We start from the raw sequence: 125,829 nt of genomic DNA, 5'->3' as shown, positions 1-125,829 counted from the left end.
CCTGCTCACGCAGGGGGTGGGACGGGATGAGCTCCAGAGGGCCCTTCCAGCCCCCACCAGTCTGGGATTCTGTGATTCTGAGGTTTGTATGTGGCAGTGCAGTCACCAGCATGAGGGTGTTCAAGAGGATGAAAGTCTGTGAAGCATCTGGAATCGTGCATGATAAAATGCGGTGTGATTATTAGGTATATTATAAGGGATATAACTCCAATTACCAAATGCACATTTCTTTAATCGTGTGCATGCACATTCCATCCACCTGGCTTCAGGTGGAGGTAGACCAAGTGTTGAAGGGGATCATGAAAGTCTGAGACTTCCAGAGGATCAGCTAATTGCAATGACCTCTTTGCGTCCTAGATCCCTGTGAATCCATTCACTGGGACTGAGCAAACCTCCCCAAAGCAGGCAACGCCAGTGTGGATTTAACAGGCGTGCCGCAGGACCCACAGCCCCCTTCCCTTCCCTGGCAGACTCACTCTGCGCAAGAGGAGCATCCCCCACGGCTCACAGGTTCACTCAGCCCCACTCAGGGCTGTGGGAAGCGTCTGCATGAGTGGGCATCTTTGTGGGACCTGGGTCTGAAAGGTATTTTGGTAGATGTGAGGGTCCAGCTGCTGTGTAAAGCATCTATGGGGAGCCAAGAGGGCCAAAACTTTGTCAAAACCCTCAAACAAGATGGGAAAACAGAAAATCACCCGGGGATGGATTTGGCTGCATTGTGCCATAAACCAGCAAAGCAGAATAGAGGGGGAACTCCTGGAAAGTCACTCACGTTTGGAAGGGCCAAAAGCTTTTTGCAAAAGAAGCTCAAAAGTAACTGCACAACATAACACCATGCTTCTTAGGGATGATATCCATCTTAGTATAGCAAATAGTTATCTTGGAGACTGGTTTGGGGTTTTTTGCAAGAGTTTTTTGAGTTTTTGGAATGACTGATTTTGTGGACATGACCATAGCAGGCCAGCTGGGGCCAGAGGAAGATCCTGGCACTGTTGGGTTTGCAATAGAGCCGTTGTGTGCACCTGGTCTGGGAGGCTCCTGGGGGCTGCCATGGGATGGCAGCGGGGGCAGAACCAGCAGCTCCTTCTGCATTGCTCCCCTTTATACTGATTTTCAGCCCCATCACAAAATATGGGCCGTATCGTGCCACTGTTTCCTAAACAGAGCTAATAAATAAAACCTGCACACGGCTCCATGAGGCTTGCACAGAAGAAAAAAGTAAACTACTCCAAAGGCAACCCTTCTTTCACCTCGCTGAAAATACAAGTTCTCCAGGCTCTGCTGGCTTCTCTTTTGGTTCCTCCGCATGCTTTGAGCCATTCTTCTCTCTGCAAGAATGGGTGTTTAGATGCTCGCCTTCTAATCAGCCACAATTACAGCCTTTTCCAGTATCTTCTGCTGCCAAATTGGAGAAAGGGTTTTTTAAAAAAGAGAGGGAGGCTAATGCTTGAAAAGACATATGTGTTTAGTGTTGTTGGCAGATTTGTAAACTTATTAGTGCCTCCACATACCATGTAATTAAGATCTACTGGTAATTAGTCAATAGTTAAAAATAGGGGTTGATATTGTGCTACTGAAAACGCCTACAAAATAATGTGTTTCTGCACTCAAGATGCAGTTAGTGTCTCTAAAAAATGTTAATTTAAAAAATATATATTTGTTTCAGAGCCAGATTTTTCAGCAAAGTAGATTTCAGCGTGTGTTTGTGTGTGCATGTGTGGGTTCAACCTATTTATCTTTGTGCATTTATGCGTGTTTGTGTGATGTCCAAAGAGACTGACTGTGTATTTTGTCTTGGATAAAAATGTTAAGCTATAAAACTGCAGACTCGACACAGCCACGGAGCTTTTCTCATTTGTAGATTTCCATTGAAATAAACCTGCTCATCAAAGGAAATTGTTCAAAAATCCACAGGAATGGCAGATGTGCAGCACCATGGGGCAGATGTCTGATGTTTGGAGAGTCGTGCTTGTATTCTCCAAATATTCAGGGATTACCACAGTCTACAGATATAATCCTTTAGTAACCTGAAATGTCAAAGACAATGGAAAATCTCTAATCCCTTGTAGCAAACATTTCGCCAAACTGCCCTGGAAGAGCGGGCATTCCCACACACGTTTGGCGTCACTTGTCCTTATCCTATGAAAGAAAACCCAAAAGAAGTGATGTGCTTTTAAATCTCTTAACTCCTGCTTTATAATATGGTCCAGACCTGTGAGAGTTGCTGGGTGATGTTCTGAAAGGATGTCTCATTTGGCTGTCATAAGCAATCTGTGGTGATTTGTTGTGCAGACAGGCATTTGTCTCAAGTAATCCAAAGGGCTTATTTTGATTGCTTGATAGATCCAAGGAACGTAGAGTCGACTCAAAGGGGGATTCATTTATTATGCTCCCAAACCACTCCTAAATCTTTCCTTATGTCTTGTCAATGCATTCGTCAGGCCACCCTCACACAGCAGCGATGCACTGGTGGGGGAAATTTACCCTTGCCAAGCGGAATTAGTTGCTGTGTTTATAGACCTCTTTCTGAAGTACCAGTGGTGAGTGAAATTCTGCTGCAGGAGATAAAGTGGTCTTTGTTTCGTGCCCTTGAAAGAAGCATCTTCTGTTGGTCTTAGGAAATAAAAAAAAAACCAAAAAACCTCATCCAATTCCACAGTAAAGCAGAAAAGACCAAGCCTAGGGAGTCCTAGCAAGGGCCAGCAAAGTTATTTCATGGGTTGTTCATGATACACACATGAGTTAACCTCTGGCAAGCCCTCCGAGGATTCATGTTACACAGACACCAGGTACTGCTACCTCTGAGTTTACGGTACGATTTATAGTAATGTTTCTTTGATCCTCAAAGTGAATTTCAATTTCATTGTGTTCAACTCTGGAATTTATAGAGTGAGGATTTTGCTCAAACACCTGAATAGCCATTGGAACTAATTTTCAAAGAGCGTTTTCAGGTATGAATGTGTCCTTTCTTCAACCTGTTCCAATGTCCTCTTCCCCGCCTGGTTAGGTAGGGGAGTTAAACAACACATGGCAAATACTTTGGGAATGTCATAAAGTTATCAATTATTATCAATATTAATGTCATCAAACCCATGAGCAGAGTGATACTTTATGATGATAATTAAAATGCATATATGTGTATCAGTGATGCTCTTTGTTTTTAGTCAAACATAATTATTGATTGCAAAAGAAATCCAAACAAAACGAATCCAACGATCTTTGAACAAGGAGTATGTTTAAGAATTGTGAGAGAGTTTTGTGTGAGGAAAAGGCAGAAATTCATTACAAGAGTGAATTCGTTTTGTATCCTTATGTGTTACATTCTGGTGTGGAATTCTTTTTATTTTTTAGTTGAAAAGCACATAACCAGTGACTCTGACAACAGGGGACACTGTTTTCCCCAGCATTACCCTTCCATTGGAAAACACTGGTTTACGAATAAATGAGCGCCGTGGCAGAGGGACAGTGCAGGAGGCCTGCTCATGCACGGAGTTGGCCGTGCTGTGCAACAGCCCGGTAGAAGAACCAGTGGGGTTCATCTTGACTGGGAGAAGACCTGAATAGGATGTCTCTCCTCTCCTTCAGATCCAGTAGAAACTGGCTAAGGGATGAAGGAGTTCTTGGAGGGGGTAGGAATGATAAGGACATGGAAAATCAGAGACGACCACCCTGAGGATGTGATCTCCCAAGCCTTGTTTCCTCAAGAAAGCAGAAAGACATAAAAGAGCCTTTATTCTCTTTGCTCTTTTCTTTTTCACTGCTTCAAGCTCTTTTATAAATCACCACTCCCAAGTCTCACTGTTCAGCTTGGGCTCACTCAGGACTCAAAGTCAGCACAGCCTGCAGATTCACCTCAGGGTTGATGGACATTTCTTTCAGAGAAAAGCTTCATTTGTCAGCTGATCAGTCATCACTGGGGACCACCAGTTGACCACCAGTCATGCCAGTGCTTGGAAACAAGTCACTGCATGCAAAACTGCTGGAGCATGAGAACCTCAGGGACACCCAGCCACCGAGGCTGGACAGTGACAAACCTCCCCAGTGGGATGCCTGACATGTTCTGCATGGACTGCCCCAGAGCTCTGTGCAGCAGAGACCGCAAACTCCTGGAGGACCTGAGAACTGTGAATGGGGACCAACCGTTTACCATATTTTCCAGAATGAGAACTAGGAAAAAAAAGCCCATTGCAGGCAAATAGCAACAGGTTCAAGGAATCCCCTGAGCTGAAAATCACCAGAAAGTGGGAAATTAGTAGAGGTATGTATCATATGATCATATGTGTTTGCCCTGCCCTTACTTTTCTTAGAAGGACCTGTTAATGGCCAAAACCCAGGGGGAAAATGCTAGGTACATCCTTAGTTTGAACGAGTCCCGCTGTTGTAAAGCTCTCGGGGCATACTGCTCCCTGGAAGGATGGAGACCACAAGCCCATCAGTTTGGCCCACTGTGAGGTGAGGTTGGAGCAGCCCTCATGCAGTAGCAGTATGTAACCCATTGGTGTTTGCTTCACAGTGATGTCTTTTCTTCTCGGTTAGAAGTTTTGCTTTGAAAGGCAGTTCTGATGACTCTGATTTATGATGACAGCAACTTCAGTGGCATTTAAAGAGACAGGAAAGATGAGGTAAATAAGCTTGAAGATTGCTTAATAAAGCAGTGGAAGAATTGTTCTTCCCTATAAGGTTCCTAAATACTTATCCAGGCACGGGAATTTGTCTCACCTTGTTTTAAACACCTAAAAGTTGGACATCTTGTTCAAGCTGGTCCTTCAGAGTTTCTCTGCAGGACTTGGAGAGGGTGCCAGCACATCTAGAAGGCAATTCCTCTCCCTATCTTAGTCATGCACTTTAGGACAGGATGAACCATGCTCTGGAGACGCCTGTCCTCTTTCTGATGACCATGGAGAGAGTGCAGAGCACTGCACAAGAAATCTAATGTCTAGAGGGCTGACATGAGGCAAGAGCAACCCAGACTAGGCAGAGTGAGCAAAGCCATGTTCAGAGGTAGAGCTGTGCCCCAACAGCTCCGGATGCTTTGATTAGGTGACAGTTTGAGTCTTGCTTCTTGGGTTGCCAGAGCCTGAGAGCCATGTGTGCTTGGTCTTTGGGCAAGTGTCACAAAGTGCTCCTTGTGGCATCTCCCATGGGAAACCCAGCCAGTACCGGAGAAACCTACCTCCTGCGTTGCTCAAGTGCAATACAGAGGGAAACCTGGGGAGGTCAAGCAAAGCTGGAGGGTAGCAAGGAATCCTCAGAGAAAAGCGTTAGGAACTCAGTTATCTGCTAGTTAGGCTGAAAAAAGGGGCACGGGGGATTCTGCAGCACAAATGCTCAGGTTGAATCCCTGAGAGGATAACGAGCTCTGGCATTTTTAGGGCAGAATGAAAAAAAGAAAAAAGAAGAAGCTGAAACAGCAGCAGACAATAACTCTTGATCTAAATCTTACAGAACACTGTACTTGCAATGAATCCAATGGGGCAACTGTCCAGGTGAGAACTGCAAAACTGGGCCTGTTGGATGAGACTTACCTTGAACCAAAAAGTTCTTAACTGTCCTTCTAGCTCCAGAGGAGATTGTGCAGCCTCCTCAGCTCCTCTAGCATTTCACCTGGAAGAGAGGAAAGAATTCCCATTCCTCTGAGACATAGAGAGAGACTTAATTCATAGACCTGATCACTAAGAGTAGTTCTGCTGATCATGCATAAGACAGGTCAGAAAATCCCACCAAGAAATCTCTACTATAGAGAAAATACATTCTTCATGAAGAATGGCATTCATTATGTTTTCAACGCTTAATGCTTTGCAAGGTGCTGTGAAGATGCAGGGCATCTGTTGTGCTAGCTATTCATTAATTAACATTCAAGAGAGAAGCCACCGGTTCCACTTGTGCGAGCAAGTTGCTCTCTGCGCGGTGTGCTGCAGCTCATGGCTTCCAGGAGGATTCGGTGCAAGATGGCAGCTGGGCCGGGCTGGCAGGATGCGAGACAGCAAACTCTTTATTTTCAGGAGCCATGGTAGTGTCGTGACACACCAGGGACTAGCGCACACACCCCGTTCCTCGCCCCACGTTTCTCACAGGGAATGCGATGCCGTCACATTGCTCACCTGTGCTTTCAGAACATAAATGCTCACCACTCTTTCCACCTCTTTGTCGACAGCTTTTTTATCAGGTCTTGATTAAACAAAACATTTTAATCTTCATCCCTATCTAAGCACGTGCCTGAAACATGTCTGTGTGGCAGAATATATAAACACTATCTTTCAGTGACACTTGCTTCAAAGAGCACAGAGAGGCTTCAGATTAATTCTGGGTGTAATGCTTTGCTGAATCAGGACCTTGCCTTTTTCCACTGCAAAGGACAACCATCTAGGTACAGAGAAGTGCAGTGGAAGAGGACATCCCATTTGCTGCAGGAGATGCAAGTTAACACTGTCTTTGCAGGAGCAAATGCGGGTGGAAGGACCTCATAGGTTCTTCCTGAGTCTTCAAGTCTGTCTTGAATTGGTTAATAGAGGTTATGGTGAAGGGTGACTTGGCAGTTGGACCTCACCTGAGAGTCAAAGCCATATATACGTTCAACTTTAGGAGAGACCTCATGGTTTGTGGAGACCCAAGCTGTGGTTCACCTGCTTTGGATGGCATTGGCCTCCAGTGTCACCTTGAGGTCTCAACAGGTGAGTGTTGCCACAAACTCCTTCAGGGCATCACTGCTGGGAAAGAGGAATGAATCCTCTCCCATGCAGCTCGTTACTGGTGTCTGCTGAGGACTGGCCTCCTAAAGAGTGAGAAGAGTGCAGAACTCTGCTGTGGCAAGGCTTTAAATAAGCAGAGACCTTGGGGTAAGTGCTTGCAGCTTCTTCACAGCAATGGGTACAGTTAGATCAGTTGAAACTAAGAAAACATCAGTGGGAGAGTCTTGAGGCCCGATGATCTCCAGATCTTCCCTTTGCTCTCACTGGAACAAGATGGATCCACCTAATGCCTCTTTGATCAAGTTCAATTTGTTGTTTAACATGCAGAAAATATTATTGTATAATCTGTGGCTTCCCAGCCATTTTCCAGGACCTATTTTTTTTCTTCAGAAGAGCTTGGACGTGTCAACATAAAACTTGCACTGGTGAAGGATGCTGGAATAAGTAGGCTGTATGGTCTCTATGAACAGAAATGACCAATGAATATCACAGCTGACTGCCAGCACTGCAGCAAAGCTTGTTTTCTTTAAAGCCCTGTGTACTTTAACCCGGTGCTCGGCGAATTGCAAATCTGAGTGCATTTGACAGTGTGTAGGCAGTGTAACAGTCTGGCGGCTGGTACCCCGGTGGGAAATCCTGTGCCTGGCTCGCGTTGGCTCGCTACGTCAGGGAGCTGCAATCATGACCGGAGGTGATACCTTCATTTTCAGGTGCAACTGCTCTTTCAGCTATTTGCTTTCCAAAATCACTCTTTATTGCTATGTGTGAAAACCTTCACCACTGTGCAAAATTACTGTGTATCAGATGGGAACAGTTTCCTGGTGCTGGTTTTCAATAGAATATTTCGCAGCTCTCTGCTTGCTGGGAAACATCCATTTCTGCTCCAGTCTGTGCTGACCTGCAGAAGCTACAGGCTTTCACAGCCTCCTGATGCAGAGCTTGGGTCCTTGTAATCAAAAGTGAAGTCACTCGGACATTTAGGTTTGAAAAGCACTAATTCAGCCTCCTCTGTATCACCTACAGTGGGCATTTTTGTCTGACCAGTTTTCACGCTATCAGATGATGCCTTTTTCTCCAAGACGCTGCTTGTCTGTACCATCTTCTTACTTCCAAACATCCCAACTCTGCAGTGGATCGTTCATATTGCAATGCCAGTTGTCTTCTTGCCAAGTTGCTTTTTATTCTCTTGCATATGGTGGAAATTTTAGTTGGGGTAGGCCTGCACGGATTCTGATTTCCAAGATTTATCCACATAAATGGGTATAGAACACAATCTTTGACCGCAGCATGACACCCACCAGGGCGTTATGTTTCTTCTCTGGTTTGCAGTAGAGGTAGCACCATGGCTGGTCTTTTCTTTAAAGGGAATACCGATGGCTTGTCGTGGGAGGGAGATTCAGTGGTTTAGTGTTGACTGAGGACTGAGGGCTTCTTCATTGCTCCTCATTCTTGAACTGGGCAAAGTGCCACCTGCAGTCTCCAAGGATATTTCAGATTCCGTTGCATAAGTGCCCTCTGGTCCTTTCTCGATATTTCAAACTATGGTTTGCTGCTGAGGTTATCTCCTCAACCCCATCTATTTCCAAATGTGGCAGCAAAATGGCTCACTGTAGCATATTAATTGTACACTTCTCTTTTTGTGATCTCCCTGGGTCTTGCACAGGAATTGCCATACCTGGTTAGACCACTGGCTCATCAAATCATGCTTCCTGCCTCCAGCGATGGCCAAAACCTGAGGCTTCAGAGGTTGCCTCCATAGCACACCAAACTAACTGCACAGTTCCGGGTGTGCGGGTGGAAAACCTCTTTCCTAGCTGCTGCAGAAGATCCACTTATGCGCTGAAGCATGAGATTTGATTACCTTTATTACAGGATCTTTGCATGCAGAGCTACAAATGTTCGTGGTCGTGCAATTATCCAGTCACAGCAGTTGACTCAGTGACCTTCTGTGGCAGTGAAGTCCATAAATGGGCTATATACAGCGGTGAGATCTCTCATTTGCGGCACCTCAGTTGAACTTTACCTTCAACAACTGACATCCAGGACTTATATTGTACATGGCAGGGTAAAACGGAAAGAGTGTTTTAGGCCTGTTGTTCCCTTTTTTAAATTTGAATATCCTTAAACTCCTCTTTTTGTTTTATAAAACATTTCTGGGTTTTTGGCTATTTTCTCTCCTCAGAGAAGAACATACTTGTGCTGCTCTGCAGGCTTCTCCAGCACCATGGAGTGAGGTGAATATCACCTATGAAATGTCCTACATATCCTTTGGCTTCTCTGGGCAAAGCTTTCAGGTGTTTCTGGGAAAAGAGCATGGCTATCATGCAAATGCAAGAAGAAAGGTCATTTCAAGGACTTACACCACTGGAGACCCAGAAGAATCATAGAATCACAGAATCATTTAGGTTGGAAAAGACCTTTAAGATTTGAGTCCAACCATAAATGTAACACTGCCCACCACTAAACCATGTCCCCAAGCACCGCATCTGCATGTCTTTTAAATACCTCCAGGGATGGGGGCTTAACCACCTCCCTGGGCAGCCTGTGCCAGTGCTTGACAACCCTTTCGGTGAAGAAGTTTTTCCTAATATCCAACCTAAACTTCCCCTGACGCAGCTTGAGGCCGGTTCCTCTTGTCCTATCGCTTGTTACTTGGGAAAAGAGACCAACACCCACCTCACTACAACATCCTTTCAGATGATGAGTGCACCCAGTTAAACTTTCAGAGGAAATTTATAGACAAGAAGAAACTCAGTCATTCAAAGAATAATTTGGCCAGAGATCACATTTCACAATGAAATTATAACTGGTATCACAAACAATAGGAGGCACAGCTATTCAGGGAGAAGGAAAAAATGTTAGTTTTAAGAAAAACAATGCCACAAAAAACATTTAGCATCTCTTCAAGCTCATGCTACTGCAGCCTTGAGTGCAAGGAGCTGTAAAAGTTCAGAAGCAAGAGTCTTAAGAGTGGATTGCTCAAGTGAAAGGAAGCTGGAATGAAATGCCAGCCAGCCCCGTCAGTCCCTCATTCAGCGCTGCTCAGAAATGCCTGATGCTTTCTGACTGGATAGCCAAGGCTGGAGTAATTATTTGGTTGCTGCGTTTTCACTTTTACAGTGAAAAGGAGGCTTCTCTTCTTTGCGTGAGTTACAATTTTGCCTCATATTTTATGAGCTGACACTGTTGGAGAATGTCTTTCCTGTATGGTCTTTCTGGTTTGCTCCTGTCCTGGTCATTATGGCCACATGGCCATTATCCCACTCTACTCTACTTGAAGCTAGATTCCCTAGGGCTACATGATTAACTGCAAATTAAACAATTTGGGGCACAGTCACCCATACTGCTAAATTGCCAGTTTCAGCCGAGGTGAACAAGCACTGACCCAAACAACCCTGGGAAGCTCAGGAGTTAGCATAGGCCACGGACCATTCCCAGTTGGCCGCTGGAGTGACAACCCTGTTTTGAAGACTGAGAGGATTTAATAGTATGGATGTGGCCAGGCTATGCCAAAGGGTCTCAGGACTAGGGAACAGGCCTGGCCCTGGGGCTTTTTTGACTGGTATAGATACAGCCCAACTGCCCACTCTGTCTTTGGTACATGCACAAGAGCACATTAAATTCTCTCTCTTTAAAATCTCTCTTAAGAGATTTCTAAACATATGAGTCTGGTGAGTTGCTCTTGCCCTATACCCATGCCTATGACTGGGGACATTGCTCACCTCAGCCTTTCTGGAGGGGTCTTTGTGGATTAGCACAGCCACTGCATCCACATGCCCAGTCCCTACCTCTGTATTTAATGCAAGAGCCCAGGACACTTGGGGAGCCAACTGACCCAGACCCACCAAGCGATGAGCTGAAAAAGATTGTAGGGCATGGGACAGACACAGCACACAGCCTTGACACCTCTGTACTGCCCTTTGGGTTGCTGCCCTACATGAGCCTTACTTGGTCCTGTCCCTCTTCCCAGCCAGGTCACCTCTGAACAGGCAGCTGTGCCTGTGGGCAAGAACACATAGAGGACAAAGGGACCAAACAGAGGTTGGTCTGGTCCAGGGAAACAGGGAGAAAATCAGACAGCCCCGCGGTCTAGCTCTTTATCCCTGTTCACCATCCTTTGTTAAGAGATATTGGCATAGTTCAGGCCGTCATCCCCCAAGGTGACTTGCACAGTGGGGTCTGTGAGTATGAGAGCACCTTTCATGGGCCGCGTTGCCCTGAGCTCCCTCTGTAGTGAACAAATGCCTCCAAAGGGAGCCCCATCTCCAAGATAGGGACGGGAAGCCTGGATCCTTTCTCCAAGAGATAGCAGAACATGGGGGCTGAGTGGTGAACTCAGTGGCAGGTGGTCCAAGTCAAGCTTAAGGCTGGAAAAGAGTTTACAGGGATGCTGTAAGGGCTGGCTGGCTGCATGTTGGGCTGGCAGATGCCCCAAGGCGTGTAGTGTGTGCACACCACAAGAGCATGGTGGAGACACCAGTAGTGCCTGCAACGCAACTGTGAACAGGTCTGCCTAAGCGGGCCTGGGACTCCCACCACAGAGAGTTCCTTAGGGAGGAATGAACATGTCTGCGCTGGACCACATCTTCCAGCACACTGAGCCTTGGAGCTGGTGATACTGTGTCCTTTCTTACCCAGGGCAGCTTTGGATGCTCATACCTTGAAGCTTCATATCTTTTTTGATTCTCTAGACAATTACCCACTGTTAGTCACTCTGAGCACCCAACTATTCATTTCCAGTGAAACACCAAACCAGACCAGTTCCCCAGGACCACCTCTAAATCCTCTTGGTCATACAGTCATAAGATGAATTGCCTTCATTCCCTGACACCATTCCTTCCTCCATTTTTTCCCCTTTTCAAGCCACAGTGTCCAGCACCTACCCAACCCTTCCCTGTGCCAAGTCCTGAGATACTCATGAAGCCATCACATCACCTTGGTTTATGCAACCTTCTCCTTTCTGGTCTCTGGTGATGTTCTGCACCTGGAATCTTTCCCGCCCACATCCCTCCCTGCCCCTGCCGGCCACCTTGCTTCCCTTCCCTCCTCTATGTCTCCCTCATACCACTGTGCTCCTTCCTACGGGCCCGTCTGCTCTCTCCCGGCCCTTGTAGCACCGTAAGCGATGGGAGCTGAAGGGCTGGGCTCCAACGCTCCTGCCTGCAAAGCACCCCTCCTTGGGACTCCCCACACAAGGGAGGCACCCCATGTCCTAGCTGAAAAGCAGAACATATTTCTGGGCAATAGCATCACCTTGCCTCTTTTTCACCTTTCCATGTAGCCCACGAGGCCCTCCCTCCTACCAGACCATGCTCTCCCAAAGGGGGTCACAGCCACCAACCCCCATGATACTCTAAGCCATTCCCTGTTCCTCTGTTCCAGCCACCTCCCCCACACACTTTCCTTCTCTAATCCTCAAGGAGCCACGGCTTAGGAGCCCCAGCTTAGCATCGCATGATGTGCACATCCCATTGTCCCCCTCTAATATCATAAGCCCTGCATGAATCCCCTTGATTTTAGCGCACGGAGTGTTTCTGGAATTCCTTGCCTTGTTTCTAGTGCTTTCAGTTCTGTACTGGGTCTTTTCTGTTGTTTCTTTGCTGTATATTCAGAGCATGGTAAAATGTATTATTGTTTAGATTTTAGAGGTAGTATTTGCTTTCAATACAGGTAACAAAGCAGGGATGCAGCAGAGGGGCAGTGGTCTCTATCATCCTTTCTCTGGAGGCAAATTTGTGTAACAGGTTAAAGTCATCAAGATGAAAAGTTCCCTTGGAAAAAAAATCCCAACTCTTGCTGTCTGGGCCAGACATTCCCAGCATCGGCCAGCTTGATCATCCTCCCATGCTACATACAGTCAAACAAGCTGCTGATCTGGCTGTGGGGAACTCTCACTTTACTCGCATTTGAAGCTTTTAGGGGGATAGGCTAAAGGTTTCAGCTTGATCAGAGATGGCAGGGGAGGTCAAGCTGGAGCTGCCAGGATTGTGGGGGTGGAAATTCATGGAAGCAATCGATATTTTGACTCTGACTTGATTTGGGTCTTGTCAGGCTGATTAAAACATGCTGTACATGCATGCATTGACAGATCTTAAACATTGTGGTATTGGCTTGCTAGATGAAGACAGTATGGGATCGAGGGAAGAGTCTTGCACTGGGATATCCCGGAGAGTTGGGGCAGGGTGGAAAAGGGATGCAGGCTTGCAGAGTCTCTTTGGCCATGTGAAGCAGGCCATTTCCCTTTGTCCATGATGGTGCAAATTCTTCAGTCCTTCATGCCCATAGAAGGGAGATGAGCAGACTGGGTGCACAAAAGGGAAGAAAACCCAGAATACACATCCATAACAAATGCTTTGGTGTGGGGGCATAGCAGGGGTCCCAGCGGGGGACCACGTGTTCTCAGAGCGCTCACAAAGGGGCTTTGCCCAAGACATATTTAAGCAGCTTACGGCCATTAGACAAATGTTTAATCTGCAGGAAAGCGGGCCGCCAGGCGGGCAGGTGCTCTGATGCATTTAAGGCCATGAGCCAGCTGGGCCTGTGATACGGAGCGGTGGAGGGGACCCAGGGGACAAGTTATCAGAGGAGTGTAGGACCGAGGTGACTGGTGTCAGAGTTTACACCTCAGAGGCTGAGAGAGCAGGTACAGCAATTACAAACGCCAGAAAACATTTCTGTGGAAAGGTAAAAGGAGACCCTGAAATCCCCTAACAGCAGCAGGGGTAGGCAGAGAGACCCCCAAAACTAATGTACCAAGCCTAGATGCACCCCTTCCACCTGCATCCTCTGTGTTGCTTACAGGACCTGAGCCAGCCAGGTGGAAGGTAGCTTGAATATTGCTCTCCAGATGTGCACCTCCTTCCTTCAGCAGCCGCTGCTGAAGGGCATGAAGAGCCAGACAGAAAATCTGCCAGATCGTTTCCAGATCTGATCCTACTTTGCCATAAATAAAGATCTGGGTCTGTCTGTGGGAGGCAAGAGCGAAGCAGGAAAACGTCAGTCATCCATGGCTGCAGCTCATCCTCCAAGAAAAAGGCTTGAGCTGACATCTCTCTGGTCCTTGAGCAGCATTTCCTAAGCAGGTGCCGTTATTTTGCAGTCATCCAAAAGATGGCAGCCTTCCCCAAATCTTCTTTCTCGCCAGCTGGCTGGACTCTGACCAGGAGTTGTGTGTCCCACCTTGACTACTGACCCTGCAGCTGGCACGGCCCGTGGGAGGCAGAGATCAAAAGCTGCAGAGAGCTGCCAAAAGCCATGTCTCTAGCCATGCTTTTGGTATTTTGCTTGTGCTCGTTTCTGCTTGGAAAAGTGACCACGCCTGCCTCCTCCTGGAAGAGGGATTTGGATTTCCTCTTGGTTCTACGTGAGCCAAGTTGCCTTTATGCTGTCAGACCCAGCAGCTTGCGTTGCTCCTGCAGCCGTTCCTCACCCTCCCATGGTGCTTGGAGCAGCTCCTTTAGGATGGGGTGGTTGGGATGGGAACCCGAGGAGGAGGAGGCTGTAGGAGCCAGCAATACACTGGCTTCTGGTCTCAGCTGTCTGTGGTCTCTATTCCCAAATTGTCCTTCCTTTCTGGACACAATAAGATGGTGGGGTAAGCTCTACCACCTGGTGCCTTCATGGTGTGGCAGAGCACACTGTCACCCACCCACAAAAGACCAGTGTGTCCCCTCAACAAATCCCCACCTCTTTTCCCAGAGCTTTTCTCTGCCTCCGCTTTTGTTGCAGGAACTCCTCAGGATTAGAAACAAGGTCCCCTCCCTGTCCCCATACAGTGCATCTCTGTTCTCCAGGCTTTGTCTTTGGAAGTGGAAGATGGGAACACAAACATAAAATCCTTTCTTTTCCAATCACCCCTTTTATCAGGTCACCCTTCTCTCCACATCATATTTGCAACCTATGGAAAGCTACAGACACCCAAATACAAAACAACCTCCTCAGCTCTGTTCCCCCACCCCTCTTTCTTTGAGTTTACCAGTCCAGAAGAAGTCATGCAGCATATTCCTGGATCTGGTCCTGTGGCCTTGGACACACTGGAGACATCTCTTCCAGTCAATTAAACAGTGCCAGGGCCTGTTTTCTGGCCCTGAGGCCAGCTGGCACTACCTGGCCATGGCCAGACTATGACTGGTGTGTGAGCAATCCCCCACCCCTCCGCCATCCCCATCCCTCACCAGTGGGCAGCTTTGCTGTTGTCCTCGCCTGGCCCTTGCAGCCTCCCTGCCAGACAGGAGATCTCTCTGCTGAGTAGCCAGGGAGCATTTCTCTCCTGCAAGACAGGCAGCTGTGGGCTTAAACGTTTGGAGGTAAGTTTAAGTTTTGGAAGTAAAATCATTGCCTTTCTGCTGAGCTGGCTTCCGTGATGAAGATGATTGTAAGTCTTCAGATCTTGGTGACATCTGCTGTCTTCTGCTCCCTGACTGCCCACCATCTAGCGAAACAAGGGCACAGGGACGGGGATCATTTCAAAGAGCTCCCACAGTGGTAAAAGCAAAAACTGCAGCAACAGTCGTAATGAGAATCGTAGAAATAAGCACTGACTGTGGCTGGCTGCAGCACTTGCCCTGTGTGGTGGTCAGGACGCGTGGGGAATCCTGCCAGGGTGCTTTGTAGCAACACTGGGCTGGCTGGAAATTGCCTTTATGAGCATCCTTAGATATTTCCAAACAGCAAAGTGAACTGGCACGTCTCAGCCAAGGAGAGAAGTGCATCGCTGGTACCTGCATCCAGGTTAGACCTGCAACAGGCTCTCTTGACCCCTGTCAACTCTAGCCTCATGAAAAATGAAACTGTCAATATCCGCAGTGTATTTTGTGTTTCCTCAAGGCATGTTGGAAGCAGAAATCAGCAAGCTGGGCAGCGCACAAGCAGCGGACATCGCTCCCACTCCCAGTGCTCTGAGTAGATGTTCCTGCCCTTCCCAAAGTATCTCGCTACAGCCCCAGGAATGCAGGTGGGGAATAAATGAGGGCAAGAGCAAAATAGCGACATGATAGCAGTATTACTCACATCTTTCCATAGGTATTTTTCTATAGAAAGAAAATAATTCCTTTAAATAAATATCCCACCAGGTGAAATTGGGATTGACGGAGGACAGCTGGGAAGGGGAAAGATTTGGGTTTGGCTCAAGTGTTTTTCTCAGATATGTTGAGCTTTTAAATCTTTTCCCTTTGCTGTACATTAAAACTGAGAAAAACCACAACTTCCTTGCCCTTAGAGAGAGGCAGGGGAGCCTTTTTTCCCCTGTGCTTAGGATAACTCACCTGTGCCTTGTGGGAGGTGACACCAGAGTCCACAGCTGAGGGCATTGATGGGAGTGAAAGGAAAAAATTGGCCTCAAACACCTGCAGAAGGCAATACCCTGAGCCCCAGTGAATTCTTCTCCAGGAAACCCACCTAGTATCCCCTCCTACCCAGGTGAAGTCTCAGCATCCACAGCACCCCACAGCAGGGATTTCTAAGTGTCCCTCCTGGAGGCGTTGCTAGAAAAGGAGAGAAAAAACACAGTGAACAGGAGCTAGGATCAGCAACATGCGAAGCTGAGGTGGTTTGTTTTATGCTTTGCCTCCAAAACAAATGGTGAGCAAAGAAGAGCCCTGGATATTTCCTTCTTGCCTAGCTTGTGTGCTCTGCTTCCCGCTGCGGCGCCGATGCACGTCCCTGTTCTCCGAACCGGAGCGGGACACACAGTGGATTTTCCGGTTCACTGGCAAGCCCCAAGAGTTGAAAGAAAATTGACTTTGACCTAAAAAGAGATGAAGTTTTTGCCTTTTCAGTTTGTCCAAAAAAAAAGAAAGAAGAAAGGATTCCTTCATGATCAGGCAAAATGTTTTCTTTCATGTCTGGGCATTTTAAATTCTTGTTTAAATAAAAGCACAGAAGAAAAAGGGGAAGGCAAGGGGTTCGTGAGGAGGACTGCCTGGTTCATCCAGCACGGTCCCACAGCAGCGAGGCTGGATAATTCACGGGGAACGTGCGAGACAGGAGGAAGCCCTGCTGCTTTGATGTGGGAGGGAGAAGCTGAAAGGCGCTGCAGAGGACGCCCGGGTCGTGCAGAGACAACCACAGATGTGCCTTGCGAGAGGCAGGTTCGGGCCATTGCGGTCCCTGCACATTCCTGTTGGATTCCTTTGGCAGGGTGAGATATAAATGAGTGTCAGGAAGGCAAATACCTCAGGGCTGTTATTTAGCATCTTGGTGGCACGTGCCTAACCCATGGTAAGACCCTCCAAAATTTTTCCAAAAGGACAATTTCTGGGGTTTAGGGCATATTTCCCCAACTATTCCTTATATTTTCTAAGTTCTGCACTGCAGAAGGTCGGGCTTTTTGCTGCTGTCAGTGGCTGCAGTTCTGCTCTCAATGATGGACTGTGGGTTGCTTTCACAGTCACCAGATTTCCTCCTTCAGGTGAACCCAGTGGTGCTAAGAGACACTGCCTTGGCCGAGAATGAGCCGCTGGAGGGCAAGATCCCCGTGCTGTCTCCTTGGAAAGAGTCTTCTCGTGACTCAGCATGGATGCCATGGGCTACTTACCCCACCATGCAAACTCATTGAGAGAGTTACCCTGTTTTGGAGAAAACGGGCTAATGGCACAAGACTGCCGAAGGAAAAAAACTTAAATCCGTCTGGGGACAATACTGAATTGCCAGTGGCAATTTGCAGATTCAGAAGCCACGGCACAATTTTTAGACTGCACCTGCACTACCTAAGTCCAATCTGTTATCTGAGATGTGACAGATTGTGTCTCTCTCCTCCTGCTTAATTCTCCAGCTACTCAGTCCCGAGGAGCCTGTGCTTACAAAGCGCCCCTGCAGCACAGCACAGACCTGCTCACAAAGCAATGCTCATTACCCTATTTCCCCTCTTATTCCAGTCCTGATCTTGCACCGTTTAAGTCAGTGAGAGCTTTGCTCATGAAATACTGACTCCAGGACCAAGGCTTTACAGCAGACCAAGCCAAAGGCTTTAGCAGGCGTTTGATACCTTCACATGACTCTTGAGCAAGTAGGCTCTGAGCTCACTACGGACAAACAGTGGGGGAGAATAGGAGGAAACATCAACATCATCGGATACAAATGCTTTAGAGGATAGTTTTCCAATGTATTGGCAGTGCAGGGGGGTGAGGGTTGGAGTTAGGACATCCCAGGCATCTCTCTAGGATGAAACAAGGCATCTCCTCTTCCTCCTCCTGTCTAGGATGAGAGGAAATGGCCTCAAGCTGCACCAGGGGAGGTTTAGATTGGATATTAGGAAAAATTTATTCACTGAAAGAGTGGTCAGGCCCTGGCACAGGCTGCCCAGAGAGGTGGGCAAGTCCCCATCCCTGGGGGGGTTCAAAAACCATGTAGATGTGACACTTCAGGGCCTGGTTTAGGAGGCCTGGAGGTTTTGAGTTGGCGGTTGGACCTGATGAACTTAGAGGTCTTTTCCAACCTTAATGATTCTGTGATTCTATAATTCTAAGGTTACTCACATGTCAAAGACATCTTCTAAAGAAATCCAAAAGGGCTTTGGAAACTGAAACCATCACCTTCATAGGATTATGTCTGGTTTGCTGGCTCAGATTGTCTGGACCAGAAGAAGAGGTAATGAGAACCTGTGTAGGGGTCTCTACAAAGTCCTACAAAGCAAAGATGGTGTCTGCAGTGTGCTGCGCACCTTGGTGAGCATAGCTTTCAGCCGGCGCTGGGTAACCTCTCAGAGACTAACGCTAGGCGGTTTTGTGGGACCTGCTGGCATCTGCTGGCTCGTACCACAACTTGGGCAGCGAGCAAGTCTGAGCTTAGAGGACATGACTCAGAGCTATCAATGTGGGCATGTTTGGTGATGGATATAGTGAACATGCAAAGCCTTGGTGATGGTCATTGCTGATAGACCATCTCAGTCCACGTGTGGGATGGACCTCTGGAGACAGCGATGATGCATACCGAGGATCTCTCTCTGATACTGCCTGGCCATCTCTGCTCCTGCACATCCCTGTCCAAAGGCACAGCTTCACATGAACAGACTACTAATAAACTCACTTACGAGTCCTGTTGTGATGCAGCTGTTATGAGAAAGTGCAGTACCTGCATTTGACCATATCATCTTCATAAATACGAACTTATCTGGCAAGACTTACCAGACCTTTCCTGATCCTCTGCACACCACTTTTTGGAAGACAACGAACCACACAGCACACTTCAGGGTGAGAACTGGTCTCTTTTAATGAGAGGAGCAAACTCCATTTCCATCAAGGAAGAAGAAACTAATGTAAACATCACTGTTTCCTTCCTCTTCTCAGCACTGAAAGTCTCCACTCTACTTCTTTTTCCTGTGTGCCGGGCAGCAGTACATCCTCTTGCAGTCTTCGGTATGCTCCTCCTTCTCTCCTTTAGCACATGTCCTGCAACAATAGCCGCTGCAGCTCTTTTTTGACTGGCTTTTGCCTGTGGAAAGAAAGAAAGCAAGCTATGTCTGCATTGACTGATTCATCATGGTCAACAGCACAGAAATCTCACCACTACACAGTAAACCCGCTCCTTAAAACTAAGTGTTCACATCCACATGGATACTTGGGAATGGACTCTGGTCACTGTCAGCACTTGTCTCAGGAATGGTTTGAGTCCATGCTATTTGGCTAAGAGCAAAACTAAGCCAGTGACAGTGCTGTCAGTTAAATGCTGTGGAGGACTTAGTTCAGGTGGCAAGCTGAGACCTCACCCCTGGCGCTGCTGAATTTGTCAGTATAGTCACCATAGCTTGAGATGAACTGGATTGTTCTGACTCTATCAACTAGTGTCCAATGACCATGATGGGACCCAGTTCACATGAAGACCCTCAGATGGTGGATGTTTAAATCTAGGATGGTGTGATTCTGGAGCTGAACTCCACTCCAAAAGTCTTGTGAGGTGAACCCAACCCAAACCTTCATACAAGACTCACCACCCACACCTACTTTCCTGGAAAAGTATTTTTTTAACCTTAATTCCTTTATGGTTCACTATTATCTCTCATTTCTGCTCCACATAATTTGCCACCTTACCTGGGGTGGCCATCAAGGCCATTAGAAAGACAGCAAACACAACATAGATGATCCTCATGACTGGATATCCACCAGGTTCACAGCAGGTTTGGGATGCAGCCTTGCAGAGAGATCTTGAATCACTTGCTAAGAAAAAGCCTGGAGACCCTGGTATTTATAGACATTTCTTGACAGAGAGGACAATGTTAAGGAGGAGCGTGACTTCACTGTTGTCCAAGGACACATTGTTTGCTGCTTAGCGGGATATTATGTCACTCCAACCCAGTGGCCATCTGACAATGAGACATCTACTCTGTGCCCGTTTGTCACTGGCTCTTTGAAGGCATCTCATGTGGCCTGTGGAGGCCTCTCTCCCTTGGGAGCTGGACTCCTCTCAGTCTGGCTGCCAAAGCTTTTAGCACAGATAATTGGGACTATCAGTCCCTGGTCAGGGGACTTGGTGTTGGCTTGTAGGAATGGTTGTGGTGGACAGTGTTACAGCAACAAGTCTGAGACCCCTTCTTCTTCCCTTCTGAAACAGAGACCTGAGAGGGCTGGTACTACCCTGGCTACACCACCGAATGCATTCCCAACTGTATGTCAAGACCTAGACCCTCTACTAGAATCCTAAGTGCTGTGGCAATGGACATGCAAGTTGTTGTAAAGTTGAAATGCCTCTTCTGCAAAAAAACCGCTGGCTGTCTGAAGGTGAGGTCACCAGTGTAAGATAATCATCTGGGGCTCCATTCAGTTGCCTGAACACAGAGAGCACCATATGAGACCCCTAAAATTTCCCGTGTTTCTCCTGCTCTCCTACCTCAGCCATGTCCAAGAGATTTGGAAGTCACTTTCTGCAGATAGGATAAATATCAACTCACTTCTAGTCACGGAGTATTGGACTTTGTGAACATAAATGAATAGAATATAGCAAGGACTAAGTGCAGAAATGACCAAAGAAGAGTGGCAAGTAGCTTATGCCCCTATTGCCCACCTAAAGTCTCGCTCACCACAAGCTGGGTAGTAGTCCTAACGTTTACATTTATATTTGATATATCAGTGATTGACGTATTTCTTCCCTCGTTTCCTTCTCCTTTGTGGAGAAGCAAAGAAATACCACAGCACCTCCAGTCCAAGAAGACACTGAACCCAAGCAGAGACACTGTAGGTTGTGTTCCCTGGCAACGAGTGAATGTTTGAGACCGAACAATATTGGCACTGCATTATACCATTCCCTCCAGAACTGCCTGAGAGCAAACTGGGGCTATCTGCCCTGGAGAGCAAAAATTGCAGAAGCACTCACTCCAAGTCTGTCCACTCTGAGTGAGATTAATCCAGAGATGAATACACCTATATTTTGATTTCTCATGTGGGTGTCTCCTTTTGTTCTGGATGTCTACACGCCTTTGATGGTCAATGGAGATCTACTCAATATAATCCGTGGAGCTGGGAGAGTCACTCAGATTACTGGCCTGGAGGTTTCTATTTAGGGTGAGTTGAACGATGCTTTAAACTCTCTCAGCACTATTGACTGGACTGACTATTCCCAGTGACCAAGACATCTTAGGTGTGTATTTGTGATGTCCTACCTCATCTCCAGAGGGTAATGGTCTCCCTTAGCTCCCACGTCATATCTGCCAACGACATACAGATGTCCCAGACACTCACTGGTGCCTCACATGGCACTGGACATCTTTATTCAGGCAATTCAATCAACCACTAGCATGTCTGTACATCTTCTATGCACCTCACATTTAGCTCTCCCTGAGCTCCATTTTAAACTCACCCACAGAGTGCCAGGTGGCCAAAGACATGAAGGGACTGGGAACAAGGGGGTCTGTCCTTCACCTCCAACTTGGACAGCACAGCTCTAAGGTGCTGAGCAGATCCCAGTCTCTGTGGGTTTGCAGATGTTCTCTCTTTCTGCACCATGTGTGTCCATTGTATTGCAAGGTAGGAAAGCAGAAGAGAAGTAGAGGAGAACTACAGCAGAACGATTAAGCTACCCCAGATTTTCCCAGTTCCCCCTTCTATAGGTCCTCCTTCTAGCAGGGAATTGATCACTCAGTCCCTATAGCTCTTCTGGTCCCTGATTCCTCTACAAATAACAACCACCACTGTATCCATTAGATAACTCAGTGATGGCAGTCATTAACTCACAACAAATTCCATCCAGCAACCCCCCCAAATGGCCACTGTTGGTGGGTAATGTCATATAGATCCCTCCCCAGACAAGTGAGAGCAGAGCTGGTTGTAGCAGATTTTCCTTGCAGAAGCTGTTTCACTGTTAGAATCTGTATTAGGTTTATGTGGCAAGGTTATTTTTGGGGGGCTACAGGGTTGGCTTCTGTGAGAAGATGCCAGAAGCTTCCCCCATGTCTGATAGAGCCAGTGCCAGGCAAGAGGAGGTGCTGCAGGATCCAGAGCAGAGATTCCCCTGCAGCCCATCATGAAGATCATGGTGAGGAAGGCTGTCCCCCTGCAGCCCATGGAGGTGCATGGTGGAGCAGATATCCCCCTGCAGCCCGTGCAGGACCCCACACCAGAGCAGGTGGATGCCTGAAGGAGGCTGTGACGCCATGGGAAGCCCATGCTGGAGCAGGCTCCTGGCAGGACCTGTGGGCCCGTGGAGAGAGGACCCCATGCTGGAGCAGGTTTGCTGGCAGGACTTGTGACCCCGTGGGGGACCCACATGGGACCAGTCTGTTCCTGAAGGGCTGCACCCCATGGGAGGGACCCCTCACTGGAGCAGGGGAAGAGTGTGAGGAGTCCTCCCCCGGAGAAGGAAGGAGTGGAAGAGACAACATGTGATGGACTGACCCCAACCCCCATTCCCCATCCTCCTGCTCTGGTCAGGGGGAAGACGCAGAGATATTGGGAGTGAAGTTGAGTGCAGGAAGAAGGAGGAGGAAGGGAGGTATTTTAAGATTTGTTTTCTCATTAGCCTAACCTGACTTTGATTTGCAATAAATTAAATTAATTTCCCCAAGTGGAGTCTGTTTTGATCATGATGGAAATTGCTGAGTGATCTCCCTGTCCTTACCACAAGCCTTTTGTTGTATTTTCTCCCCCTGCCTCGTTGAGGAGGGCAGCGATAGAGCGGATTTGGTTGGCACCTGGCGTCCAGCAAGGGTCAACCCACCACAGGCTCTTATTCCCTATTTACATCCACATACCCATACTATACTTGTACCTTCACACCTATACTTATGTGGTAGAAAGAATTAGGTTTCTTATGAGAATCCTAAAAACTGTGTTGCCTCTCCTAGACTGGTATAAAAGCGGGAGACTGCCAATCCGGTGGTGACAGTCTCTGAACACTTTGGCTATGCAGAGGTCCATGACTGCTCCTGCTACAGAGCTTCTACATACATTTGATCACCTTCATGGCTCTTCTCCATAGCTTTTTCTGCTCCAACACACCCAGTTTGAGCAAGGGAGAGCAGAAACCAAACCCCACATACAGTATTGATCTGCAAATAAGAGAGAAGCACTGACTGAGTCTTGGGACTTTGGCACAAAGAGGATATAAAATCCATTGCATGAGGTCTGTAAGGGCCTATTTGCTTCTCTGTTGCCCACCCCTGGGGATTTGCTGAAATTTTCATGGAAAGAGGGCTGTCTTATGCTTAGAGGAGACATTGCTGAACCACCCATATTTTTTAAAACATCTGCAGAAAACCTGTAGCCTGAAAAAGCAGGAAGGACCTGAAAGTGTCTCTCTTGTTTCTAGAGGTTTGTGTTCAAGGCAAGAGGGAAAATGATACGCTTTCTTCCCAGGTCCCTACCCCATAAGACCACTGGCAGCTCTGCAGCTTGTTGTCACAGGGTTTTTGGCTCTGCTGAGTCTTTGGGCTGGGCTTGGAGAACGTGTTTTAACACGGGATCATGGGGACACAAGTAACGACACTGCACACACCAGAGCTACATCTCCTTTTTTTCTCTTTTTCTTTATTGAAAGGAGGGGATGACAATTGGGTTAGACAGTTGAGAAGCTGCTCCCAAGGCCACCACGCTGCCTCCTCTTCCCCAGAAGCTTCCTCTTCAGCTCCTATTTCCCCTTCCAGCCGGGCGGGATGCAGCAGTAGTACTTGCAGTCGGCAGAGAAGGACCACACGTCCGCCTTGGTGCACTTGCTGGAGCAGTAGCCCACCTTGGGGCAGCGCTTCCTTATCTGCCCGTAGCCTGCAAGGGGGAGACAGAGGGAGAGCGGCTGGGTCAGGATAGGTGCCTCTGTGCCCCACCGCCATGCCCTCCATCACCTCCAGGGATAAGCGTGGCAGTGGTCAGAAGGACGAGACCCTGCTCGTAGGGAGGTCCTGCCCCATCCTCCCACGCGTCCATGCTCCTGCCCAAGCCCAGCCCCAGGGCAGGAAGGGGCCCTCAAGAGCGCAAGCCTGAGAAACCCTTTGTGCATCCCTCTGCCCCCAGCTGGTGACTACAGGGCCAGTTGGTGACACAGGTGCAGTTTGGGAAAGACGCTCCCAAGGAGAGCAGGTTCCTTGCCCGCATTGAGCGATGCCCCAACAGCAAAGTTCATAAAGGTGCTCGCCTACGCAAGACTGCACAGACGCCTTGCACCTCTCCTTTAGGGACAGGATCAGTGTTCTCAGAGCAACACAGCAAAAGCCACATCAGGCTGATTTCAAAAACTTAGCTCTCCACTCAGGTCCCTGTACTTATATCATGCTTTTAAAAATTATGCTCTTGCTTAGAAAAGGCAGAAAGGATGCTGAAATGGTCTTAAAATTGGCCCCACAACAGCAACAAATGTTCAGCATGGAGATTAAAAGTGGGCCAAGTGATAAAGTTGTCCCAGGTGGATGAGAATTGATATCTGAAGGGAGCTTGTAATGCCTGTCTGGGAGATCTCAGCCCTGAATTCTCTTCTGACTCTGGTAGAGGGACCAGAAACCCTCCCAGTCTCAGAAACAGGCATAAGCAACAACAGCTATGCCACATCAGTAAATCAGACGTGCCCAGGTGAGCCTTGATACAGAAACTGAGTTGCACAGAAGAGCACTGTCTGGTTCTATGAAACTCTCTGAGTGCCCAAGAGAAGTGGCCACACACAGACTCTTGTTTGGCAATTGTCCGGCCTGGGCTTACCCCCAAAGTAGATACTGAAGTCTTAAATTCAGTTATTCCTACTCGAAACTCTCTGAGGTGGCCCTCATTTCATTGTCCCTTGAACGAAGTCATTAAAATATCTGGCCAGATTATAGCAGTCACCTCAGATGGTAATAACTATATTTTCAAGAGCTAAAGTTACTTTAAAGGAATCCCAGCTAGCACCAGCTCGTCTCACGCTATTTGTCATCTTACCTGGAGTGGCCAGGGAGACCAGCAGGAAGACAGCGAAGACAAGGTAGAGGAACCTCATGGCTGGAGTTGAGCTGGGATCTCCGCAAGGCTGGAGAGAGGAGGGTTGGAGACAGCTCAAAGGAAGGAGGTGTATACAGGGAGTCTGCTGCTGCTGCCGGTTTTTATAGAGCGTTTCCCTGCAGAGCGGAGGATGCTTGGGAGACATTGGAATTCATCCAAGTTGTGCTGTTTGTGGCTGGACGTGCAGTCATGGCACGAGCACCAGAATTTCCCCCATGCTCCCAAGTGTGCTGGCAGCCACCCCCTTCCCCCAGATGCGGTTACCCAATATCAGATAGGATTTCAGCACACTGGCTTTGATGAGAGCACAAATGAATAGCGGGTGTCAATAGCAGAGTTGTTAGGACCGGGCTGATGGGTCAGAGGGACCTGATGGAGATCTGCAGGTATAATGATGAGGGGAGAACAAGATCAGTATCACGGGGCTTCAGGCCTTTCCCAGCCTCTGGCAGAGATGCAACTGCATGCAATAGGGCTGAAATGTGGCCACAATGCACTGATAAAAATCCCTCCATTGTCCAGACTGGTCACCATGTGGGGTTGTTGGCTTGGAAAGGACCCATGTTCCCATCTCCACTTGTGAAGGGAACCATGTCTGCAAAATCTCTCTGATAAATTTAGCAAACACCATGTTCAGTGTAGTCTCTTTTGTTGTCCCCTCTCACCCCACTGATGGATGGGAAGGAGCACTGGGGCTGAGAGCTCCCAGGAGCCTGGATGAGCCGACCACTTGCAGACACTTTCATCATCACCTCTTCCTCACAAACCCTCCAGACAGCTCTGGGGTTTCAGGCATCAGCAGAGCTCTGCAAAGGAACTTTTCCAGCCTCAGTTCACTGGGCTGTTTAATAGCTTTACAAACAGCCAGAAAAAAAGAGGTGACTGGTGAAGGGACAGAAGCTGCTGCTATTGCAAAATTACTGAATACCGTCAAACCTAAATCTGCAAAGGGCAGCAGAAGGATCTTACAACACTGAACAACTGGGCAGCAAATATCATATGCTGAATCAGTGTCACAGAAACACAGAATCACAGGGGTTGGAAGGGACCTCTGGAGATCATCTTCATCTCAGGGAAGAAACATTATTGGATTTGTATCACAAAGCTGTACAAATTTTAGAGGCCTATGAAAGACAGAACTCTGGTTCTCCAATTTTCATAACCCAAGAAATAGGTGGGATGCAGTGGTAAATCAGGCACTTATCAAAAAAGTACCCAAAAAATGTCCTCTTCCACACTGAGTGTCGCTGAAACATGGAACTTGTTCCAGAAGTTCAAGAAGTCAAAATGTATTCTAAGGACAAATGTATTGAAAAAGCAATTTCTAAATTAATGGAGCAGGTACAAATTAAAACATTAGGTATAAAACCTTCTTGAGGAACTCACCAACCTTCATGTTACTGGCGGGTGGGGAATTTTACCCAGTGAAAACATGCTCTTGGACTCCTGCCCAGGTACTCGCTTCTGCCCAAGCCAGGCTCCGCACTCTGACTTGGCTCAGCCTTACATTCCTCTCTCTGATCTTACTTAAGTACAGAAATTGAGTAAAAGCAAGGGTGGGGGGACTGTGCGCCTTGTCTGCTTCATCACCCCCACGTCTAAGTGTTGCTCTCAGGAGTTTGTTTATTTTTTACTTAAGACCTTCAGCAATGGTGTTTCTACACTCCCCCTACTCAATCCTTTCTGCTGCGGTATGATCCTGCAGGTGATTCCTACATCTCAAGTGAGGACTTCTGCCCGTGACTGGAGTCACCCACTTCTCATCCTGGCCACCAAGAACAGACCATACCTTTCCAGTGTATTGACTTTTGTGGATTGGAGGACTTCCATGTTTTCCATGTCTTCTCTTTCCTCCTCCTCCTCATTATTCCACTTGCTTTAGCCTTTTCTTGCAGGTCACATCTTCCTGACCTCCTGTCATGTTCTGAGCTCCCTTCAGCCCTTTCAGTGCTTTCTTGAAGCATGGTGGACAAAACTGGATGGATGCACTTCAGAGGGGTGCCCAGTGCAGTGGGTACGTCCTGTGTTTTACGCAGCTTTTGTTTATGCTTGTAGGACAATTAGTGCTGGTTTCCCAACACCATGCAACTGCTCATTTCTGCCTACCTATGATCTACTGCAACGCAAATTTTCCCTACAGAACTGCCATCCAGCCAGAAACTCCTTGTTCTGTATTCTCCAGCTAATTATTCTTGTCTGTATAGACAAGGTAGCTGTCCCTATCACTTCATTATATTTTTTCATTATTTCTTTAGCATGAGAAGATCCACTGGAATGCTAATACTGTCCTCTAATGCTTTGCAGTCCCTTTCAACTTCTTATATGTGAATTTAGTAAGCACACTCTCTAGACAACCATGAAAATTATTACGCAGGAGAGCATTAGACTCACAACAGATCAGATGTGGTGTGTCAGTTCATTACCTTAGCTTCATTTACATATTTGCCTACATGCCCTTTAATCAGCATCATAGTCCTTTTTCAAAGATTTCAGGCAAAATACCCAAATAGGTCTTGTGCCAAATGAACATGATGAAAATCAGGCCAAGTGCAGGGTCCTGCACCTGGGTTGGGGCAGCCCCCGGGATCAGCACAGGCTGGGGGGTGGGGGGACTGAGAGCAGCCCTGCCCAGAAGGACTTGGGGGCACTGGGGGGGTGAAAGGCTGGACAGGAGCCGGCAACGTGCGCTCGCAGCCCAGACCCCCAGCCGTGCCCTGGGCTGCATCCCCAGCAGCGCGGGCAGCCGGGCCAGGGAGGGGGTCCTGCCCCTCTGCCCCGCTCTGTGAGACCCCCCTGCAGCGCCGCCTCCAGCTCGGGGCTCCTCAGCACGGGACAGACACGGGGCTGTGGGAGCGGGGCCAGAGGGGGCACAGAAATGCTCCGAGGGCTGGAGCCCCCCTGCTGCGAGGCCGGGCTGGGAGAGCTGGGGTTGTGCAGCCGGGGAAGGGGAGGCTGCGGGGAGACCTTATTGGGGCCTCTCAGGGCTTGAAGGGGGGCTGTAGGAAGGGTGGGGGCAGCCTCTTTAGCAAGGCCTGTTGTGACAGGACAGGGGGTGACGGTTTTAAACTAAAGGAGGGCAGATTTAGACTGGATATAAGGAAAAATATTTTTCATAGTGAGGGTGGTGAAACCCTGGCCCAGGTTGCCCTGAGAGGTGGTCGATGCCCCATCCCTGGGAACACTCAAAGTCAGGTTGGACGGGGCTCTGAGCAACCTGCTCTGGTTGAAGATGACCCTGCTCATGGTGGGGCAGTTTGGATTAGATGGCCTTTAACGGTCCCTTCCAGCCCAAACTATGGGTTCTATCATTCTATGATTCCATGAAAATGTTGCAGAGTTCGCACATTTGGGGGAGACCCTTGAGGAGCCTCACTGCCAGTGCACCGGACAGGGATGGATGCACCCTGAAAACTATTCCCCGTGATGGATCTGGTGCCCAAGTGCTGTGCAGTGTGTCCGTGCCTTGCAGTCAGTGTCCAGTGCTGGTGCCTCATCAGCCCGGCAGCCAGCCTTAACTCCTGCACCTCTGGGGGGCCGCTCTGCCGCCAGCAGTCCCGGCTGGCGCTGGGTCGAGCAGAGCTGTGCCCGGCAGCTCTGCACATGCTGGCGGCAGAGTCTGAGCAGCCGGATCTGGGGCAGGGGGAATTGCCCCCGCGTGTCCGGGTTGGTGAAAGCGGCCGGCGAGCAGCGAGGAGAAGCCCATTGGAGCATGGACCTGGCTGCCAAGCGCCTTCAATACTCAAAATGGACTTGAGGGCTCCTGCAATACTCAAAAACTCAATTCTGATTCAATGTCCATACTACAGTACCTGAAAAAATAGAGCCAGCATTATCCGAGGTGGGGAAGCAGGAATTCAGCTAAGGGGAAGCTTTTAAAAATCCCAGAAAAAAAAAAAAAAAAACAAACCACAAAATAAAGCAAAACAAAATCCCAAGTTATTTAAAAAGTTTAAAAAATGCTTATGCCCGCAAACATGGACATAACAATGTCCATTGTTATGTCAATGTTATGTTACTGCGATGGACAATAACACACACAGTTATTGCGATGGACATCACAAACAATGCTTTGTGAGTGGGACCAGCGGGTCGGGGTGACATTGCACACGCCAGCAAGCAAACAACGCCTCTTTGGAGATGGGTTGCTCAAGTTTCCCCTCCTGCTGCGCCACTTATGGCAGGAGTCCCTCTATAAAACCCAGGCCCTCCAAGGTCCCCCGCTGTGGCCACCTCAGACCCACTTTGCTCCCAGCGTGCTGAGATCTCCACTGGCCTCCAGGCATGAGGGTGCTTTGCGTGGTCTTTGCTGTGCTCCTGCTTTTCTCCTTGGCCACCCCAGGTAAGACAGCAACTCATGGAGGAGCGAAAGCAGGGCTGACCCCAGAGGCTGGGAGCACGGGTGCCTGTCACCCCTCTGGGCTTTGTGCCTTGGTGTGGAGGGAGGTGGTTCATCTCACCCAGCTTTGGCAGCTGGCTACCTGCAGCTAGCTCTGGCTGATGATTTACCCAACCTAGCTTGCACAACCGATTTGGGATGAGATGAATGCTGCACTGCCAATGCCTGTCTCTTGTGCTCATGCAAAGGGATCTTGCCAGCAAGGTGCAGTACTGACAAATGCAGAGAGATGACCTTTAAGAGCCCAGAGGTCCCCCAGCTCAACAGGAACTGACAGCGTGGGTCCCATCCTATGTGGTTTTAAACCCAAAAGTACCCTGTGCATCAGTACCACCCTGGAGCCAGCAAGGAGATAAATTTTGGGGCTCTGTTCTCCTATGGTGTCTGACATTTTCTCTTGTAACCCATCTCTCTCTCCCTCCCATCGCAGGGTACGGGCAGTATAAGGGCTCTTGTGACGGATACTGTTCCCACATGTGTGGCAAAAGGGACGAGTGGACTTTCAGCCAGTCCTGTGGGAAGAGGTACTGCTGCATCCCCCCACCCAAAAAGGGAAAATGATTGTGAAAGAGTCCAGCTGTGGAGGAAGAGCAGCACTCGTGGGAGGGTTCCCAGCGCTGTATCCATGGTGTGACAGAGACGGTGTTCACTGCTTTCAAGTAAAGATGGGCAGATATGATTTTTTGTGTGCTGTGTGGTTCATTCACCTCCTGGGAGGGCAGCACCAGGAGAGGTTCTGCAGCCAGACCTCCCTGGACAGTGATCACGACACACCCCTGACAGCCCTGGACGTTTCCCACAGCCCCAGATTTGTGACAGCAAAGTGACACACTGGAAGAGAAGAGGCTTTGGGATTTTCCCATTGCTTCAAAGCAGGGTGGTGGCAAAGGCTGGGAGGGGACTGACTGCCTAATATTGTGTCTCCCTCCGCCACAAGCTGAATCCCAGTTTAAAGGGACATAACAGCCCCCAGTGCCCCATCAGTGCCACTCAGCCTCTGCACTGGGGACCTCCCTCCCATTGTAGGGGTAGAGACTGGAGGCAAACAGCCACTGCCTTCACCTTGCACCCCCAAAATCCCACTCCCGGGGTGCCGCTAGAGCATCCTCATCCCAGTGCAGTCACTCAGGTTTCTTGGCCCCGTGGCTGTCCTGGACACGCACAAAGCAGGTGGCTTCTCAGTGTAGCCTATGACCAGATTATTCCCTTGGAGGTCACCGTTAATGGAAGAAAAAACAAGGTGGATTTCTGAGTGTCCCCCTCCGTACCCCCTCCACTGCATGATAAACCACTCACTGCAGGCTTCCTGCAGAGGGGCGGGGAGCGAGCTGGTGTTGGGTGGCCCAGAGTATCCTGGCAAAGGGCAGCCAGACAAGCCTCAGGAGCAGCATTGGAGGGAGAGATGTTTGTGTCAAAAAGGGTCAATTTCCTGACTGGCTCATGGGACAGAGAACAGTCCTGTTTCTCTGAAACCCTCCAGGAAAAAAAAGACTCAGTTTCCAACCATGGGGCCTTTCAAACCCAGAAAAAGGCTACTGTTGGACTGATGGATGCTGCAGGAGAAGAGAGGAGATACAGACCTCTGCCTTGCAGAAAGATTGTTTAATTTCTGCAGGGGGAAGGTCCGTGTCTCCTCTTTTCTGCAGCATCCCTGGTGGTCAGCAGAGGTCTTGGCACTACAGCCGGTACATGGAGTTGAGAGGAAAAGTGATTTCTTCCAAAGGCTAATTTCTGTATTTGTTCCGAACTCGCCCAATTGCCAGGGGAGTCTGAACACACGGTGCCTGCAGGCGTGTCTCTGCTGCCAGCCGGGCAGGTGAAGCCACCCTTCGTGTCTGTACGTACAGCGTAGGGTGCTCCAAGGGGCTTGCTACTGTGGTCCAAATGACTGTGTACCAGGTAATTTAGGGGCAAACAGAAATAACTCACTGAGCAGCCTTATGATCCTTTATTTTAGGACGTAAGATAAATATGAAATCTGATAACTTTAAAAACTTTATCACTTTAAAGATTAACCAAGGATACAGGAATCCTGACAAAGCTGTGGCGACGGTGGGATCTCTTATGATATTTTTCGTGATAAGAGGAATAAGTCTCTTTCAAAACTAGGTGCGTACTGTGAGATACTGAGCGTGAGGATGTTAACACCCTATGCACAGGGGCTGAGATCAGGCAGGGATAGGCAGCAGGTAAATGTCACACTTGGTAGAGGATGGCCCATCAAGAGCCACAGACTGTTCTCTTCCAAGCAGTAATTTGTCAAGCTTCACCTGACCCCAGATAATAGGATATGAAAGAAGGAAAAGTCACCTAAGACAACCATGTGCTGGTGAGAAGGTTGCATAGACACACGGGGTTGAAAGTTTGATAAAATAATAAAAATTGCAAAAGGAAACACTGAATAGCAGCAACCCTTTGCTGTTTTTTTTCTCCCCAAGAGAAAAATAAGAATGGTGTGAGGAGAGTGAAAAGCCACGTGAAAGTGAATGAACTGCAAAATGGGTTTTTGAAGTGGTGTCTCTTGCTCTGCTGCATCTTCAGCTTTCAAAGTGTTTCTTCAGCTAAAGAAAGTTTCTGACACCAGTAGTTTATTTTGAATTTCCTTTGTTAGAATGACTGTTCCCCCCTGGTACTTCCCCTGCCATATGCAGCTGTGTAACCTCCTGGGGCACTTTGTTGCAGCCTCTTGGGGAGCAAAGAGACCCTCCAACTGCCCTAAACAACAGGTACGGGTCCTGTTTTGGGGGTTTCAGCCTGGAATTTGACATGGGTTTAATGTAAGGAGATGGGGAGACAGGCTTCCTTCAGCTTCAAATCCCACCTCGTTTATTGGTTGGACGTGGGATCCCTAAGAGCATCCCTACAATAGAGAAGCCCTTAACACACAAAAGGTGGGGTTTTTCCTAAAAAAGAGGTGGAAGGAAATTGCCTGGCCTCTTCTGCCCAGGTGCCCTGAACACTAGCCCTGCATTTCCCCGCCGCAGAAGTTGCACGTGGTGCAATTTGCGGGTTCATCCACTGCAGCTGTCTCTTCCCTCCACTGACCGCAGAAGCAGGGAAGGCAGACAGACACAGCTCTGTTACACAGAACAGCTGGCATTTCATACGCATACACTTTGTGCTTATATTAAATATGGGTTTTGCTTTTTCACCTCTTTCACAACAGCAGTGCAGCCATCTAACATTTACACAGTGAAAGGTACTCGAAGGAGGAAAAGCTGTGTCTGCCCTGTCCTGATAGGCAGGAAACATCCCAAACTTCGCTGGGCCACTCATCTCCTCTTGCGATGGTAGGGCACCCTGCAGATGCTATGGATTCGTCTTCAGAAGCAGTGAGTGAGGAGCAGGGAGTGAGAGACATCGGGTGCTTAGGGCAAATGTTTTGGCTGCAAAAGTGTTGTCTCTGTTGTGTGGAAACACTATTTGACTAAGCTGTCTTCACCAAAGGAGAGCAAAAGGCCCCTCTGTGAATGGCATCCAAGTGATGCCTTTGGAGGCAGGACAGAAGCTGAGGAACTAAAAATCTCTTGTAAATATGGTCAATAATAACAACTTAATTTTGGTAGGGAACTTTCTGACCACAAATCTGTTGTTCCAGGACAAGATAGGAACCATATGGTTGCAAAGAGCACTTCAACCACTCTTATTTACAGAATCCCAGAACGGCAGGGGTTGGAAGGCCCCTCTGGAGCTCATCCCGTCCCACCCCTGCTGGAGCAGGCACACCCAGAGCAGGGGCACAGGGCCGCGTCCAGGCGGGGGGTGAATGTCTCCAGGGAAGGGACCCCACAGCCTCTCTGGGCAGCCTGTGCCCCTGCTCTGGCACCCACACAGGGAAGGGGTTTGTCCTCATGTTCAGGTGGAGCTTCCCGTGTTCCAGCTTGTGCCCGTGGCCCCTTGGCCTGGCGTTGGGCACCGCTGAAAAGAGCCCGGCCCCATCCCCCTGACACCCCCCTTCAGATATTTATAAGCACTGATGAGATCCCCCCTCAGCCTTCTCTTCTCCAGGCTGAACAGACCCAGGTCTCTCAGCCTTTCCTCACGAGGGAGATGCTCCAGCCCCTGATCCCCTTGGCAGCTCCCCCCTGGCCTTGCTCCAGCAGCTCCCTGCCCTTCTGGCACTGGGGGGCCCAGAACTGGCCGCAGCCCCGCAGCTGTGGCCTCACTGGGGCAGAGCAGAGGGGGAGGAGAACCTCCCTCGCCCTGCTGCCCACACGCCTTTTCCTGCCCCCCAGGACACCGCTGGCCCCCTTGGCCCCAAGGGCCTGGTGCTGGCTCATGAGTGCTTTCACACACAGTGAAAGCAGCAGGAGAGAGGTATTGGTGATGACATGTGTGAAAGAAAAAAAGTAAAAATGGTAGGATTGTGCTCTGGTGTCTGAGAAATCTGTGATAACAGACTGACATTATGAGAGAAATAGCCAGCTATTACACCAACAAGAGGCTAAACCTTCCTCTTGGCATCAGGAAGCTAAGCATCAAAAAAAAGACATGCAATCAAATGCTATTGCATACATGGAACATGCCTGTGGCAGTTTCAGGCTTTCAGAAGAAGGATGAGCAAAAGTATAGAGTCTCAAACAGTAACCCCTGACATCGTGCGTTTTACAGCATCACCCTGAAAGCGTGCTGCATGTTGGATGGCGCTTTGGGTATGAAGGTGCAAGATAAGGTTGGAAGACACAGTCCCATCTTCCCAGAGTAGAGCTCTGGTACAGAGGATCTCAGAAACTTGTCTTGGAGGGGATTAGTTGCCCAGAAGTTAATTTCATGGCCAAAGGTATCCAGGTGTGAACAGACATCCAAGAAAAAGAGAAATCTTCCCTAGTGTGGTCAGTCACCGTCACTGCTAAAAATATGGTCTCTTTCTAATTTCAGTCTGTTCATTTTATAAATTCTAGCTATGCCAAGAAGCAGATTTATATCCTGGAAAGCACCTTTTATTGGAGAAGTAGTTGAATATTTATACCTTATGAAGCCAGTACTGATAAATTACTTGATTACAGGGTTCTCATACATTTACAGGGAGAAAACACCAGCTACAGGCTCACTGACCTAGCAGTAGGAGACAAAGACATACATGATTCCTCAGTACTGCCTTTGGCATGCTAAATAACAGAGAAACAGCGCTCAGTTCTGACCAACATGCTGGATTTGATTCAGAGTTTTACCCTGGGAGAGCCGCTCTGCAGCACAGACCATACGGTGCTTACACTCCACATCTTTGCAGGAGCAAGAAGGGATGGAAAGGTCACTACTTTGTGCTTAATTTCAATAAGGGAGCTACTTAAAATGGAGAAATTATTTAAAAGAAGACAAAAGGGACCATTAAAAGAATTAGATCTTTGCAAAAAGATTCTTTGCAAGCACCGTGGGAGCTATTTAAGGCCACTGTACTGGAGACTAAGACAAAATGTATGACACCTATTAAAAAAAGCCCTGAGAAAGAGGAAGAGGAATAGGTCATAGCAGAACAGTGGGATGAGGGACATTGTTAGAAAGAAGCAGCTGAAATTGTGTCCAAACATGGAAAATAGAAAAGATAATAAACTCTGCCTGACAACGTGTAAAACACAATAAGGCAACTCAGCAGAGAATGGCAGGAGGATCTTGCAAAAGGCAAAGAAACCTCTTAAAATAGGACTTTTTCTTCCAAACAGATTAGGAACAGGAAGCCTGATGAAGAGTGTGTAGGGCAGGAGATGGTCAGAGCAGTAGAGCTAATAAAAGATAAGGCCACCCCATGGAAGCTAAACGAAATATTTAGAGCTGTGTTCACCTTGCAAGAATCCCAGAATCACAGGTCAGAAGCTGAACTCTCCTTTGTGGGAACTCATCAAAGGACTTGTCCTAAATGTAAAGGAGGTGGAAGAGAGGAAATAAGCAGCAACACATCACCAGCAGCCAGATCTTTTTTCCCCAAAAGTCCTAAGAGAATTCAAGGATGAAATAGCTGCCCTCCTGACCGCAGTGTCTGATCTATTGCTTAACAAAGATTTACTGTGGGAAGATGTGGAGATGCTAATGTTATGAAAAATACCAGCTTAAAAGGTCCTACAGGATTGTAAGCCAGGATTGTACCAGTTATAAATATAATAACATGGGAAAAAACCAGAGGAAAATCCTTTCCTAAAAACCTGCTAGTTCTCCCTGAATGAGACAGCGGACTTGAGGGCTAGAGAGATTGGGGTGCAGGGGGCAAGGACCAGCGCTATGGGGCTCTAGCTGCAGGAGAGGGAGGTCACAGGAGCACTGCGGGGGGTCACTGTTGGGGCTACGGTTGTAAATTTGATCATAAAAGATCTGGAAAAGGGGTTGAATGGGAAGATGGCAAAATTCGCTACTGGCATTGCGTTGTTCAGTGTAAAAAAGGCGACGGCTGCGGAAGGAGCTCGCTGGTTTGAGCGGCTGGCTCGCAAACTGGCTGGTGAAATTCAGTGCAGATCGATGCAGAGTGATGCACATAGGAAAAATCAAATTAATTTTATACGTGGAATGAATGACTCTATGTTGGTTATTTCATTGCCCAGTAGAGACCGGGAATGCACATAATTAGGAAAGGAAGAGAGAAGAGAGAACAGCATCATCACACTGTATTGCTTGATAAATCTTGGGAATTTTAGCCAGAAATTTTGGGACCCTTTCCTTGCTTTTTAATTTTCCTGTTTCAACGAGAAGGTGTTCACCTCCTTTTAATGACAGCTAACACCCCCACGCAAGAAAAGGGAAGAGTTGGAGGCACCGAGCCTTGTATGTGCCATTCAGAGAGTAAAACCTGAGATCTGATGAGCCTTCGGCCTCCCCCTTTTTGGGGAAGCATCAACTAGAAAAAGCCCTGATGGGTCATTGCTTTGCTATTTATACAAACTACACTCAACCAGAAAGGTCCACGTCCCGATGCAAAAAAAGCCAGTGCAGACTCTGCCCCGATTGCTGCCTGCGATTAGACGTAGGTACGAGTGACAGAGAAGCAGATGGGCATATTAACACGAATCATTGGACCAGACATTTTCATTATGCCTGGCATTCCTCTTTCTTCCGGGGCAGATGTACTGACTGTCACTACAAGAAAAGACAGATCTTTATAATATATAGCACCAGACAATATGGTAACTCCAGATTTGTGTGGAAAGTATTTTTTACTGCTCTATGCAGCTTGTTTCCTTTAAAATGTTTCTGCAGAAGTCATCATATTTCACTGAAAATAAGATATAAAGGAAAGCAGTGGGGGAAAAAAAATCTTACAAACAAGATTCAATCTATTATCACCCTGCAGCTTCCAGAAACGGCTCAGAAAAAGACCTTTTCTTTTGGAGCTGCAATTTATGATGCTGTTTTAATTGGTATTTATCATAATTTCTCAAATTACTCTAGCTGCCAGATATGAAAGACAGAGGGTTTTTCCTAAAATACCTGTCCTTTCAAGACATGGAACACCATGAAATCTTCACATGAGAGGGGTGAATAAATGACTGCATTAGTGTGACGTGGTTTTAGATTAAAAACAACAGCAATTCATGATCACTTCATTATTCCACTCCTGTGACTATGTAGGCTATAAATACAAGGGTATTCTGCTTCGTCACTGAAAAATATGGTTTCTTTTCCAGATTTGTCAGGACCCCTGAGAACCCCAAGTCTTAAGGCTCCTCACTTTTTTTTTGCTTTTTTTACTAAATTCACCAGTCAAAGAAAATGTATGAGAAGGGAACTACAGATGATGCCTGAGGAAGGATCCTCTGCTGAAATAGTGAGAATTTCCACAACGACTTCAGCGAACGAAGACCCATGGGTGATTCGAGACTTGCAAAATACTTGGGCTCATGTACACCAAATCAAGCCCTGGATCAGTGGCACAGAGAACATCCTAAAAGAGATTGACAGTGGCCTAATTTTACAACTTAAAGAACTACAGTTTCTCTGGAGCTGCTGAGAAGGTGTTTTGACAACGCCAAAGTTCACTGGGAGGTCAGGGCTGAGGCTGCCAGAAATGTGTTAAGTTCCCCAAATTGTTCCTCTTCTAGGAATGACCGTGTGGGAAAACAAAGCAGGCAGTTTGCAGCCCCTTTTCTAGCCTGAAATCTGCTGCAGAGATTTTGGTTGCGTGTTTCCCTTCACTTTCCCATTTATCCCTTCCCCATCCAAGGTCCACAGAGGCCATGGGAAATGGTATTGCCTTTATTCAAGCTGGGTAGGTATTTACTAGAAGAGAAGGAGGTGGAAGCTCGCCACAGGCCAGTGTGGGTTTATCATGCTTGCAGGTAGCTCCTTGAACACCTTCACCAACCGCTGGTCATACTGGTTGGTCTCTCAGTGCTCCCTCTTAGGTCCCTCTATCTACATTTTTCACTTCCACCAATCCCTGCTTTGTTCCATTGTGTTCCCTTACAATTTGTGGGTTTCTCCAACGCTGTGAACCATTCTCCCCACAATCCAAGGACACCTTCTGGCACCGCAAGATTTCAGTAGACTTGCACATGACCAGCACTCATGAAACCACAGCTAGGATGCAGGAACATGAAACAGGACATCATTAAAAGGACATGTAGATAATGACTCTATTTTCCATAGGGATGGTACCAACGGTGACTCCATAGGCTGAGACAGATGAGGGTGGGCATAATCATTGAAGGAGAAAAGGCTGCTACAAATAGTCCCTTTTATGACCCTACTAGGGCTGCTGTATGCCCACAGCAGGCACCTGTGAATGACTTCCGTAGATGCTCTTGAAGGAGGTTTCAGCAGAGAAGCTTTTGGGAACCTTTCTAGAAAAGGTTTCCGGGAGATGCTGAAGGGAGTGTGAAATACTGCACCCATCCATTCCTGCTCATTACTCAGTCCTGGGAGCAACAGTCTTGCCAGGATCTCAGATGGATACCAATTTTTTGAGTCCCAGCTCTGAACCAGGCTCCCTGCCACACATGAGACCTATGGGCTTTGCTCTGAGGCTCAGTGGGGAAAGGGACACCCAGGAGGGTGATATTCCAACCAGAAATTTTTCATTCACCATTGGCTGAATTCACTGGGGGAAACAGAGAGGAAAACTCCATATGTTTAGCACTTTTGCAACACATTTTGTGCAAAAAGAACAATGAGACATGCTGCTAATGGGCCTTTTGGGCTGGGCTTGGAGAACGTGTTTTAACACGGGATCATGGGGACACAAGTAACGACACTGCACACACCAGAGCTACATCTCCTTTTTTTCTCTTTTTCTTTATTGAAAGGAGGGGATGACAATTGGGTTAGACAGTTGAGAAGCTGCTCCCAAGGCCACCACGCTGCCTCCTCTTCCCCAGAAGCTTCCTCTTCAGCTCCTATTTCCCCTTCCAGCCGGGCGGGATGCAGCAGTAGTACTTGCAGTCGGCAGAGAAGGACCACACGTCCGCCTTGGTGCACTTGCTGGAGCAGTAGCCCACCTTGGGGCAGTGCTTCCTTATCTGCCCGTAGCCTGCAAGGGGGAGACAGAGGGAGAGCGGCTGGGTCAGGATAGGTGCCTCTGTGCCCCACTGCCGTGCCCTCCATCACCTCCAGGGATAAGCGTGGCAGTGGTCAGAAGGACGAGACCCTGCTCGTAGGGAGGTCCTGCCCCATCCTCCCACGCGTCCATGCTCCTGCCCAAGCCCAGCCCCAGGGCAGGAAGGGGCCCTCAAGAGCGCAAGCCTGAGAAACCCTTTGTGCATCCCTCTGCCCCCAGCTGGTGACTACAGGGCCAGTTGGTGACACAGGTGCAGTTTGGGAAAGACGCTCCCAAGGAGAGCAGGTTCCTTGCCCGCATTGAGCGATGCCCCAACAGCAAAGTTCATAAAGGTGCTCGCCTACGCAAGACTGCACAGACGCCTTGCACCTCTCCTTTAGGGACAGGATCAGTGTTCTCAGAGCAACACAGCAAAAGCAACACCGAAGTAGTTTCAAACAACTGAGTTGGTGTTCCAAAAAATATGAAGGATTTCACAGGTGGCAGTTCCTGTGGTGACCAGAAATCTGACCTGCATGTGTTAAAAGAGTTTCAAGTGCCAAACACTAGGCACTAGGGTGGAAGACTGTTGGCCTAAAATACCTGGGAAATGGTGTCCAGAGTGCATGGATATTGGGCTGGGAACCCTTCTGAGCCCCCAGTCCCCTTTAGTTCATTGAAGAGGGAGGCAAGAACCAGAATTGGAGAGATATCTGTCATCACTGCACATTAAAAATGCGAGGGAACAGCACCCTGAAGATATACTCCTGACCTGGTTTGACACAAAATGTGGCATCATCTGAGCAGATGATCCAGGAGGCTCTGAAAAAGACATCCAGCACTCACTTGGTACTCCATAGCTAAAGTAGTTACACCAGGGCCCAGCTCACCTTGATCTAGAAGGTGTCAAAAATGTCTAAAACATCCTAAATGTGCCTCTTGCAGTACTTTAAAGTGATTTTTCCTTTGAAAACTGTTTTGTCTGCACATGAACATAGAGCCCCATTTAAGACAACCTGAGGTAACCAAGTCATCTGTGCATTTGCAGGAGATCAGCACCCATCTGCATACCCAAAGGACTAAACATATTTATGTGGGCAACAAAATCACAGCCTTTAAAGCCAATGGAGACCACATTTGCTCAGGCTGCCTATCAAAGTATGGCCCACTGACCCTCATCGCTCTAGTTCTCCCACCGTTGCTCAGCTCACCTTCCAACAAGATTCACCCTCTTACCTGGGACAGCCAAGGAGACCAGCAGGAAGACAGCGAAGACAAGGTAGAGGAACCTCATGGCTGGAGTTGAGCTGGGATCTCAGCAAGGCTGGAGAGAGGAGGGTTGGAGAGGGCCTGAGCTGGACGTTGCTGAGTGGCAAGGCTGGGGATCCTTATATTTATAGTGCCTTCCTGAGCAGAGAGGAGGGTTCTGGGGGAGGTCCTGTTGCTCACGGGACCGCTCATGGTTCACCGCACAGCACAACCACTGGCCCCTCCACCCTGCACCTGGCTATGTTGGCAAAACTCTGCTCTCCCCAGATCTGGTATCAATATCCAATTCAAATGAAAACCATTGAGTGTGACAGGAGCCAACGGTGAGTAGATAGATCTGCTGGGGCAGAGGGACCTCACAGACAGCAAGATCAATATCAAAGGGCTTCAGGTCTTTCTCAACCATTGGCAGGGATGCAACTGCATGCAATAGGGCTGAGCCATGACCATGATGCACCAACAACTCTCCCTCCATTGTCTAGACCTGTCAACATGAGGGGCTGGACAAGCTGAGAGAGGGCCCTGGTGTGAGCAGCCTTGTCTTGGGAAGGACCTGATATCTGTGTATCATCCTCTTGGGAACCACGACTGCAAAACCTCTCTGATAAATTCAGCAAACACCACGTTCAATGTAGCGTGTTCTGTTGTCCCCTCTCACCCCACTGATGGCAGGAGCACTGGAGCTGAGAGCCTTTTCCCAGGAGCCTGGACGAGCCGACCACTTGCAGACACTTTGATCATCACCCTTTCCTCACAAACCCTCCAGACAGCTCTGGGGTCTCAAGCGTGCTTAATTTCTGGGATGGAGATAGACTAATAGAATCACAGAATCATTAAGGCTGGAAAAGACCTCTAGGATCATCAAGATAGCCTGATTCCTGCTGCCATGAGAGCTCTGATGCCAACAGAAGGTTATTCAGAGCAGTGAAATGAAAGCTGACTGCAAGGGGTCTGCAAGGCAGAAGGATCTCAGCACCGAGGGGCAGCGTAAGCAGATGGCAGACAAGACAAGATGGCAAACTTACTTTCACCTTCCAGGAAAGAGGTGCTTCCAAAGAGCACTGCATTAAAAAAAAAGCCGCCTCAGTGTCCAGAGGCAGTCAGAAAGGAAATCTGAGTCTTGGGATTTGCTAGAGTGAGCACTGACAAAAATCGGTGCATACCTGTGAGAGTTTCAAGGGAACTTCATGCTGCACACTGTGCACACTGCTGGTGTCCGTGTCTCTGCGCACGTAGAGTAAGACAAGAAGAGGTACAAAGGATGGTAGCAAGGATGGTGAAAGCTGAGGACTTATTTTCGGACAGTGAGACAGTAACTATACTGAGACTCTTCCGCCATAGGAGGAGACAAGTATGTGGGGAGATGTGACAGCAGTGCTAAAACTCTAAGTGTTATAAGAAAGAGAGAACTATGGTTTTCCCTTTCTCATAACCAGAGATGTACGAGATGACATACAGAAGTACGATGCACTGAACAAATAAATAATTCTTTCACACTGCATGCAATGGGATGCTTCAACTCATCGCCATGGATATCATGGAGGAAAATATTGTAAATCCGTTCAGAAAGCAAGGAGGGCAGTCAATCTAACTTTTAAGTTTGCTCTGCTCTGAGCAGCTGGCTGGACCAGATGACCTCCAGAGCTCCCTTCCACCCTGTGTTATTCTATACTCCCATGAAATCCATAAAAACCATTGAGGGGCATTAAGCACATGATACAGACCCATATCCAACTCAGTAAACTCCAAACCTCAGACTACTGGAATTGGACGGGTTTCCAAAAACACGCTGCTGTATTTTTGCCATGTTCTTCCACCCTTCTAAGCATCAGCTATTCACCACTGTCAGAGTGAAGACATTCGGCTAGATCCGTCCCTGCTATGCAGGGAGCAACGGAGCTGGGGCAGGGTCTGGAGCACAGGTGTGCTGGGGGGCGGCTGAGGGGGCTGGGGGGGTTTAGCCTGGAGAAGAGAGGGCTGAGGGGAGCCCTTATCACTCTACAGCTATCTGAAAGGAGGTTGTAGTGAGGTGGCCGTCAGCCTCTTCCCAAGTAGCAAGTGATAGGATGAGAGGAAATGGCCTAAAGTTGTGCCAGGGGAGGTTTAGATTGAATATTAGGAAAAATGTGTTTGCTGAAAGAGTGGTTGAGCACTGGAACAGACTGCCCAGGCAAGTGGTTGAGTCCCCATCCCTGGAGGTATTTAAAAGATGTGCAGACATGGTGCTTGGGGACATGGTTTAGCGGTAGAGTTGGCAGTGTTGGGTTAACAGTTGGACTCGATGGTCTTAAAGGTTTTTTCCAACCTAGATGGTTCTATGATTCTATAGCATGATTTACCCTTCTGTGGCTGGCTTATACTAATAAATAAACTGTGCTGAAGCCTGACACAGCAAGCTGGCTGTCCCCATCGGTAAGTTTTTAGGACAGCCCTGGCCATGCTTTTTTTCAAGGCCACTTGACACTTTTGCAAATACATTTCCCACAACACTTCATGTGTCTGTATAGGACAGGTATGATTTCCAAGATGACTGGGATGCAGTCATCCTGCTTTGAGTGGAAGAGAGTTTATCACTACGGATGCAGCAAGGTTATGGCCTCAGGACCGTGGAGTGGGCCCTGGTGCTGTTCAGTTTACCAACAAAGATGCAACCATGATGGTTTATTGTGTGTTGTTACCAAAAATGTGTGGAACTGTAGATATCCTCAGGGTCACTGCTCCACATCCCCCAGGCAAAGCTCCTTACAAGTCTAAATCATCCCTCTCAGAAAGTTGATAAGCCTCTTTGGGAATAACTGGCCAATAACTGGCGTCCCCCACATCACTTCCCCTCCTTCAGGACACTCATCAGAGATGGTGTACTGCATGAAACACTGCACGGTCACCCCTGCAGTTTCAGCCCACTGTTTCTCATCTGGACTACCCTACTCATGGGGAGCATATGATTCCCTTCCTATGCACTCTTTATTCCAGATTTGTGGGGCATCATAGCTCCCACGTACTTTTTTTCCCATCACCATAATCTCAGTTCTTCCAGACTTTTGTTATAGATTGCATTTTCTTGGTCCATTAACCATCTCAGCACCAGGCTCCCTCCAACTATTCCACCTCATCTTGAAGTATGGTGCCCTAAGCAGTAAACAGCACACTCCCTGCAAGTCTAGCAGTTTGGAGTAATACATGGATTAATTGAAGTGCCTAACAAGTGATAACCCTGTTGGGTTTCTTTAAAAAGAATGCTTTCTGCATTTTCCATTACAGGATGACATGTGCACCTTGTTACCCACTGCAGCCCCGCACCTCTCCTGCAGAATCACTGCATTGCCAGATATTGCTTGTTCCACCTTCTCCACCAGTTGTTCCTGCCTTTTGCAAAAAAATGTCAATCACCAGTGTCCCCCAACATGCTGCAGTCCCTTTCAGACTGCTATTTGCAGATTCAGTAAGAACAATCTTTATTCCATTATGCCGTTCGTTAATGAGGACCCTGGGTAGTTCAGGACTCAGAACAGCCTTCTGAGATGTCCTTCTACCATCACCATGGTAACTGGAAATTTATTAACTCCTGTTCATACACAATTTTTCCTTCATTTCCTTTAGGCTATGATCAATACTGGGGGGGGGGGGGGGGGGGGGGGGGGGGGCGGGAACCAAAACAAAACTGAGACAAAGTACCCAGCCAAACGCATGGGATGAAAATGTGAAGGACCACATTTTGGGGAGACCCTTGAGGACCCTCACTGCCAGTGCACCGGACAGGGATGGATGCACCCTGAAAACTATTCCCCGTGATGGATCTGATGTCCCGGTATTGGCCATTGTGTCTGTGCCTTGCAGACAGTGCTTATCAGCCCGGCAGCCAGCCTTAACTCCTGCACCTCTGGGGGGCCGCTCTGCCGCCAGCAGTCCCAGCTGGCGCTGGGTCGAGCAGAGCTGTGCCCGGCAGCTCTGCACATGCTGGCGGCAGAGTCTGAGCAGCCGGATCTGGGGCAGGGGGAATTGCCCCCGCGTGTCCGGGTTGGTGAAAGCGGCCGGCGAGCAGCGAGGAGAAGCCCATTGGAGCATGGACCTGGCTGCCAAGCGCCTTTGTGAGTGGGACCAGCGGGTCGGGGTGACATTGCACACGCCGACAAGCAAACAACGGCTCTTTGGAGATGGATTTGCTCAAGTTTCTCCTCCTGCCATGCCGCTTGTGGCAGGAGTCCTTCTCTAAGCACCAATGTCTTATCTTTGTTTTTGATGAGCATTGTTCTTTGCTCCCAGCACACCAAGACCTCCCCTGGCCTCCAGGCATGAGCATGTTCTACACTGTTTTGCTTTTCTCTTGCTTTTCTCCCTGCCTGCTCAGGTAACGCAGCAGCTAGGAAGTTGGAGAGGACAGAGAGAGCTGGGAGGTCAAAATTAGGAATTACCACCTTCAGAGTCTTGTCTGGGCAACCTGCAGTGGGACAGTTTTGTATAGTGTCCAATGGCCATAAATTTAGTATGTTCAGATTGCCAAAGAGTAGACTGGAGAAGGACTTCCCAGCCTCTCATCTGTCACCCATTTACGCCCTTTCCAGATTTCTCCATTCCTTCTCTCTTTTCTATGCCTCCCCCAATTATCTGCCACGATATGTCCATGACCTCCTAGCAGCCTCCTTCATTCTTTGCTTTTTCCCTTTGCTCTGCACTCCATCTCTGTCTTCTTTTTCTTGTTTGTCGTAGTGGTCACATGACCGCTACAGGGAAATAAGTCCACTCATTTCTGCAACTGACCATTCATAACCTTTTAAAATAAGTAATTCCATTTACCAAAATTTTGAAGGAAAAAAATCATTATTCTTATACTAAGCAGCTTCTTTTTTTCTTGGCAAGGAAGTGGTTTTTGTTTTCAGATTCGGAGTTTATTTTATAGATATTGAATGTGTATTTTCCTATAAATGTTCAACAGGGAATCCCTCATTCAAGCTATTCACATTTGAATTCAAACAAACACCACCACTCACTGCTAGTGTGGGCTCAGCACACGGAGCTGCAGTGTTTGTGTGGATTCACCTTTTCTGGATGCAAAACGAACAGCTATAATTTCCTCCTTTGAGGAGGAATTTGAGGCACAAGGACCAGAAAGGATGAGTCTGGATGAGTCTACAGATACACGAAAGAAGCCAGTGCTGGGAGATGCTGAAGCACTCTGCACCACAGGAAGAACAGCAGAGCTGGAGAAAAGCCAGCAGAGGAGGGCAAGGATCTTTTATGTCTCTTCACAAATCATATTTTTTACTGTATTTCACTGTATTCCTGCTCCAGTGAAGGCAGATGCAATGGATGCAGCTGTAGAAAGTGGGTACCTTGACAGCTCTTTAAAACTACAGAGGAATTACCCAGTAAATTAAATAGTTATGGTCTTTGCTGGTTTTAAGCTAGACTCCTTATTTTTCACCCATATTAAATTATGTTGGGCACATTTTCAAGGGAGGAGGGCAGTAAGAAAACTGTCCTGACCTACCTACCCCATCGTATCCTATCACCATTCAAGGGCATCAGATACCTACGAGCTATCTGTGAGACCCTTCCACTGTAAATTTTCATATGAGCAGATAAAAGTCCTCACCTAGTTCTTCCAACAAGACCTGACTTGATTCTGTGGCTCCCTTTTCACCTGCTCTAGGTTCATTTAATCCAGAAGAGGGAAAGACAAGGGGGTGAATGGCTCAGGTAGCGAGGCAGCCAAGGGTACTGCCATCTCTTGACTTCTCTCCTCTGGCTCTTTGCAGTTGAAAACTTGAAGCCAAGTCCTTGGCAAGTCTAAGTCAGCTGAACCGTATGCTGTGCAGCAAGGAGATGTCAAAAGGAGAACTTAGCTGTGGAGGCAAGGATGTTTGCAGACTTGATTCATCTTGCGATCTGCATTTCTGCTGAGCTGCTATGAACTAAACAGCATCAGGACCCATGTCCTGGTCCATAAACCAGCTAGTCTGGTTTGGCCATGACCATGATATTAAACTATAACAGCTTCCAAAACTGTGTGGTTCTATCCAAAATGCCTACTGGGCATGGTCCTTGGTCCATGGTAACTCCTGAACTTGCACTTGGGATTTGGTGAAACTGGGGCTAGTTGTCCTAGAACACAACAGCTCCTGGGACTGTACCAACCGTTTAGGAGTACAACACGGTTTAAACTAGAGTATGGGTGCACCCTAGGGTAACAGGATCACAACATCTCTAAGTACTAAAGAAAGAAGGAGGAGTAAAAATAATCAGATTTTTTGGACTTCACAAGACACGAAGTGGCACTCTTGGTGAAAATTTTCCCTGGCGAACAGTATCCAGTCATGAGTTGAAGATCTCCAGGAAATGAAGACATCAACATATCTATTGTTAATTACTCTCACTCTTAAGAACTTTCTTAAGCTTTCTTTCTAAGTTTAGTCTGTTTAAACAAGACAGGGCTGCATTAAATCCTGGGGTGCATGAAAAGGGGTGTGGGCAGCAGGGCGAGGGAGGTTCTCCTCCCCCTCTGCTCTGCCCCAGTGAGGCCACAGCTGCGGGGCTGCGGCCAGTTCTGGGCCCCCCAGTGCCAGAAGGGCAGGGAACTGCTGGAGCAAGGCCAGGGGGGAGCTGCCAAGGGGATCAGGGGCTGGAGCATCTCCCTCGTGAGGAAAGGCTGAGAGACCTGGGTCTGTTCAGCCTGGAGAAGAGAAGGCTGAGGGGGGATCTCATCAGTGCCTATAAATATCTGAAGGGTGGGTGTCAGGGGGATGGGGCCGGGCTCTTTTCAGCGGTGCCCAACGCCAGGCCAAGGGGCCACGGGCACAAGCTGGAACACGGGAAGCTCCCCCTGAACATGAGGCCAAACCCCTTCCCTGTGCGGGTGCCAGAGCAGGGGCACAGGCTGCCCAGAGAGGCTGTGGGGTCCCTTCCCTGGAGACATTCACCCCCCGCCTGGACGCGGCCCTGTGCCCCTGCTCTGGGGGTGCCTGCTCAAGCAGGGGGTGGGACGGGATGAGCTCCAGAGGGCCCTTCCAGCCCCCACCAGTCTGGGATTCTGCGATTCTGTGAAAAGGAAGCATCAGGAGGTTATGCCTTCCTCTGTTCAGTTAAACAGTAATTTTTGGCATATTCTCTCTGTGAAGATATTTGTACCCTGAACTGGATCACTCCCCAGGGCAAAGCTTTGATAAGCCACACTGCTTCGTCTCCTTATCTTCCCTCAAGGTGAATTTTCCTCCATTTCACTATATAAATTCACATCTTTTTCCAAAACATGTTCTTTCCAGTAGCATCACCAACCACAAACACCCAGTTCTATGTGAGTCAGCAGGGTATCCTTGCAGCAGTGAAGGCCAACTGTGTACTGGACTGTCTCAGCAAAAGCACGGACACCAGGTCAAGGGAAGTGATTATTTCCCTCTACTTGGCACTTATGGGACTTCATCTGGAGTCCTGTGTCCAGTTTTGGGCTGCTCAGTACAAGAAAGATATCAGTAAAGGCACGAGTTCTGCTCTGTTTCTGTCCGGAGTTTGATGCCTCGGTTGCATTTGCCTTCTCAGCACATTAAAGTATTGGTCCAGGGCTCTGCTGTGATCAGAATAATACACCTCTTCTTTTTACCTGTGACAAAGTATTTGCAAGAGCAGAGTCCTGGTCTTAGTCTTCTGGCACATGAGCAACAATTTCACACTGTGAACAATTTTACACTATGAATCTCATGATTTTTTACACGGTGAATCTCATTTCTATAACTCCAGTCCTTATGGCGTCCCAGTTCTTTCTGTGTTGCCTTAATCTTTTCCTGTGTCAATGGCACACACTAGCTTTTGGTCCAGTACATTACTTTTTCACACCTGAATTTTTGTTCTAAGAATGATCCTTGAGAAAATTTCTCAGTAACCTCCCTCGTGCCTGACACTTTGTCTTTCAAGGTTATACTTCAGCTGATTTACAGTGCCTTTATTAACCCCCTCCACTTCATCGAAAGTAGTTTTTTGTCAACATTTTACTAATGCTCTTCATGAAAGTGCATTTGGTGAGATCTGATGCCTTCTCTTTACTAAGAAACCCTACTTCATCAGGCCAGTCTGTTGAAATCTCTTCAGCAGAGGAATCATGATGCATTTTCTTTTGTGTTCTTGCTCACCTGTTTGTTCTCAAAGCCTTGCATAATACTGAGATCAGATCATACTCACCTGGATGTCTCTTTTTGTTACTTCTTGCTCTGAACTGTAATTCTGTGTTTGCTGTTCTCAAATTTTACAGTGGAGTCACAGACTGAAAAGACTCCTGAGAAGTCCTTGTTATTTCACCCTGGTTTTATGTGCCACTTTTCTAAATCTGGGGAAGGATGGCAGTGAATAAGGCTCTCCCTTCCTGTGGGACTGGCTCCCACTGAGGCCATTCCCAGTTATTTTTTGATCTTCTGACCCTAATTCTTCCTCAACACCACAGCAAAATATTCGGCCGCTGGCTGTGCCGATGCTCTCTGGAAAGCCCTCGTACTACAATAGCAGCTCCGCTCTGTCTCTGATGTTACGGCCAAAGAGACTTTTACTCTGCTTCAGCACTGTTGGCGAGTTATAGCACAGCTTGACTTTTTCCAGTGCTCACTTTCTCTGTGTCCTTTCTGATTTCCAAAATGACAAGTCATTGCTCTAAATTTATCCCGCTCCATACAACAGGGAGTGGAACAAAAGGCTTTTCAGCTTGTAGGAGCATGTCTGACCCTACTGGGCTACCCTACCTCTAATCTCTTTGTCACATATAAGCACGGGTACTCTGGCCATTTGTTCTTTATTAACTGGAACCATTAATTGGATTCTGAAGGAAAAGGTTTCCACTTCTGAACATCCGACAGAGAGAACATTTACTCCCACGCTGAGAACCCCTTTTTTGCCTGACAAGCAATGCTTCACACATAGCCTCAAGCTACTCTAGACACTCAGCCTAGCAAGCCCTAACTCAGCCTATTCATATTTGATCTTAAATGCTCAGCACAACCTAAGCATTCGCTGTTGAACTGACAACACCAGCATGCGGTTCCAGCCCCTGACATTTAAAACCATTTTCCCTGGTTGTGAAGTTCATGAGTGAAATCTGCAGAGGTGCCCACAGTAACCCAATGTCACAAATCTATGGAGATTTGTAGGAAAACGCAGCTGTGGGAAGTATGGCTGATGCATAGAGATGTTGCCTCAGGCTGACTTGGTGGCCAAGGAGGGTCCATAGAGAAAGAAGGTAGTCAGCTGCTGCTCCTCTCCTGTTCTCCAGAACAGGTTGTTCACTGCTATTTCTGAATCAGGTATGAGCTGGTCTTGTTATCTCTGCCCCCTCTCTTTGGGAGGCTCACACTGGGTCTATGAAACCTGTAGCTCCTCACGTCCCCCCACCTACTCAAGCAAAACTTTCTAAGCCTTTGAGTCAGAATTCCATGTTGGTGGATTCGAGCATCTAAAGGGCATCTTGGAATTCATTAAATGGTTCCTCAGGTCCTATTGGTGTTGCCCGTTTAACCCACTGTGAAATGTGGTTTTCAGCAAATACTTCAGTTGGAGACTTTCCTCCCTGTCCGTCAGGGCTGTGATGAAGGACCACAAATACATGAGATATATCAGATGTATCAGATGCATTTGTGGCATAACCACAGTGTTTGGATACACAGAGAATATAAAGGGGGAAGAAATGAATTCTTAAGTCCCTTAACATAACCATGACAAGCCTGTTCACTTCGTAGGGATGAACTAATAGTTAAACAGTCTGCAATTTCTTATGGGGCAACTTGCCAGGTTTCACCAGTTCTGATCTTCCTGCATAAAACCCCCTTTTATTTTTTTTATTAAGCAGAAGCCCTTATCAAGTCTCCATCAAGTCCAGGAGGGTTTGATTTTGAAGATATATTAATTTATACTCTTCAAGAGGCAAGTCACGATGCGATTTCTCAGGAATGATCTGGTAATTTCCTAAATTCAGTCAGACCCTAAGAACCCAGCTTTGAAGTCAAGAAGAATTTCCGCAGTGTATGTACCTCCTAGGACACAGAGAACCTGTCCCATATCCTATGGAAAAGCACCAAGAACCATATTTTCAGAGCACCACAGTTTTTAAATAGTAATTAAAAAAAATCAGTTAATAAACAATTTGTTTCATCACTTCACATTATCTTCGTTTGCCCTTTCAGAAACAGGTGGAAGAAGAGCCTCGTTCACTTGAATAACATAATGCTTTCTTGTGGGCTCCAGAGAAAGCACAGTTGTCTCTGTTGCAAACTGTAGTCACTGTATAAATGTATGTTTAATTCTTTCCATGTAAAACCATGTGCAGGTCAAGATCATTTCATTACTGCCCCTTTATTCACACCACTCTCTGATGGAAAACCTTTATAACCACAAGGGTTTCTCTTCTCTGCCACCAATTTCTCTTTCTCTCCATTTTTTCCCTCCACACAGAGAGATGTCGGTGCCCCCCAAATGTTAAATCCCATCCAGAGCTAAACTCTCAAAACCATTCATGCTTCCATCTAATGAATCAGGTCACGGCGCATCAATACATGAAATATTATCAGACCCCTATGCAGTGGCTTAAGTTGATGTTGTCGTGAGAATTCAGTATTTTCTGAGTACATGAAAGAGGTTGGTTTTTTTCCCCCCTAATAATTTCTGAAAAAGCCAAATGCAGATGATATCAGATATCCTACCCTTCCCACACGGGTAGTAACAAGTGCTGGGGAAAGTTTTGGGGACAATTTGTACCTGAGCAATTGTTCTCACTCACTCAGAATAATTGCATACAACCTTGGCATCAAGCTGTCCGTCTGTTTCGGATGGCCAGCCCTAAAGATACTCCGAGAGCGCAGAGACCTGTAGGTTTGTCCTTGGTGAGTGCCTGGATAATTCTGCAAGAAGAAAGGATTTTCATAAAATGAAGAGAAAACAAACCCAGAGTTCCCTTTTCATTGCCCAGACGTTTCCCAGGTTGACAAATGAAAACTAAAAAAAACCCTTGAGAGGGAAAAGACAAAAAGCTTTGCAAAAAATGTTAAATTTCTGGACGTTATGCAGTGTCCCATGATTCTTTATGACAAAATGGAAAAGCTTCGCCAGAAACTAGCTATTCCCTGCAAAAAAAAAAAAAATATGCTAAAAATAATTTATTAAGGAAACTTAGACATGAGGAACCCTTGTGTCTGCAGTGTCGGGTACATATGTCTGCTCCACTGCATCCTCCCAGCCTCCTTCCTCCTGCGGTCTGTCTTCAGACTTGCCCACTCACTCTCCGGTTGCCATATCCCCAGTTTGACGTTGCTGTGGTTTCAGAAGAGCTAACTGGGAAGCTCTCCCACACCTGCAGGCTCCCTCCTCCCAGCTGTCAAGAGGATGAACCCAGTTTGTGGGAAATCATATATTTCATATAGAGTTTAGTGAAGAAATGTAGATGGCGGCTCTTAGGAAGTGCTGTGTGCTCAGACATACTGGTGGATATTAAGTGGAAAACAACATATAAATCAGCTTCGGCTGATTCTTCCTCTGTTGTAGCAAATTTTGTATATAGAATAATTTATCTGCTTCATTATGGGAGGGTTTTGCTCTCCACCTCTTTCTTTTCCAGTCCCCCTGGCTACATCTACACCAGTAAATGAAGCCGTGCCAGGACCAGGCTAAGACAAACTTTAGCACAGCCCCTGGCACACTTTTGGTCTGGGTAAACTGGGTCCTAGGCAGAGCTCAAGAGTTAGCACAGGGATTAATACCCAGCAAGTCGCCCACTATGAATCCCATTTTGGGAAGCCAAGAGACCTCAATATCCTGTGTATGGCTTGGTCATGCCAGCTGGCCTCACGGCTGCCTTGGATTTACCGCTACGGATACAGTCACTGCAATCACAGATGATTTTCAGCCACAAATATCCTTTACCTTGCGCTTGCTGCTCCTTCGCTCCCCTTCCTAGGGGAAAGCAGCTGGGTGTTTGGATAATAAGATCACGATCTATTTCAGGAATGAAAACAAGTAAGTAGAGAGCCCTAAAAAATACTAGTGCTCATCCAAGAGGGAAACGATCATGGGACTGCAGCATATGGAGGGTGATTCTCTGCTGTTCTGCAGCCAGTTAATTCTTGGATTTCACAGGCGAAACCCTGCTGGTATGAACACACGTAGTGGAGGAGAGCTCGCTTGCTGAAAAGCCTAAAATCATGATGACTGACTCTGATCTGGGAGATTTGGTCTCACCGGTGAATCCAGACCAACCACAGGCAACCATGGAGAGAAGGCTCCACTCCCCGAGGTCTGCACCGTGCCCTGGGGTCCTCCAGGGAGATGCAGGGAGAGTGGCCAGAGACCCGGATGGTTCCTCTCCAGCCAGGAAAGGAAGATGTGGGAAGAGCCCCTTCTCCTGCTGAGGCCAGACAAGCCTCTCGGCGAATCTCTTCAAGACACATTATGGGGCAGAGGGAAGCAGATGGCCGGGCATTTAGGGGTCTGGCAGGAGGAATCTCTGGGCATTTGGCAAAAAGCCCTGATTTAGCTGCATTTCCTTCTGCTTGGACACTTTCTAGATGTGCATGGTACTCCTGCTTGATAGGGACGCTGTTTCTTAGGAGACTTTATCAGAGCAAGTAAGCTTATGGTGCATGGCAGCTGCTGAGCCCAGATCAATAAATTATATGTTATTAGGAACCAAATGCACCCTCACAAATACCCATACAAGTTCTCTGCTGGACACAGGGAGCTCTGTATGCACTTGCCTTCAGGTTATATTAAAAATGTTGGTGTGCACAGCCCAGCTTACAGGTTGGGTTATTTCTCCTCGAGTGGGGAGCGGCAGCTGTGGGTTTAGGAACGCAGGGCAGGATAATTTGTGCAGGACCAACAGAAAAAGCTGCCAGGCCAGTGGGGTTTTATTGCACAGGAGGCATGTTGTACTATTCATGGTGTCCCGTACATCCTCCATTCTTCATAAGATTGTAGTAACATTTACTGACCAATATCAGGGCTGTATTGCACCAGGCAGCGTTGAAATAAAGGAAGGGAAGGAACCTGCTCTAAATGTTACTGATCCTTATTTTACAGGAGGAAAAATGAGTCCAAAAGAGCAGGATGACTCTCACTGCAGTATTCAGAGGTTCCTCTGGAAGAGATGAGATTTGAGCCAAATTTTTTTTGAGTGCAAGTCTTTTGGCTTTGCCACACAGCAGTTCATTTTCCCTAAAGCACATAGAAAAAGGCAGGCAGTGAAACCCACCTGAGTGCCAGTCACTCCTCTTCTTAGGCACATTTCTAAAGCATCTCTAGTTCCTTTTTGTCAGTGTAATATCTGATATGCCCTCGATTTGGGGACTATATTTTATGCTTTTTTTTTCTCTGAGAAAGAGATGATCCACTTCCACACATCGGCTGGGGATTGCAGAGTCGTTAGGATTAACATGGGGGAAGCGCTGCATTTATAATTGGCCTCAGGGTGTGCAGCCACTGCCCAAATTTTCCTTTTCCCTCTTTCTCTGGGGCCACAGGACTGTTTCCCTGCTGCCCATGGGGCTGAAGTCTTTGCCCTTTCTCCCGAGGGCGGCGAGGCCCTGCAGAGGGGTCTGGACCCACCGCAGAGCTGGGCAATCACCAGCCCTATGGAGTTTAACAAGGGCAAGCGCCGGGTTTTGCCCCTGGGGCAGGGCAGCCCCGGCTGTACAGACCCCTGGGGAGCGAGGGGCTGGGGAGCAGCTCCCCAGGGAGGGACCGGGGGGCTCTGGCCGACGGCAGGTTGAACACGAGCCACCAGCGTGCCCTGGCAGCCAAGGGGGCAGCCGTGCCCTGGGGGGCACCGAGCCCTGCATCGCAGCCGGGCGAGGGGGGGATTGTCCCGCTCTGCCCCGCGCTGGGGCGGCCTCACCCCGAGCGCTGTGGGCAGCGTTGGGCGCCGCAGGACATTGGGGGTATAAAGGTACTGGAGGGTGTCCCGAGGGGGCCGCGGGGCTGGGGAAGGGTTTAGAGGGGAAACCGTACGAGGAGCAGCTGGAGTCCCTTGGGTTGTTCAGCTGGAGCAGAGGAGGCCGAGGGCAGCCTCATGGCGCTCTGCAGCTCCCTCCCGAGGGCAGGAGGAGGGGCAGGGCTGGTCTCTGCTCTCTGGTGACCAACGCCAGGCCCCGAGGGAACGGCAGGGAGATGTGCCAGGGGAGGGTGAGGCTGGGCATTAGGGGAAGGTCCTTCCCCCGGAGGGTGGTGGAGCCCTGGCACAGGCTCCCCAGGGAGGCATCACGGCACCAGCCTGGCGATATTCAAGCAGCGCTTGGCCAAGGCCCTGAGAGACACGGTGTGAATTTGGGGTGTCCTGTGCAGGGACAGGAGTTGGGCTCGATGGTCCTTGTGGGTCCCTCCCAGCTCAGGGCATTCTATGACACTCTTCAGCTGAGTATGCCCCATCCCTGGAAACATTTAAGGTCAGGCAGGACGGGGCTCTGAGCAACCTGATCTGGTTGAAGATGTCCCTGCTCATGGTAGTGGGGTTGGACTAGATGATCTTTAAACAGTCCTTCCAACTGAAACCATTCTATGATTCCATGGATCTGCTGAGGATGCTTTTAATAAATATAACTCCCTACAGCACCTTCAGCGAGATGGAGGCCACCCCTCTGAGAAAGCATCTGCCACTTGGTCTGTGGGGTCTGGTGGTTCTTTGTGAGGATGGGGGCTTTGGGGGCCATGGGGACGGAAGGGGTGAACACGTGAGAGCCCAGGCAGTGTCTCTGAGGAGGTCCAGGCTGGGTAATACCCATAAGCTGATTGCAAGGCAGAGGGAGATTTATGGAGACCCCAGGCTCCTCTCCTGAAGCTGAGGATATCCCCAAAGCACCAGACCTCCCTATGCAATCACAGAGGGATCTCCAGCACCACTGTGCATGGTGAAGGACTGTGAAACAGCTTTTCTTCTTGAGCCAGGATAAACTGCACAGGTCAGCAGCACTTTAACAGTCCTGCTCATGTCCTGAGGTGGGTGTTTGTGTTTAGCTCTGGATTCATACCAAAGGCTTCCAAGTCTGTACAGTAAAATGCAGAGAGGATTAGTCCTGTGCTGCCTCCAGGTCATCTCAGCACTGGACTGAAAGCAGCAGTGTAGACATGTTTGTATTTTAAGTTACCCATATGACTCCCATGCCCTGGTAGCTCCAGACCTAGGAGAGACCCCTCTTTTTTGGACGGATTGATGATGTGGATCAGTGCAAACCACTGTAAGGGGAGAATTAATCTTCCTTATTATGAACTTTTGCATATATCTATGAGAAGAAAATGTCATTAATTAGACTTTCAAATGATTCTCAGGTACTAAAATCACCCAAACTGCCAGCATTAATAAGACGTGCAAGTAACAGCCTGGACAATCTCAGAATGAACTCACCACCAGAGGTGAGTATAAAAATTCAGGTCACTGTGTCTAAACACCTATGCAATCCTTCTCATGTGCAATTGCCTAGAACAGGCTGTCATCAAAAGCTGCCTGTTTGCATCTGCACAGATAGTTCCAGCCTGTTTCCATCATGCAGGGACTGAATAACCTTGAACTTGCTCCACCAAAGCAATCATGGGCAGGATGGTACCAAACAGCTATTCACCTCCTCCAAAGAGAGCCCTAGAAACGTCCAGTGACCTGATTTTCATGCTTTGTTCTTCTTCAGAGATAAAGCAGATGGAGGCTAAGGAATCGGAGTGAGCGAGACCTGTGGTTCTGCATCAGAGCCCGCATCCAGCATCCGCTCTTGGGGAGCGGCCGTGGCCAACGCAGCTGGCAGAGCCCCTCTTCAGGAGATGTCTGGTATTTGCTGTCAGCGTGAAGAGTCCTTCAGCTTCTTACCACTGCTTAGAGGTTCGCTTTTGCTTGGAAGCACAGGGGTTTGAGCCCTTCTCAGTCTCACAAATACTCTCAGGGTAAATGCTGGATTTCAGGGTTACTCACCTCCGATTTGGGTTTGAGTCTTGCTAGCTTACTGGTTTTGGTGAAACCCCCCGCTAGTGAATCAATCCATGCCAAGAGGTCTCCTCTGGACCTCAGGCTTAGCCTGGCCACATCAAAATTAAGACTTTTGTGGCCTCCAAAACGGATTTTGCTCGACCCCTGAGCTGCTCCCTGGCATTGCCTGGGTCAGCACTAGCTGGTGCCGACCACATCCCTGCCCACACCTCTGCCACCAAATTCAGTGTGGACTTTTGAATTTCAGCTGTGCCCAAGCTCTGTGGCTTTCCTAAGAAGGATATACTTTACAGTGATAACCCAGGGAAAAGCGCTCGAGCTGATGCATGCCTGACACTCTGCATCCTCACCACCAGCTGTAGGGTGTTGGCAGTGTCACGGGCTGCACCACGCTGTAAAGGAGCAGCTACAGTCCACAGCCGTCCCCTTTGACAAGGCAAAAGTTTCGGGATGATGTCCAGGATGATATTACCGGGGGGGTCTGTCCTGTCCGAGGAGTGCAGGCATCAGAAAAGCTCAGATTGCAGCAAAGGTTGGGACTCAATGCTTAGAATTAAAAATGGTTATAGCCCAAAACAGGGGGTTGCGCTGGCATGTTTGCTTCTGCCCTGTCCTCCATGCAGGCAGCAGAGCCTGGAAATCAGAAGCCCTAATTATCACAGAGTTGCAGCCAAAGCAATGGGGAACCTGAGAGCGGGAATAATAAAGCAGCAGAGGAAGGGCAATGGGGTCAGCTGTGCGGGGGCCTTCGAAGGGCCAGGAGGGGCTGTGAAAGCTCCTTCTGGGCTGGGTAACAGGGATGTGCAGGCTTGGAAATGTCCAAAACTGACACATAATGGCATATAATGTAACTGAGTGTCGAGGGTGCAAGGGCTGGGGATTTGGGCATGTGGGGAGAAGGGCTGAAGTGTTCCTGAGAGGTGGGTGGGGAAGATGGTGACCTAAAGACTGGACCTTATGCAATGTAAGGAGCGTGTCCAGAGAAGGGCAGCGGGGCTGGGGCAGGGTCTGGAGCACAAGTGTGCTGGGGGGCGGCTGGGGGGGCTGGGGGGGGTTTAGCCTGGAGAAGAGGGGGCTGAGGGGAGCCCTTCTCGCTCTCTGCAGCTGCCTGAGAGGGGCTGGAGTGAGGGGGGGGTTGGTCCTTTCTGCCAAGTAACAAGTGATATGTCAAGGGGAACTGACCTCAAGTTGTGCCAGGGGAGGTTTAGGTTGGATATTAAAAAACATGTTTTCACAGAGCGGTCAGGCATTGGAAGAGGCTGCCCAGAGAGGTGGGGGAGTCACCGTCCCTGGGGGGGTTCAAACACCGTGCAGCCGTGGCACTTGGGGCCATGGTTTAGGAGGCCTGGGGGTGTTGGGTTGGGGGTTGGACCTGATGACCCTAGAGGTCTTTCCCAACCTGAATGGTTCTGTGATCCCACGAACGCACAGGGAGCAGCTCCAGCGGAGGGAAGGAGCAGCCGTGCAGGCGGATCCTCAGTGCGCTGCTGAGCCTCCCCCCAGGGCGCAGAGCTGCCTCCCGTCACCCGCTGCGCTCCCCAAAACCAAAACTCCCGGGTGACGACCCAGGACGGAGCAGGGCTCTGCTGGGGAAGGCGCCTGCGGAGCGGGCAGCGGGCAGCGGGCAGCGGGCAGCGGGCAGCGGCAGGGGGCCGGGCTGCGTGGCCGCACCTCTGCCGCGGCCGGCGGGCTCGGCGAGGAGCCGCGTGAGCACCCCAGGGGTATTTCCAAAAATGCAACTGTGGGCGTTATGTCTCAGTTTTTGGACTTTTCGATAAGAAAATGCCCGCTCCCCGTGCCCGCTCCCCGTGCCCGCTCCCCATCGCCCCGCCCCACTGCCCCCACCTCCACCCCGCTTCCCTTCCCCATTGGCTCTCCTCCAGCAAACCCCGCCCTTTTCTGCCCGGCCCACCTCCGACCCCGCCCACCTCCCTTAAATAACCCGCCTTGTGACGCTGCGGAACGCTTGTCATGGTGCCGTGTGGGTACTCCGGACCCCTCGCAGCAACACCGTTACCGGTAAGGGCAGGATTTCCGCCCTTAGAGTGAGAACGCGGGAGGTGATTGGGCCAGACGAATCACGTGAGGCCCAAACATCCGGGGAAGGCACCCGTCAGTTTCCGTCCGGTGCCGCTCCGCCGGGCGGGGCCCCGGGGCTGCAGGGAGGGCTGGGCCGCGCCGCGCCCCCGCCAGGCACCGAGCACCCTCCCTCCCCCACCGGCCGCCCCCGGCACCCCCCGGTCCGGCCCCGTCCCGTCCCCCCTCACAGCGGGGTTGGGGGACCCCCCGCCCCTCCCCGCCTCGCCCCATCCCTCCGCGGCCTTCCCGGGGCCGGGCCGGCCTCCCGGAGCGCCGGGTTATGCCCCCGCCGCCTGCGGGCCGTGTCCCGGCTCCCCCGCCGCGTCCCCGCCGCCCTCGGTGCGGTTAAACCCCCCTCTCCCCGCCGCCTCCCTGTGGCCCAGGCCTCACCGCGGCCGCCTTCCCGGCGAACATGGAGTTCGCGGAGCTGATCAAGACCCCCCGGGCGGACAACGTCGCCCTGCACCGCCCTTTCCACCTGGCCGTGGAGGGCACGCTCTGTTTGACTGGCCATCACCTCATTTTTTCTTCGCGGCGTCAAGATAACGCTGAGGAGCTGTGGCTGCTGCACTCCAACATTGATTCCATTGAAAAAAGGTACGCCTCCCAGTCTTCCCTGCCTGCCCGCGCCTAACTGCGGCTCGTCGTGGGTTGCGAAGCGGTTGGCGAGAGCGGCTCCCACCTCGGCCTTTACAAATCCAGGTCTGGAGAGGAGAAAGGGTGCTCAGAGCACGGGGCAGAGTGTTGGCACGGGCAGGTTGATTCTCATTCTGTTTGGATATTGATATTTGGCTCTTGTGTCTTAAGGTTTTTATTTTTTGTCGTATATAGAGTGGAATTTTTATGTTTAAACATCTTTGCCAGCACTACGCTGTGATAATTGTTCAGTGGATTTCATTCACTCTTGAAACACTTTATCAAGGATGCATCTGTACCACCATTCAACAGAGATGGAAGCCGAGGCACTGGTGAAGTGATTTGCCTCGAATCACCCAGCAAAACTGGTGTTAGAAGCGGACTCTGGACTTTCTCAGCCCCCAGCTCAGTCTCCCACTGCTCGATGGCATCATCCCTGTACTTCCCCAAACTGCTTACGGAAACCAGCAACGCTTCTAATAGCACACCCCTTGTGGGAACGACGTGGTAGAGCTGAGTTGTAGCTGCAGCGCTCCATTTTCTTCTTGTCCATCCCCTTTTGTTGCAGGGACTTGAGGGATTAATCTTCTCACCCTCCTTTCTGGCTGTTTTCAGTGTTCCTCTGCCCCACCACGCTCCCCTCATTGAATGGCAGTCCTGTCTCACCTGGTCATTGTCTTCTGCTTCGTCATCCTGGGCCTTTTTTCATTTTGCTCATAATACCTTATTTTTTTGTTAATTACAAAGTCAATCCCCTGTTTTCCTTGCCTCTTAAGGAAATCTGGAAGAACAGATTTCCTTTCTGCTAGCAAGACTGCAGAAATTGAGCAGCCGCAATTAAAAATACCAGGTTGCCTCAGAATCTGAGAACGGGTGAAGTGCTGGACGCTGATTAAGTTTGTTCCCATGTTCCTGATTTCTCTGAGCCTTTCTGAGAAATGCTGCATCTTGGCCTGAGGGTGGAGAGGAACAGAGCGATGGAAATATCAGGAAATCTGTTCCCATCTACTATTGCTCATTCATCGGGGCGGTTTGGCCTCATCCTCCCTACTGCTGGTACTAAAGCAGCCATAGCTCAGTTTGGAAAATCGCTATAGGCAAGCTTTTCTTTCTTTTTTTTAATGAGCTTAGTTACTTTTACAATGTGACTTAAATCTAAATGAGCAAGAAACTCTTTAAGTTATGGCAAGGGAGCAGCGCGTTGCTAGTTAGCTACATCTGAGGATGTTGGCAGCCCTTGCTGCCAGCCCTAGTTTCTAGAAGGTCTCTGGAGTAGCCCTCTCCCTCCCTGTGAGCAGCTCTGTGTGACTGTAACCACACTGAAACTGCCATGTAGAAGGATGAGAGTATATTCTCGGTGCTGGATGGAATGGAATAACAGGACTCTTAAACCAACAGAGATTGTAGAAAGGTTCAGTTTCAGGTTATTAGTGCACAGCTGTGACATTGTGCCAGGTTCATAAAATCTCTTCTGCTTTCGTGATACGAGTGTCTTTTGTACAAAACAATGCTTTCCCTAATTACCAGGTGGTCATCAGATGGCTTCTTAAATTTTTGTAGCTTTTTAAGCAACTTCAATATGACCTGTAGGGTTTGAGAAGTGGAACAAGCTCTAGCCATCTCCTGTAGTCTTTCTGCTTAAAGAAACATGGGAAAGAAACACGGCCCTGGTGATGCGTCGTAGCTGCACTGTGTTACTACGCTGGAGATCTGTGAAGCAGCGCTGCAACGAGGGCGAGCGAGGCGCAGATTGGAGCTGCAGAACTTTTCTGTCAAAACGCCTGTAGTTCTTCCTTCAGCGCTACCCAAATTACTGTTGGTTCTGCATGCTAACCACTGTCTGTGCAGAAGAAAGGGATAATAACCTTTCAGCTATAATAATAATTCTAAATAAATTACAGGCACCTTTTGTGGCACAGGTGAGGCAGCCCAAAGCTTAGCAACAGGTCTTGTGGAGCGTGCACAGCTCTGCCCGTGTGCAAGTGTGGCCTGGCTGAGGGCTAGGCCGCAAGGGACTGAAACTTGGTCCTTCGGGTGTTGCCTGCGTCCGCTGCTTGCATTGCCCTTGGCTGCTGCCAGCGCTCCTGTGGTGTCCGAGGAGCTGCAGCTGCTCTTCCTTAGTTTGCTGCTGTGTGAACTAAAATCCATAGTGTTTCTGTGGACACTCCAGGCTAGTTAACATAAAGAAAACGCTCGGTTTCTGTTCAGGCATCGTCCTTCTCTCAGGTACGTAAGGAAGACTGGAGAGGGCGTCTGTGAGCTGCGTTTGTTTTGTAAGGTAGAGCTTTTCTGGGGTTGTAACCAGTGGTGGTAAGACACTAACCTCTCTGAGGTCTGCAGAGCAAATAGCTCCGTGGCACTGCAGGTATAAGAAAACAAACTTTCTTGTTAAAGACAAGGGAGAGTAACGAGCCAGACTGAAATGTTATTTTAAAAATTAAATTGAACTCAAGTATTTTTAGCAATCACCAAAGTTTCAGTGCCTTACTTTAATGAAATTGGAACTTCTAAGCTGAAGCTTCCGGTGTGTCGTGGTTTAGCCCCGTCAGCAACTGAGCCCCAAGCAGCCGCTCGCTCGCTGCCTGCCGGTGGGATGGGGGAGAGAATCAGAAGGGCAAAACTGAGAAAACTCATGGGTTGAGATAAAGACAGTTTAACAGGGAAAGCAAAATAGTAATAACAATAATATAATGAAAAGGAAAAGCAAAGCCATGAACACAAGCAAAGCAAGGAATTCATTCACCCCTTCCTGTGGTCAGGTGGGTGCTCAGCCATCTCCAGGAAAGCAGGGCTCTGTCACGCATAACAGTGACTTGGGGGGACAAATGCCATCACTCTGAACGTCTCCGCCTTCCTCCTTCTTCCCCCACCTCTATATGCTGAGCATGACGCCGTATGATATGGGCTATCCCTTTGGCCAGTTTGGATCAGCTGCCTTGGCTGTGCCCCCTCCCCTCCCGGCTCCTTGTGCACCCGGCAGAGCCTGGGAAGCTGGAAAAGTCCTTGACTAATGTAAACACTACCCAGCAACAACAAAAAACATCTCAGTGTTATCAACATTATTCTCATACTAAATCCAAAGCACAGCACTACACCAGCTACAGTGAAGAAAATTAACTCTGTCCCAGCCAAAACCAGGACACAGTGCTGTCGGAAAATACCTGAACACACCTTTTCTCTTTTGTGACTTAAAATCTGGGAGGAAAACCTTCTCTTTATCCGGTAATACTTATACTTCCACTCACTGCTGCATCACAAGTATGGAATTAAAAAAAAAAAAACGAGACCACGATGTGCAAATACCAAATAAAGAGGTGGTTTTGTTAGTTTATTTTTTTGAAATATGATATTGCAGCCAAATTACTACTAACGGAATTTTGTCATGAAGGCTTATGTTGTGGGAAGAGGTCTGATACCTCATCATACCTTAGGAGATCCTGTTCTTAAGAGACTTTTTCTTCATGTCTTGCTGTAGGTTTGTGGGCTCATTGGGTACCATCGTTATAAAATGCAAAGATCTGCGAATTATTCAGCTGGATATACCTGGAATGGAGGAGTGTTTGAACATTGCTAGCTCTATTGAGGTAAGAACTCATAATGATAAGTAGCGCTTACCTATTCCGGTCTTGATCTGACCTTGACCTTAACAGCTGTTTTTCCCAGTTAAGAAGGTTGTCATTGATATTCTGGAAGGCAAATGAGAATGGTGGGATATGTCCTTTCAGTTGTTAAAATATTGTTTGTTGCCTGTAGGTTTGGGGATTTTTTTAAAGAAAAAAAACTAAAACAACCCTACTTTTCTTGAGCAAATATCTTGCCGTAGCATTTGGGAAAATGAGGCTCAGCTTCAGCGTGCACCTTTCTCATCCTGTGGTGCACCACTACATAGCGTAGCCTGCAGAAATGATACACTGCGCAAATCCCCAGTGCAGTTGGATTGTCTGTTATCGCCTGCTTTTGTTCGTGCTACTGTTTTTTATGTATGTTAAACTACCCTGCAGGTAGTATTTCAAGCTTAGTGGCTGTATACTTTTGGGTGGCTTAAGTTTGCATCACTAATATTAGAGAAAAACCACTATTTCCTGTATGTTTGGTTGGTTTTTTTTTTGCATAGAACGGGAGTGTGAATGAATTAAGTAGCTCTTTATTTCTCTCACCCGCACAGGCGCTTTCCACCTTGGATTCTGTCACTCTCATGTATCCCTTCTTCTACCGGCCCATGTTTGAAATCGTTGAAGATGGCTGGCGCTCTTTTCTGCCTGACCAAGAATTTGAGCTCCTCAGCTCCATGGTAAGTTGGATCTTGAGGATTTGCACAGGTACTCAGATCTGCTAGTGCAAGTAGCTTGTGAAGTATTTCACCCGGCGGTGTCTGGAGTGGAAGCTCGGGGTGGTTAAAAATAGCTGTTCCATGCCTGGGTGGAAAGTGAGTGTTGTTCAAATATTTGCTCTGCAAACATCAGGCATTTCTGTTTGTGCTAAATACTCCTGTTGAGCGCTTACGTTTTACCTTGCACAGCTGGAGTTTTGAGGCTTATTTAAAGGTTACCTGGGACAATAGGAAGGTAGGAAATGTTCTTGTCCTTTGGGGGTGGACCCCCCTGTGGTAAGAACAAATGTAAGACCTTTGGCCTGGGTTTCTTCTAGCTAACTGCATCTGCAGTGGGGTGGGACGAAACTTTGTCAACCCCTTAATTGACATGAGGCTGTTTTAAAAAAAATAATTCTAAGGATTTCATAGCTGTCTGGGAAGATGACAGTAGTTACAGATGGCCAATTTGAAATACTCTTTGCTGTAGTCTGTGCTGGGGAAATACTGGGAGTGTTCAGCCAGCAGGGAATTTCCAGTCATATTCTTGCAGGTACCACGAGCACATGTTGATATTATTTTGGTACCTGTAGAAGAGGAGTTGTTCTTGTGGCATTGCCTGTGGTATCTGTTGTTCAAACTTCATTTTAGAATGCTGAATTTGATATAGTGGGAACGCGCTTGGTTGCAGGAGCCTACCTGTTCTAGTAGTGCCTTGGGTTAGCATCTCTGTGTTCCAGATCTTTGTTTCATGTTAAATATGTACACTTGCTGCATCATCGTAGGTTTCTGAGACCACATCCATTAGTACAGCATCAAAGAACATTGATTTTTTTTCCTTTTGATCTGCAACCAGCTTGTCTGCAGCACTTATCACTTCCTGTTTATGACTAATAACTGAATAAGATGATCAGCTTGACCAGATCCATGTGATGAAATGGCTGGAAAATCGAAGGAGTTCAGGGTTCTTTCTGGTTTTGTCTCATAATTGGAGCACTCTCACATGTCCCATCTTCATCTGCTGTCAAAAGACATACAAAACTGACCTGTTAAAATAACTAGCACCACAGTTTTGGTTTTAATTTCAGCGGGGGAAGTGTTCAGAGTCTTCTCCTGTTTGGAGGGAAACCAGCAGATGCTTTCCCAGCTCAGCAGAGGAAGCTTGCAGGCATTTCAGTGGGAATCAGAAGGCCAGAAGCTAAAGTGCTATCTGGCGAGAAGGGGGAAGGTGTGAGAGTGGGATTGAAGGCAGCAGAAGGAAATCCCTCAGAGCTCAGTGAAAGATTGCAGGAGGTGGTTCTGCTTCTGTTCTCACTTTGCCTTTGATGCATAGCTGAAATAGTTTTTAGATTTCAGGAACGGAATCCCTTCTGACGGTGTATTTACCGGCATGCGGGTGCTAACATGAATCCATTGATAAGCTCGGGGGTTTTTTTGTTTTCTTTCAGAGGTTTAAAAGTGCACTGATAGCTTGTTTGTGGATCTTTTGCCTTTCTGAACATACGCTCCTTGGAAAGTTTACGCTTAAAAGCCTTATGACTTTATAGCGCTACGTTTCAAGGGCAATAATTCATTTCTTTAAAATATGCATGCCTACGAGCGGGTCATTAATTCTTGGCTTTTAACCCAAAACTTCAGCTGTAACTGCTTTTTAACGAAATGGTGGCAAAAGCCATGTTCAAATGATTTCCATTTCCTGAACAACAGAGAAATATATTGTTGACCAAATATTTCTCGTTCTGTAATTAAACTTTATCTGACAGGCTAGAACAAGCAAATGGCTGATTTATTATTTTTTTTTCTCCAGTAAGTCAAACGAGCGGAATTCAGAAGGTTACCTCCCTCTCCATTAAATCATCCATCTGGATCTGTTAGGCCTTACCTTCCCCAGTATGGTAATAGCTTGTCAAAAACTGCATGTCACCCACACTGCAGCTCTAGTAATGGATTAATTCCAGGTTTGTCTGCTACAGCAGAGTTGTTTTAACTCTGACATACCCTATAATGGCCAAGTAAAACTATAGAAGTTAAAATGAAAAAAGTTTGATAATATGGTATTACACTGTATAATAATAATTTGTTAATTTGTTTGTTTATCTTGGCATATGTTGTCCCAAATGTGTTTTTTCTCTCAACACACGCCCCATCCACCCACCCCCCCCGTGTGATTTCACTGCTTGGCACTGATCTGACAAAGGGCCATCTAGCATTGCCCCTAGAATTTGATAGCAAATGCTCAAGCACCCTACCCCAGCAGCTCAGCTCCAGGGTTAGAGAGGCTGCTATACTATCACAGCATGCTTGCACCTAGTCCCTGAAGGTGTTACAGGAAGGACTGTTAAGGCAAATGACTTCATTGGATCTAAAGAAATTGGAGGAATTAAGTTTCAGTGGGCTGTCGTTGGCTGTTGGCATGTGTGGTACCTGTTGATGTTGGGAATAACCTACAGCACAGACCAGCAGGGTGTTTGTCAAGCGTATTTCTGTGATTTTTGTGATAAATCCAACACATCAATGGAGTAATTCAGCTGAGAATTAAGTCATGTGAAGAAATCAGCTCAACACTTCACTAAACGTTACAGCAGAAACTCCACAGTGCCCGCGGGCTCCAAATTATTGTACTGCGAGATGAGACTTTAAAGATACTAAGACAAATGTATGAACGGAGTAAAAGATGCACAGGATAGTTAATATTTGCTTATCCAGCTTTTGGTTGTGTGTGCTGAGTTTTTGCTTGAAGCACTGGGGAGTACATGAGATCTGGGTTGGTTCTAGGTATGTCAGGAGAAATGTGTACGACTGCATAACCAGCAAGTGGCCGAATGGAACTGAGAGTATACGCAAGGGTTTAATATTTTTTTTCTGAGGAGTCAGAGAAGACCTAATAGGTCAGGGTAGGGAGGTTTCTCTTCTGCCAAATTCTACAACTGCAGGATACTGAAAACTAACTCTGGAAATTCAGTTTCTTCTTAAAGTTAAGTGAAGGGGCCCTGAGAAGTTTGTACACTAACAGGATAATCAACATTGCCACAAAAATCACTTTCTTAATTCTCTTTTTTTTTTGCCTCCTTCCATTTTGCTGTGGGAAAGGCCTCAGGGTTTTGGACAGTTCAGCTGTCCTCTATCTTCTGTACAAGCTGAATTTTCTGGTTTGGGGCTCAGTTTGCGATGCTGTGGATAGCTCATATGTTGCTCTTATCAGACAAGCATCCATCTTCGCCTGCAGCTGTTGTTATGCTTCTTGTCCACGCACAGTCTGGTACTGACAGGGCTTCTTGCCTTCTGCCTGTTCCGTGGGGATGGCCTCTGTCGTTGCTGCTTTTCTGGTCCTTCAAGGTCCGTCCTGGTTTCTTGACTTTTCTTCTCGGGCTTATTAGTAGAGCTTGAATTGTTTCATGCTGTTTTGTGGAAAACAACCTCTCCAACCTCTCCTAGCAATTATAAGTTTTAGGAGGAAGGATAACTGTTGTTTTAGCCTTTCAGTAACATTTGAAAATCAATACCTCTAAGCAAACGCTAGGCCAAGAAAAGCAGAAATGTGAGATTTAATCCTGTGTTTACAAAAATACTTCTGACCACTTTCTTTTCCTTTGGAGTCCTCTCGCCTTTCTCCTCACTCCCCCATCCTTTGCTGCTTATAGCCTTACCTGGAATTAACTTTTTTTTTCTGATTCCCTAAAGTACAGATCTCTTGCTAGGAGAAGTAAATGTTAACTTTGTACTTTCTCCGAGTTTCGCGCAGCATACTTTCCTGGTGATGTCTGAAGATGAGGTCCACCCCTTCTCTTTCACTCCAGTCCTTACTGCTTCCTGTAGCTGCAGCTGCTGCACATAGCTGAGTTACCTTGCTCTTCCAGTTAGTAATGGTGCATTTTTCTTCCAAATTGCAGACCTACCCCAAGCAAAAGCCAAGAAGAGACTTGCACTGTTGGGTGTTACTACCACCTGATTCACGTCGGGGTGTATTTTAGCCGTGTGAAGCTGGCGTTGCAGGGGTTAACTGGATCTCTGCAGAAGTAGCTGTGCTGCACAAGACAAATGGCGCTAATTGCTGCCGCGCTCCTCCTCCTTCCCATGCAACAGTAAATTTTAGCTGGATGCCATGACAGTGTCATCTGTCTCGTGTTATAAATGGTGAGGAGAGGAGGTTATGGCAGAGTTAAATTACCAAAGTGGCAGATAAATCTGGCTGATACTCTTCCATTCCTTTTCATACTGGTGATATCAGTGACAGCCAGTCTCTCAAAAAAGCATACCATGGAGTTCTGATTCTGCTATTAATCAGTTCTGTACCCATGCATCTTTTTTCATTGTAAACCAATTGCACGCCATCATTTGAAATCTGCTGTAATTTAACATAGAAACCCCAAAAAGCTATGAAAAATATCATTGTTGGTGCATTAAAAGCATGAGCTGTGACCAGCCGGCCTCCCTTCTGTGATCCAGAACTTTTCATCTCCGCCTGTAACGTGGTTGCCGGAGGCAATTTAACTTTGCATCTGGGAGAACCTCTGCTTTTTATAAAATGCAGATGTTCAGAGAAACTGTTTTGAGGCTAATGAATAACAAAATAAGCTGACAGCAGGGCTGGTGCGAGACTGCCCGGACAGCCTACTGAACACAGGTAGCAGTTGCTGTTCTCGGCGATGGCGTACGCACGATATGTACCTTTCCCAGCATCCTTTTCTTAGGCTGCCACCAAAGGGGACGATTTTGCTGTCCCCTATGCCATGCATCCCGTGCCTTGGATCTACCAATGGTGAAATAGTGTTGTGATTCAGATCAGCTTGTTCATGGAAAGACTTCGTTGCCAGAAAACCTTTCTAAACGGATCCTAGTTTTCCATCGGACCAGTGAGCCATTTATATAACCAGGTACCAGTCAGGAGGTGTGAGACCAGAGGTACTAAGCCTCTGGAAGAAAGGGAAGAGACACCTACTTCTGATCAGAGCTGTGCAATTAATGCATGCTAAACCAGCCTTCCTGAATTGACGTGGGTTTTCTGTGTATTCTGTTACTGTATAATTTAACTGTCACGCTCTTCTCTTACTTCCTATGATACCTGCTTTATCCCCTCGCTGTTTTGTCTAGCTGAAATTTTCTCTGAGCGGAAATGAGCAGAGTTTTTTGGGGTCTCTGCCTGCTGCAGTGGCACACAAATGCTCCCCAGCCTGTACCAAAAACACCTCAGCTGAGGAGTTACTTAAGATCTTCTTTGCTTTCTCACACCTGTGTCCTGCCAGTGCATAGGAACTGGGGGGGGGGGGGGAAGATACCTTGATGGCAGCTGCCTGTTCATCTTCAAAAGGTTTTTATATTACTTTTTAATTTCTTTGTGTCTGGAGCTTTTACAGGTAAATTTGACTGCTGTTGTGCTGCTGCTTGTAAGAATTTAATGCTGCTGTTAAAATCAAAATATGTTGTAGAGGCTTCTGGGTCATTTTCCTCACCAAAACCTTCTGAGCAGGTTTTATTGGCCGTAAGATTTACAGGATGAGGCAATGACTGCAGACGCAGCCCAGCCAGCCACTGTTCTGCTGTCGAGGACCATGAGTTCAGCTTTTCTGAGGCCGCAGTTAAGGCAGTATCGGCTGTCCCCAGCCGGGACTTCAGTAAGTGAGGACTCCTCGTCGGTGAGGCCACTCGTTGACCTTCGGTTTGGCCCGAGATGGAGCCAAGTCCTGCGCCTGATCCTGGGTATCAGGTAGCCGGAGTTCTCGTGCCAGGTGCCGGTGAGGGTGCGGGGCGCCGATATTCAGCACTTCTTTCGCAAGCGTTTGGCTCTTGGAAGCTGGAAAGTTATGTAACAAGAGTTCACGGTGAGAGCTGTGTGCTTAGGCGCCGCGCTGGTTCCAGGAGGTGCTTTTGGAGGAATGGCTGTAGTGGTTTACGTAAAGCAGAGCCCATAGAAGAGAAGCGGGCTGGAAATGTTAAATTGCGATTTTAACCTCAAAGCAGCTTCATCGTCTGCAGTTGGACGCTCCTGGCTTTCTTGGGCTTCTTTGTTTTGTGGGCAGCGTTACTAACTGCTCTCAGCACAGATAGAGGTTTGAGCCTGTGTTACCTGCATCTAAATCAACCTTTTTTTTTCCCCTCAAAATCTGCTGATGTATGAAACATTTCTGTTCTGGGGTCTCTCCGAGAGAGACACATACCATGCTCTTACTTCCGATGAGATTGAAGCTATCTGCAAATGCAGTACGTTATGTTGCAGTGCGAACTGCAGACATGCTGTCTGCTGTCTCTGTGAAATGACTAAAAGCTGCAATCACCCATTTCTGACCACGTGGGCTTATTTTGTGCTGTTTGAGGATGTGGATAAACCAGGCGGGGAACCATTGTTCAGCAAGTCCTGCTCCTCAGGAACCAGAGTCACTTGACAATTTCTTCTGTTGCATATGAGCTTTATCTGTATGCTGGGTTATGAGCTGCTGGGAGCTGCTGCAACAAGATATTATGATTGCAGGCAGCATCAAGAGGTGTGGTGAGAAAAATAATCAACAGACTCGCTGCAGAGAATGGTCAGGCTTGTTTGTTCTTGAATAGCATCTCTTTTGCCACATTTTTGTTGGAGACAAGATACGGTGCTGGATTTGATCAGACCAATTAGTGCAGTTTTCCAGTTACAGGGGGTCCAGATTCCTGGATGAACAAAAGTGATTATGCCAATAGGGACAACTGAGCTTTCATCTGCAGTGCGGATGGAACAGACCACCAACGTTGCTCTGTGCATGCTTTATCCTGAATGTGGAAGTTCCTCTTCCCTAGTATGTTATGCTGTAACAGTTGTAATCTTTTCTGACCCAAAACCTGTATGTTCTGATCTTTTTCAGACAGATGAATGGCGTCTAAGCTGCATCAATAAGGAATTCTCTGTGTGCTCCTCCTACCCTCCAGTTGTCATTGTCCCCAAATCCATCGATGATGAAGCGCTTCGGAAAGTTGCTATGTTTCGCTACGGCAGTCGCTTCCCAGTCCTCAGCTATTACCATAAGAAGAATGGGATGGTAAGCTCCGTTTGGGTAATTGCTGTACCTGAAGGAAGCGTGTGAACCTGTTCGTTTAATGAAAAACAACTTGTGCTCTAGACTTGAGGCAGTTCATGAGATGTTTGCTCCTTTTATTTTCCAACTTATTAAGTGTATACAGTGAAACTGGTTCTGGGTGATGGGATGAGTAATCTCCATCCTAGAAATAGCTATTAATCCGCTTGTTTGGGAGCGTACGTGGCATGAGCTTGCTCACAGCAGTTAGAGCAAGATGAGACTTGTAAAGCCACCGCTGGCACCTTTACTTGCTTTGTCTGCCAAGAGGCTTCATGCTGAAAGGATGGCAGAAAGCACATTGTCCTGTCTCTGGGTGGTGGGCTGTCTGCTCCGTAACAGAGTCATGATGACAGCAAGTGTTCCCGGAGCCAGCACCGCTTCTGCTGTGTAACTGTCGAACAAGCGATCAGAACAATCTGTTCCCCGAGCCTGTCAGTATAACATGTTTCAGGAGTTGCAAATTCTGGCTGTTGCGCAGACTTTACCACCTCTCACCAAGCCAAAATCTAATTGAGTGACTGATACGCTATAATTAAGGAATGCACTTTATGAAATTGTTGAGTAATTCTTTGCATCTCTTGCTGATGTAACTGGTTCTGAGGACGTTGGGATGTCCAACCTGCGGCTTGTAAACTTGATCTAGGCTTCTGAGTCAAATGCTCTCATGTGTTCTCGCCTCCTGTTGCTAAGATTTGTAAGCCCGGAATTAGAGGCTGTCTAGTCTGACTTAGCAGTACCTTTGGGGTGTTTTTTGCTTTGCTTTAAAATCAGCCGCCCGCCAACTTCATAACAGTCACGCTTTCTGCTTTTTCTCAGCTTGAATGAAAACCGTTGAGGGAAGATTTGTTCAATTATCTTTCTGAATTGTGCATGTTTCAAGTGTGAGGAATATAATAGCGTTTGGCTCGGAGTGCTTGAACTTGTGACAGTAACGCTGTCTGTCACGTTGCTCTCCTGACTCTGAGTTCCCGAGCGCAGCTGGGGTGGCTGACTGGCTGCCCTCAGATTTTAGTTATCACTTGAGCTGCTTGGATGCTTTCTGAACTGAAAGGCATTTACCAAAGAGAAATCTCAGCTCATAAATCTGTGGACCTAAGGTTTATTAGTCTAGCCACTGAGTAAAACTGTACCTGAGAGGCATCTTTAACACATGAATGACTCAAGCAATGTAAAAACAAAGCTGGGGAGACACCTTAAAGATGACAATCCTGAAAATGTTGGCTTATAAAGGAGCCGTCAGCAGGAAGCCAGCTCAGTGGCTCAGAAAGATGGTACTACAGGAATAATTAAAGGGATAAAGCCTCTAAGAAGACGTCTGTAATTTAGAAAGTGGCTTGCCAATGATTGCTCAGTTCAAGGATTTCTAGTGTGTTTTTTAAATAAATTCAGTCCCTGCAAGGGATTGTACTTAAAAGAATGGAAGGATTCAGGGCAAGGGAGAAGAGTAGCTGTAGGAAGAACTAGAGAGACACTTCTGTGCGTCAGGCAGTACAGATCAGGGTGTTTGCTTGTCTGTGTCCAGGCGTGGTGGATCGAATTTGAAGCAGACGGAGGTAGGAAGTGCGGAGGGGTGAGAGCTGTGCTTGCTGGTGTCACCCTGCAGAGAAGAGATGGAGATCCAGGAAGGCCCCACTTGAATGGGAGTACTGGAGTACAGGGAGCCCAGGACTGGACACCAGTGCAAGAAGGGCAGGGAACTGCTGGAGCAAGGCCAGGGGAGAGCTGCCAAGGGGATCAGGGGCTGGAGCATCTCCCTCGTGAGGAAAGGCTGAGAGACCTGGGTCTGTTCAGCCTGGAGAAGAGAAGGCTGAGGGGGGATCTCATTTATAGGCATGGATATCTGAAGGGCGGGTGTCAGGAGGATGGGGCCGGGCTCTTTTCAATGGTGCCCAACGCCAGGCCAAGGGGCCACGGGCACAAGCTGGAACACGGGAAGCTCCACCTGAACATGAGGACAAACCCCTTCCCTGTGCGGGTGCCAGAGCAGGGGCACAGGCTGCCCAGAGAGGCTGTGGGGTCCCTTCCCTGGAGACATTCACCCCCCGCCTGGACGCAGCCCTGTGCCCCTGCTCTGGGGGTGCCTGCTCCAGCAGGGGGTGGGACGGGATGAGCTCCAGAGGGCCCTTCCAGCCCCCACCAGTCTGGGATTGTGTGAATTTTACCCCTAAAGTGATACAGGAAGCTTTTTAGGGTTGAGCTCTCTCACTCCCATAAGCATTGTTACAGTGACCCGAGCTGTAAAGGAAAACAGGAGCACCCTGTGTGAATTTCAGCGGCGTGCTTCCCTAGAGAGCTGTTCTCCACACCTGGTGTTGAGACCCCGTTATCTAATCCATTGGTTTACAGTTTACATCGACAGACCCTTAAGAAATCCTCTAATGAAAGGGTATCCTTTGCATAGTGAGTTTAAATCTCCATTCCTGGCTTGGAGCTCAAGTGATTGGTGGCTTTCAATCTTAAGTCTCTCCATTTCCAGTGCCTAATTCATGGTTATTTGTCTCTGTAGGTGATGATGCGAAGTAGCCAGCCTCTTACAGGTACAAATGGGAGACGGTGTAAAGAAGACGAGAAGCTCATTAACGCCACACTACGCCCTGGCAAACGTGGCTACATCATTGATACAAGGTCCCTGAACGTTGCCCAGCAGGCCAGGGCCAAAGGAGGGGGCTTTGAACAAGAAGCGCACTATCCCCAGTGGAGGAGGATTCATAAATGTATTGAGAGGTGGGTGAAATCACGCAGGCTCTCCTCAGTGCTCGGCTTTGTAGGGTTGCATTGGCAGAGCCATGCTAGCTCCATGAAGTATTTGCTTCTGTAAGAAATGGCCATGTATCCTGGTTCTTGTCAACAGAGTCACGTTCCCTTTTTGGCAAAATCAGGGTATGTGGATGATAAAGGTATTTGGCTTTGGAAAGCCGTGTTTGGCTCCTTGTTCTGAACAATCTGCTGCAGGTTTCAGACATCAGGCAATCTCCCTGTGCCATCTCTTTCTCTGACCATCTGTAGCTGCACTCCAGCCTTCCTGTGTTCCCCTTTGCAGCAGTGCACAGGAATGCGCAAGTCCCTCACCAGAGAATTCTGCAGGTGAGGGTTTGCTCTGTGGAAGTCGCGCTCCTCTCTGGACATCTAATATTGTTTGGTCATTTGGAGACAGTTACTAAATTAAATAGGCTTTTTGGTCCAATGTTGTTCAGCTGCTCTTGAGCCTTAGTTTTGGGGAACCCTTCGTCGTGCGTGTGGGATACCGTTACTCTTGGAAAGCAGTCACTCCCATCATCACTATATAGGCCAGCTCTTGAGGAGCTAATGTAAGGAATTTTCTGGCCGTTGCTTTGAACTATTTGGTTTTGCTTCTAAAAATGTTATGTGGACTTAAATTTGATGTTGATTATTTTACAGGTGGTCATAAACATCAGATAGAGAGGAACGAATAAACCACAATTTATAAAGACTAAATATCTCATGCTATTATTATTTGGCTTTGTCAGCTTCTCTGATATCTGGTCTGCTAGCTGTATCCTCTGTTACACCTGAGCACATGCTGGAATCAGCGTTAAGGGGCATTTGATCCATCAGCAGTTTGGCACTCCTGGAAGGCGTAGTGTGAAACAAGACCAGAGAAGCATCTGGTTTTACCAGCTGCATGCTGAACACCAGCTTCCCAGGGCTGGAGGACATATTGCAACCACTGCAGAAGTGATCAGAATGTGTTCCTTTCCTCCGCTTTTTCTTTTAAATTCTTAAGAAATTAGTCAAACTAATCTTAGTGTGGTCCTAACGTCAAGAAGTCAAGTCCAGTCTGAAGTTTTCTGTGTAACAGTGGAGTTGTGTCCTTATGATGGATGGCTTTCAGGTTACTGTTGCAGCTCTACAGGTTAAAACTCCTCCCAAACGTCTGTAGTACAGAGAATGAAGGTGCAGCACTGGAAGCTTGGCTGGCGCCTGCTAATGTCCCTGCCAGGCTGCAGTCACGCTCATCTGGGTAACGGGAGTGAGACTAGTGAAACACATTTTATGTGGGAAGTCTACGATATGGCTCAACACACTCAGAGCTCAGGCAAGACGAGGAAAAGGCCGTACTGCTGTAATGCCTTACGAAGCAATTTGTTTTGAAAGGGAAGAGACTGCTTATGTCCACAGAGTGGTGTTAGCCATGGCTCGGGATTCCCAGTGGAAACAGGGTTACTGAAGGAGGAGATGTGACTTCTCTTGGGTTGTACTGTTTGAAATAACTGCATATAAATCGTAGTGCTCTATTTCGAGATCAGTGTATTTCTATAAGCATGTTATCCTGGTTGCTATATTACTGCTTATGTTTTCAATAATATTTTGCTTTTCCCAAAGGTTTAATATTCTGCAGGAAAGCCTCATCAAACTTGTGGAAGCCTGTAATGACCAGTCACACAATATGGACCGCTGGCTCAGTAAACTGGAAGCTTCCAACTGGCTGACTCACATCAAGGAGATACTAACTGCAGCTTGTCTAGCTGCTCAGTGTATTGACAGGTAAATCTTTTGCTGAAAGCCTTGGATTTCTTAGTTACTGGGTACAGATTGCTTGTAAAATACCTCTACTTCCACTTTAAGTATTAGTGACTGGTCACCATGAACTGGCAAAATACTGTTTCATCATGGTTAAGGAATGCTCCTCCAGTAAATCATGCTTGCATTTTTAGAAGTACAAGCCTGAGGGAGGAAATCTTGACTAAGAATAGGTATTAGATCATCTAGATAAGGTATGTTCCGATGTCTGATGCAACCAGTCTAATTTAGTTAGTTTTCTTGAAGGTTTAATTAGAATGTGCCCATCTGAAATGCTGTTTGGTAGCCTAGTAAAGCGAGAGCACAGCCTTTCTTTAAAAAGTCCTATTTTTTTCAGCAGAAAGTTTCTAATACCCCACCTCACTAATAGAGATTAAAACAACAGTATTTCCTTTTCTCTAGAAATTAGTCCAGTGCTTTTTCCTTTTGAAATTTTTATCCCTGTAGTCCTATCTAAGTAGTCCTGTTCGTCCCTTATAAGTGCTTGTGACCTCTTCGTAACCTGATATTTCTTTAATCAATACCGCTGACTTGACTAACTTATCCTCAAAATGTCTTCAGACCTCAGGCTGGAGAGCAAAACCTGGCTGTCAGATGCCAGGGTTTGTAAGACCAAATGCAGGGGTCTAAATGTGATTTCTTTGTGGCTCTGAGAGGGGAAAGCCCTTCTCAAAACTCAGGGAAAACCTACCTTTTCATGCCAGCTAGGGAGTGTGTTCTGTAGATACACAAGAGGGCTGGAATGCAGTCGCATCGGTAAAATAGCATTAATGCATTAAAATATGAGCTGCCGTGCTTTTTAAAAGCACTGACAGTGCCTGCGTAGTTCTTGACTCTGCTGGAAAAGGATTGCTTTCGATCAATAGTTCTATCTGTAATTCTTCCCCTCACGGGCATAATGAGAAAGATCGGTGACAAAACTCTTCTGGCTAGTTGGGACAGTGGACAATCTCATAATTTTTAACCTCAGCTTTGCTTTCTCTGTTTACCTGGAGCCGTGGCAGGGCAGCTCAGCGTTGACCTGCCTCATTCGGAGCCTGGACATCATAGCTGAGCCGACAAGGATGGTTCGGTTGTATTGGCTGCGGGGAGGGAATGACTGGGACAGGATCTTGCAGCATCTTAAAGGTCTGGGGCCTGAAAGATGAAAGGGCAAAACAGCGTTACCCTGGCGTGCCCCGCTTTGAGGAGCCGTTGCAATTGCGCTTGGCCCCTCGCAGCCTCTTTGTCTGCCGTTGCCTGTGGGGAGGGAGAGGGTATCTGAAGATTATCTGTGCTGTTGAGGGAGTGGGTTTGGTTTAGATATAAGACTATAGGCAAAGATGTTGCAGTGTTCAAGGTATAGATTTTTATGCTTTTCCGCTTCAAAAAGCAAGTAATGTGTGCAGGGTTGCTTGCTTGGGAGATTGATCGTTCTTACCCACGCTTTGCTGCTTAGGTTGGATCCCTGCACAGAAAGAAATACAACCTGCGGTTAATTTCCTTTCTGGGTGTAAGGATGTTGGCAGAAGTGAGACATTGGGTCGAGGCTTGGGAAGAGCAAGGGGAATAAATGCCACTTAATACCATCCAGTCCTTCCCTTAGGACCACATGGATGAGATTCTCATAGTGCATCCAAACACAGCCTGGGATGGAAGAAGAGGGGAGGGAATGGGCTGTCCTGGACAGTCCCCACTGGAGTGTGGGGAGTGACAGGACATGGGCCCCTAGCGATGTGCAAAACCTTCCTGCCCCAGGCTCTGAGCTCCCTCTGCTCCTCACACTTCTGCTGATTCACTTGTGCTGGCTGGTGAGCGAGGAGACTTTGTGCTTGGCTCTTTGACAAGCTTCCTTGCTCAGCACACTAACTCTTCTGCCTTTGTGGAGGCCAAGCTCTGCTGTTTCTTTCTTCTGAAGTGGCTTATTGGCTTACTTTTCTTGCAGTAAACCCCAGTTGAGGCCCAAATACGATTAAGCCCAGGTTTGAGCAAACATCTCATGGTACTGTTTTGCAGAGCATCTGGGGGGATGGCATATCTTCACTGCCGTGCTTATGGGGAGATTTCAGAGAACTTAGCAAAACAGTAAATGACACAGCAAATTTTGAGATGCGTTTCCATACTATAACTCCAAGAGATACCTATTAAAAATAGTGAGAACCACAAAAGAGATTTTGCTGCACATTCTTGGTCAATGTGGCAAAGGTTCTAGATTTCCAGAATGCTTAGCAGGAAACTAAGCCTTAAGTGATGCAGTTAGTGTTGGTGAGGATCCAGGTGGAGAAGGTGGTAAGCTTATTCCCCACCCCACATGGAAGCATATGGGAGGGAAGAAAGGGTAAAGAGCGACCAAAACCTCAGCATCGTCAGGGTAGCAACACTGGTGTCCACGGGATGCGTTGGCATCCACTGGGATGCATACGTCCTTGGGATGTGTTCTGCTCATTCACACTCTTATTCCTTTCCACCTTCTTTCACAGGGAAGGTGCATCAGTGTTAGTCCATGGGACGGAAGGAACTGATTCGACACTCCAGGTAACTTCTCTGGCACAGATTATCTTGGATCCAAGCTGCAGGACCATACGTGGCTTTGAATCTCTTGTTGTGAGGGAGTGGCTGCAGGTAAGAAATGCCTATGGACAAAACGGCAATCTATTCCAGTGGCAGTTGTATTGAGAAATAGCCTGAGAGGCAGCAAACAGGTTGGGCCTTGTTGCAGCCCTGCGTAGTGTGAATGGCCTTTGTCCTGAGAGCAACATCATTAACTGAGTCATTTGTACCTCTGGCGCTCCGTGGGGCCTCTTGACTCTCATGGTAGTCTTTCAGTTTTGGGGAACTGCCTGTTTTGTGTGCTCAGAGCGAATATCTCTTTAGAGAACACCGTTCAGACTAAACCATGAAACTTTAGTTCTACTCGTTGTACTCTTGCAAAGCCTGGTCCTTCGGTGCAGCTACACCAGTTTGTCCTTGGTCAAATTCTCTGATCAAATACAGTGCAATTTATGTAGCCTGAAAAAGGCAGCAAAGTTGGTCGTGGTTGCTAGCAGTTTGTAACTGGATGCTTGATGAAGCTACGGCTGTAGAAAAGACTAGTAATAGTGTAGTTGCATGGACAGAACTAGCTCTGAAGTCTTTTTGCTGCATGTACTCACATCCCATTACTTTGTGTGTGACGCTCTCTCTGATTCTTGTGTATAGGCTGGTCACCCTTTTCAGCAGCGCTGTGCCCAATCAGCCTATTCAAATAGCAAGCAGAAATGGGAGGCCCCAGTGTTTCTCCTCTTTTTGGACTGTGTGTGGCAAATCCTTCGTCAGTTCCCTTGCTCTTTTGAATTCAACGAACAGTTCCTCATTATGCTCTTTGAACATGCTTACGCTTCACAGTTTGGGACTTTCCTGGGAAACAACGAAAATGAAAGGTTGGTGAGGATGCTTGCTTTGATCCCTTTAAATATCGGGCTGTGTCTGACAAAAAAAAAAGTCTCTTGGTTTGAAAAAGGGTGAGAGTGCTTGTCTGGTCTCCCCTAGCAGAGGTGAGCTTCTCTTTTTGCAGTTATGTCCCTCTTAAAAGTGGGACATTGTGACTAAAGCAATTTGTGGCTTGGTCGGGGAGCTGAATTTGTCTTCTCCAAGTCCAAGCTAATATGTTAAACAGTCTTCTCCATTTCCGTGTGTGGCCTCAAAAAAATCTCCATCCATCACCAGTTTATATAGTTTCTTGTGCAGAAACTCTTTCTATAAAAGAACAAACAGCTAAAGTTCAACAGTGATGTGAGTCGTAGCTGTGGGAGGCAAACTTGTCCGTGCAGGCCTGGAGGAGAAGGTCAAGGCAGTCAGAGGCCAAAGCTGGAAAGTCTCGTTCTTACCTTAAGTGTCAGGGGGGAACATGACTGGTGGTCCCGACACCCTCAGGAAAGGAAGGCTTTGGTTTTTGCATCATGCACTAACTGCTGAAAGCGGAAAACATGGAAGAGGCTTGTTCAGCAGGATCTGCCTCACGGTTACACCTTGGCAAAAGTTTTGCTTGTTTGGCTATGAGCGCCGTGATTAGGTTTGAGGTCTTTTTGGCCGTGCAGTACTACAGCTTCAACAGAAGGACCAAACATCCCCCTGAGCTGTAACCTGTGACTTGGAGAAATGTGAATTTGCAACCTGCACTGGGCGAGGCTTTGACCAAATGCTATGAGCTTTCAGGTGGATTCTCGTGCAACTTTGAAAGGAAGCAGCCAGGACTGCTGGAGTTTTACTTGTCAGGTAACGATAGGCCTGTGCTGAGCTTGCTTACAAGTTTGTGGCATTTAAGGTACTTGAGCAGACCAGCACCTAGCTTCCGAATCCCAGCCTGGGTTAGATGCTGTGCTGTACCAGTGGGGCAGCTCTAGGCATGCCCTGGGTAGGGAGTAGTACACAGGGTAGAGCCCTGGAGGACTGGAGCCTCCCATGGCAGATGGCAACTGCCAGAGTGGTTTGGATTCCTGTTTTGAGCTTGGCAGTTCTTTTCTCAGGACTCCTGACTCCAGTAAGAGCATGTCTGATGGTCTCCTGCTTAACTGAAGACCACTGAAAAGTAGAAAGGGAAAAATAGAATTGATACTATAGATAAGGAAGGCAGTTGAAAGCTTCCTGTAAACTTCTCTGCCCTTAAAGTAATCTTTGCTTAGGAAAGACTCTTATTTCTTCTGCAGGGCTGCTGAACTGGTCATCTCCAAAACCAAGTTAGACTTTAAACCAATATGATGAAATTTGAAAGAGTATTGAATGTTGCATGTAATAACCTGCCTGTCACATCTGAGTATGTCAGCCTGTGAGTGCAGAAAATGTTTGGAGTCTGATGTTAAGCTTGAGCTGTCTGAAGTATTCACGGGGACAGGGATCTCCCAGCTGGGTGGCAGCTCAATTCAGGCAGAGTGAGGTTTGCCAGAACCTAAGGATTCTGAGGCTAGAGACCCCTGTGTAACTCCTGGAGGTGCGTTTGACCCAGGACAACAGCACTGCCTTCTCTCTGTGCTCTGAGGCTTCTTGCCACCAGAGGGATCTCAGCGGATGTGCCCATCGCACAGTTCCAGCAATAACACTGCTTTTATGTACTCTGAGAGCTGCACTACAATCCTTCCTTGATGCAGACCTACCACACCTCCCGGCTCTGTCTTAGCACAGGAGTTCAACGCCTTTCAAAACCTGGCAGTCAAACCGTTTTGTGGAGGTGACTGATTCTTCATCTGGACAGAAGGCAGCCAGCTTCCACCCAACTTGTAAACGTTATTTCCTCATCTTGTCTTCGAAACTAATTGTAATCGGCCAGTTTGAGTAAATTGCTTTAGGTTTACGCCCCGTGCCCTGTTGGTGAGAGCTATTGAAGGGATTAGCCCGAATCATCTGGGCTAATAGCATGTGGGAAAGCTTGTGGCATTCTAGTCTGCAGGGATCTGACAAAACAAAATCAGTTTTTACAGTATAAAAGTGAAAGCTAACTTGTTCCTATGGGTTTGTTAGGTCTAAACTGAAGCTGTCGCAGAAGACTATGTCCCTGTGGTCCTGGGTGAACAGGTCTGAAGAGCTGAGCAAATTCCAGAATCCTCTTTTTGAGGCCAACAGCCTTGTCATCTGGCCCTCCGTTGCCCCACAGAGCCTGCAGCTCTGGGAAGGTAAGCCGGGCTTGCTCTTTCTGTTATTTTGTGGCTACTTGTAAAGCTGCTTAAGTGTTCGCTCCGGTTGTCTCTGCTCCATGCTTAGTCTGTCTCAGCTGATGGGCATCTCACTCCCTTTGAAACCTGTTCCAAGATACTTTTGGCATGTGTCATCTCCAGAGGCAAATGCTTCTCCTTTGGTGACATGCCACTCTTCGCCAGGGAGCCTTGCTAGTACCGTTTAGCTTCTTAGCACTGTATTTCTGCAGCAATACAGCCTAATCTATAGACGTTCTGCAGGCCTCAGGGTTTTGTTCTATATCAACCAAGACTTCCCTTTCTCCATACTGACCACAATGGCCAGGATAATCTGTGTGCAGTTAAGTTCCCTGCTGCAGAAACTTCCTCCACCCCATGTACGCTGAAGAGTTAATTACAGTGAAGCAAGCAGGCTGGCATGGCAGGGTGGAGACTGAATATGGATTGGTCTGACCAGTATATGAGGAAAAAAGGAATGAAAACCCCACATTTTATTTCTTTATTACCCTTGTTTAATAGAATGGTGAACTTGGAGAGGAGGGCCAGTATTTCTCAATGCTATTTAGGGGGGAGGGTAAAGGGGGAAAAAAAGGGTAAACTGCATGCACATTACATGAGAGCTGATGGAACATGAATAAGGTTTCCTCCTTGTACCGAGAAACCCTTCTGACTTGTGCTGTCTCTGGGCTTTCAGGTGTCTTCCTTCGGTGGAACAGGCCTTCCAAGTTCTTAGACGAAGCCCATGAAGAAATGATCAACATTATAAAATACAACAAGGAACTTCAGGCAAAGGTTAATGCATTGAGGAGACAGCTAGCAGAGATGGAAACAGATGATAGGATGCAGGAGAACCTGTGAGCTGGCAGGGCTTTGCCTCAGGTCTTTCCTTTCCAGTCCCCTTTATGTTAAGGACCAAACATGGAAAGTGCATGTGTTGCAGAGCCCTCTGGGTACAGCTGATGCTCAGTCCTCCCACTGCTGAAACCTTCACTTCACACTATGTACCTCCCTGCTTTTTGGGAGGGATTTTTGTTTTGTTTACAGAAGACACACACAACTGGGCATAGTGTCCGCTCTTGGCAGCTTTTCTGTCTCGAAATTGTGTACGGTGTCAGCAGAAGCTGGAACTCTTACCTCCACCCAACTGTTTGGATGACCAGGATGGGCCAAGAGACAGGATGTTTCAAGTTTATTTTGGACTTTTTCTGGTTTTGTCGAACTCTCTAAACACTCGGCAGGATTAGAATACAAAGCTATGTATGGATGGGTAAAGAAAGGCATTCTGTCTGAAAGCACCTTTTCTCTCCAAGAGTAATTAAGGCAGCTTAGTTCTTTAGTTTCCTAGAAAAAATAGAAAAATGGCATAATCTAACTACAGGTTCTACCAGTCTATATGATACTCTCAGTAGGCTTCACATCTAACACTTGGGTTTTTGTGGTTAAGCATTGCCTTGGGAGCAGTTAGTTGAATACCAAACCAGAGCAAGAGATTTCAGTGCAATACAGAACTGAAGTAGGGATTCTGCTGCTAATGTTTAAGCCGTGGCCTTCAGGTGGAGTTGTCCCTCGTGGACAAATATCTCCTAAGGAGTAACAAACTTCGTTTATTCTACCTGGAAAACAAAAAGGTTGAGTAGTTGGCGGAGGTGTTCACTTGCAAAGCAGCGGCTCAGAGTTGTCCTTTCAGCTAGAGCCAAGCTGCCCTCTTGAAGCTTCGGACTGTGCTGGCTGTTTTTGTACATTGGAGCAGCTCACAGCATTGCTAGGGTGCAAGAGCAGCACTTAATCTACAGCTCAACAAAAGGCTTTTGTTCCACCTGGTGCGCTCTCCCCTCTCACGCTCTTACTATATGTTTTGTGAAACATCAAAAGCAGAAGATGGGAGTTGAGGTGATCTGACGTATCAGGTAGCTGCTGCAGATTAAGAGGCTGTCACACTACAAACACGCTAAGAGTTTAGATCATTTGGAGCTGCTAAAACTGCTTAAAGACTTTAGGGATAAGCTTTTTTCCAAGTAACTTTGTATTTCGAAGCTGATCTTTGTTTCTGTGACTGCAATCAGCTTTTATAAAATTGGGTTTTTGCTACAGAATTTTTTTTCTCCTTCAAAAAGACAGATAAGAGTGGGTCTGAAATGCTAACTCACCTAGGCGTTTGTTCAGCTTGATCCCTTTGGTAGCTGTACATGACCGAGAAGACTTGAATTAACAACAGCACATGTGGCTGGGATTCTCTTAAAAGGCGCTTGCTCTTAGCCTGTTTCTACTGAAACGAATGGAGCTGCGTTAGGTCAGCGTTGATCTCTGGAAAGGGTTGAGCTTCCGTGATGCTTTATGCTGTTTGGAGTGAAGCTGCCTTTATTTAAAAAACACTTCATGTGAAGATTAATATATGTGAAAAGGCAGGATCTTTAGTTGTCATGGAAGTGTCTGGAGAGTAATCTGCAAAAATCATGTAACCACTAACTATATTCTAAGACAAGTTCTATAACCGAGGAAGCTGTATAAAATGATGTGATAGTGATTAAGTGCTACCTTAACGTGTTATGCTTCAGTCCTCATTTCCCTAATTTCTTCTTGGCTAACCTAAACTTAGTCCTGAAGTCATCTGGCTTGAAAAATAAAAAGACCCTTTTTAAACCGTTGTCCACTTAAAGCAGAAGAATAATTCCCCCTGCTTGTAATACCAGTTTCTTTTTAGGTTTGGAGGGCAACAGTCTTGTTCACTAAATCAAGCCTGACACAGGGAAATCTTCTCGGGGTGGCTGGTGACCTGTGCTGCGTAACAGGGGTGGCACAAGTTGGCCATGCCTTCCTCCCGCTCCCAAACCCCGGCTTCTGGAGCTGCCTTCTGGGTATACGGCAAATGCAAGCCCTTAAAATTATCGCTCACCCTTCAAAATCATGTCTGTGGGATCTGCACTCGCCTGGATGTTGGATCCCCATCCAGTTCAGAATCTGTACTGTTTCTGTACGTCTGAAATACATTAGCACTAGCTAGATGGGAAGGACTGGGAAGGCACTATTTTCCCTATAATAGACTATACATAAAACACACTTAAAGGTTATGCAATTTCCTAACGTAGTAATTATATATTGAGCTAAATAATAGAGAAGCAAAGCAGGGTGTTTTTTTTTTTTATCTAATTGCCTGGCTGCTCTAGTCTCTCATGCAAACTGCAGGCATCTGAGGAAATTGGGTAACCAGCTGTGACAGCTAACAAAAGGCAGAAAATTCTCTCTGAGCTGGCATTTCATCCTCGACTTGTATTTCAGGACTGAACCCACACCCAAGTGCGGCGTGCTTGCCTTGGCTTAGTGGTAGCGTGGATCACAGCCTGCATGTGAAAATGCTAGTGTCGTTCTGAGCGGCCACAGCCGTTTCTTCCCCGATTCCTCGGCTGTGCATCACCCTGTAGCCACTGCGAGCTGGAGGCTTAAGTTAACCTGGAAATAGTCACCTTTGGGAGGTGTTACTGGAGCAATCCGGCAAGGTATTGCCTGTGGCGGAGTTGAGACAAGCTGCGTGGGCCCTTGCAGGTCCTCCTGGGAGAAGTCGGTTCACAGACCTCTTGTGTCAGGCTGCTTGCACGTTCCCCTTTTCATTCTCGGTGCTTCCCAGGCTCCAGTCTGGTGGCTACTGGTGTAAGACACAGTGGAGCACTCCAGTTCTTTGCTTACCTGCATGTCCATCATATTTATTCACACATTTAATATTGAGGAGCAGCTTGCTTCCTCCGAGCGGGGGGATGTCTGCCCCCTGCCGTCACCGACACCCTGTTTGCAGGTTACCTGCGTCTTCCTGAGCCGTGAGCGCTGCGGCAGCGCCCGGCTCTGGCGCTGCAGTCTGACGCTGCCTTACGCTCTTGCTGACACCCCTGCTTCTGCTCTTTTGCACACAGGTATTTGTATAATAAGCTGGACGCTGAGGGCCCACTCCCCCAGACTCTGAGGTCAATCAATGCAGACGCTCTGCCATTTACAAAAAACAAAACAAAACAAAAGGGAAAAAGAACTAACTTGCACAGCTTTCATAAGGGAATATGTACCTTCAATATTTTGATTGTATTGATCTAACTCTTGAATGTGGCCACCGGTTTAAGTGCACTATTGTCCATGTTGCATATGGTATAACTTAAATTGCACTGTACAGCATATTGGCGTCTCATGTATGCTTCGCTAAAGCCTTGGGAAGTGCTGTCGTGTACACGTTCCTGTAGGAGGGGAAAACGTCTATACTAGCACTCCCTTTTTCTTCGTAACTGTGTGACATTGAATAGCACCGTGTGATGTGCGCTACGTACCTGTTAACTAGTACAAATTTAAGTGATGAGTGCACTTCTGTCCAAACATCTGGAGTTGCTAATTGGACTTGGCTGCTGCATCAGACTTGATTTTTTTAATTATTATTATTTTTTAAAATGAAATAAGTAACAGAGCTGGGAGTTGTGTGCTATTGTTCGATGTATGCTGTATGTGTACGGGATCCCAGCCGCGGTGGTGTTGAATATATTGCAAAAAAAAAAAGAAAAGAAGGTAACAAATCTGAGAGAAACTATCATGGCTCAAATTGTGTAGCTGTTTGGGGGGAGAAAAACAGATAAAAAGTGGCTGTAAACTTTGCTGTAGATATATTGAGAACATAGTAGAAATGTCTGTTCAAATTAAAACCTTGAAGACTCTAAAAATTTCTTTAATTACAGTGCTGAATCTTCTTTATGAGTACTGCCTTCACGTTCCGTTGGAGGCATGTGGGTGTGACGTGGACGTAAGCTCTGAACCTTTGGTTCTTTCCAGCTCACGCGTGTTTTCTTTTGCAGCTGAACACGCTGTGGCGGTAGAGGAGGGCGTTGTGCTGCAGGGCTGCACAGAAAGGAGAAGGTTGAGACCCTGAGCCTATACCTGGCTTGCAGAGCTCTGCTCCCATGGTTTCAGTCGTTTGACACCAGCTCTGCACATGATGGATAAACAGTTCAATGAGCTAAGATTTTCTGCTTGTACTGAACTCTGAAGAGAGGCAGGGAGATGTCTTCAAAGGGAGAGCGGTTTAGACTGGAGCAAAACCCTGCAAGCAGTCCAGCGGTAGACCTGAGATCATGGTTACCTAAATATATATATTTATTTTTTTTTAAGGGAGGTGGGGGACTTTGGTATAATTCACAGGGGAAGGGAGCAAAAAAGACACATACAGCTCTTGGGAAAGAGAGGCTGTGAACCATGAGAACTCCCGAATCTCTCCCGGCTGGTGGGTCAGTAGGCTGTGAGCCACCGGGCTGTCTGTTTCCCTGCGACATCATTCGTGGTCTCTGCAGCTCCTCTGGAAGGTGGAGAATATTTGTGGGTTTGGCATTTCAGCAGATGGGAGACTCTGGGGGGGTGTGCTGCCCGGCAGCTTGCGCAGGCCTGTATGACAGCACAGCGAAGGGTGCTGATGTGAAAAACGTCCCTGATTCTGCAAAATGTTTGCAAAAGTCCCAGCCGAAAAAGAGTGGGTCGATTTTAAAATATTTTTAGCTATAATCAGGCAGCCTGGTTTGGTTTCAGCTTGCTTTTCGGAGGTGAGGGGAGAAAACTCTCTGATCAAATGCTGAAATTTCTTTTTATTTAACTTCCCTTCTTATATTTTTATTTGCGCATGGGGAATAGGGCATCATTAGTCTAACAGTTTAAAACCAAATACATAAAGACTCTGGAATTTTCAGAGGATGTAAAGCCATGTGTTGGATTCAAGCTACAACTGAGATGCCGCTCACGACAACGCGATGTCTTTAAAGAGCTTGTACTGTGCGAACAGGCTGTTCAGGGCAGCTGTGATGGATTTCTTTAGTCCGTGTTAGCTATGCATAAAACGTGATGTCTTGATTCAATGTGCAGAAACACCTGACGGAGTGGAGAAGGCAGGGGCAGACTCTGCTTGGTGCCTGGTCTGTGTTTCGTTTGAACTCTAGCCTGGCTTTCCAAGCCTCCTTAAGTCATGCGGCATCGCATCTGTCCCATCTTGCCCCCTTCTAACCCGTTCGCCGGCTTTGAGGAGGCTTTGCAGGGTGGGGAGCAGGGAGGCGATCACATTCCCGCAAGCATCGTGAGAAGCAGCAGCTGACCCCTGTGGATGGGACGGCCACGAGCTCACCTCATGCAATATTGGGTTCCTCTGGCTGGTGGTGACTGTGCAGAATCCAAATCCCAGTGCCTTGCACATGCTGTGGCACCAACAGATCCTGAGGAAGCTAAAACTCAGCAGATTGAGGCCGTCGGCGTTTCTCTTTTTGAAAACTCAAGTGTTCTTGTTTAGTGCTGTTGTAGGGCGCTCTTCCATGCTGCCAGTTTTTCCCCCAGGCAGTGAAAGAAAACAATGAGGAGGAACTACTGTTGGTGCATTAAATGTAACTCAAGGATGCTGGACTGTGTTGGCTTGCTGACAGTTTCTCCTGCTGTGTAAATGTCAAGACAAGCCTGTGGCATTTTGTCTTTCAGAGCCGGAGATGATGATCCTTTGACGCTCTGTTGCAAGTGTGTTGCTGATGGCTTTAGATTACTTTATCTGATGCTGCAGGTCACGCTAATGGAGGGTTTACTTTTAAAGCTCAAAATCTGCTCCCTCAGCATCTTAAAGTACTGGCAGACAGCATGGCCACTACACAGAAGAGAAGAAAACCCGTTTCCCATATAAATAATGGGGGGTTGGGCAATTTTTGGTTGCTAATCTAATGAGCCAAACTTGCTTGGGATAAAATAATCAGGGGAAACAAAAAAATAGATGCAAAGTTGCTGTTGAATCCCTATGGGAATTCACCAGGTCGTGTAAATTCAGCGTTTGCTCCTGCTGCTTTTTAGGGAAAATATACTTCTGTGCTCATTTACACAAAACGAGTTGAAGTTCCTTTTTCTTGGTACTGCCGTTTACCTTCTAGCCAGCCTTCAGCATCGAGGCTCACGGCTGTGCAGGTGAGGCGCTCTGCTGTAAACGCTGAAGGCTTCAGCGTTGGGGCGCAGTGTGTGCGGGAGGGCTGCAGCTCTGCGAACGAGGGATGCCCTACGAACAAACCGTCCCTTAAACGGGTAGTTTAATTTCCTGCGGTAAAACGTTATGTCAAGCCTGAACACCACGGGGCGTAGTTATTAAAATCAGGTTTGTTTCAGCTCGTACGGTTAGGTTGTAACAGTTTATAGGAACTGTTATTGTACGTGGAAGATCCATTAGCTGTACGGCAGAGCCAACAGCAATATTCCCTTTGAACTATAGGATGGAAACTGTAGAACACGTTGAGTATTTGTTCGGGGGGCTGACTGCCGCACCCCAATGCTGTAATTTTGAGTATTTGATCTGAGTAGCTAGAAGCTGATTCGTTCCTTGCCAAAGTGTAAAGCTAAAGTTAGCAGTCTGGATCATTTATGCTGATTTAAAAGGAGGTATAATTACAGCCCCTGGTCTTAGAGCTTGCCCGGAGGCTCTCTCCCCAGCCACCTTCATCCCCAGGAGTTTCTAGCACCTACGCTGTCAGGCAGCGATTCATACATTTGGGATGCCTTTTTTGAAATTATTCAGATAGTCTGAGTTTGGCATGTGGGTCTAGGATGTAAATCTTCACACGAGGAATATATGTGGGAGGAGGAGAGCCTCCTGCGTGGAGGCGGGTAGTCGAGTGTCTCGGGGAAGACGCGGATCCAGGGTTTGCACATCCCCGTGGTAACGGTACCGTACAGGGTGACGGTGTCAGGCTTGAAGGGTGTAGCCTGTGATCACTGTGTGGAGGAAAAGAGGTTCTCGGCCTTCTGGCAAGTGGATAATTCAGAAGTACAAGAGCTATGGGAAATCTGCTTCCTGGTCTGTGACCAGAGAATTGGCATTTTCTACAGTGGTTAATGCTGCAGTTACCAACACCCTTCTTACGTATATCTTTAATTGGGCATAAAATGCATGTAGACGAGACCTATTTAAAGGCTTGCTTTATAGTCTTTTAAATCGTACCATTATTAAATAACGTATATACGTTGTTGGGATGGTATATGTTTTTGCAGCCCTCTGTATTTTGTGGTAGATTGAATTGTAACACTTCTAAAACGCAAATTTTAGTCTCTTTCCTGACATGAAATAAATGGGTGTGATGCCCCAGCAAGGTGAGTACCACACGTCTACAGGATGTTTCCTGGTTTAGCTGTTTTCTTTTGGCTTCCAGTTCCTTGATGGTATGAAGGAAATGAAGGCTTTTTTGTCAACAGCTTTCTGGCAGGAATAAGGGTTGTTTCAGAGGTAGGGTTTGTTTGCTTTTTTTGGAGCAGGGAACTGCTTGCCTTTTCTGTACTGTGCTTCGTCTCATCACCTGTCATTTTCTGTGGTGCTTGGGCCACCTAAGCTAGGGTGGCCATATCCTGCATGGTTGTGGAGCCGTGAACCCTGTGTTAACCAGTGTATTAGACGTGGCGTAGGAACGGCTTTGAGTAAGCGCAGTGCTTGGTGCACTGGACTGAGACCTGCGCTTGACCTGAACCTCTTCCCTGAAAATCCCTTGATGACATTGCTGCTAGAGTAAGGAGGATTCTCTCTGTTTCTTATTTAATTAATTGTTTCAGGGAGAAAGCAGCAATTTGGACTACAGTGGGGTAAGTACAGGGCTCTGGTTTCTACTTTTCCCTAGGTTTGGGAAAGAAAAACAAAGCAAAACTGTGCCTTGCTGGGCAAAAGGCTGTCTTCCACAGATCCTTAAGGGACACTTGCGCAACATCAAATACATAAAGTATCCTGGCTGCGCTGCCAGCAGTTGGCAAGGCTGTCATTTCACAATGGGGAAGGCTTTGGCAATGCTGAATTAAAATGCTGCGGCTCTCCTCTACCTCTTTTTCCCTCCTCACTTGTGCTGGTCCAGCTGTTTGTGATTCCACGTGGCACGCTGGATTGGAAAAACCGGTAAGGAAAAGTAACCCAGCCAAGAGGGAAAAGCCTTGCAGCCTGAGTCAGCATCTGCGGCGTTAAACCTGGCAGCGGCGCTTTTAGTAATTAAGTCACAGGGAAGATTTGTAAGGTGAAAACCCATGTGGCTTAATGAGTTGTCATCTAAGGCTCTGTCACTGCAACTGGATCCTCATGTAGACTGGAAGGACGATTGATTTTTTTTTTTTTTCCTGTTATTATGGGGTTTTTTTTAGGCACTGGACAGAGGTTTGGGAGGGCGAAGTCCTGCCACTGCCACAGATTGCTGGTGTCATCTCAAGCGAGTTACTTCATCTGCATCAGTCTTGGCTGAAGAAGTGCGCTTTCTGGGTGAGTCCAGGCGAAATTCCCCATTCTCATGTGCCTCGTGTGCGTTTATAATGTTTGGGGACAGGGACTGCTTGGCTCTTCTGCAGCTTTGATTAAAACCAGCCTCGAGGCACTAAGCAGGGTCTACGGTATGGAGCATGTAGTGAAACCCAGGTGGAGCTAAAAGGGGAGAAGAGAGGGTATGCCTCGATCTTGGCCCACTGCTGGCATTACAGGAAGCCACACGCTTAACATCTGCGCGATTGTCCACAAGACTGAAAACATCTGATACATGGAAACACGAGGCTCGTGCCTGCAGAGCATGGTACCGCGCAGAGCAGCAAACCGAGGGGACAGCATGTCTCTGTGCAAGAGCCCTGCTGTGTCTCCAAGCGTCCTGAAAGGCCGGGAAGAGCTCCGTTTGCACGGCTAAGCACACCGAGTTGTGAGGAAGGTGTGCAGATTCAGCCAGTGGGCAGAGGCGGAGCAGGGGTGAGACCTCGAAAACCTGGTGACTAGGAGGGGGTGGGAGCGAGATTAAGCCTGAGGCTCTGGGAGAGGCTGTTGCAGAAGGCTTTGAACAAGACAAAAGGGGAGGAAGGACACGGCTGCATGAAGCAGAGCCAGGAGAGTAACAGCAGCACTCTGGGAGCCATCAGCTCCATGGCCCCGCGCTGCTTAGGAGAGGTCGGACGGTTGTCATCTGCTGCTGGAGACTCCCAACAAAGTCATCCCCAGCAACCCCAGTCCCCACCCTGGCCCTTTTGGCAGCACTACACACAAGTCCCAGCTCGGAGGAGTGCCTCGCTATGTGCTGTGCAAAAGATGCTCTGGAGTTTGTCCGTTTACTGTGTTTTAATGATCTGCTCCTCCTAGAAGGGAATGGTCTGTACACTGCTATTTCTTGGGCTCGCGTTATACCCGAGGGACGCCATGTTAAACTCTTGTTATTTTGGAACCGTTTGAGGGGGGAAGAAAAGAAATAGTATTAACTACAATAAGATCACTCAGAGGCGGGCTGCAGACACTGCTCTCCGAACTAGGAGCGTCCTTAAATCTACAACTCTGCTGCTGTTAGAGGATGGCACCTCCTGAATGAGAGAGAAAGAAAGGGTGCTGTGCTATGAGGATCAACCCATCCCCTTCCCTGAGTTAAAATCAACCTTTTGCTGTCCTCTTTCCCTTTCTTCAGCTCCCTGGATTTCTTTCTGATGAGAATATTGCCTCAGCACCCGGCCCAGATCTGGCTTTCCCTTCCCTGTCATCACAGCCTCGAGAGGCTTGTTGGAACATGTCCTGCTCTCTTCCCCTTGGCTCTTTTAATTTGCATTTCCAATATTCCTCCCTTAGCGTGTTTCTGACTTCAAACTGGCTTTTCCTGTTTGTGGTCTCTCAGACATGAATTAAAAAAAAAAAAAAAAAAAAAACAAAAAACACCAAAACCTGCAAAACCTTAAAATTCAGATATGATGAAAAATATAAAACACAAGCTTCTCAGTAGTTTGTAACCCTTCTGTCCCTGGAGCGCTTTTTGGGGCACCTTTTGTCATGCACCGAAACTCTGTGAGCAGGACAGACACAAGCAAGGACTATTGAGCTACAAGGCTTGTGCTGAACGTGGATAAATACACCCAAAGTGTCTTTGCAGCCCAGACAGGCACCCCTTGGGTGGGAGGGTTGGCCTTGGAGTCTGTCATCCACGCTGCTGAGATGCCGTTATCCATCCAGGGTTGGGATTTCTCCCCTTTAGGGCTTTCTGCCTTCCCATGTTGAGGTTTTTCCACATGCACCTTGGAGCTGCTACCTATTGCATCTCGACAATCCTGCCTCTGTCCTCGGTTTTACCTTTCTTATCTTGCAGGGCTCTGTGCTCTTTCTCACAGTTTGGCAGTCTCCTTGGTGCTCAGAGGCAGGGTTATCCAGCTGGGCTGTATCAGGGAGGCCTTGGATCGCAGCTGAACCTGGAGGACAGGGTGGTTTCAGGGCCAGCTTGCTGCAGGCTCCGTCTAGCCTGTGTTTATGCCAGTTTAATGCCCCAGATGGTTCCCTTGGTGCCAAAGGAGGCAACTGGGTTATTAAATCACTCCTGTTTCTTTGTCAGTTGGGGGGATCTGCCATCCTGGCATGACACTGGTGTAGAAGAGACCTTTACATTGAGTCAGGCTGGCAGATGTGGTAAAACCACCAGTAGGTGACTTTAGGTGCTGCGTGCATCATCCTTCCCAAGCAGAAAAAGCCCTTTTGCTCAACTGCATGTGTGTATCAGGGCCCTGATGACAACAGGATCTTTTCTTTTTACCTCTGCAGTATGCAGACCCGAGGGAACGGCAGGGAGATGTGCCAGGGGAGGGTGAGGCTGGGCATTAGGGGAAGGTCCTTCCCCCAGAGGGTGGTGGAGGCCTGGCACAGGCTCCCCAGGGAGGCATCACGGCACCAGCCTGGCGATATTCAAGCAGCACTTGGACAAGGCCCCCAGAGACACGGTGTGAATTTGGGGTGTCCTGTGCAGGGACGGGAGCTGGGCTCAGAGCATTCGCTGATTCTATTTGCTCTACCTCATACAAGAATTAAGGTGCATCAGATGAAATTGTCAGGTGGCACTTGAAACAAAAGGAGATGGTGTTTGGCAGGGCGTGTGGTTCACCTGGGGAGCTCATGGCCATGGGACATCATAGATGCTAAACATGATATGGGTTTAAAAAGGAGCTAAATATGGGAAAGAAGAATCCATCGAGAATTATTTAACACAGAGACATCAGCTGCCAGTGGATGTCCCTGAGCAGTGCAGTATCAGGATGTCAGGGGTGCATAGCTGTTATTTTTTCCTCCATGTACTGTGCCCTGGTTGGCTGCTGGTGGCCTTTGAGACAGCATACGGGACTCAGATGATCCTTTGGTTTGACTCAGTTTGCTGAAGATACTGCACAGTCCATTGTGGATGGAATGACACTGCTGATTCTCCCGTAGCTTTGCTTCCCCGGGGGCTTTAAATGCATTTTTCAAGGCACTGCAGTCCAACAGAAGAGTTCTTTGTGTTTATTTTCCTACTGTAGCTTTTCCTCTTTTAAAGAGAGACAGCTGGTTCTGTGAATGGTACTTAACAGTTCTTTCAAACTCAATTAGGCACTTGGGAGCCAGTAGTTGTGAGTGGCTTCAACAGCAAGCAAAGGATTCCCCCCCCCCCCCCCCCCGCATCTTCTGTTATATCATGATTTTGCAAGATGTCCACACTTTGTGAGCTGAGTTTTTAGTAAGTGGCCATTTGCTAGTGTCCGAAAGCCTTGGAAATAGTGGCCAATCCCGCTTTGTTTGCTCTATTAACTTTGAAATGCTCTGAAACAATTTCATTCATCATTTCCCTTTTAAACTGGGGCTGGGGGGGGGCACATGTTAAAAAAAATCAGGCTCTGTCCCAAACCTGAACTGATTTGAGTCTTGTATCTACAACAGATGCCAGGGATTTTTTTTGGCAGACGTGGCAACAAACCATTCTTCCATTTGAAATGGCCAGACAGTGAAACCGAAATGCTTTTTCCCTTTTGTAACAAACGTGTATCAGGGTGCAGTGTTTTCTGTAGGGTCGTCTGCTCATACCCTGTGGCTGTGCCCAGGCACTGCCCAGCCAGGCTTGAAGCGATGTGATTAATAGCTGTCACATCCGCTTGACTCTGCCTCTGATCTTTAGGGTGACGAGATCTCTGTGTGTGCATTGCAGGGTTTTATTTTGCTGGCAGAGCTCTGTGAAAGGTTTCCCTCCCAGGAAACTGTTTCTGATAGTTTAATGTTGGTCTTTGTCCTGACTTAAAATTAAGTCCTCAAAAACCCAAAAAGTATACACTCATATTTTTTGCATGACATTTTTTCCTCTATTTAGTTAAACTTGTCAGATTATTTCCTTTAGGTACCTTTAACAAAAATAATTTTAATATTTCAGGATTCCTTTTTGGGTTGCTGAGCTAAAGGTTCCAGCTCACTGAGCTGTACGCTCACAGGGGCCTGGGATACTTTATATGTCATATTTTCATGCTCTGGACCCCTGCCCAGACAACGTCTCCCCAGAGCAGGACACTGCCATGAGAAACAGAGCTGAGCTGGCTTAATGCAAGCATGTAAGGGTGACCGCGCTGGTCAGAGAGAAGGCACAAGCATCTCCACGCTTGGTTTCCAGCAACCATCAACAGAATCCCAGACTGGTGGTGGTTGGGCACCGCTGAAAAGAGCCCGGCCCCATCCCCCTGACACCCACCCTTCAGATATTTATAGGCACTGATGAGATCCCCCCTCAGCCTTCTCTTCTCCAGGCTGAACAGACCCAGGTCTCTCAGCCTTTCCTCACAAGGGAGATGCTCCAGCCCCTGATCCCCTTGGCAGCTCCCCCCTGGCCTTGCTCCAGCAGTTCCCTGCCCTTCTTGCACTGAGGGGCCCAGAACTGGCCGCAGCCCCGCAGCTGTGGCCTCACTGGGGCAGAGCAGAGGGGGAGGAGAACCTCCCTCACCCTGCTGCCCACACGCCTTTCCATGCCCCCCAGGACACCGCTGGCCCCCTTGGCCCCAAGGGCCCGGTGCTGGCTCAGGGTCCCCTCGCTGCCCCCCAGCACCCCCAGGGCCTCTCAGCAGAGCCGCTCTCCAGTAGTTCAGCCCCCAGCCTGTGCTGGTGCAACAGGGGTGTTTAAGGAGAGAATAGAGGGAACGGGCTATTTCCCAGACTCCAGTCATAAGGGGCTCAACAGCTTCTTGAGGCAGAAGTCTGGATTGTCGTATTTAACATTCACTCTGGAGCCATCCTCTGCAAATTGCCTCCTGAATCCATGTTCCCTTCAGGGCGTGGTGATCAAGCACTTGCCTCTCCTGTTTATTTTGGAAAGGCTACGAATGTGCGGCACCCAAAGCTGCAGTCCTGGCAGGCAAACAGTGGCCTAAAGTCATGCAACTTAATGCTGACATGACTTTGACATGACACTTTGGATTTAGCTCAAGAAAATGCTGACTTCTGATTTCAAGAGGAATGAAAATGGAATTATTTTAGGCAAAATCCCCTTTTTGCCCCCAAGGACAATTCCTTTTTTTTTTTTTTTTTTGGATTTGCTGAGATTGTTCTTTCTGTGGATGGAAAATTCTCAATGTGCTTGAGTTGCCAAGCTCTTGTTTTTAGCTAAAGCATATGCTGATGTATGTTTCAATCTTGCTCCGACAAAAAGCTGTGGATAAATAAAGAGCTGAAGGCAGCATGCAGTTCCCTTCCCCATTCCAACAGTCCTCCTCCTGCCAACGGGGAGGGATGGAAAAATGTCGTTCCTGCAGACTGAACTGCAATTGACAGCAAAATTAAACTAATTAGTAAAACAAAATATAATTCCAACTCTTTCACCTACAGGGGACTTCGCTGTAAATGCAGAAAGATCCTGAAAAGTTGATCTACGGTGCCCATTCCTGAGAGACGTTAGTTGAGGGGAAGGAATAAACTGCCTTTATTTCAATAAGAGGACTATTAAACCTTGAAAGCAAAGTTTTTAGTCTCATTGTGCGGGATTATGAAGATTAGCTAATAATTCTGTATGGAAAATTGAATTCTTAAATGCTTTTGCCCCTCCCTAGCTCATAACGCGATGCCGTATTGCCCTCGAGCAAAGGCAAGAAGTTCTTAAGCCGATTTTTTTTTCACTGATGCTCTGCACGCTACTGCTGGCTCCTCTGCTCAGTCTTAACAGCTGTGAGAGGCTGGTGAGTCTGTGGGAAAGGTGTCTGCCTGTTCTTGGATGCATCGAGCATGCTCCTAGCACTTGATAAATGATTTTGCAGCTGTGCCAAGGACTCTGTTTTGCAGAGGTGGCCATTTTAGATGTCTTTTTAAATGCTTTTTAACTTTTCTGTCCTGAAGTTTCCCTCTGAGGTCTTCCACCAGAAGTCAGCTTTATTTTAGATTGAAAGTTTTGAAGTTAATTGAACAGGGCACTTTGGAGATGAGGGATTTAAGTCCATGAGACCGTGCAGATTTCATAAATGCACGATATGTTTTTAGCAGGCTTTTCTCAGGTTGATTCATGGGGGATTCAAGACCAATGAAACCCAGTGGTTCCCTGGACCCGAATGACCTACAATGAGCAGTTGTGCATCTACTCCCTGATCTGGCAAGTCACAGATTTTACAGGGTCTGAGCCTCTGACAGGGAGGCTTTGCATTACATTATCAGATGAAACCTGAGTCCTTTTCATAAACCCACTATTTATTCTCCAAAGTCTATTTAACAAATACGCTTAGTAAATAGAGTTCGGAAATTGGCTTAAACCTGATTTCAGGGTTTTCCTCCTCTGCTTTGTTCCCTGGCAGAAGATAACCCCGGTGAATGGCATGTCCTCTCAGGCTCTAACCGGCCTCAGCCAACACCACCTGAGGCCTCTTCTTAGCCAGCTGTGGCCGTGGGAAGAGAGGAGGAAGAAACCAAGATGTTGGACTCGTGAACATCTGAGTATTTCACAGTACACCATTTTCTGGGTATTTAGTGTTTCAAGGCCGCTATTTGGTGCTTCACAAGTTTGTCTTGGGCAGATAGAGGTGATCTTCCACCCTTGTCCCAGAGTGCCTGCCTTGGTCAGAGCTGTGATTATGGCTTACTCTTCCACCACAGTGTTCAGTGCTTGCTCTGCCACACTGCTGAGCCCAGCTGCCTCTTTCCACAAGAGTGCTGGAGGTGGGATATTCTCTGCGTGGCAATACTGGTGTTTCTGCTAATTACAGAGGCTGGTTTTGCACGGACTAGTAAAATAGTCCAGATGTTGTCCGTAAATCATAGAATCATTAAGGTTGGAAAAGACCTCCAGGATCATCAAGTCCAACCATAAACCTAACACCCCCAGGCCTCCTAAACCATGGCCCCAGGTGCCACGGCTGCACGGTGTTTGAACCCCCCCCAGGGACGGTGACTCCCCCACCTCTCTGGGCAGCCTGTGCCAGGGCCTGACCCCTCTGGCAGGGAAGGCATTTTCCCTCACACCCAACCTAAACCTGCCCTGACGCAGCCTGGGGCCGGTTCCTCTCGTCCTGTCCCTGGTGACTTGGGAGCAGAGACCAGCCCCCCCCTCACTCCAGCCCCTCTCAGGCAGCTGCAGAGAGCGAGAAGGGCTCCCCTCAGCCCCCTCTTCTCCAGGCTAAACCCCCCCAGCCCCCTCAGCCGCCCCCCAGCACACTTGTGCTCCAGACCCTGCCCCAGCCCCGCTGCCCTTCTCTGGACACGCTCCAGCCCCTCAAGGCCCTTCTTGTCCCGAGGGGCCCAAACCTGAGCCCAGCACTCGAGGTGGGGCCTCCCCAGGGCCGAGCACAGGGGCCCCATCCCTGCCCGGCTCCTGCTGGCCACACCAGTGCTGACACAAGCCCAGACACCATTGGCCTTCCCCCATTGTGCAAAGCGCCAGTCAACACACGGAGTCAAGATATTTGTCTCTGTTGCCAGTCCACAGAGTGGGGTGCCAGACGTTTAACATCAGCCAGCACACATCTTAGGAATAGATGGGGTCTTTTATACAAAATGATAACGAAGAAGAAATATCTGATTGGTTATTGGTGTAAAAGTTCATCTGCGCGTGCTGTAATTTTAGTTTAGCTCATTATATTGTGGTGGGCTTACATTTACAGTTAGATTCTCCTCCCAAGGACGTGCTTTTTGGATTATAATTACCTGAGGTAACTAGAGGCCAGGCCTTCATCCTGTCTGCTACCATTAAGTTACTGTTTAACTTTGCATCCTGCTGTGGTCCCTGCTGGTACAATGCCTAGCCCCAAGGCAGGTATTTACAGGTCTTTGTTTTAGGGACTTTCTGTTCTCATTGTCATGGTTTCAGGACAGACAGTCATGGTCATCTTAACCTTTTGACATCACAGGGAGACTGTGTCTAGAAGGGGCCTCTGATGTCATCCTTGCACTAGGATGACATCACCAGCTCTGCTGCTGTGAGATAGCGGATGCCCTTGTCGCTCCTGACAGCTTGTCTGTGACAGCGAGGAAAGGGCTAGAGTAATGCAGAACCTTTCCCGCTCAATAAATGTAGATCGTAATTATAAAGGAGTGTATTCCGGTCATAGCTGTGCATTTACTAGGTAAAAGTATTTATCAAGAAACTGTGTAATTCATCAGCTCCCCAAGGAGAGTAAACCACCCAGGAGACCATGGTAGACCACTGAGATGGTCACTTCCCCTTTTGCTGGTTTCTGAGGAATCTTGGTTTCAGATGCATCTTAGGAAGATGCATCACAGCGTTGACAGTGAACCCAAGTTATAAAAACCATAGCACAAAGGTGTTTTTCCAAAACCTTCTGGTTTGCCTTTTGTGGTTTCCAAACATTCTCTTCCTCAGGTTCAAGGGATCTGTCCATATACAAGAGTTACTAGAGTGGCCCGCTTCTGTTTAGCTGAGCGTCCCAACAAGTGCAGTGGTTGCCTCAGAATGGTGCAGCAGATGCTGCCAGCCTCAGATGGACACGGTTTGGGTTGGAAAGTTATCAGAGAATTAGTATTGTTGGGTGGGTGAAAGGAAAAGGTATTTCTGTGACTTCAGAGTATCTTCTGTAAGGCAAAACTCAAGGCTTTTCTCCATTAATGTATCTATGTAAAGGATTAAGTCCAACTTCCTTCCCATTAAAGTCTGCCCTTTCTCATGGGGCTTGAAACCCTGCTGTGTTTTCAGGTACTCGCTAGCTCAGGGACACAATGAACAGCCCAGCTATTCAGTGGAATATTTGGAAGGCCAGATCCAGACGAACCTTGGTAGAGGAGGAAAATTAAATTAATTGCATTAATGGCCATTGTTCTTTGTGGTGTGTGATAAACTTGGTGTGAAGCTTCGTCTGAATTTTTAAGATAGTCTGGTTTTCACATCTCACAGGGTACATTCCTTAACCCTTACTGTATTGCAACGCCTGCTCACCTCAAAGACGTGTATGAGCCTGTTTTCATACCACATTGTGTGTTTAGAAGGATACAGACCTTTAGGAAAGCAGGCTATGATTTACCAGACGGAGAAAACTTACTGTGAACCAACTCTCTTCTACTGGCCTGAGAGCTGTCGGAAATGCTGGAAACTCATCCTTGTCGTTAGCTGCACTAATTATGCATCTTGTTTCCATAGCCTGCTTAGATGAATCCTTGTGTGGAAACCTGCATCGTCAAGGCCAGTAAGGAAGAAAGACGGATGCTGTGTGCACCCCCGGCGCTGTTAGCGTGGATCTAGTTCTGCAAAAAGAACTGCCGAGGGTATATATTGTCTCCCTCCTGCCTTTGTTTTTGGCTGCGGTTACTCATGTTGGTTACAGGATGTTATTTGGCCGTCACAGAAGCTGTGGAGGGCAGGGAGATCGGCTGGGCCTTACTCTTTCTGTTCTGAGCATTCCATGTGATGTTCTTGGTGTGCTACAGGGGCTCTGCTGGAAAACCGGGAAAGCCAGGGAAAGGGAAGCGAGAGTCACTGTGCATTAGAGCACCTGCCTGCCCCTCGTGAGCTTGTGTGCCCACTCTGAGGTGTGAAAACCCCACTTAAGGGTAAACATCAACTTTCTGTGGACTTCTTGGTGATATTATGGCCTCTGTACAGGCAAGTGTTCATGAAGGGTATGACTTAGGGCCCGATCTTTGCCCTGCCTGGCTCATTACCTATATATGCAAATATATCTGAAATAATTTTTCTTATATTTGGGATGGAGCCTTCATCTATTTTGCTTGCTTAGATGTGAAACTACAAGACAGTGGGTAAATAGGCATGTATAGGAAAGTCTTCAAGGAACAGAAGAGGCTGTTTCCTTCCCCAAAACAGCAAACACATCTCTCCCCAAGATCTAGGAATTCCTACTAGCTGATTGCAGGGCAGGTCAGGGCTTCCTGAGGACTGTGTAACCTTCAAAATGTGAATCAGTGGCCTTTTTGGTACATTGTCAGGGTAAACAACTGTTCCCTCATTATTTTATATGTTTCTCGGATATTAAATAAATCACAAACAATTCTGTGGGTGACACCAGAACTGGAAGATTTTTCTATATGCAAACGGTCACACTGCAAAGGCTTCATTGCTGCAGAAGTAGCATGCATGGGGAGAGATTCAGACCCTGAATCTGAAGAGAGGAGGTTGTTAAGCCTCTCCCTTTGCCCTGAGACAGGATCCACTAAATGTACATCTTTGCTGAGGGGGCTTACCTAACCTGCTCTTAAATCTCTTAGCAACAGAAACTCTGCCACCTCCCCAAGTGATCTTTTCCAGGGCTTTCCTTACAGCTAAAAGTTTGTCCTAATGAATAATCTTGCTGCTGTTTGAGTACGTGGCTTCGAAATCAATATATTTTGGGTTTTTTCTTGTGGTGGTGGTGGTGCTTTCTTACTATAAGATTGGCCCTTTGCCTCCTCCAACCACATCTGCTTTTCGCAGGACCGTCTCTGTTCCCTTTTCCTTTCCCCCTTTTTTGATAATTCTCATTGCTATGAACCGTCATTAATTGCGTCCCATCTCTCTTATAAAATCCTTCACTATAAGGGTGGAAATTAGCATCATGGATATAAAAGAAACCAGTCAAAATATTTGCTGTCAGTTCATTGGTGGTATTCATGTGTCTCACACTGCAGTGGACAAATTACTGTCTCTAAGGGGAGCTGCCCGTGCAGGATTGCTGTCCTGTATTCACAGAAAGATGTTGATTATAAGAAGGCAGCAACACAAAAGCATCTGGGGAGCACTGAAGGCTTTATGCTGGTATGTTACTGTGCAGGATGTCATACGCTCCCCTTACGCAGAGAAACGTGACTGCAGCCACTGCAGTCTAAGGTGTTGTCCTGGTTTTGGCTGGGATAGGGTTAATTTTCTCCACAGTAGCCAGTATGGGGCTGTGTTTTGGATTTGTGCTGAAAACAGTGCTGATAATGCGGAGATGTTTTAGTCGTTGCTCAGTAGCGCTTACACTGGCCAAGGCCTTTTTCAGCTCCCCGTGCTCTGCCGGGCACACAAGGAGCTGGGAGGGGGCACAGCCAGGACAGCTGACCCCAACTGGCCCAAGGGATGTTCCATACCATGTGACGTCATGCTCAGCACATAGAGCTGGGGGAAGAAGAAGGAAGGGGGGGACGCTGGGAGTGATGGTGTTTCCCTTCCCAAGTCACCGTTACGTGTGACGGAGCCCTGCTGTCCTGGGGATGGCTGAGCCCCTGCCTGCCCCCGGGAAGGGGTGAATGGATTCCTTGTTTTGCTTTGCTTCCGTGCGCAGCTTTTGCTTTACCTGTTAAACTGTCTTTATCTCAACCCATGAGTTTTCTCACCTTTACTCTTCTGATTCCCTCCCCCGTCCCACTGGAGGGGAGTGAGCGAGGGGCTGCGTGGGGCTTGGTTGCTCACTGGGGTTAAACCACGACAGATATATGCACGCAGTGCTGGAGTAAAACCTGCTGCAGAAACTCCTGCTTCCTCTGACCAGCATGCCTGGAGAAAATGTTACCTTTCATGCCATGATCTTGTTGGACAGCCAGGCTGAAAGATGCTATCAGCAGAAGCGTGCCTCCCTCTCAGCCTACCTGAAGGGCTAACACCTGTGTTTTCACTTTGTAGGAGCTCACAAGAACTGGAATGTTGCCAGGTGGATAATCTTAAAAACAAGGCATCCACGGTTCACACAGTGCTTCACCTCTCATTTAAAAAAGATAAAGCAAATCTAATTGACCCAGACAGCATCAAGCTTTTACTTTTAATTAAAAAGAATGACTTCTAAATAAAATCTTCCCCATCTATTCTCCTCCAAGAATATGGCAATCCAGTGTGACGCACATGTTTGGGTGCAAAAGCAATGCCAGTCTCTCACAGAGGGAAGATTACAACTGACTTTGATCGGTACGAGGTTCTCCCTTGCCTGCCAACAAAATGTGACACCTTCTTGTGCACAAGCACAGCCTGTGTCAGATCTGCTCGGGACGATGAACATCGGGGTTAAACCAGTTCACCACCAGCCGCAGGGAGAACATGTTTCTTCTTTTCACATTCTGTGCGGCTGACCTGTCACCAAGGCGAAGTTCAGTCTCCCTCCGTGGTGACTCTTTGGAGCTACCCCGGCACACCTGGAGACAACAGGAACTTGTATCTAGAACTGCCAATTCACTCGGTAGTGCTGGCTGCTTTGGTCTGAGGGATGTAAGACCATATAAAGTCAAGGCAAAGTCCACTTCCTCATTAACCTGTCTCTTAACAGTGGGTAGTGGCAAAAGCTTGTAGAAAAAAACGTAAGAATACAACCTGGCATACAGTGATCTTGCAGTACTACATGCCTCTGCCTTCTGGTGGTCATAGCATGTCTTGTTCTGTTCTCCAGTTCGCACGGGTCTTCTGAGCCAACCTCCCTGCACTACTTTCAGATCAGTATGATCCCATGCAGTCATACCCCTCGCAACACATTCTTCTATGAACATTTTTAGGAGATATAAAATGAATCAGGCTGTACCACTTTTTCCTTGTGTGGAGTCTGTAACTTCCTTCCCCTGGCATCTGAGCTGTTTTTCTTTCTCCCAACTGCTGCATACACTGCCTCTTATGGGAGTTATACATGCTTGGCTGAGGGCAGAAATGGGGTCCAAATCAGTATTCATCAATAAATATGGTGCAGCACATGATCTCAGTGAGCATAGATCAGCATGGCTCTGTAGGTTTACCCAAGTGAGTGATCTGGTCATGGAGGAATCTGCTAGCATCTTAATTGTGTGATTGACCTGGATCCAGTTTCTTGCTGAAAAGCTATAGCTTGTTTTCTCTGCTTCCCGTGAGCCTTGCCTGGTTCAGTCCATGTGCTCAAGGGATGTTCTGCATTATCCATGCTCGTAGTCAGGACTGCAGCTCATTGCAGGTACGATTGGCTCTCCTAGGCTCTTATCACCAGGTCCTTGACTGCCCAGACATCAGAGAGGGCTGTAGTACCAGCTCATCATTCATTTGCTAATCGCCACCTTCACATTTCAAACTTCCTCTGCTGCCTTTCCTGACTTTGCATCCTTCCAGTGGCTCTTCTGCATGAACAGTTACTCCCCCTTTGTTAGACCGGGGTTTCCAGTGTTCCCACTCTTACTTGAGGTCACCAGCTGAGTGGCAGGGTAGGACCCATTAAGTTCTACAGTTTTTCTGAGCAAGTTTGTGCTTCCTAAAAGAACAATACAAGGAGGTGGCTCCTCCTTCCCCATCAAGGCCAGCATGTCACATATATGCAGAGTCCTAACTGGCTTTGCTGAGGCCTCAGCCCAGCGGAATGAGTCACCCGGTTGGTCTTAGGTGCAAAAGCCGATGTAGGCAGGACTTTCAGTCAAGAGGATCTTCGCTGGAACAGGGACTGTAGGAATCGTTGTGTTTGTGCTATCTGCACAGCTTGACAGTTATAACATGATGCTTCAAAACTGGAGATACACCTTATCAGTACACACACACACATTTACAGCCCCAGCTGGCAGCTGTTCAGCCAACTCCTGTGCCGCTTCTAGCATATCATGAGAGAATCTGCTGGCTGATTTTGTGCAGGAGATGGGTGTGGGTATTCCAGGAAGAAAAGCCATCCTATCAACATACTGCTTTTCTAAGTAGGAGGCCATGTAGAGAAGTGGGTAGAGTGCAGCTCCAAGTTTGTGGAGCTGCATATCCACAGCAAGGATCCCACTGTTAGACCCCTGGCTAAGTCTAACACTCAGATACTGTTAGGTTCTACAAGTGAAAACTAAAATGGTCTTAGAAAGTGAATTTGCTTGATATCAGGTACATTGAGCTGGGATAGGATGGCACTTTCCATTGGAGACATTTCTTTTTATGCTGTTTTGGAACACGACTGGTAAATTTTTATACAGTACAAGAGTGGAGGGCTGAATGCTGCATGGGTTATTAACTTAGGTTCAACGTTTTTGCATCTCAACCACAGGAATTCATCCTGTGATCTGACAAGTCTTCTGAAGAAAATGCAGTCCTATGTCTTCCCTTCCCATGCCCTCCAAAGCTATTTGTGCTGAGGTTTTGGAGCTGTGCTTCTTGCTTACAAATTCAGCCTCTTCATTTTCCTTTCTGGGGAAATGATCTCCTCTGAAGCACCTGTGTAGGTACTGCACATCAACAACAGAGAAAGCAACTTCTACAAATCCTTTTCTTACCCCAAATGTATCACTGTGAAGTAGGTTCTGGGGTGTCAGGTGCCTTCCAAGTGGGTCCCACACAGAGAGCCATCTGCGTGCAAGGTCTCTGGACTGTCTCCCTTGTCTCAGGTTACAGTTTTCATCATGCAATGCTGTCTTCCTTTGCACTTTTGCACCGGTGTTTCTTCTTTCCACATGACTGGGAGGTGCACAGGTAGCTGGAGCAAAGGGCTCCCTTGGGGGCTAAATTAGGGCCCAGAAGGCCCTCCTGTGAGTGCCCACTGGCCTGGATTGCACAAAGGAGGTGTGTTACCTGAGACACCAGGATCCCTGCTCTCCAGCTGGTAGCCTAACAGGAAATCCGTGGAGCGAAGCCTGCGGTGCACTCTCCTGGAGAGGCTGCTAAGTCTCCAGTGGGAAGTGACTGCACACAGCAGTCGGCTCATGCAGTCGTCTGGGACCTCTGTACACCACTTCTGCCCATTTTATCCAACACTCTTTCTTCACACAGTCTCTCCGTAGCTTCTCCGCACTCCTTGGCCCACCTCAGTGCTGAGTCTCCTCTTCTGTCTCTCAGCCTGTCACGTGTTATTTGTTGCCCCCATCTGCTGTACTTCTCCTCCCCAGCCCGCCTCTGCCTGGTTTACTTACGGCAGATGTCCTGAGCTGTCTGTTCTTGTTTGCAGCCAGCCCACTGAAGGGCGGTCCCATCTGCGGGGGCTGATACGCAGCCACTCCCCAAATTGATGTGATAATACCGTAACACCGTATGGAGGCAGCGAGGACAACGTTGCACGTTGCTTGGGTGGGACTGGCAGAACATCCTTCTAGAGAGGGGACTGACTTGGCCGAAACTACAGAAGCCCAGCAACGTGCCATGGTTTGAGGCAGTCCAGGCATTCCGGATTTCCTAGACAACCGGTAACGTTGTATGTGGCAGGAAGTTTTTAACGATCAACCAGGAGGGATCAGAGAGCCTGGAGCAGTTTGTGTAAAGTATTTAAATCTGATCTGGTGTCATGCTTTCTAAAACTCTTAGCAGCATTCTGGGGTGCTGGGTCTTTGCAGCCCAGGAAGCACGGCTCGATATGAGAATCCCACCCATAAATCAAGGTTCTCCTGCTGTTTCTGGCTGAGGAGTAGGTGACTTCTGACAGCACAAGGTGCTGCCGGCAGGGAAAGCTCGTGTGTTTTTCCCCTTCTCAGGGGAGTATTGTGACTATGTGGATCAGTAGGATGTCCTCTGAAGGACAAAGAGAAGCTCCTGGCAAACAGGATTTGATGGACCACAGCAAGTCCTGAACAGGGGATGTAGTCAGCAATGCCTGCTTCAGGCAGAGGTTGATTGAATCCTCCTTTCCCTGAACCGATCCTCACAAGCCTCCTCATTCCAGCAGCAGCTGTATAAAGAGCTTCCACAGTGCCAGACCCTTCTCCTCCTTTCTTCTGCTCAGCTGTACTTCTAGCAAACAACATTACTTCCCCCCCCTTATTTCAAACACTTCTTTCACAGCCATAAACAATATTAACTCCCAAGCAATCTTGAACAACAAAGGCTTTGAGATAAGGTTAACTTGCCACAGAGATGTTTATATGACTTTTTCTTTCCATTCCCTCCTGCTTATGAATTTCACCCCTTGGCAGGCAGGTTGGGGGGTTGTTATGTAACAGCTTAGCTACATGTAATTAGAGGGCACAAAATTATATATGAAGCAGGCATATTATCCAATGTAGATGCTACAAGCTTACCTAAGTTTGAAAAGCATATGGGTGAGTTTGTGGAGGAGGATAAAGTTAATTACGAGTGACTGTAAATATAGGGAATGTGAAGATACCATGTTTGGTTCAGAAAGTCACACAGAATCACAGAATCACAAAATGGTGGGGGTTGGAAGGGACCCATGGAGACCACCTTGTCCCACCCCCTGCTTGAGCAGGCACCCCCAGAGCAGGGGCACAGGGCTGCGTCCAGGCGGGGGGTGAATGTCTCCAGGGAAGGGACCCCACAGCCTCTCTGGGCAGCCTGTGCCCCTGCTCTGGCACCCGCACAGGGAAGGGGTTTGTCCTCATGTTCAGGGGGAACTTCCCGTGTTCTAGCTTGTGCCCGTGGCCCCTTGGCCTGGCGTTGGGCACCGCTGAAAAGAGCCCGGCCCCATCCCCCTGACACCCGCCCTTCAGATATTTATAGGCACTGATGAGATCCCCCCTCAGCCTTCTCTTCTCCAGGCTGAACAGACCCAGGTCTCTCAGCCTTTCCTCACGAGGGAGATGCTCCAGCCCCTGATCCCCTTGGCAGCTCCCCCCTGGCCTTGCTCCAGCAGTTCCCTGCCCTTCTTGCACTGAGGGGCCCAGAACTGGCCGCAGCCCCGCAGATGTGGCCTCACTGGGGCAGAGCAGAGGGGGAGGAGAACCTCCCTCGCCCTGCTGCCCACACGCCTTTCCATGCCCCCCAGGGCACCGCTGGCCCCCTTGGCCCCAGGGGCCCGGTGCTGGCTCAGGGTCACCTCGCTGCCCCCCAGCACCCCCAGGGCCTCTCAGCAGAGCCGCTCTCCAGCAGGTCCCCCCCAGCCTGTGCTGGTGCGGGGGGCTGTTCCTCCCCAGGGGCAGGGCCTGGCACTGGCTCTGGTTGAATTCCCTGAGGTTCCCCCGGGCCCAGCTCTCCAGCCTGGCCAGCTCTCGCTGGGTGCCAGCACAGCCTCTGGTGCATCAGCCGCCCCTCCCAGCTTGGTACCATCAGCGAACTTGCTGAGGTTACGCTCTGTCCCATCGTCCAGGTCAGTGATGACTATGTTGAACAGGACTGGACCCAGCACAGACCCCTGGGGAACACCGCTAGTTATGGGCCTCCAATCAGGCAAGTCCTTCAGCTGTAGATCACAGAGGTTTGTGATAGTCTTGTGGGGAAACAGCTGCTGTTAGAGACAAAAAGAAACTGGACTAGGATGACCTTTGCTTGATTTGCTGTGGTTGCTTTAATGCTCTTAGTTCAGTTCAGTGAGTGATGAGCAATACCGGCCTAACCACAGCAAGGAGCAGATGAGGCCCTCACTAAGCTTTGCAAACTAACCACTCTCCATAAAAAGGCTGGTTTTCAAGGCCATTTATTATAAGCAGAACATTGAGGCATAAAGAAGTCAAGTGCAGTAATTACATTTGTGAAGTATGGGTCCTTTCTGTTTGCTGGACCCACTTGATTGTTATTCATAGAATGGAATCACTTTTGTGTGGTGTTGAGCTTATCAATTTCTGTTTTAAAAACGATTAGTGCCTGAGTCATGTTTACCCTCACTCTCAGTACTTAGTTTCTGTGTTTGAAGGTGCTCCTGAAGGCAAACCAACCCCCTCCTTTCACCTGGATTTCACATTTAAACATATATTTTTGAAACTTTACCTATTTTTTCTGAAGTCTGTTGTATTTCAGAGTGTTTTGCAGATTATAGTCTTTTTATTGTGCCTAATTTCTGTCTATAGTGGGGAACAGGGGAGATGGAACACCTTCCATGTAGAAAGGCGATTGTCTAACACTTTATTTATTTCTAAAGTCTTGCCATCAGTGTTCTGCCATTAATTACCACAGAATATAGTCTAAGAGGACTTTCCCTTTCTATCTGCTTCTTCATAGAGCTCCTGATTATTTTTTTTTAATACCCAAAGGCCTTTCTGGCATTTTAACTCTGCTAAATGAATGTGCTCCTGAACCTCTGTATGAATTCCTTCTTGGAGGTAGAAGAATTTTCCATCTGTATGCTCATCACGATACAGTCTTATTCCCGTGTATATAATCCTGCAGAATTCACCATTTTGCCATGCCCCCTGCAACAGGTGTTTAACTGAAAGGTTTTCTTTGGCAAAATATGCTGGTTGCTGGTCCTTCTTCTCACTAGGAGGGATCATCCGCAGCAGCATTCATCCTGCTCGAGGAGTTGAGCAATTGGTCACCCAATTCCCAAGAGAAGTTTCTTCACCGGATCTTGAATTAGTTCCTTGATTTAGTATCCTGATTTTTCCCAGCCAGACAGGCTCTGCGACATTCTTACCTTGCAGCCCAATATGGAGGATGTTTTGTCGTTACAAACATTACTTTTGGCGGCGGTTGCAAAGGGCTGACCCTGGGGCCAGGTGGAAGCCAGCCACCACAGCTCCCCTCACCTCAGACCCTCCAGACTGGTGCACGTCCTGAGCTTCTCTTTGCAAACCTGACGTCGACCAGCGCCATGTTGTCATACCATAGCTCGGCTGCTGACGCTGGCCTCATGTCTTGGGGCACCTCTTGCGTTTGAGCTTCCTCAGCATCCCCTTGGTGCCACCGAGGCCGGGGAGCCTCCGCCCGCAGCGCCCCGCTGAGCCCAGGCCTGCGGGATGGCCACCCCTCACCGGAAGCAATGCTCCGGTGCATGACATCACGCCTACGTGGCATCGCTCTGACGTCATATCACTCCCCCGCCTCCCATTCGCCGATCTCCTCGGTAGGCGGTGACGCCTGGGTTCGGCCCCGCCTCCCCCGCCGCTCCGGGGTTTCAGGGGGTACGGCGGCGGGGAGAGGCGGCGGCGGGAGCTCGGCGGGGCCCGCGGGTGAGCGTGGGGCCGGGGGCCCGCGGGGCCGCCCCGCTCCGCGGCCCGTGACCGAATGAATGAGGGGCGGGCGCGGGGCGGGAGGGCGCTGCTCCGGCACGGCCGATCGCCTGAGGGGCGGCGGCGGGCGCCGCTTCCCGCCCTGCGTCGCCTCGCCGCCGGCGGGGGGTGGGCGGGGGCGGGCCCCGGGCCCGGCATCCCCCCGCCGCCCCGCCGGTCATCCCGGGCTGGGGCCGGGGGCGGCAGCGGCGCTGCGGCCCTCACGCCCTTTCCTGGCCCTTCTGCATCTCGCCAGAGACCCGGCGCGGGGTGACGGGCGCTCCTCGCACCCGTAACTCGCGCCGGCCTCTTCCCCTCATCCCTGGAGGCCCGCTGCGAAGCACATCTTTCCCTATCCGCTCCAAGAGCATCGCGCCGCTCAGTAGCGGGTATAATCTAACTTCTTTTTTTTTATTATTACCGGTCGGTGAGGTCAGATTTCCAGCTGCTCCCTCAGCGTGTCAGGCTGACGTCGTTTCTTGGCGAGGTTTGCCGGGGGTACGGCGTCATCCCGCCGTCATGCGTCACCTCGGAAAAAGCCAGCCGCCGAGGTCTGTGAATGTTGTGTCAAGGTTATTTTAACTGAGGTCAGCCAACAGCTGCCTGCCAGAGGGAACAGCGCAAGCCCGGCCACCCCTCGGCCCTGCCCTGGCGCATCCACCCTGCCGGGGGACGCAGGGAAGGACAACGCGGGGTCTCCGTACCCCAGTTCGCGGCTCTATGAACCAGAGGAAGCGCCAACAGGGGACGTGTGATGGCTTTGGTCTTTCCGTCTATCCGGGCTGCGTTAAGTGTTGGTTGAGCTGAGAGTTATCTTGTAGTTGTAGCTTGAGCGCTCCCAAACGCGATAGACTACCCAGTCGGTGGCACTTGGGCACCAGGGAGCGAGGCTTTCCCGTGGGACAGGCAAGGTGGCGTCCGCTTCGTCGTCAGGATGCCCAAGGTGGGCGGTATCTTTCCATTTGAGCACTTCTTCATACAGCTGGAAAAAGGAGAGGAGCTTTCCAGTGCACAAAACCCTTCCTCAGGTCTGAGGCAGAAAATACGAGCGCTTTGGAGACGAGCGTGAGTTGACAACGGTAACTGGGAGTTTAGTGCTTTGCTGTGGACCGTATATCCGAGGATATTGGCTGTTTTGAAAGTACTAGTGGTTGGGAATCTGCGAGACCCCGTGCCCTGGAGGGTATCTTAACTTTCTTTGAAAGAAGCGAGTTTGGGACTTCCCTGGTCAGCTCTGTGGAGGAGCGTCCCGTGGCATCTCAGCGGCTGAGCAGCCCCCAGAAATGCTGTGGGAGATTTAGGGTTCGGCTTTGACCTCTCTCTTCTCCCTCCCCATTTTCTTTGAAGCTTATAGTTGTGGGATTTTCCAGACCAAACCCATGAGTTTCTTATCTTATCACCATAATGTTCTATTAATAACTAATATATAAGAAACTGCTAGCTTCTATAAACATGTTTTTGTCTTTTATATGAGTGACAGGTGCTTGCTGCTTATATAACACTTTGGAAACCTTGCAAAGGAACAGCAGCTGGCAGTTAACTTGCTAAAAGTCATTCTATGAACCTGTTTCTTTTTTCCCCCCTTCTCCCTTTCCCCCTGCTTTAATCTTCTTACAAAACTCCGAAATTTCCTGCTATCCAAGGGAGATTATTGCTTTACATTTGAACATGTGTTTGCTTCATACTAATTCGTTGCACTGCAACCAATTAGTTTTAAAACCCGTCCTTCAGAGATGACCCTAGGTTGTATGGGTCTGTTAGTTAAAGAGCTGGTTGCGTAGCTTCGGAGTCCTCTGCTTATCACGAAGTTACAGACGTTTCCCTGGCTGCAGCTGCTGTCACACGCGTGCCTTTTTTTTTTTTCCTCTTTTTTTTTTTTAAGCTGTGGGACAACTCCTACTTTCTGTCAGGTTGTGATTGGCTTTCAAAAGAGGCAGTGTCCTATAAATTGCCATCTCCGCTCTGCTTCTGCTCTATCACCAGCTGAGGGGCAGGTGAGTACAGAAGGCGAAAAATTCCAGTGCGTATTGCTTAATCCTTGAAATTAGCGTTGGTTGGTAATTTAAATTAGTGGGGTGGGGGAAATAACTTTCATGTTTCAGGATAAAGCTTCCTCATTTTTCTTCATCTAGGAAACAACAGGGTTAGTTTTCAGTGTCAGTTTGGGTCAGTGAGTAAAACCAGTGACTGAAAAAGCTAGTCAGAAGGTAGCATAGGGTAGGGGGAGTTCGAATATGTATTTGTATGTATTTTTTACTTCAGTTCCTAACGGTACAGAAATATTCCTCTTTCGGATAGGAGGAAGGAGAAACCTATCAAAAACTTAAGTTTTTTAAATCAGTTAAATGAATACTTTTTATGTTCAGAGCTGATAATCGCTTCTTGAAGTTATTTAAAACGGGGAGTTCTGTTCCAGCAGAATGGGCTTTTCTGTCCACGTTGCTCTTGCAAGGTAATCACTTCGCATTGGGGCTGCCTTTACCTCATGGTTGGTTTGGGGAAGCGTTTTTAAGGGGTGCTATTAATTTCTTTATATATCTGTGCACTTGCTGGCAACTTTTAGAAATTAATAGCTAGTTACACCATTTTTTCCCTCTTCATGTTGCCCAGGCTGAACAGCCCCAGCTCTTTCAGTCTATCCCCGTAGGAGAGATGCTCCTCTCCATCATCTTCGTGGCCCGGCAGCAGTATAAGCTGAATTGTATTAATGGATGCTAAAGAATCAAGATAGGAGAAAGGTGTCATAACCTCTTAGACAGCAGTTATTTACCTCTGGGATTGAGTCCTCAGCAAACAGGGCTTCTTCCCTCTCAGTGCCCAAGGAATAGCTTGCTGGCTCTAGTTCTGTAGGTGGAGTTAGGTGTAGGCATATAGGGTTGGTGTGTAACAAGGAATTGCAAGAGGCTTGTGCAAAGCTGGAGAAGATTGCTTCTGGAGCACTGAGACAGGAGAGATCAGCTTTAACAGATCAAGCCTGTAATCAGGGAGACTGATCCCTCTGACGGGTTTGGGGCTGTGAGGTGTAGGGGAGGCTTGGCTAATTCATCAGGATACTGACTGTGTTTCTCAAGGCAATAAGCAAGTGAGCAAACAAGTCTAGGGGGGGAAGGATGCATCTCGGAATAAGCCTCTTTAATCAGTTTTAATATGCGAATGTGATTTTTAATAAAGCACTTTTTTGGGGAGATGCCCTATGAAGCACGTGGCGGGTAGTTTAGCAAGCCTGCTGTATTTAAATAGCAGGACTCAGAAGTATCTGGAAATTCTCAGCCTTGTGCATTTGCCATAAGTGAAAGGGAACACCCATGTTAATTACATGTTTGCTTTTCTGTGCATACTAGAATTGGTAGTGCTGGAATTCATCTGCATTTCTTGTGGCCTTCCTTCACCCTGACTCTTTTTTTTCATATGTGCAACAAGAACACATATGAGAAAGGAATTGACAGGGTAATCCCAAGCAAGCTAGTTTTAAATGTAAAATGGGAGTTTACTCATTCTGTCACTTCGGGAAAGAGAGTTAAAAGTTTTTTGAAGGGGGGTAAGGAAGAATTTAAGTGACTGCGTCTTTATAATTGTATTTGAAAGGAGTAAACTGGAACCTCGGAAAAGGCCGTTTGTGGGTGCATGTGTGATTTATTTAGGGTACGTTCTTCTCCATTTCTTTCCCCAATAGGAAAGATCCGGGGAGAAAGAAAACCAAACTTGCACGTAGCTTGGGGTAACTTAGGGATATTTTTGTAGCGTGTTATTAAGAGTGACTCACGTCTTTTTGTCTGTTTTTATTTTTTTGTGAAGTAATGAGTCCTGGGTAAATACTGCTTCTCCTTTGTTCGCTTCCCGGATACTGTCCATCACGCGTATTAAGTTTGAGCAAAGCAGTGCTCTGTTAAAGAGATTTACTGCTGCCTCTGTTGGCTTAGCTGAGTCTTGCTGATGCAATACTAACAAGGTTTGCTTATTCACGGCAGCCTACAGGACTTTCTCTCAAAAGTACCTTCAGCGAAGCTGTGTAATCACAGCAGCTGAACTGGTTGAATTCTGTACTTGTCTTGTGCTTGAAGTCATGGTTTATAGTGACCGTTTTAAAAGGGCTTAAATTTGAACCATATTCTCACTGTTCATTATCCTGGACTCTGTGCTGGGGCTGTAGGTATTTTCTCAAGCTCACTCTGGTGAATACATTACCCATATTCATGTTACTTCACAGGCTGCTTCTAGCAGACGTGGCTCTCGGTTGGCACAACAGCTACGGCTTGGATTGCATCAAACTTCTCTGAAACCCTTCACAGTTTTCTGAAGGAGCGTGTAAAATGTTTAATATGGTTGAGTCGTTTTTCACTAATCCTTTTTCTTGTTCTCACAGCATATTTGAAGGAGGAAGATGCCAATTGTCAAAAACGTGAGCAGAGCTGTCAGCCAGCTGCTACAGAGCTCTGGTTGTGGATGTGGGATTTCCATCGTGCCTGTTCGATGCATTGGAGTCTCACCCCGCCAGGTGGCCTCCGATGCTAGCTTTCACTCGGTTTCTTTTTCCGACACCGATCATCCTCGGGTGCTAATTACAGGTCAGCATTCCTGTCATAACTGTACTCCTGCCCCACCCTCTCAGTTGAGTCCCCCATTCCCTTCCTCCCTCCCTGGTGAGCAGCATACTGGAAATAAAAACACTCAGATATCCTGGAATTGTGGTGGTCTTTTCCGCTTGGTGATAGGATCAGAGACCCACGTTGTGAACTTTCCTACTATTTTTATTCCAGAGTCTACTAAAACCAGTTCATTGGGTTTCCCTTGAGAAAAAGCTTTTTGGCCCACTGAGAAAAACAGCACTTGTTCCTGAAGCAATAAATGTGATCATAGAACTCTGCATTTTTCGTATCGCTTTTTCTCTGACTTTTGTCTCTTGTGCATTGCCTTTTAGGTGGACTTGGCCAGCTTGGAGTAGGACTTGCTAAGCTTCTGAGGTATGTCATGATTCTCTGACTTGCTGAGTGAATTCAAGCTTTAGCCATCACTTCTAGAAGGAATGATTTTCTGGAAAGTGGTTTTTCAAAGAATGCTAGTGACAACTGCAGATTCTTTTTTGCCTCTTAGTTTTGTAAATTACTTTATATTTTTACTGTCTTTTTATTTTTTCACTGCTGTGTTTGGTTTAGGCTCGCTGACGTACTTTCTGTGTGTACGTTGGTCATGATTCCCAAAATAACATAATTTCGTCTAAAAGACTAGCTGCTGAGTTCAGTCTGCTTCCAGTTAAATGGAATTATTCACAGTCTGAATCCTCAGAGGGTGGTCAGTTTTCCTTTTCTCTTTTTTTGGTCTAGCCAAATAAGGCTGGATTTGAGTGCTCAACAGAGAGACAAAGGCTGTGATTTTATGCAGGTACTACAGGAGAGAAAAAAATACAAACATCCACTTGAAAAAATACGTAGTCCTTTGCTAACTGCCCCGCTGCTGGGCTTTGCAACTCCAGACTTCTATCTTTCTGAGAATTTCAGTTAAGTAACTTCAGGAATAACGTGCTTTATTTGTGCAAACAAAACCAAAGATTAGGATACAAGACCTTGAAGTTTTTTGCGATTTGGTGAGAGATGAACTGATTCAGCAAAAGGACTAAATTTAAAATACATTTCTTCTGGCTCTTTCTTTTCCCCTGCCTCACTTACAGAGTTACCTTATTTTTTTCCATGGTATCTTTTCAAAAAATGTAAAGCACTGTGAGAGCTCTCCCTGGTCCATGTCATCGTCCATATCCACACCTGCTCAGCTCCAGAGTATCGTTTGCCCATAGACAGTGTTTTGTTGCAGAGGATTTGGACCAAAAGCGAGCATGCTCACTGCATCCGACGCTGTGATACAGTTCGAATGTTTTCTACCATTTCTGTCATATATTTAAAAAATCATCCGGCTAATGGAAGGCTGGAATGCACTCCAATGCCGTCAGACTTGCTCACTGCGACAGCCTTGTGCTGATTAGGAAGGCATGAGGCAGAGATTACGCAGTTGTATGTACTTTGTTGGTATAAAGATAGCTGCAGTTACAGCAAGCCCAGTGACTTTTTGTTGTCCGCAGGGGAGTAGATTACCTCTGGGTACGATTTTCAGAAAGAAGAGGGGAGGAAGGTCTTTCTTCTCGATGTATTTTCACTTTCTAAAAGATTTTTCTGTCCTTATGCAGTCTTTCACTGCTACTAGAGGTAGTTTTCTATATTTCTAAGATGCTGTATTAACATTTAAGGGACTGGTGGGGTTTTTTTGAAGTGCAATAGCTGGTTTCATTGCGGGAATTACTGTGATGCTGATATATCTTCCAATAAACAAAATAGCAGCATAGCAACTGACAGGTTATCTTGAAGACCGTGGACTCACTGTACTCTGTGGGTATTTTTATACAGGAAACACTTTGGAAAGAACAATGTGATCTTGTCTGACATTAGAAAGCCTGCGGATAATGTTTTCTATAGTGGTAAGTGACTGAGGGAGCAAATGGAGAAAATCTTGTCTTTACCTCTGCTCTTGATAGACTAATTGCCAAAGTCTAAATGATACCTGGATTAAACTGAGCAAGTCGCTCTTCAAAATTTCTGGATAATGCTTTACTGCTTTGAAATCTTGCCATGACATTGATTTGCTCTGTTAGTTATTCCCTTTTCTGAATATTTTTCTTTGCATTTTTTCACTGTTTCTTTGCCACTTGGTTGACCCGAATATCTACTGGAGTCAAGTTGAGCTTGGCCGTTGTGCTCGCACTGTAAAAACAGATGCATTTATTCTTTTGGAGGGAAGAGGTTAGAATTTGTGCTTTGTTTTTCCATGCTCAGACAATTTTAATGATAAGACGGATGTAGAGTCGGTTTTCCGGATTCTTATATTTTCATTAGAAACTTGTGTAAGTTTCTCTTCATCTTTAATGTTTAATGATGTATTTAGGTGTTTGAATAGTGTACGCTAGGTGCTCCCTGTTTTCATGCATTGACTGGATAAAACAGGGGTTCTTTCATCAGTCCTTTGTTGAGGTAAAGGTAGCAGTTTCCCTTTATTTCTCCTGTGTATTTACTAATTTATTGGCCACTGCTGTTAGGAAGTGTGCATTCTGCTGTGCAGTCAAGTCCTCAATAGAGGCATGGTCGAGAAGCAGCGATTCTGAGTGTTATCTAGAACTTTTCTTGACCTCCATTCTTGGCATTCAATTTCCTACTGGTCCCATTTCTTCTAGGTCCTTTTATCTACGCAGATATCTTGGACTACAAGAATTTACGTGAGATAGTGGTGAATAATCGGATAACTTGGCTCTTCCACTACAGCGCTTTGCTCAGTGCTGTTGGAGAAGCAAACGTCCCTTTGGCCAGAGCGGTAAATATTACCGGTATGTGACAAGGGTTTCAAGTTCATGACTTCTGCAGAGGCTTGAGAAAGTGCAGTGTATGTTCTGATAAATCCCTTTGTTTGTTCCAGGTTTGCACAATGTTCTGGATATTGCAGCTGAGCATAATTTGAGACTCTTTGTTCCAAGCACTATTGGAGCCTTTGGACCCACATCTCCTCGAGATCCAACTCCTGATCTCTGCATTCAGAGGCCAAGGACAATCTATGGAGTCTCCAAGGTTCACGCTGAGCTCATGGGAGAAGTGAGAATTTTTCATTTTTATTTATTTCATGAAAGTTCTGTGAGATCTTTGTTGCTTTTGGAAGATTCCTCACTGTGGTGGTTATTTTTTCCCCCCATTTTTTCCTTCCTTCAGGCTTTACTACCCAATAGTAGTCTGAGGCAGCTCTTAAGGACAAATACCTTCTGAGTTTTGTTGGAAAAAGTACAAAAATTGGAAGCTGGCAAACATCTGACTTTCAATATCGCTTCTTTCCCTGGCTCTTTTGTCCATGAGGTCAAACGAGGCCTCTCTGCCCCCTCGGCCAATATGAACAGCATTGCATAAGTGACAGTGTACAAAGCCTTGCAAAAGCGTGCTAGGCAGCGACGGCTTTTGCTCAGCTACCTGGCGGGAAATGGAGGCTGTTCAGTAGGTCTTTTTCTTTCATCCCTGTCATGGGACGGTCACAGAACGAAGGTTCATCTTGCGGCAGGTTTGTCCTGTGAAATCAATATGTCGTGTGGCCTTGAGGTGTAAAGCTCCGTTTCTCTCCTCCTCCCATAGTACTACCATTACCGGTACGGCCTAGACTTCCGCTGCCTGAGGTATCCAGGAATTATATCCGCTGACTCTCAGCCTGGCGGGGGAACAACTGGTAAGTGGCTTGTGTGTAGTTCGCAGCAGTGCAGGCAAGAACAGCAAAAAACATAAGCCAATATGGTCATTTTTAATGTGTTTGTAGAAATGTAATCTGTGGCAGTACAGAGCATCGGTGTAGGGATGCTCTTTCGACAGCGTTACAGTACTTTTGTCCGCTCCAGCCTAGGGCATAATTTCGTAGCCTTTACGTTTAAACAGTATCTGAGAGATTTTGAGTTAATTACGCTCACTGAGACCATTTCCTTTAAAAATATTTTACACTCCGCTGCCTTGGTGCAATGTGCAAATGCTCAAATAGCATCGGGGTGGTTCGGAATGACTTTCACAATGTAAATTGTCCACAGTTCTGCTGCTAGACTTGGGGGTGGCCTGAGGATTGTTGACTGTCCTGAAGTGAACAACAGGTTGAAGCAGATGAGTACACGCATCCATTGTTCTTTTCTACAGATTATGCTGTCCAGATTTTCCACGATGCCATGAAGACCGGCAAATTTCAGTGCAACCTAAAGCCGGACACTCGTCTCCCTATGATGTATATTGATGACTGTCTGAGAGCGACTCTGGAGGTCATGGAGGCCCCCGCAGAGGCACTGAGCATGAGGACATACAACATCAGTGCCATGAGCTTCACTCCTGAAGAGCTGGCACAAGAGGTGCAGAAGCATGTTCCTGAGCTCCAGGTGACCTACAATGTGGATGAAGTCAGGCAGGCCATAGGTTAGTATCAGCTTCTTTGGCAGCGGGTAAGAAAAAACAATAGCTGGCTCTACGTTAAGGGCAAAACAAAGTTTTTCTTTTTAGGCACTTGCAAATTGCTCCGGTTCAAGTCTAACAGTTTGAAATTCAGCTTTAATAGTTCAAATGGCCAGTGAGGATACATCTTAAAGTTTGAAAAAATTTTTCTTAAACCTTATGCTCTGTGTTCCTTTTTCTTTTCACTGCAGCTGACAGCTGGCCGATGAACTTTGATGACAGGAACGCCCGGAGGGATTGGGGTTGGAAACATGATTATGATCTCCCTGAGCTGGTGACTACAATGTTCAGCTTCCTTGGGTCTGACTCCAGGATTGCTCAAGCTAACTGAAATACTTCGTAAGATATTTCCAGATTTCCACAGAGGACCAGGAAGAAATGGCTGAAATTAGTTTATAATTTTCTGAGTCTTAGAGCATGTCGTTTATTATTATTTTTGTAAGTAGCAATAGAGTTGGGCAGGAACATATTGTAGCAGGAGTGTACTATTAGGTAAACAACATCACGTTTGGCACTGTTTCCAAGCACAGCACCAATGACAAAGGTGGAATTCTTGAACTTTCACACTTAATCAGCTAGAAAAACAAAAAAAAGCAAGGACTTACTCCTGGCTGATGACTCGCAGATCGTTCCGGCTGCCTGCCTCTGCTGTGGCAAACAACCTGGGGCAATATGTCAAACCTAGTGTTTCAGGCATATCCTCGCAAAGTTAACAATAGGGTTTCCATTTTCCTGGTGGAGGATGTTAGATCATAGTAAGATATGATCCTTTCTGTTCTTTGCTTGCAAAAGAGACATCAGAAGAGCTACTTCATGTTTCCAAATTGTAGGGGTCGTTGCAATTCCAGTTTGAAGTCAAACTTTGGTTGATAGTTCCTATACATATATATATATATAGAGAGAGAGAGAGTGCTGTATAAACATACACTTTTCTATACATAGGGCATACAAAGTAGCATTATTCTTATAATGCTTGTAAATGTGAAGGGGAATAGGACTTGAATTCTCATTAAGCTTTCAAAAAATAGGGTTTACAAGCTAAGCTTTGTCCTGTTCTTTGAAAGCGCTGCCTTCATTTTAACCTTGGAGGTAGATCAGAAATCCGAATTGCTGTTACGTGTATGTGAATCTGGGGCGTATTTCAAGAAGGCAATGCCCGGGTATGGGTTTATGGGTAATTAGCACTACTTTTGGTCATCCCAGTTGTTTGCCGTGCTAGCACGATGACATACTGCCTGGAGCAAGTTTTAAGGGCGGGCTGATGATGGAGCCTTACGGTAGAGTCAAGTCAGCCTCTGAAATCTGTTCACATTCACTACGTTTTCCATGTGCACTGTAAGTGTATTTGTAGATGCTATTTATGTGTAACTGTCACACGCCTTTATTCTTTAGAGAGGGATCCAGAAGCTGAAACCATCTTCTAGCTACAGTTAAGGGCCGTTCTGCTCATTGAGTTTCATGCAGAGGAGATTCTGGGATTAACAAGGGACCCTTAGCAGGTGCATGCAAGGAAGATATGTCTAGCTGAAAGCTACTTAGGAGACTTTGAGGAATTACAAACTGTGGAAAGAGAGAGAGAGACAGGAAAGCCATTTTGGGTCAAATACTGGTTTCCATGGATGTGAATCTGAGCCATGGGCTACTATAGCTATGGCGTGCCTTGAGAAGCATATACATCTTTTGTTTTCAGAATGACTGGAAATTCCCTATATGAAGCTCTCCCTCTTCTGTCTTGTATACTCCAATAGTGTGTGTAGGTAAACACAGTCAAGTATCTATTTTTTTTTTTTGCCTACAACCTGTTTGCCGTGTTTTCTGTGATGATGCTGTGGCAGTTGTGAGTCCGTCGCGCTCTCTGTAACCCCGCGGTGATTCCTCAGTAAGTGGATAACCGACATGACCAGATTTCTGTCTCTTTGCAAAGGAAACTACATGGTGCAGGGAATATGTTTTTCTCGTGAAAGTAACCTTCAAATGGAAGATTCTGTGGTGAAACCCAGTTATTTTAAGCGTTAAACTTGTGTCTCTTGACTTTGTATGTATCTTACTTTGGCAAAGTACGCGCTTCCCAGGTATTTAAGCTCAAAAACCTCTAAGGTTGTGGCCTGTTATTGAAACTTTTTTTTTATACTGTTTACGTTTCTGAAAATACAAGTTTTTAAACTTTGGCCGCTGTTGTAACTATCACATTGTTCAAGTGTAATATTTGGCCCAATGGGCCAGCAAAGTTGGCCCTCCGTTCATACCCTCCAAGGAAAGACTGGCTCAGGTTTTGTCCTCAGCCCTGCCAAAACAGGGTTATCTCCTAGTGAACTGTCGCGCCGAGCCGTCAGGTGAAGGGCTTTAATATGAGCTGAAGTGTCTCGTCCGTTCCAGTCTTTCATACGTCAGACCCTGGGGACTCCTCGTTGCCTCCGTTCCATGAGATGTCTAAAATAAAGACGTGTTGACGGGTCTCACTCCATTTCTTTACATCAGTCAGAGCGATGGGGTCTGCTCCCCTCGCCCTTGTTCAAGGCTGCAACTAACACTGTCGAGAGTGAAGAGCAAGAATGTTCTCTCTCCTGAAACGCGCTGTCCTTGCTTGTGGCATTGCATGAAAGCTTTGCGTAAGGTGTTGCAACGAAGGTGAAATTCAAACCTACGGCTTTTTGAATAGAAGTTTCTCCTCTCTTTTTTTTTTTTTTTTTTCCCCCTCCTCTTTTTTGCAAAATCTGAAATAAACCATATGGCAACAGAGAGTTGTTTGGAGGTAACAAGGTGGTGACAGTCAGGGAACGTGATTAGAGATGTCTACAGGGTCTGAGTCCTGTTTGAAGTTCTGGTTTGTGACCTGTGACCAATGACACATGTATTTTTTCCCTATCTTGCCCATTAACTTCTGTTGTAACTATGTTACAGTATTTTCGGTATTATACATTTTGTACCACATCAGATTGATTTAACTTTTGCTACCAGTTTGAAGTTTGACTTCTGGGCAGAGACTTCTCTCGAGACATTTGAGCATTGTAGCTGTTAAATTACCTTTTCAGGAAAAAAAAAAAAAGAAAAGTTAAGACTATTTTTTCAACTATTGCAAGTTGTGGATAATGCCTCCTTTAATAAAATCCTGTGCAGATGTATCCTTGTTTTGTCATCTTTGTTTAGAGCACGCAAGAGCAGCGGTGAAGGGTGCTGGTTAGTGCTGAAAGATGCGGACAGCCCCGCGTGCCCAGTCCGTGCAGTGACTCTCAGCCATTTGTATGTTCAACTCTCTGCTGACGATTCCAGTCGCTCCGTACAGCGCCGTTACCCTTCAGTGAGCCACGAGGCAGGTGTCCGGGCTGCGCTTGTAGGCGGCGGCTCTCCAGCAAGTGCTGGCTTTCAAGTATTCCTCTGTCACTTCTCGATTTCTCAGCCCTTTCTGGTGTTGAGAAGCCAGTTGGTCTGTCTTCAGTTATGTTTTCTGTCTCTCTACATCTGTGCAGCTTTGAAAGGGCAAGAAAAGAGCAATGGTGCTCTGAGGGAGGAGCTTTAAAACACACACCCCAGGAATTTAAGAGTGTGGGGTTCTCATTTCTGCGTCTGTGCAGGTCTTGACTCCAGCTGTTGCACAAACCAATACTGTTGGTCATTGGGAGAAGGTTGTGCAGACTCCTAATAATTCACCATGGGCCCACCCTGCCTTGTTAACCGATGAACAATCACTCCCTCCAGCTTAAACAAAGCCTTTCCCTCCTCCTACACCTCAACTTTCTAATGATGGGAACTTCTTGGGGAGGAAGCGTTCCACTTGACCACGATTTAATGACAAACACAGGCATTATGTTTCTTGCAGAACAGGTGAGGGTGTTACAGCACCGTGCTCTTCCCAGCGACTTCACTTTGATTAACTGGTTTGACTCTTGTTTACACACCTCAGTCTGGCTTCTATAAGTGCTATAGGTGATGGTGCTTCATCCAAAGCTGCTGTAGCTGAGGAGAGGATCGCCATTACCCTTCAGGCCCTGCGAAAACAACTCTTCTGTTTTTCTCCTTTTCCCTCCACTCTGTTCTTCAAAGACTTAAGAATCACAGAATCATTAAGGTTGGAAAAGACCTCTAGGATCATCAAGTCCAACCCCCAACCCAACACCCCCAGGCCTCCTAAACCATGGCCCCAAGTGCCACGGCTGCACGGTGTTTGAACCCCCCCAGGGACGGTGACTCCCCCACCTCTCTGGGCAGCCTGTGCCAGGGCCTGACCCCTCTGGCAGGGAAGGCATTTTCCCTCACATCCAACCTAACCCTGCCCTGACGCAGCCTGGGGCCGGTTCCTCCCATCCTGGAGGAAGGAGTATTTGACCCTGTAATCATATTCATGCAGCAAAACCAAAAGCCTCCTAACCTTCTTGCTTTTAATTCTCAGATTGACTTCTCCTTGCTGGCTTACCCTTGGAGTCAGCAATTGGCTTCATTGTCCTCACTTTGCTGTTCCCAGCAAAGAAGGGGGGGGGAAGCCCCCCCTTCTGCTCCTCAGGAGTCAGTCAGGCTTTAACATACCCTTCGTCGCAGACTCTGCTTGCCGCCAGGGAAGGGAAGTCAAGCCCTGGGGAGGTGGAGAGAGGAGATCACCAGCCAGAGGACAGGAGGGTGGCTCCGGGGGTTGGGATACCCGCCTTGCCACCCCCACTCATGCCACCCCATGTTTCAGGCAGGGTTGGGGTCTTTCCTGTTCCCCTTGGGGCAGGCTGTTTCTATTTTAGAGGAACAGTAGCTGGCATTGAGAAACCTTTGCCCTTCTCCGGGCAGCGTGGGCCAGACAAGTGCTCTTCAGGCTATTTGTGGATTCATACCGTAACTGTATGAGATTCCAAATGCACCGCAGAGCTGAGCGCCCGTGGCACGCTGGGGCTGACGGGGGTGCAGGGGGTGTGGAGGGGTGGGCTCGCACACACCAGCTGGGTAGTGTGTCACAAGAAGGATCCTGTTCCTGCCCTTCCTGGGAACTTCATTTATGTCACGCGGGGGTGGCTGTGATGGTGACCACCTCTTCTAGCCAGGGCCAGCTTCTGGAATAAACCTGGGTGTTTAAAGATGACAGTAACTCTGCACCGCAGCTAAGAGAGTTGGCGCACACGGCTGGCTTTTGCCAGCGGAGAGAGGATTCAGAGGGCATTTATGCTTCAGCAGCGTTGTTGTGGAACACGAATCTGGAGTGGGCATTGCTCAGCCAGAAAAGTAATTTGTTTCCTGCACCTGATACTGCAATTGGGAACCGTTTAGGATGTTTTCATTCCAGCTGGCAGTGACTACCTGTGCATTTCTGAGGACTCAAGTGAACAGCCTGGTAAAACTGAGATCCAGTTCAGCGCTGGAGTGGTTGTCTAGTACAGCCAGCATCCATCCTGGACCAGGGGTTGCTTCTATGCATTTAATACCTTCCAGTAGATGTATTTTCTACAGTGCTTGTGCAGTATCCCTGAGGAGAAAACTGAAGCTCCCGAGACGCTGCAATGCACAGGTTAGTGTTCAGCTTTGAGAGGATTTAATCTTCTTGCCAAAACCTGTAAGTGGCTGAGTGTCATCTACACACCAGGCTGCCCTTCCCCCGTCTCTCAGATGGGTCTCCACAGCAGAAGAGATCTAAAGATCTAAAGCAGGATGATATTTCTTCTGACCTCAGGTAGAGCTCTGATGTCCTGTGAAGCAAAGTCCTACAAACCATTCAATATTTCCATTCTGCTTCCCTCTCCCGCTGGGCACCCTGTAAAGCGCGGTCCCACCTCGTTTATCTCTCGTCCTTCCAATGAAGGTGTGAGATTCTCCAGCCACTCTGAGGGTGCACCGAGATCTTCCTAGGAGCTGCTGCAGGCGCTCACTGCTAAATGCTTTCTGAACTGAAAGTGCCAACTTCAAAAAAAGAAAAAAAAAAAAGGGAAAGTGCTGCTTTCAGTGACATTTCATTTGGAAAATATACAGATTTCCTATAAATGACTTTTTTTTTTGCATGAAGTCAGAAACTTCCTATATAGATTTTACTAGAACAATGTTCTAGTAAATGTTCAGTTCTATTTTTCCAGAGAAACCTTTTATCTTCAAATGTGTTTCACTTCAGAGGATTTCAGACAGTGAGAAACTCCATTCCTTTCCTGACCCAGGAGGCATTTCCCCAGCACAGAAATTCTAAATTCTCTAGCTGACATGTCTTCTCAGGCTGCTTGGGCAGACCTCATCTGAGCACCAGGAGAAGCAGAAACCCCTTACAGATGTCCAGGCTTGAAGGTCTTCTTATTTCTTTGTATTATTGTGGTCACTTTAGACTTTAAATACAGAGCCATCCCCACGCCACTGGGGAGACACAGGCTGGAAAGATGGTTCTGGCCCTAGAGTTTTAGTCTTAGTGTATGACGAGGGGTGGATACGGACAGATGGAAGAGGAAAGAAAAATGGGCTTGGAGTCGTGGTTGGAGGCAGATAGGCCTGGATGGTTTGAAGTCAAGTCTGTACATCTCCGCAGCTCTTCCGAAGGTTTATGTAAAGCTGAACGGAAAACAGCTGCAGGAGGGGTTATTTCTTAGCACAGACATAACCTCAGGTTTCTCAGCCAATCTTTCCCAGAGGAGCGAATGAGACCCTTTACATGAGTTCGCTCCCAGCATGTGCACCGTTTGTGGATGTCCTTCAATCCATGGCTTTGATTGACACCATCTGCCACTGTCCTGAGGGGGAAAGCAGCTGAGGGTCCAACCCGCTGTCAGCCTGGCAGTGAGGAAAATAGCCTTGGGGCAGGAAGGGGATTTGGGGCGGGGGGGACGGGACGGAGAGCACTGTTTTACCCACGTTACAGCTGATGCCTGGTCTCATTGCCCCTGCCAACCCCATCCCTGGGAATAGGTCAGGGATTAGCCCAGGGCGAGAACCAATACCCAGCAGGCAATTTTGATGCAGTGACCCTCTTTTGGAGTGCAAAGAACTCCAGTGTATGGCTACAGCCGGACTGTGCCAGCCAGAGAGGGCCCGCTCGGGTTTGTCATGCGGTCTGTCGTGCGGGTGTCTCGCACGAGACAGGAGAAAGGGCATTTGGCACAGCAGTGTGGGCCGGGATGTGTCCCTCCTTGGGGCCTCACACCAGCAGGCTTGGCCATCTCCAGCCTACTCTTTCCACCAAGGTGCTGGGACTTGGCCATCCAGCCACGGTGGGGAAGAAACATGAGGAGCTTCTTAAATACCTTCCCCTGACCAAAATGTACGTCCCCTGGCCCTCTTAAGCTCACAGATGTGTCACCTACCTTGCTGCTGGTTGCTCAGCATGTCCCTGCCTTTGTTGCTGGTCCTGTGAGCCTCTGCAGCCCACTCCTTGTCCAGGGGAAGGGACTGGAACCATGCTCCTGACAGGATAAACGCATCCCCAGGAATTTCCCTCCTCCACTGGGGTCACAGCGTGTTGCTGGATGGGTGGGATGACCTTTAGACCAATCCTCAACAGAGGAGGTTCTTGGCAGAGGCCATCAGAGTGCAGCTCCAAGGACACCAGCAATCCGATCATTTTTTGGCAAGAAAGAGCATTGCTGCAAGGATGATCTCTCCTTACCTGTCTGGTGCAATAGGTCCTTAATCTCTTCAGTCCTTCCGTAGTGCCAGGGTAAAGACCCATCAGTGGCAGAGCTGTTGCGAAAGCAACGTGTCAAAGGAAACAAAGTCCAGAGTTCGTCCTCTGACCATCTGCTTCCCCTTTAACCAGTGCTGCTGGTTCTTTGATTCTGAAACCCAAGATTCATGAGATTTGGTGCAGTTTTTTAAAGCCTTGCCTCCTGGAGTCTTGGGATTCTGAGAGACCCTCATATGAGGTTTAGAAACAGTGCCTACCTTTCTAGCCCTATAATTTGAAGGAAAAAATAATCTTCTTAAAATTAGTATGAACTGTATGAGCTTAAAAATCTGTAATTAGTTTTAAAAAGTACAGAGTTTTAATATTTTATAATTATTGTATTTATAATCATGGTTTATATTTTAATTATCTCACTTTCAATTCAGTGGACTCACAGTTTTTCACTACATGACCACAGCAATATCCATACATTCCTTTGGTAAATACAGGAATAACACTGTTACTGCTCGGACATGGCTTGCCAACGTTCCCTAAATGGTCATAAACTGCTAAAATGACATTTTCTGTAAAGTGCCTTATAGGCAGCTCATCACGGAGTGTCCAAGTGTCTTCATTTACACAGAAACATCACCCCAAGGATGCCACTTCATGGAGTAAGTGGTATATTGAGATCCAGCACTAGTGAAACTTGGTTTGCTATGGATTTGTCTTGCAACTGATTGATGCCCGTGTCTAATAATGAAATAAAAAATATTCCTTTTGCAAATAGACGCTCCCTCCCTCTGGCTGAGCCCACCCCCCTCACGCCCACACGTGTCCCTCCACGATCTTCCCCCTTGCACTTGCCTTTGAGGAATGCAAAGGGTGGAAAGGACAATACATGAGCAATTTCCCTTTCTTCATATTGCTCCTTT

The 125,829-nt window shown here is 47.7% G+C and overlaps 5 protein-coding genes and 2 long non-coding RNA genes across 11 annotated transcripts; 3 read left to right on the top strand and 4 right to left on the bottom strand.

Moving 5' to 3' along the window:
- Positions 1 to 23,741: 23,741 nt before the first annotated feature.
- On the bottom strand, positions 23,742 to 25,073 carry LOC135312911 (cygnin-like). The gene is made up of 2 exons (XM_064448656.1): positions 25,016 to 25,073; positions 23,742 to 23,875 (listed from the first exon to the last, which is right to left on the bottom strand). Exons 1-2 carry the CDS (start codon positions 25,071 to 25,073, stop codon positions 23,742 to 23,744), a joined length of 192 nt encoding a protein of 63 aa, XP_064304726.1.
- A 3,712-nt stretch (positions 25,074 to 28,785) lies between these two features.
- Positions 28,786 to 30,135, top strand: LOC135312910 (small basic protein 1-like). The gene is made up of 2 exons (XM_064448655.1): positions 28,786 to 29,414; positions 29,902 to 30,135. Exons 1-2 carry the CDS (start codon positions 29,357 to 29,359, stop codon positions 30,030 to 30,032), a joined length of 189 nt encoding a protein of 62 aa, XP_064304725.1. The 5' UTR covers positions 28,786 to 29,356; the 3' UTR covers positions 30,033 to 30,135.
- Positions 30,136 to 38,788: 8,653 nt separating this feature from the next.
- On the bottom strand, positions 38,789 to 40,222 carry LOC135312909 (cygnin). Its single transcript, XM_064448654.1, has 2 exons — positions 40,165 to 40,222; positions 38,789 to 38,922 (listed from the first exon to the last, which is right to left on the bottom strand). Exons 1-2 carry the CDS (start codon positions 40,220 to 40,222, stop codon positions 38,789 to 38,791), a joined length of 192 nt encoding a protein of 63 aa, XP_064304724.1.
- Positions 40,223 to 58,211: 17,989 nt separating this feature from the next.
- MTMR9 (myotubularin related protein 9) lies at positions 58,212 to 92,847 on the top strand. 4 transcript variants are annotated; one of them, XM_064448266.1, is made up of 12 exons: positions 58,212 to 58,801; positions 62,316 to 62,424; positions 63,006 to 63,131; positions 69,983 to 70,156; positions 72,702 to 72,919; positions 74,540 to 74,701; positions 77,197 to 77,338; positions 77,915 to 78,135; positions 80,210 to 80,361; positions 81,077 to 81,174; positions 89,527 to 89,641; positions 92,744 to 92,847. In XM_064448266.1, exons 1-12 carry the CDS (start codon positions 58,617 to 58,619, stop codon positions 92,830 to 92,832), a joined length of 1,791 nt encoding a protein of 596 aa, XP_064304336.1. In that variant the 5' UTR covers positions 58,212 to 58,616; the 3' UTR covers positions 92,833 to 92,847. The 4 variants fall into 4 exon arrangements, with proteins under 4 accessions (XP_064304336.1, XP_064304334.1, XP_064304338.1 ...); XM_064448264.1 differs by lacking the exon at positions 92,744 to 92,847 and having other exon boundaries at positions 89,527 to 89,748; XM_064448268.1 differs by lacking the exons at positions 89,527 to 89,641; positions 92,744 to 92,847 and adding an exon at positions 85,203 to 85,449 and having other exon boundaries at positions 58,214 to 58,801.
- Positions 92,848 to 101,314: 8,467 nt separating this feature from the next.
- On the bottom strand, positions 101,315 to 104,644 carry LOC135312696 (uncharacterized). The gene is made up of 2 exons (XR_010372388.1): positions 104,049 to 104,644; positions 101,315 to 103,694 (listed from the first exon to the last, which is right to left on the bottom strand). It is a non-coding gene; the product is annotated as an uncharacterized LOC135312696 (long non-coding RNA).
- A 3,572-nt stretch (positions 104,645 to 108,216) lies between these two features.
- Positions 108,217 to 120,467, top strand: LOC104046222 (L-threonine 3-dehydrogenase, mitochondrial). 2 transcript variants are annotated; one of them, XM_064448262.1, is made up of 9 exons: positions 108,217 to 108,307; positions 112,710 to 112,911; positions 113,265 to 113,307; positions 114,739 to 114,809; positions 115,560 to 115,709; positions 115,799 to 115,971; positions 116,497 to 116,587; positions 117,040 to 117,309; positions 117,537 to 120,467. In XM_064448262.1, exons 2-9 carry the CDS (start codon positions 112,728 to 112,730, stop codon positions 117,674 to 117,676), a joined length of 1,122 nt encoding a protein of 373 aa, XP_064304332.1. In that variant the 5' UTR covers positions 108,217 to 108,307; positions 112,710 to 112,727; the 3' UTR covers positions 117,677 to 120,467. The 2 variants fall into 2 exon arrangements, with proteins under 2 accessions (XP_064304332.1, XP_064304333.1); XM_064448263.1 differs by lacking the exon at positions 108,217 to 108,307 and adding an exon at positions 110,229 to 110,340.
- On the bottom strand, positions 117,124 to 124,894 carry LOC135312695 (uncharacterized). Its single transcript, XR_010372387.1, has 2 exons — positions 124,596 to 124,894; positions 117,124 to 123,216 (listed from the first exon to the last, which is right to left on the bottom strand). It is a non-coding gene; the product is annotated as an uncharacterized LOC135312695 (long non-coding RNA).
- Between the last annotated feature and the right edge of the window lie 935 nt (positions 124,895 to 125,829).

The sequence above is a fragment of the Phalacrocorax carbo genome, chromosome 3 (genome assembly GCF_963921805.1).
Source record: "Phalacrocorax carbo chromosome 3, bPhaCar2.1, whole genome shotgun sequence".
Classification (NCBI taxonomy): Eukaryota; Metazoa; Chordata; class Aves; order Suliformes; family Phalacrocoracidae; genus Phalacrocorax; species Phalacrocorax carbo.
Note: the sequence above shows the minus strand (reverse complement) of the source record. Positions and strands in the feature narration are given on the sequence as shown.

Excerpts from the sequence above, each read along its gene's own strand:
- LOC135312911 (XM_064448656.1), bottom strand. The coding sequence starts at position 25,073 with ATGAGGTTCCTCTACCTTGTCTTCGCTGTCTTCCTGCTGGTCTCCCTG. Across the intron at positions 23,876-25,015 it reads GGTCTCCCTGGCCACTCCAG|GCTACGGGCAGATAAGGAAG; the intron begins GTAAGATGACAA and ends TCCCCCTTGCAG.
- LOC135312910 (XM_064448655.1), top strand. The coding sequence starts at position 29,357 with ATGAGGGTGCTTTGCGTGGTCTTTGCTGTGCTCCTGCTTTTCTCCTTG. Across the intron at positions 29,415-29,901 it reads TTTCTCCTTGGCCACCCCAG|GGTACGGGCAGTATAAGGGC; the intron begins GTAAGACAGCAA and ends CTCCCATCGCAG.
- LOC135312909 (XM_064448654.1), bottom strand. The coding sequence starts at position 40,222 with ATGAGGTTCCTCTACCTTGTCTTCGCTGTCTTCCTGCTGGTCTCCTTG. Across the intron at positions 38,923-40,164 it reads GGTCTCCTTGGCTGTCCCAG|GCTACGGGCAGATAAGGAAG; the intron begins GTAAGAGGGTGA and ends TCCCCCTTGCAG.
- MTMR9 (XM_064448264.1), top strand. The coding sequence starts at position 58,617 with ATGGAGTTCGCGGAGCTGATCAAGACCCCCCGGGCGGACAACGTCGCC. Across the intron at positions 72,920-74,539 it reads ATTCATAAATGTATTGAGAG|GTTTAATATTCTGCAGGAAA; the intron begins GTGGGTGAAATC and ends CTTTTCCCAAAG. Across the intron at positions 77,339-77,914 it reads TTGTGAGGGAGTGGCTGCAG|GCTGGTCACCCTTTTCAGCA; the intron begins GTAAGAAATGCC and ends TCTTGTGTATAG.
- LOC104046222 (XM_064448262.1), top strand. The coding sequence starts at position 112,728 with ATGCCAATTGTCAAAAACGTGAGCAGAGCTGTCAGCCAGCTGCTACAG. Across the intron at positions 114,810-115,559 it reads GGATAATGTTTTCTATAGTG|GTCCTTTTATCTACGCAGAT; the intron begins GTAAGTGACTGA and ends CATTTCTTCTAG. Across the intron at positions 115,710-115,798 it reads CAGAGCGGTAAATATTACCG|GTTTGCACAATGTTCTGGAT; the intron begins GTATGTGACAAG and ends TGTTTGTTCCAG.